At 33.7% G+C, this 144179-nt stretch overlaps 7 protein-coding genes and 1 long non-coding RNA gene across 15 annotated transcripts; 5 read left to right on the top strand and 3 right to left on the bottom strand.

Annotated features, from left to right (window-relative positions):
- The first annotated feature begins 21628 nt into the window (after nt 1-21628).
- Nucleotides 21629-25137, top strand: LOC137821889 (probable LRR receptor-like serine/threonine-protein kinase At2g24230). The gene has a single exon (XM_068626683.1). The coding sequence runs from the start codon at nt 22342-22344 to the stop codon at nt 24910-24912; it is 2571 nt and encodes an 856-aa protein (XP_068482784.1). The 5' UTR covers nt 21629-22341; the 3' UTR covers nt 24913-25137.
- A 19140-nt stretch (nt 25138-44277) lies between these two features.
- Nucleotides 44278-64666, top strand: LOC137821448 (protein REDUCED CHLOROPLAST COVERAGE 2). Its single transcript, XM_068626042.1, has 23 exons — nt 44278-44978; nt 45162-45223; nt 45954-46046; nt 47789-47861; nt 47937-48236; nt 48859-48920; nt 49197-49328; nt 53472-53513; nt 53592-54104; nt 54186-54343; nt 54648-55167; nt 55342-55404; nt 55489-55590; nt 56189-56509; nt 56591-56683; nt 56778-56879; nt 56967-57071; nt 57457-57590; nt 58243-58426; nt 60096-60227; nt 60315-60427; nt 61867-61945; nt 62074-64666. The coding sequence occupies exons 1-23, from the start codon at nt 44909-44911 to the stop codon at nt 64156-64158; spliced, it is 5538 nt and encodes a 1845-aa protein (XP_068482143.1). The 5' UTR covers nt 44278-44908; the 3' UTR covers nt 64159-64666.
- Nucleotides 64630-67101, bottom strand: LOC137821449 (heptahelical transmembrane protein 2-like). Of its 2 annotated transcripts, XM_068626045.1 has the most exons (4): nt 66649-67101; nt 66491-66559; nt 66331-66406; nt 64630-65489 (listed from the first exon to the last, which is right to left on the bottom strand). In XM_068626045.1, exons 1-4 carry the CDS (start codon nt 66798-66800, stop codon nt 64812-64814), a joined length of 975 nt encoding a protein of 324 aa, XP_068482146.1. In that variant the 5' UTR covers nt 66801-67101; the 3' UTR covers nt 64630-64811. The 2 variants fall into 2 exon arrangements, with proteins under 2 accessions (XP_068482146.1, XP_068482144.1); XM_068626043.1 differs by having other exon boundaries at nt 66491-66842.
- A 4523-nt stretch (nt 67102-71624) lies between these two features.
- LOC137821445 (histone-lysine N-methyltransferase ASHR3-like) lies at nt 71625-87552 on the top strand. Of its 3 annotated transcripts, none has more exons than XR_011082800.1 (11): nt 71625-72138; nt 72226-72372; nt 72871-73035; nt 73419-73445; nt 73745-73862; nt 74045-74138; nt 74577-74670; nt 74813-74891; nt 75100-75271; nt 86683-86789; nt 87124-87552. XR_011082800.1 is itself a non-coding variant. In XM_068626040.1 (11 exons), exons 1-11 carry the CDS (start codon nt 71890-71892, stop codon nt 87281-87283), a joined length of 1386 nt encoding a protein of 461 aa, XP_068482141.1. In that variant the 5' UTR covers nt 71625-71889; the 3' UTR covers nt 87284-87552. The 3 variants fall into 3 exon arrangements, 2 of the variants coding, with proteins under 2 accessions (XP_068482141.1, XP_068482142.1); XM_068626040.1 differs by having other exon boundaries at nt 86709-86789; XM_068626041.1 differs by lacking the exons at nt 86683-86789; nt 87124-87552 and adding an exon at nt 86084-86273.
- Nucleotides 87553-98691: 11139 nt separating this feature from the next.
- Nucleotides 98692-99915, bottom strand: LOC137822099 (uncharacterized). Its single transcript, XR_011082917.1, has 3 exons — nt 99839-99915; nt 99298-99516; nt 98692-99171 (listed from the first exon to the last, which is right to left on the bottom strand). It is a non-coding gene; the product is annotated as an uncharacterized lncRNA (long non-coding RNA).
- Nucleotides 99916-108043: 8128 nt separating this feature from the next.
- On the top strand, nt 108044-115466 carry LOC137821911 (probable WRKY transcription factor 32). Of its 4 annotated transcripts, none has more exons than XM_068626711.1 (5): nt 108044-108467; nt 108555-108604; nt 110107-110810; nt 110929-111090; nt 115041-115466. In XM_068626711.1, the coding sequence occupies exons 1-5, from the start codon at nt 108320-108322 to the stop codon at nt 115396-115398; spliced, it is 1422 nt and encodes a 473-aa protein (XP_068482812.1). In that variant the 5' UTR covers nt 108044-108319; the 3' UTR covers nt 115399-115466. The 4 variants fall into 4 exon arrangements, with proteins under 4 accessions (XP_068482812.1, XP_068482811.1, XP_068482814.1 ...); XM_068626710.1 differs by having other exon boundaries at nt 108048-108467; nt 108552-108604; XM_068626713.1 differs by having other exon boundaries at nt 108260-108467; nt 108555-108599.
- A 6121-nt stretch (nt 115467-121587) lies between these two features.
- LOC137821353 (probable 26S proteasome regulatory subunit p27) lies at nt 121588-124670 on the bottom strand. 2 transcript variants are annotated; one of them, XM_068625905.1, is made up of 5 exons: nt 124430-124670; nt 124258-124318; nt 124053-124151; nt 122545-122908; nt 121588-121764 (listed from the first exon to the last, which is right to left on the bottom strand). In XM_068625905.1, exons 1-5 carry the CDS (start codon nt 124568-124570, stop codon nt 121743-121745), a joined length of 687 nt encoding a protein of 228 aa, XP_068482006.1. In that variant the 5' UTR covers nt 124571-124670; the 3' UTR covers nt 121588-121742. The 2 variants fall into 2 exon arrangements, with proteins under 2 accessions (XP_068482006.1, XP_068482007.1); XM_068625906.1 differs by having other exon boundaries at nt 122545-122890.
- Nucleotides 124671-130388: 5718 nt separating this feature from the next.
- Nucleotides 130389-138820, top strand: LOC137822570 (leucine aminopeptidase 1-like). Its single transcript, XM_068627480.1, has 10 exons — nt 130389-130742; nt 130831-131248; nt 131944-132138; nt 133231-133456; nt 134365-134491; nt 134943-135038; nt 137224-137301; nt 137692-137752; nt 138006-138193; nt 138531-138820. The coding sequence occupies exons 1-10, from the start codon at nt 130527-130529 to the stop codon at nt 138657-138659; spliced, it is 1734 nt and encodes a 577-aa protein (XP_068483581.1). The 5' UTR covers nt 130389-130526; the 3' UTR covers nt 138660-138820.
- The last annotated feature ends 5359 nt before the right edge of the window (nt 138821-144179 follow it).

Here is a 144179-nt window from a genome sequence, read left to right as displayed (position 1 = left end):
CTCCTTCCTTTGTTCTTGCTCCCACTATCTCTGATATTTCTCTTACCTCTCATGACATATAGCGATTCACTAGATAATTCCCCAGAACTCCTTCTTCAGACATCCTCGCCAAGAATGAGATCACAAATCTTCTCAAAAGTAAATCCACCGGATCCCGCTGAACTGGTAACTGCTGTAACCGTTCCGAACCAACTGTCAGGCAAAGACGATAACAGTAGTAAAGCTTGAACTTCATCATCGAACTTAATGCCCACTGACATAAGTCTGGCTAAGATCGAATTTGTTTTATTGATGTGCTCAGTAACTGAACTGTCTTCCTTCATCCTTGTGTTTACCAATTCTCTAATCAGAAACACCTTGTTTGCAGCATATGGCTTCTCGTACATGTTAGACAATGCTTCCATGATACCTTTCGCTGTCTTCTCCTTCAAAATGTTGAAGGCAACATTCTTACTCAAAGAGAGTCAGATAACGGACATAGCTTTCCGATCCAAACCTGCCCACTCTGCATTAGACATCTTTTCTGGCTTGTCATCCAAAGCCACGTCCAAATCTTTTTGAATTAGCAAATCCTCAATTTGCATTTTCCACCAACTGAAATCTATACCATCGAATTTTTCAATTCGGAACCTCCCTTCTTCTGTCATCTCAAATGACTAGACGAGATACTCGGTACAACTGATTTCAAATCTTGGCAATCTTTTTTTTTTAAATCAAGAACACAAAAATTGCACCACCCAAAATCACTCACCAACAGACCTGGTCACAATCCCCACTGCACTGGCGCTCCGCACCACCACCGTCGCTGGTCACCGTTGCTGTGAAGCAGATCTAGGAAACCCTAAGCCTTAGGACGCTGCTGCAACCCCTGCAAAACCCTAGCTTTGGGATGTTGTTGCGGCCTCTGCGAAACCCTCTGCAACCGTAATTTTCACATCTCGTCGATTAATTTCTGCTGATCGGATCTCTAGTGTGTAAACGAACCAAGGCTCTGATACCACTTGATGGGAAAAACGCACGCGGAAACAACACACATAATCACGAATCAACTACAGAAAAATAAACGACACAAGATTTAACGTGGTTCGGTCGCCAACTGCAACCTACATCCACCCGGGCAACTATTAGGTTTACATTATATCCTGTTGCACACCAATTACAAGTACAATGATCTCTTTAAATAGAGATAAATAGAGATAATAAAAGGGCATAATAATTAAGCCCACTCACTAAACATGTGTCTAGTTAGCCCAACCCAATTGGTCCTGGCTTCATACCCAACACATATGTAATAGAAAGAAGAAAAACACACTTTGTTTCATACTAGATCACCCCTAACCTTAGCTACATTTGTTTTTCCAATGTTATAAAAAAAACACCATTGATGAAACAATGTTTACAAGTATTCTCTTTGCAACTTTTGACTTCAATGAGTATATAGATCTTTTCTATGTTATCCACTAGACTTTCCTTGAGTTTTAGCAAAGTATACAATATTTATTTATGCTATGTAAATAAAACTTCTTCAATTACAACAATAAGTGGTTGATTTTCAACATTCGCAATTAAAAGAATGGATATTAAATTAAGTTCTCTATATTCTTGAAGATAATTTCACAAAAGTGAATGATTTACAAATGACATCACTTCCTTCTACATAGTTTAGAAGTTACAAATAAGCACTTATTACAACTAGATCAGAAGACAACAAATCTTTGAAAAACATAAGAATTGTCACTATATTTTATTATTGAAAACTATGAAAAAAAAAATTGTCTTCGAAACTAAATTTATAATCAATTACGTGTAAAAAAAATTATTAACATCTAATTATCCTAAATATACAAAAAAAGTGCGATTTTTTTTTAAAATGTTTATTTTTTTCTTCAAAAATAAAACAAAAATACATATAAAAAATAAATAAATAAATTATTCGAGTCCAACAAGATTAATCATACTCTACGTAAAACAAAATTTACCAAAATTTATGTACTTCTTTTGTTAAAAGATTTTAAATAATATTTATATGTAGTTTTCAGACGTAACATGATAATTAAAAAATTTCAAAATTATTGTTTGAACGAAAATTATTATTGCAAAATTTTTAATTATTACATAATTCTTAAAAATTTACATAAAATTAAGCGAGTCTCAGCATGAAAATTCATCACTTAAAAAAAATATAATTATGTTTTAGTTTTATTTTATTATTAGTATTATTTATTTGAACTCCACAAGCTTACCAAGAAGTAAAAACTACCTTTTATTAAAAAAAACATAATAAACCAAAAGAAGCATAAAATATCCAACACATTATTTGTAAAACATTAACCGTCAATAGAATGTCGTGTTCGTAGATGTATCACACCATCCAACACACCCCAAAAGCATATGAATTTAAGCGAATCAAAACACTAAAAATACCAAAAAGCTGCAAATGAAAACAATAACATATAATATTAAATCAATAAAATAAAACCTGACTCCACGTGAATTAATCATGCAAATTGGCAACAAAAGGACGCTTACATGTGCAGCAGCATGTTCCGTAAATTCAGAGTTTCGTTTGAATGATGATGGGATGACTTCCAAGTTCTTCATAACTAATAGAAATATTTAGTATATATTATAATGAATAGAGAATGGCTTTTATAAAAGCTTAGCCACCCAAATCTAGGCACTATTATTAAAATATAAAATATCTGTAATAGATTTATTTAATTTCTAAAAACTAGATTGACTTATTTTTCAGACTTTGTCAAATATTCAACATAATTTCTCCCCTTAAACTTATACGTTAAGAGCATCAGTTTAACTTTCCATCCTTCGAACTCCAAGTAAATTCCTGAGCTTCACAAACTGATCCAACTTGATAGGCTTAGTCATGATATCTGCAATTTGATCATTTGTTCCAACAAAAACCAGCTTCATGATTTCTTCATTACATAAGTCTCGCAAGTAGTGATACCTGACATCGATGTGTTTTGTCCTCCGATGCATGACTGGATTTTTAGATAACTTAATCGCTGAGCTATTGTCGCACATGATGTCTATACATTCACCATTTATAGCTCCTAGCTCCTGCAACATCCCTTTTAGCCAAACACAATGACATGCAGAGGAACTTGCTGCAACATATTCAGCTTCGGTTGAGGAGAGAGTGACTATGTCTTGCTTTCGAGAACTTCAGCTAACTGCAGCCCCATTCAGCAAGAAAACATATCCAGAAGTGCTCTTCCGGTCATCTACATCTCGAGCATAGTCACTATCTGTGTATCCCAACAAATTCATTTTTGACAATCTCCCATAGAACACTCCAAAATCATGTGTTCCTTTTACGTATCTTAATACTCTTTTGGCAATCAACGTATGTTCTTCCTTAGGGTCAGACATAAAACGTGAAATCAAACACACTACAAACATCAAATCAGGTCTTGTTACCGTAAGATACATTAGACAACCAACAAGTTGCTTGTAAAGCGTTGCATCAGCTCTTTTAATCCCCTCCTTTGAAACAGTAGTTCCTGGAACAATTGGATTTTTTACAGAGTTACAGTCCCCCATATTAAAACGCTCCAACACCTCCTTTGCATACTTCTTTTGACATATGTGTATCCCAGCTTCACTTTGATGAACTTCCACTCCAAGGAAAAACTTCATTTTTCCCATGTCCGTCATTTCGAATTCCTTCTGCATTAAGGACTTGAATTCTGCGCACAATACTTTGTTACTTCCAGTAAAAATCAAGTCATCGACATAGAGACTTACCACCAATAAATTGTTTTCTGTTTTCTTGAAGAAAAGGGTGTGATCATAGTCACTTTTCTTGAACCCTTCCTTCGTAAAGTAACTCTTAATTCTGCTGAACCATGCTCTTGGCGCCTATTTTAAGCCATAGAGGGCCTTTTTTAAACGATAGACTTTGTCTTCCTCCCCTACTTTAAGATATCCTTCAGGCTGATCAACATAGACTTCCTCTTTTAATTCACCGTATAGAAAAGCACTTTTGACGTCTAGTTGATAAACACACCAACCTCGTTGGGAAGCTACTGCAAGAATACTCCTAATTGTATCCCATCTGGCCACTGGTGCAAAAACTTCTGTATAATCCACCCCTGTGGTTTGAGAGTAACTGATGAGCATATATTTATTCACACTCATTAGCCTTATTCATAGATTATTGGACTATAATAATAAATAAATCCATTGTTTTAATTAATATTCTTATAATTGGGTTTATTTGGGCCTTAACTATTATTATTGTTAATTTTGTGTTTTTAGAGTAAATTATTCGGAGGAAGCATCTACCTTTGTGAATGGGCCAAATATGCAAAAGTCCAAGTTGCTTCTTGAACCAAAACAGAAAAAATATTATGAGGAGAAGAAAGAGAAAATAAAAGCTACAAGATTCCAGAAACAGAATTGGAAGCAAATCTTCTGCAAAATAAAAAGAATTATGGAAAGTGGAAACTGTTTACAAAATCTAAACTGCAATATTTTCCCAAGATCCTTGGAGCAGAAAAGCCTATAAAAGGACACAAGCATCAAGGAGAAAAGAGAGAGCTTCATAGGGTTTTCTTAGTTTATTTTCTTCTTAGTAATTCTTTTGTTTTGCCTCCGCATGGAAGGATAAACCTTTTTGGTTGATTCTTTTGTAATTCTCCATTGAGTTCTGAGGTTTTGTTAAATGAAAGTTTCGATTTTTAATTCTCTATAGCAGTTGTTTTTATTGTCTAATCTCTTGGAAAACTGGTTTTTGTGAAAGGTTGTACTTGAACGCATGATTGAGAGTCTTCCTTATCTTAAACTTTGGTTTCTCAGTTAGTTCGTATTGTTCTAATTAATTTCTTGGGCGCATGATTCAAGGGAGAGGAGGTAAGCATTCCCATGGAGTATACGCATGAAACAAAGTGGGTATTGAATAAACTAGTAGACGCATGCTTTACTGGTGAGTTTCGGTTGAATCAGATCGGCGCATGTTCAATCTGGTTTAGTTCTGTTGGAGGATTGAGAAAAGATTAATCTTTAGAGAACCTGTGAAGAATTCAATGGTGGAAGAACTAGGGATCAACCGCTTTTTATTTGCTATTTTAATCTCTTTTATATTTTTTGCACAACTATCTCAAACCCCCTTTTCATTTTTATTGTTATTGCTAACTTTTATTGCTTGCAGATAGATTTTAAACCCTGATCAACTGATTTTACTATTGGATTCGTTAGGAGATGACTTGGGGACATTTGTCCACAATTATACTATCATCTCTCTAGTGTTAGACAAGTATACGCTATAATCATATTAATTTGACAGCAAAACGACAACTATCAGTAACCTTTTGCCACTAAACGTGCTTTGCATTTTTCGATATTTCCTTCTTCATTCAACTTTGTTTTGTATATCCATTTGATGTCGATTGTCTTTGCTCCTATTGGCAATTCTGTGAGCTCCCAAGTGTTGTTTCTTTCAATGGACTGAATCTCCAACTTCATTGCTTCATTCCACTTTTCTTCCTTTGCCGCTTCAGAGAAGTTTATCGGATCATCATTGCATATGAAAAAAGCAAAGTTTGCCCAATTATCATCTTCTTCTTCTCCGCTTACAAAATCTTGCATCCATTCAGGTGGCTTTCTTGCTCTTTTTGATTGTTTTTCATGTTCACGCATAGGATTTGTTGATGTAGTGATCTCTTCTGTTTCTTCTCTCGGAGCATGTATTGCTATAGAATTTTCAGGTCCTTCTTCCTCATATTCATCCTCAGTTTGTTCTTCTTCGAGAACTCCATCATCATCTTCCCATGTGAATATGTTTTGCTCTGGTGTACTCAATGTCCAGTCCCACTGCGCTTCTTCTTCGAAAATAACATCTCTACTTATTGTGATTTTCTTCGTGATTGGATCATACAATCGATAAGCCTTGGACTCCTCACTAACTCCAAGCATGATACATCTATGACTTCGATCATCAAGCTTGATTCTCTTTTGTATCGGAACATGAACATGAGCAACTGAACCGAAAACTCTGAAATAGTCAACCTTTGGCTTGATTCCTGTCCATCTCTCTTCAGGCACCTTGTCTTTTATTGCCTTTGTAAAACTTCGATTCAAGACATGAACTGTCCATCTAACTGCTTCTGGCCATAGAAATCTTGGCATTTCTTTCTCGGAGAGCAAGCAACGCACCATGTTCATGATAGTGCGGTTTCTCCTCTCTGCTACTCCGTTTTGTTGAGGAGTATATGATGCTGTCAATTGTCATTTTATGCCATGCTCTCTGCAAAATTTGTTGAATTTGTCTGAGGTGAATTCGCCTCCTCTGTCTGTCCTCAGACCACGAATGACAGTCTTAGCTTCTTTTTCAACAGAAATTTTGAACGCTTTGAAAGCCTCAAACGTTTCTGCTTTTTCTGCAAGAAAATGAATCCATGTTTTACGAGAAAAATCATCAACAAGCACGAACAAATACCTTTTTCCACTATGAGACATTGGGGTGATTGGACCATATAGATCTGCATGAATTAGTTCTAGCTTCTCTGTTGCTCTCCACTTGCTCTTCTTTGGGAATTTTTCTCGTTGTTGTTTTCCCATATTGCATATTGTGCACACCTTAACATCCTCCTTCAAGCTAGGTAACCCTTTCACCATTCCTTTCTTTGCCATAATTTGAATGGACTTATTATTTAAATGTCCAAACCTCCTGTGCCAAAGAGATCCCACGTCTTCTTCTTCCACCTTGAGACATTTCACAGATGTTGGTTTCTTCTTAGCGTAAACCAAAAACATCCGATTCATCGTCATTTGAGTCTCCATGATCAACCCTCTCTTACAATTATATATCTTGCACACATTATTCTTGATCATAATGGTCAGATTCTTCTCTTGAAGTTGTCCAATGCTCAACAAGTTGTTCGTCAGATTCGGGACATAATAAACATTAGTCAAAACAAGTATTATCCCCTCCACTTCAAATATGATGTTTCCTTTTCCTTGAACCACCATCTTAGAGTTGTTTCCCAACCGAACAAAATGCTTGAAACCTTCATCTAGATCAACAAACCAAGATTTTTCTCCCGTCATATGGTTTGAGCATCTGGAGTCCAAAAACCATATGCCACTTTCTTTGAGATTGCTCACATCGACATGCGCCATTAGTAAGCATTCTTCTTCTTCGTCAAACTCAGCATAGTTGACGTTTTTTTCCTCACTAGTGCACTCGAACTGATAGTGACCTTGTTTTCCACATCGAAAACATTGAATGGCTGCTCTGTTTACAAAGGATCTGCCTCTACCTCTGTAGCTGCTTCTTCCGCGTCCTCGTCCTCTTCCTCTTTGAGCGTTCCTTGACACATTTTCCACTTGCAGAACGTGCTCTTCACTCCTTCTCTCAACCACCTTGCTCTCATGTATTTGTAGTGATGCTTGTAACTCGTCAACAGTAAGGCTATCAATGTCCTTTGATTCTTCGATGGAGCAAACCACAAAGTTGAAGTTGTCTGTGAGACTTCTTAAAATCTTTTCAACAATCTTGACATCGTCTAATTCTTCTCCACTATTTCTCATGTCGTTGACGATCTCCATGACTCTTGAAAAATATCCCGTTATTCGTTCTCCAGCCCTCATCTCCAAGGTTTCGAAAGTTTTCCTTAGCCTTTGTAGTTGTGCGCGTTTCACTCTAGCATTACCTTTGTGCTTGATTTTCATGGACTCCCATAGTTGTTTGGCTGTCTCCTTCCTGGTGATAGTTTTCAACATGGTTTTGTCAATTGATTGAAACAGGTAGTTTTTGGCTTTGAGATCCTTGAGAATAGCTTCTTCAAGCGCCTTTTTCTGAGTCGGAGTAGGTGATTCGATTTTTCTCAGATCATCAAATCCTGGTTCAATGATGCTCCAATACTCCTTGGATCGAAGAAGGTTCTCCATGAGAAAACTCCAGTGGTCATAATCTCCATCGAATTTTGGTATGACAGGTGCGGTGAAACTGATAGTGTCTGCCATTTTTCAGTACTGTGTTTTTCCTCTCAAACACTCTTGTAATGTGTAGCTCTGATACCAGATAATAGAAATATTTAGTATATATTATAATGAATAGAGAATGGCTTTTATAAAAACCTTACAACCACCGAAACTGAAATCTACGTAACAGATAACTAAGAAATAGGCACTAATATTAAAATATAAAATATCTGCAACAGATTTATTTAACTCCTAAAAACTAGCTTGACTTATTCTTCAGACTTTGCCAAATATCCAACATATATCTATAAAAATATTTATTAAATAATCATTTTAAATTTATATTTTAAGATTAATTACAAAATGGCTGCGACGGCGACATATGAGGAGTGTTTACGCAGAAGAGTTAGGATACGATGGTGGTGGTGATGCGGTGGAGGGCCTCGTGGCAGTTGGTGAGGCAGTTGGACGTTGGAGATGGTGATAGTGAGGATGTTATGAAGTCGACTTTAATAAGTTGAAGTCGACTTTAATAAGTTGTATGAAGTCGACTTTAATAAGTTGTAGAATGTTTAAATCTTTAGTTCATATTTTAATCTTTAGTTCATATAAGATATTCAACACACATTCTTATAGGTTGAGTTACACTGATATAAATATAAATATAATCTCTACAATGTAGGATACGAGGACATATATATTATATAAATTGATAATAAAGATTTATGTGCACTAAGTATGTTTCATTTTTTTTAACAGAAAAATCTTTTTACGGCTGGTTCAAAATGATTTGTTCCTTATTTTTATAATTATATTAAAAGTTTATACAATAAGTTTGAGTTCTTAAAAAATTAATGTTTTTCTCCTTTTTAAAATTGTGTTAGACCCGTGTTATAATTATTAGAAATTCAACAAATATTTTTTGAATTGGACATTTCAATGATACATGTCGTACAAATGTCGATACGTATGTCATGTCCTATACATGTGTCGGTATCCGATAAGTGTGTTCGACACGAACACTCCATTTAAAACAGATATTCGAGTTTCATAAACACTGTGACAACTATCAAGTAGTCTGCTAACGGTGTAAAGTAAAAATAAACCCAACAAAATTATTAAAATAGAGTCAAAAACAACTTTGATAATATATTAAAAAGTGAAACTATTATTGTTTTTTTTTCTATTTTATCATAAAAAGTTATAAAGTGATATTTTTTATTATTACAGTGTAAAGAAATTTTATTTTTTTCTGCCTTCTTTTTGTTTCATACTCCTTTTGCTTTACCTTTTTGTCAGTTAGGTTATTTGTGATAGGTTATTTGTGACTGTAATAGTGTGTAACGTGTAGTGTACTGTGAGTTTAGTGAGCATGATTGGTGTGAGTGAGAAAAGCATGATTCACTTTTCTGTTATGTTCTTTTTTTTAGTTTTTAGTTTTTAGTTTTTCGTTTTTTATTTTTTTGTTTTTTTATGCTTTTTTGTTTATATTTCTTTTTAAGATAAAAATGGTGATGGGCCTATATATATATATTTAAATGAAAATCTAAAAGATATTTATATATTTGAATTACTTAATTAAAAATAAAATACCTTTTTAGTTTTGTAATATTTAAAAAAAAAAGTAATTTTAAAGATTTATATTTTAATCTTTCTTTTAATTGTATTTGTTATTATTTTTTCATATATTTGTTTCATTCATTTTATTTCATATTATTATTTTAAAAAATCATTTTTTATTTGACTTTCTCTTTATCGTTATCCAATAAGCACAATTTGCTAAGGGGTGAGAATAGTAATAGGTGTAATTAGCACCTTTTGTAATTATGCCTATTAAGACCAAATAAGCTAAGGGGTGAGAATAGTAGGAAATAATTAAGCAAGGAGAACTTGAAATCCATCAAACCCATTTAACGCATGTTACACATATTTGTCGTTGATTTTGGAATTGAATTAGAAAAAAAAATAGTTGCTTTTGCATTTGAGAAAAAAACAAAGGTGTACTCTCGTAAACAAAAGAAAAACAAATCAAAGAAAGAAAAGAGATGAAAAAGTTTAGGCTCATTTATGATGGAAATAAAGTAAAATAAGCAACTAAAAGCTAATTCTTTGTCTCAAACATTCACACTTGGCTAATTCTTTGACTTAACTTCGTGTTTAGTGCCAAGCATCATTGAGTTTAAAATTTTGTTTTGTTCCAAAATTACATTTTAAATTTGTGCTGTGTTTGTTCTTAGATTTAATTTGCATATTTTTTTTCTTTTGTTAATCAAATCTAGAACCATTCCTTAAGATTTTTTTTTGATTTTTTTTTCTAAATTTGCCTTTAATCCTAGCTTGCCTTTTTTTTCTTGAAACTTCTTGAAGTATTATCATCATCATTTCTCTTGTCTTTGAAGTTAACAATTTATAATTCAGTTTTTCTTTGTAATATCCATTGATACTCTTGATAGGAAGTGATTTAGTTAACTAATGTTTTTTTAGAATTCACCTCATTCTAAGGTAGCATCGTAGATGTTGTAGAAGCTTAGGTGGAACAACTACTTTGGTGACTTTAAGAGACAGAAGAAAACATCAAAAAGAGTTCAAACACTTGAAAGAAAGAAAAAAGACTCATAGTTAGACAATTTTGCAAACAAATTGCAAAGCAAATACATAAAAACATTTTTTGAGACGATTACACAAATCACTCCTAGTTACAACAAGTGCACAAATCACTTTTTGTTATCACGAGTACACAAACAACTTCAGGTTATCACGAGTACACAAATCATTATTAGTTATCACGTCATAATCTCCAACTCCTCCTGAGATTAAGACTTCATAAACATTAAAAGAAAAATAGGACAACTAAAATTCATTGGGCAACTTCATATAGTGAAGTATTACAAAGGTTTTACTCCATAAATAACACATGCCTTCATTTAGAAGATTCATGAAAGAGATACTAATAAAAAAATAAGAATTTTTTTAGGAGGACACAATTGAGTTGGTGGTAGATTGTAATGCAACAATTCACATATTTTTACCTCTCAAGTTGAAGGATCATGGGAGCTTCACGATTCCTATCACCATAGAGAAATTACTAGTGGATAAAGAGTTACTTGTGTTGAAGATGGATGAAGCTTCTTCTCTACCTAGTTTTAGTGTGTGTTTGATGTAGAAAATAGCTAGTTTGCTTTGAAGTTTGTAATGGGTTTAGATGGTCTTGTATTTAGGCTTGTGTATGTGTAAGGTTGCCTTTTCCTACATGACCTATCCTAGATGCCTAATCAAGCTTAGATCAAGCACATGAAGTGGTTAAATGTTTTTCAAAAAGCTTTTTAGAGTTTTCTCAAAAATCAGGATACTGCACAATGAGTATCTATCCCCCATATTCATGGGGATAAATACTCAGACAAATTTGTGCTCTTCTTTCTATATTCTCATACATAACATATTTCTTTTATCTATTTAGGTATCTGTAGATATACTGTTCCTAGACGATTAAAGAATAGATGCATTTTTTTAGGTATATTCGTTTATCTATCGTATCTATATCTATATATAGATAATGAATTCTTTATCTATTTTTTTCCTTTTTTTTTCTGCGATACAAAGAAAGGTTTCTATTTCCATAATATTAAAATAAATATGTTTCTCTGTAAAAGAATAGGTTTATTTTTGGTTTGCTAAAAGGCTTTTCGAAAGTTGGTTAGGGCACCAAAGGTACAACTCAGTCAGTTATTTCAGTTAGCTGAATTGGCAGTTTTCCTAAAATAAATCTGTTTAGTTTAAACTGAATATGTTGTTTTCATAACAACTTTTCAATTGTTTTTTGAAAAGTAGTTAGAAACTGTTTTCTATATAAAGAAAAGCTTCTCTCACATGAAAGGTTGTTGAGCAATCACGTTTTTGACAGAGATTAAACACTTTCTGTGCGAGAAGAAGGATTGAAAAGATTTTTTGAAAGGTTTTCCAAAGGGATCTTCAAATGTGCTTTTTCTAGGAAAACTTTGATCTTGGTGAAGGTGCTGGTGCAGTTCTGCAGCAATTGAACTACTGGTTTTGAGTTCTTGAATCTTCTTTTCAGGTGTTATCTTTCCTTTATTCTTGTTTGTAAAGGTGTAAGTGTTAGTCACTCCTTGATAGGGTTTCTTGGAGTGCAAGGTATGCTGAAATAGGGTTTTTCAGCATTGGTTGTATTGTTCTTGTAGTGTTCAAGAACTGTTGTGTTTGTAAGTGATTGAAACTGGTTTTAGTGGATTCCACCTTGGAGTAAGGTGAAACTGAATGTAGCTCTTTATGAGTGAACCATTATAAAAGCTTGCTTGTACTTTTCTTCTCATCCCTGCACTTGTTTCTGGCTTTTGCTTAATTCTGTCAAGAACGAAATCTGTTCATTTGAAATCAAATCTGTTAATTTTGGGCTTAATAAAAATTGTTCTTCTTAATCTGGAAAAGTTCTCTAATCATAAACAAAGCTTTTGAATATAAGTTTGTAATTGAATTAAGAACTAACAGTTTTCTTCATAAAATTCATGTTGAAGATTCATTGTCTTTAAAGCTTTGTGTTGAATGATTTTGATTGTTCTTTTGGTATAGTGTGTGTTCTTCAAAACTGTTAAAAGTGAACCAATCTGATTTAGCTATCTTTCACTATTTGATCTTAATCCCAATCTGGTGCAGTTCTGTTTGTGTTAGTCTGTTTTGAAGAATCAATTTGTTCATTCTAAAATCAATCTGTTCTTTTACCTCTGATATACTGAAAACAGTTTGTGTTTGCGAAAATTTTATATGTTCAATTCACCCCTCCCCTCTTGAACTTAGACACTAAGGGACCCAACAACTTGATGTACGTTCTAACATTAATTTGATGCCCTTATTCATGCACTTGAAGATAAAAGATGTAAAATTCAAGATCACTCATATAACCCTCCAACTAACAAGCAAAACGATGAAGATTCCCCACTAGATGATGGAAAACATGTTGGAAAAGGTTAACAATTTTATTTTTTATACAAATTTTGTAATAATGGACATAAGGGGAGACTCAAAATTTCATATTACTAAGGCCTAATTGATGTGTAACATGACCGATTTAAATTAAGGGCGCATAATGAAGAAATTACTTTTTGATATCTTCAAAGCCAAGAAAAAATGTACGTGTTCTATGATAAATTCACTTTCTAAGATTGATTTCCATTTGTCAAACTAGTGATGTTAAAGAAGCACTAGTATAAGTTTATTAGTTAGTTTTTATTTTTCTCTTTCTTTTGTTTTGAATTGTTTTTCCTTCCTTTATATTCCTGTCATTGCTTCCCTTTGTTTCTATTTATTTATGTCATTAACTTTTAATATTTATATAAAATAGAAATTAAAAAAATATTGTATTCATTTCTCCCTCATGCTTATTCAACATAGGTAGCTTAACCAATAGGCTTTAGAAATCATCAACTTGATGATCGGGGGTCGAAGCTATTGCTATGGAGATCTCATATGAGGATAGGAAAGATGTAGTGGAGGAGGAAGAGTCTGAGACATTCGTCAAGGACTAGGGCTTGTGATGTGATTCCAATAGCAAGATAGAGAATGATTCTTGACATTCTTAGGAATCAACTTGAGTTGGACAATAGTTAGGCAGTTTTTCTTAGAATTGGATCAATGTTCTAAGTCAAGAACTCACCAAAACTAGCACCAAATCCAAACTCATATGGAAGTTCCACATATTGTCAAATTGAACCATCAAAAAGAGATAAAAAAACAAAAGCACCGAATAGAATTGAATAAGAACAACTATGAACCGAACAAACTAAAATAAAAGGCAAGAAAACTGAAAAGGAGTGCTGGAAATTAAAAGGCACCGAACCAAACACAAAGAAGAAGAAGAACAGCTGCTGGAAAAAGCAAATAACCGAACCAAAACTCAAGAACACAAGCTTAAAACATGAATAACAAAAGAGAAGGAAGGAAGGAGAGGGGAAAGCTCATGAAGATGGATGTATGGTTGGATGATCACGCCACTAGAAGGATGGATGCTCCTAGATGAGTGTGGAACCATCAAGATAAGACTAGAGAAGAAGGCTCAAAGCTCTCTAATGCTCTATCAAAATTTGAGTATAGTTTCTCTAATTAAAATTCAAATCTGAAATGTACAAGGGAAGCACCTATATTTATAGCCTAGAGGTGCTGAAAATCAAACTAAAAGAATTCAAAATTCCCTCCTAAAAGCTACTAGAACCGGCGCCTAAACCCATGCATGAGGAAGGTGTGACCTCTTCCTTCACTTTGGCACCTCCTTATTTACTCCTACACCTATCTACTAACGCACCCCCCTCCTAAAGCTCCTAACTAAAGACTAAAAGATGCTTTAACAATAGAGGTTTCTAATGTTTCCCTCTAAGCACCTTCAACCAAAGAAATTACAAAAAAGAGAAAATAATTGTCCCCTAGCTCCTAAAGCTTTGAACATGCTTCTTGTAAGCCTTTGAGGTGGGCTTTGACCTCCATGGTTGTCCTCCATTTGAGCCTCTACCTCTTCTTGATCTTGTTGATTGGCCTCCATGTCCACTTGAGCTTGATCTCAATCAGCTTGGCTGAGGGTCAATTTTCTCTTCCCTCTCTTATCTTGTTATTTTGTTATTTTCTTTTTTCTATTTTTTTTATTTTATTTCCTATATTCCTACTTTTTAATGTTTTTCCTTATAGTTGACTTTATTTGTATTTTCTAATCTTATTGTTATCTCTGTCTTTTCTTAAATTTGGGATGCATAAAAATATTTTATTTTCTTGTCAATAAAATTTTTACCTTTTTAGGGAAAAATTAAAATTTTTTAGTTCATATTGGTTGAAATTACTTTTACTTAGAATTTTATATCTTAAAGATTGATAATTAAGATCAAAAGAGTTTAACTCTAATATCCTACTTAGGTGAATTGAGTGATTTGATTTAAATCGGCTTGACATGTTCTTTTATGCAAAAAAATAAAATAAAATAAAATTGGTTCTTGCTTAATTTTTGTTTTTATGTGTGTTTGAATATGATTAAAGCCTTGTCTCTTTTTATGAGCCACTAGCTAAAAAGTCATTTTGAAAATTTTTACACTTCTCATCCCACTAAGCCAATTTTTGTTATGTGATCCCATCAAAACCATAAAAGCATGAAAAGTTTGTAACATATATTTGAGATTGAAAATAATGAATCTCAAAATAAAGAATACAATAAATGGTCCTAAGTTTAGTGGGAGCATGAACATCCATAAACACAAGAAAGCATTGTAAATTTGGTGTGGATATAAAAACCTAGAAACATAAGGAAACTTTTAAGTTTGGTGTGGATATAAGAACACCCATAATGTATAAATGATCAACAATAAGATTCGTCAAGGTTAAAGCAACCCTCGTGAATTTTATTTTTGAAAATGAGAATTATTAGAAATAGGAAAGACATGGCATACCATTGATACATGCTATAAAAAGCATGACTTTCCACCTCATTTCAAGTTTAAAAATCATAACCATGATCAGAGTCATACTAATGCAGTCTTTCATAATACAGATTTTAATAATAATGAGCAGAATCATGAAGGTTCAAAGTCAGAAGTTGAGTCTCAACAAATTGGTTTTACTTTTGAGTAGTATCAAACATTGTTAGCTTTTACAACAGGTCAAATCTAGTGTCAATGTTTCTAGTCAAGTCTTTGTTATTCCTTCGAACATGACAACACAAATTAGTAATAACTTTATTTCTTCCTTCAGTTCTTGGATTATTGATAGTGGTGTTACTGATCACATTTGTTCATCCTTAACTTATTTCACTCATCAAATTAATCATATTTATGTCAAATTACCAAATGGAAATCAAGTCATTTAATTATTTTGGAACTGTTTTTCTCAATCAAAATCATGTCATAGACAATGTTCTGTATATTCTTTGTTTCAATTTTAATCTTCTTTTAGTAGCAAAATTGATTAATAGTTTATCTTGTATTCTTACCTTTGACTTTAATGGTTGTCACATTCAGGACAAGAACTCTTTGAAAATAATTGGTTCTGCTAAGATGCAAGACAAACTTTATATACTCAGGATCCCATCCTATCAAAAACTTCAAATCAAACCCATCAAATATGCACATACCATCAATATTGTTAATGTCAGTCCTAATGATCTAAAAACCCTTTGACATTTTCGATTAGGACATGTTTCTAACAAATGTATTGATGTTATAGTGACTAAATTTCATTTTGTTAAAAAAACCAAATCATTTGTTTGTGATGTTTGTCATTTTGCAAAACAAAAAGACTTTCATTTCCTATTAGTACATCTAAATCTAAAATTGTTTTGAATTGATTCATGTAGATGTATGGGGGTCATACTCAATACCATCAATTCATGGTTATAAATATTTCTTGGCCATAGTTGATGACTATTCGAGGTACACGTTAATTTTTCTTTTAAAACAAAAATATGAAGTTGTCAAGATTTTGGAAAAATTTGTTGTTTTTGTTCAAACATAATTTGAGACAACAATGAAAATAATAAGAAATGATAATGACACTGAATTTTTCATGACTAATTTATTTGTTAACAAAGAATAATGCATCAAACATCATGTGTCAATACTAAAAAAAAAATAGCAGTTGAAAGCAAACATGGTCATATATTAAATGTAGCAAGACATATATTAAATGTAGCAAGAGCTCTCATGATACAATCTCATTTACCCAAAATTTATTGATCATATTCTGTGATACATGTTGCACATATTATAAACATGCTTCTAACACCTGTTTTAAATTATTCTTCTCCTCATGAAATTCTTTACAAAATTGAAGCAAATCCAGTGTTTCACGAGCGTACGAAACATATAGAAATAGATTGTCACGTTGTTAGGGAAAAATTAAAGAAGGGTATCATCCATTTGTTTCTCATTTCCACCACAATGCAATTGGCTGACATTTATACCAAAGTTTTAAGTCCTCAATCTTTCAAGAGTATTTGTTCTAAGCTGGGTCTCATCAATATTTGCTCCCCAACTTTTAGGGTATTAAAGGATATGGATACAAGAGTTATAGAAAGATGCTAATATTAATTGTTTATTTTCTAATTCTTAGTTGTTTCTCTTTATAGAGGTGAATAACCTTTATTTTGTCTTTGTCTACTATGATTCTAGTATTTATTGATTGATTCTTTCTCTCTTTAGCTAGACCTAGAATTTGTGTACTGTTTGTCTATATTCAGACTATTTGTTTTGATTTCAAGTGAATAATAAAAGATATATTCATTCTCATATCATTTGCCTTCCTTTTACTCTTTCGTTCATCCTTATTCTCTTTTGTTCATCTTTGTTCTATTTTATAATACAATACAATCTCATTATAACCTATAAAAGTCCTTAATGATTCTTAAACACACACCGAGCAACTACCAAGGCTTCACTGCCGAGCAAATTCAGAAATTGGCAAATGCTATTTACTCGCTCAACAATAACGATAAAAGTGACACGTTTGTTAGCTCTGTAGGTCTGCTTGCCCATAACTTGTATATTAATTTAGCTTTTACAAAACCATAGATTTTGGATAGCGGATCAACCAATCATATTGCATCCGATTCAAAAATTTTCACACATACTTCATCATCATTTATTCCAAATGTTAATCTGCCCATAGGCTCAACTACACCCATCTCATATACGGGAACAATTGAATTCAATGACAATATTACTCTCAAAGATGTTCTTTGCATTCCTTCTTTTAATCTAAATCTCATGTCTGTTAGTAAGATAACCATTTCACTAAATTGTTGTGTCGTCTTTTTTCCACATGGTTGCGTTTTGCAGAACTTGGCTACCGGGAGGATGATTGCTCGGGTAAACAACACGCAGGCTTATACTACATGTCCCCTCTTTCAAACCAAGCCCACGCATCTCAAATTTTGACCGACCCTGATTTATGGCACAAAACGCCTCAAACATCCTTCTCCGACGCGTCTACAACTTGCATCTTCATTACTAACTATCAGTAAAAATCTCATTCCCATTCATAATAATTGTAGTATTTGTCCCAAAGCTAAACAAACAAGGCTACCCTTTCCTTTAAGCACAATAAAATCTCATTCTCCATTTAATCTATTGCATTGTGACATTTGGGATCCTCATAAAACCCCAACTCATTTTTCAATGTGTAATTTTTTTCTCAAAAAAGGTATTGAATGTCAACGCACTTGCGTCTACACTCCTCAACAAAATGGAGTAGTAGAATGTAAACATAGACACATTTTAAACATAACACAAGTCCTCCTATTTTAGTCTCATTTACCATTAGAATTTTGGGGGCAATGCGTTTTAACTGCCACATATATCATTAATCGCTTGCCATCACCTTTACTACAAAATAAATCACCTTTTGATATGCTATATAATCACCCCTTCACTTTCTCACCTAAAAACTTTTGGTTGCCTCTGTTACACAACTGTTGTTTCACCTAAGCAAAAATTTGATCTGCGTGCTCGACAATGCATCTTCCTTGGTTATCCTCTCAATAAAAAAGGATACAAATTATTTTTGATATAGATCCAGACACCATTTTTACAAGTCGGGATGTCACCTTCCATGAAAGTGTTTTCTCATTTTGCCAATAGTCCCAGACGTAATCCTCACCTCCATTACAAGGTATTTTGCTCACTATTGACATTGACTTACCCACTCTTGTCCAACATTCACTCGATCAATCTTCTTCTCCTACCCGTCACAATGGACCTAAACCTCCAGCAAACCAACCTTCTTCTCCTACTCGTCACAATGCACTTGAACCTCCAGCAAACCAACCTTCTTCTCCTACTCGTCACAATGCACTTGAACCTCCAGCAAACCAACCTTCTTCTCCCATGCCAGGAAGTCTAGCGCCCATTACTAAACCTTCTCCAACCGACTTTCCTATTCGACGATCCAATCGCACATCAACCCCACCTTCCTGGCTTCAAAACTACGTAACGGGATCCCAAGCCAATCATTCAACCACTGCCCAAGATCGATCGAATGGAACCAGGTATCCTATGCATCATTTTCTTTCTAATTCGCGATTTTCTTCTACACATAGTTCATATCTTGCTAACATCATAGCCACCAAATAACCTCACACTTATGCTCAAGCTATCCTTGATCCAAATTGGCAAAAAGAAAAGCTTTCTGCCTTGCAGGTAAATCAAACGTGGACCTTGACACTGTTACCCAATGGGCAGATGGCAGCGTCGACAGATATAAGGTGCGCCCTTGTCGTAAAGGGGTACACTCAGATTGAAGGTGTTGATTATTTTGAAACCTTTTCACCCACAACAAAATTAACAACTTTGAGGTGTCTCCTCACCATTGCAGCAGCCAAAAATTGGTTTACTCACCAACTAGATGTGCAAAATACTTTTTTACATGGCACATTGCATGAAATTATTTACATGAACTTGCCACCCGAGCATCATCGACAGGGGAGAACATTGTATGTCGACTAAACAAATCCCTTTATGGTCTCAAACAGGCATTCCAAACATGGTTTTTAACATTTTCTCATGTGATTAAATTTGTAGGATTTCAACAGTCCAATACTCTTTATTAACAAGACATAATAACTCATCATTTACTGCCTTTTGATTTATGTGGATGATATTTTTTTGACAAGAAATGATTTGACAGAAATTCAGTGTGTTAAAGACTGTCTATTACAACAATTTTGCATTAAAGATCTTGGAGACTTAAAATATTTTCTAGGGATTGAATTTTCCCGTTCCAAAGCTGGTATTTACATGTCATAAAGAAAATATGCGCTTGATATTTTGTAGGATACAAGACTCATAGGTGCTCGTCTAGACAAATTTCCAATAGAGCAATACCTAAAACTCATACCAAACGATGAAGAGTTATTAAAGGATCCAGTCAAATACAAGCGACTCGTGGGACGACTGATATACCTCACGGTTACTCGGCCTGACATAGCATTTTCAGTTCGGACCCTAAGTCAATATATACAGGCTCCATAGAAACCTCATTGGGATGCCGCAATTTGAGTCCTAAAGTACATCAAAGGATCACCGGGACAAGGTTTGTTATTGCCATCCGAGAACAATTTGACATTGACAACTTATTGCGACTCGAGGAGGTTGTCAGACAACTCGGAGATCAGTATCTAGGTATTGTATTTTTCTTGGTTCTTATATTATCTCATGGAAGTAAAAGAAACAGACAAAAGTATCAAGATCATCAGCAGAAGCAGAATACCGCGTGATGGCCAATACTTGTTTGGAGATAGTTTGGTTGCGATATCTGTTGCAGGATTTAAAGGTGTCATGTAACTTGCTAGCTCAACTTTTCTGTAACAATCAAGCGGCATTACATATAGCAGCAAACCCAGTATTTCATGAACGCACAAAACACATTGAGATAGACTGACACATTGTACGAAAAAAATTACAAGTCGGGTAATCAGTCCTTCTTGTGTACCAACAACAAAGTATCAGCTCGCAAATATTTGTACGAAGGCTTTGGGCAAGGAACAATTTTTTTACGCTACGACACAAGTTGGGATGATCTTCAGATAGCTACCAACTTTAGGGGAATACTGAGGAAATAATAATTATCAAATTATACGCAATTATTGTATGCAATATTGTACGATATTGTACCCAATTATATGCAATTAATTTAATAATGATAGAATCTCATGATTAGTGAATTTCTACCTAATTAGATTATTGTAATTGTAATTTGGAGAAAGAAAGTCTCCTACCGTATATATTTCTTATACATAAAATGATGTAAATAACAAGAGAATAAACACATCTTCTTTCTTTTCTTCTTTCCATCTTCTTCTGTACAATTTTCTTATGTTTTTAACATTCTAATGACTATATTGCATGTGGTGGTATCAATTATCAATTATCGTGTCACGTGAGTCAAATCACACTCAAATAATGATATTTGGACTCTTACGTTTTTAAGTAAAAAATGTTGTTTCCTCACATTATAACTTTCAACCTAATAATCACACTCAATCCAACAAGCTAATTGTTTTGAAATTTATTCTTCAAAGATGAAGCGGCGGATCGATTAAGATTTTAAGTGTGTAAAAATTTATGTTATACCATTTTGTTCTTAATATTTTTTGGCCTAATTGACCAAATTACAATTTTATAATTTTAATTAGAATTGAGAAACCTACTGTAATGATATAAATATAGGTAAAAGTTATGGTAGAATCAACAATTAAGAATGAGGGTAAGAAGGATCACGTAATGTTGGTTATATAACATTGTCAACCAAGAAATCGCATTCCTCCTTAAATAATTCATCTTTTTTTTTCTCAAATTATCGGGTTAAAATAAATTTTTTAATTTATTAAATTAACTGTGTAATTAAATTCGTTGACCTGAAAAAGATAAAATTGTATGAAAAAAAAAAGTAGTAAAATCAATTTCCAATGAGTCTTTGATATATTATTAATATTTGAGTCATTTGGATATTCTTTTCTACTTACCAGATTTCATAATTTTTCTTGTTTCCCTCTAGGCATGATAGGAATGGATGATCCTGCCCTTACGAAGAAGGACCTGCTTTATTTTCTTCTTACTTTGAACCATAATGGCGAAATAACATATCAATGGACCCAAAAAAAGGTGATAAATACTCAATGAAGAATCATTGAATTCCCACCAACAATTTCTTGATACATTCACCAACCGCATCCACAAAGCAATTCTCATTCAATTCCCTCTCATTTATGATCCGACCAGAACCCCACCTTGCTCTTTACTTTTCCTTACTCATTCATATTGTTCTGCATGTTGCACCGTCTCTTCCTCGCTCATTCACTGTGTGAAAAAGGGTAAAAATAAAATAAATTTTTGTTTCTTAAAGATCTAGCTTACCCTATGCTCTGCTACAGAAGTAAAGTACCTTAGCTTTGAGCTTAAGACAAAGACAATAATAACTTGTTTCTTGCATTGCATGGTTTGTGTCTTTCTTTTGTCCTTCAGGGATCTACAAAGAAGGTCAAAGAAGGTCTCTCAGATGTTTTTTTCGTAGAAGTCCATAACCTTTGTGTAATGTTACATCAGAGCTACTTAATTTTTCTTTAAAAACATCGTGGTACTAGTAGTTGTAACCCCGTTGTCATTTAGTCCTTCTGCAGCAAAAGCGTAAAGCATAATTTTTTTTCAGTATTTTCCTTCGGAGACAGTACCATTACAGATAGTGTATGGAGATATGGAGTGTAGAAAAGCACTTGAGACTTTTCCATGGACTCGCACCAATCTATGCTTATTCTGGTGTTGAAGTTCTGAGAGGGGCATTTTCCAAGTTGGTGGAGGCTTTGCCGTGAGTGGCTAACTATTTTGCATCATTTCTCAGTGACCGACTTCACTCCTGTATATGATGGGTTTGGGAGTGTTGGGTTCTGTTCTAGTTCTGACACTCTTCTTCAAGCACTTAGCATCCCAGCAACCAAACACTGATGATTTCCTTGTGTCTGAGTTTTTGAAGAAGATGGGCTTAGCATCCTCCCAGGTCTACAACTTTTCTGCTTCTGTTTGTTCATGGCAAGGGGTTTCATGTGATGCCAAGAGAGAACATGTTATTGGGTTAGTCTTTTCTGGCATGGACCTTTCTGGTCCTGTTCCAGACACCACCATAGGCAAGCTCACCAAGCTTCGATCTTTGGACCTTAGCCACAACAAAATCACCGACTTGCCTTCTGATTTCTGGAGTTTTAGCATGCTCAAGAACCTTAACCTCTCCGGCAATCAGATTTCTGGTTCATTGACTAACAACATAGGAAACTTTGGTTTGCTAGAAGTATTGGACTTGTCCAGCAACAATTTCTCTGGGGAAATTCCTGAAGCTATTAGTTCCCTCGTGAGTCTGAAAGTCATCAAACTTGACCACAACCGGTTTGAGCAAAGAATACCTTCTGGGATTCTTGAGTGTCGTTCTCTTGTTTCAATTGATCTTTCTTCAAATCGGTTAAGTGGGACAGTTCCGGATGAGTTTGGTGCTGCTTTTCCTAATCTCATTACCTTGAACCTTGCTGGGAATAGTATTAATGGCAGTGATTCTGATATTTCTGGGTTGAAGTCCATTGTGAGTCTCAACATATCTGGAAATTCCTTTCAGGGTTCTGTGATGAAGTTATTTCAGGGAAGGCTTGAGGTCATGGATCTTAGAAGAAACCATTTTGAAGGTCGCATTTCTCAGGTACATTCCATCTCTAGTTACAATTGGTCTCATTTAGTTTATCTTGACTTGTCAGAGAATCAGCTAGATGGGGAGATTTCCCAAAATTTTATTGAATCCAAGAATCTGAAGCACCTTAATCTTGCCCACAATAGATTTAGCAGACAGAAATTCCCCAAGATTGAAAAGCTATCTGGATTGGAATACCTGAACTTGTCCAAAACTAGTCTCATTGGTTACATTCCTGCTGAAATCTCACAACTTCGTAATTTGAGTGCACTTGATGTTTCTATGAACCATCTTACAGGAAAAATTCCTTTACTGAACAATACAAACCTTCAAGTTCTTGACCTTTCAAACAACAATCTGAGCGGAGATGTCCCATCATCGGTCATAGAGAAACTTCCTTTAATGGAAAAATACAACTTCTCTTATAACAACTTATCCTTCTGTGCTTTGGAAACCAAATCAGCTATCATCCAAAGAGCATTTTATGGATCAGTGAACAGTTGCCCTATTGCTGTAAAGCCAAGTCTTCCAAAAAAAAGAGCCACTGAAAACAAGGGAATGAAGCTAGCTCTAGCATTGACCTTCTCAATGATCTGCTTGATTGCTGGGCTTATGCTTCTAGCTTTTGGTTGCCTTAAGAAAACAAAACCATGGCCTGTTAAACAAACTTCATACAAAGAAGAACATAACATATCAGGTCCCTTTTCATTCCACACAGATTCAACCACTTGGGTGGCTGATGTTAAACAAGCAACATCCGTCCCAGTGGTAATCTTTGACAAGCCACTGTTAAATATCACATTTGCAGACCTCTTGGCTGCAACTTCAAATTTTGATAGGGGTACCCTTTTGGCTGAAGGGAAATTTGGGCCTGTTTATAGAGGATTTCTACCAGGTGGTATTCATGTAGCAGTTAAAGTACTGGTGGTTGGATCCACTCTTACAGATAAAGAAGCTGCAAGAGAACTTGAGTATCTTGGAAGAATAAAGCATCCCAATCTTGTTCCTCTAACCGGATACTGTGTAGCTGGGGATCAGCGGATTGCTATATATGACTACATGGAGAATGGAAACTTACAAAATTTGCTTTATGACTTGCCACTTGGTGTTGTTCTTCAAAGTACAGATGATTGGAGCACAGATACATGGGAAGAAGATGGCAGTGATGGGATCCAAAATGCTGGATCAGAAGGAGGCCTCACAACTTGGAGATTTCGCCATAAAATTGCACTCGGCACTGCAAGAGCATTGGCATTTCTGCATCATGGATGCTCCCCACCAATCATTCACAGAGATCTTAAAGCTAGCAGTGTATATTTGGACTATAACTTGGAGCCAAGACTTTCAGATTTTGGGTTGGCTAAGATTTTTGGGAGTGGCTTGGATGAGGAGATTGGACTTTGTTCACCTGGTTATGTTCCACCAGAGTTTTCTCAACCAGAATTCTACACCTCAACTCCAAAATCAGATGTGTACTGTTTTGGGGTTGTTCTCTTTGAGCTACTATCTGGGAAGAAGCCTGTTGGAGATGATTATCCTGATGTGAAAGAAGCAACTTTGGTTAGTTGGGTGAGAGGGTTAGTGAGAGAGAACAAAGCTTCAAGAGCCATTGATCCAAAAATTCATTACACTGGAGCAGAAGAGCAAATGGAGGAGGCCCTTAAGATTGGTTATCTCTGCACTGCTGAACTTCCTTCCAAGCGACCAAGCATGCAGCAGATAGTTGGACTTCTTAAAGATATTGAACCTTCTCCTCATTAGCATCAAAATAAACAAATGTTGTGGTTTCTTTTCATTTTATCACTTCCACTTTTTCTACTTCAGGAGAGTGTCCCTTGAAACCATGAAGTAAATGTAAAATCACTTCAAATATTATAACTGTTTTCATGTTTTGCAGCCTTTAGATATTAGGTCTATAATGGTATCTTAGTAAATAGAGAAGTTAAATCTCTATTTATTTAGAATCCTGACATGCTCATGACTCAACATTGAATTGTTCTAGATTACAACTGTTGAATTGTTCTAGATTATAACTATTAAGAGTAAAAGGATGTCATTGATGTCATGTCATTGAATTATTCCAAATTACAACGGTTAAGAGTAGAAGGACATGAACTCGTATAAGAAGATGATTTCTTTTTAAAGATGGTAAACTAATGTATTTGATGATGCAGTTATCACATTAATATTTTTTTTCCATTAAAATCTCTAGAAATTAAGTTCAAGTGAATTAGTTTATTTTAATCTTATTTGGTATCAGAATCAAATTTATATGATTTAGAAACTGATCATGTTTGTTTTAAACAACATTGGATAAATTTCATCGGTTGATCACCCTCTTAATATGACACTTATGCAACGCGTTTAGTCAATTATATATTAGATTTCTTTTGTCTTCCTTTTTACAATTCCTCTTCACTGCAATTTAATATATGTTTGATACCTTCTCATTGCACTTTTGCTGCTCACCTTTTTTCTTTTTCTTATTTCTTTTAATTTGTTAGTGTGCAGTATGTGTGCATTTTATTAATTTCTGTTAAAATTTTGTTTGGTGATTTTTTTTTTGTCTAGCAATGATGATTTTCTGGATTTAAAAAAATATGCATCACTATTTCAATGGTTATGTTGATCATAATTTTAATTGAATTGAGTAATATATATAGTTATCAATGGTATTAGAAGATTTAAAAATCAAGGAGCATGAAAGATGGTGATATGTATAGACTTTTATTAAAAGTGAAGTCGATAAAAAGATCAATAAATTTATCAAGAACTTGAAATACTAAAACCCTAAAACTTGAAACAAGAGAAATGTCTCATTACCAGACTATAAAGTTAAGTCAGAATCAGTTAAGTCAAAAATAGGAGTTTCTAGCCTTAAAGGGTTGTTTTGTCAGGTCTTCTTCTTTCTCTTATATAAGGTAATGCTCTCCCTCCCCCCTCCCCCCTTCTCCTTGTATTTGGTATTGTTTTGAGCTATATTCCCAAATTGATTACAATCCCACATATACGGTCAATCTCCATAATTAACACATTCCTCTCCTCTCTTTATAAGAAATAAATGGGATCTTTTTCATTAACTCCAGAGATTGGCATTAAGACTATTTCACCACATGATCGGGCTCGGCCTATGACCTCACAACCCCCTAACCTCAGACGTAAGCTAATGAGGCTAATAAGTTCATTGTTTGATTTCACCTTTCAACTGACTTTCGACAGTGGATCGAACTTGGGCTTGACACTTTTACCTGCAATAAATATAATTTAAAACCTACAAACTAGGACGAGTGAGATCGACATTTTCTTCACTAATTGGATTGAATGTTGTCGGCATCCCACCAAGTTTAAACCTGTATTAGGCTTTTCTGATTTGGACCGAATGTTGTTGGCATTTCTGTTAATGTGAGTAGTGGGCCATGAGAGAGAGAGAAGAAAACTAAAGAATTATTATTGAAAAATATCTCAGTTAGGTACAAAGCCACTATAAAGGTATATATATACAGAGCCCATGCAAATAACTGATAACTGTAAAGGAGGATGTTACAACAGAATCCCTAACACCCCCCATAAACTCATGGTGGCTTATTAGTCACAGTGAGTTTAGTTCTGAGTTGGGGAAACCGAGAGCCAGAGATGGGTTTTGTAAAGGGATCTACAACTTGATAGCGAGCAGGGATGTGGAGGAGTTTATCATGTTGTTGTTGGATATGGTCTCTGACAAAATTCAAATCAAGTTCAAAGTGTTTTGATTTGGAGTGCATAATAGGATTAACACTATGGAGAATTGCACCAAGGTTGTTAGAGTAAATCTGCGGAGTAGAAGTGGGAATGTGTAACTCACAAAGAAGGGATTGAAGCCAAAGAATTTTAGTCATAACAGCAGCTATGGCACGATACTCAGCCTCCGTGCTGCTACGGGACACAGTTTTTTGCTTGTGAGTGGACCATGAAACGAGATTTGAACCAAGGTAGACACAATAGCTGGTTATGGATTTTCGGTCATCGGCATCAGCAACCCAATCAATGTTTGAGAAAGCTAGAATAGACGAGGAGGAATGATGATGAAGCGTGATGCCATGATCAAGGGTACCCGCAAGATAGCGAAGGATGCGTTTGACAGCTTGCTAGTGATGAACATGAGGGTCATGCATGAACTGAGCAACTTTGTTGAAAGAGTATGATAACTCTAGTCGAGTGACAAGAAGATACTGCAACGCACCCACAACGGATATGTACAACATAGGATCAGAGAAGACTTCAGATGAGGAAGATGATTGTTGAAGACGAAGAGAGGAAATCATAAGAGTGGGTTGCGGGTTGGAAGTTAGCATGTTGGTTTTGCGTAGAATGTCACGAATATACTGAGTCTAAGAGAGACGTATTTCGCCACTTGGGGTGCGAGAGACTTGAATCCCAAGGAAATGATGAATAGGACCCAAGTCTTTTAGAGCAAAGAAGGAGTTGAGATGGGTGATGAGATCGGTGATTGTTGTCTCAAAGGATCCTGTGATGAGAATATCATCAACATACACGAGTATAAAAATAGTATATGAGGAGGCAAACTTAACAAAGAGCGAGGTATCACTTTTAGTGGAATGAAAACCAAGTTGTTGTAAGGTAGTACTTAGCTTTAGAAACCAAGATCGAGGTGCTTACTTCAGGTCATAGATGGCTTTATGAAGATGGCATACAAGGTGGGGATCGGTGGAGGTGAAACTAGGAGGTTGTTGCGTGTAGACACGCTCTGTGAGATCTCCATCAAGAAAGACATCGTTGATGTCGATTTGTCGGATAGGCCAATGAGAGGCAACAACATGAGCAAGAACAAGACGAACGGTAGTGTGACGAACAACTGGACTGAAGGTCTCAGCATAGTCAACACCTCCAGTTTGATGGAAACCTTTTGCCACCAACCGTGCCTTGCATCGTTGGAGAGAATCATATGCATTAAGTTTTGTTTTGTAAACCCATTTGCAACCAACAAAGGGTGCGCCTAGGGGAAGAGAGGTTAAAGTCAAAGTGTTATTTGAGAGTAGGGCATTGTATTCTTCATACATAGTAGTGAACCAAATGGGAGAGGCAATAGCATATTTGACCGAGGTAGGAGGAGAGGGGATAAAAGGTAGAGAAGTATGATAAAATTTTTGTTTAAAAATGCCAAGTTTGGCACGGGTGACCATAGGTTGAGTATTAGCAGTAGAAATAGGGGGTGGGGAGGGGAGAATATGTGAAGCAGAGTGATTATGGGGTGAAGGAGAGGGAGAGAGAGAGTCATTGTTTATTACTAATGATGGAGAAGACATAGGGCACGGTTGCATAACAGTTATAGAGGGAAGAGGTTCAGAAGAAACCTGAGAAGAAGCAGAGTCAATTTCAAACCTGTTGGTGAGATCATTGTAGGAGAACACAGATTCGTTGAATATCACATGCCGCGAGATGATGGTTTTGCCTTCAAGAGTAAGACAAATATAACATGCATGTTGAATACTATATCCCAAAATCAAACAGCAGGAAGAACGAAAAGCAAATTTACGTTTATTATAGGGTCTTAGGCTAGGATAACAAGCACAACCAAAAAGTTTAAATTTGTTATAATTTGGTTGTCGTTGAAACAAAAGATGATAAGGATTATTACCATTTAACACTTCTGTGTGGAGAACATTTATAATGTGAGCGAAGGCAATGAAAGCTTCAGCCCAGAAACGAAGAGGGAGAGACACAATAACAAGCAATGTGAGCCCCATATCAACAATGTGGCGATGCTTGCGCTCAACAGAACCATTTTGCTCATGAGTGTAAGGACAAATGAGACGATGGTGTATACCATGTTGATGGAGAAAAGGAGTTAGAGATAGGTATTCACGCACATTATCAGTTTGCAGAGCACAAATTTTATGACCTGTTTGATTTTCTACCAGTGTTTTAAAAGTTTTAAAAATATTGATTACTTGAGATTTTTTATGCATGACATAGATCCAAGTGAATTTAGTGTAGACATCTAAAAAGAAAACGTAATAACACGCACCATTGGAAGCCATGACAGGAGAGGGTCCCCATACATCAATATAAATCAATTCAAGAGGTTTAGTGTAAGTATTTAAAGACTGATGACATTTCCCACAAACACAGACAAAGCAAAAATGAACATCCTTGCAAGCACGAAGATTACATTGAGAAAGAATTTGTTTAAAAACTTTAAAACTGCAGTGGCCAAAACATTCATGCCAAGTGTTTACAATGATTTTGTCAGCAGTAAAGGATATTGTATTTACAAAACAGTTAGGAATAGATTTTAATGCATGAAACATATACAATTCATCCTTAAGAATGCCTTAAAGAAAAACTCTTTTCGTGATCTGATGAACAACATAGCATGCATTGGAATGAAACTCAAAAATGACGTTATTATCATGACAGAATTTCGAAACACTAATAAGGTTCTTAGTGATTTCAAGAACATGAAGAAGGTTAGTTAAAACAAGATCATAATTGGAAGTAGAAGAACGAAGATTATTGAGCCAATTCAAACTTGTTCCATTACTCATTTTCACGGTGTCAGTGCCATCATATGGGTTCTTCATAGTGTAGGTAGAGGAGTTGTTGGTAATATGATGTGTGGCACCGCTGTCTGGGTACCACAGAGGATCTTCTACAGAATAAGGAACACCCCCAGCAGAGAAGAAGCATGGGACTCATTGTCTTGTAAAGACAAATGAGTGAAATTGGCGTGAGCCTGATTGGAAGGATGTGGATCGTACCGTTGCCAACAGTGCTCCGCGGAATGCCCAAGTTTCTTGCATATTTGACAAGTGGGGTGTGAGGATGTTGAAATAGAGTGCCAAGAGTCTACAGGTGGAGGTTGAAAACTAAAGGAGCGAGCCCCATGCAAGGAACTAGAACGAGAGGAGCCACGGTGGCCACGATAATTGGAAAACTTGGTCTTAGATTTGGCAGTTCTGGAATTTACTGGATTCCAAGAGGCAACAACAGCCATAATAGGAGATGTTAGAGGATCAAGAAGACGATGTTTGTCGAGTCTTTCTTCTTGTGCTAACAAAAGAGCCTTTATTTCATTGACAGTGTATGGTTCAAATCTGGACATTATAGAAGCCACGAAAGGGTCATAGTCCTAAAAAAGGCCATCAAGAATAACCTGCACGTGATCTTCAATCGTGACCAGAGCACCAATGGTTGCTAGTGAAACAACAATTTTCTTTATTTATAAAAGATAAGAACTTACAGTCCGGTTATTCTTGGAAATCTTGAGGCGTAACTTGTATTTCTTAATCTGGGCACGAGTGTTGGAGGCAAAATACGTATTTAGGGTAAACCAAATTTGAGATGATGATTTATTATTGATGGACCCATTCTTTAGTAAAATTAGTTTTAATTTAATAACTGCTATTTTTTCTCTGTTTAGTTAATAAAGAGACCTATTATTCAGGTCCTGATAATTCTGTTAGTTAGACTTCTAGTGAGTGAAAAACCTAACGTCTCCTTTCATTTGTAAAGGCTATTTAAGCCAAGTCTCTCCTTGAATAAAATATGAAGTGATTTCATCTCCCAGCAAATATTGAGTCTGTATTTTAGTGTGTGAACACAAGTTTTTACAATTGGTATCAGAGCCTCACCAAGAGGCCTGATCCAGGGAGTGAGAAAAATGTCGAATGAAGGACAAAACTTGTTGAGTATTCCTAAGTTTGATGGTGATTACGATCACTGGAGTATGCTGACGGAGAATTTACTTCGTTCCAAGGAGTGGTGGCATCTCATTAATCCAGAATACATCGAGTTGGGCGCAAATGCAGTGGAGAGTGATGCGGAGAAGAAGGCAAGAGCAGATCTAAAACTAAAAGATCTGAAAGTCAAAAATTATCTAAAACTAAGAGCATTCTGAAGACAATCCCGCAGAAAGACACATCTGCACAACTTTGGGAATCAATGAAAAGGAAATATCAAGGAAGTAAGAGGGTACAAAGAGCCCAATTGCAAGCTCTCAGAAGAGAATTTGAAATCCTGGAAATGAAAGAAGGAGAAACCATTATCGAATATTTCTCCAGAGTCATGACGGTGGCAAACAACATGCGCAACAATGGAAAGGCAATACAAGACACTCAAATTGTGGAGAAAATTCTGCAAACTCTCACCGAGAGGTTCAATTACATAGTTGTCTGATAAGTGTCTAATTTCAGTGAATTATCAAGTACAATAATCGCTAAATATAGAACAAAACAATTAAAAGTGTATTGAAAGTGGTTGTGTTGGCAATGATCAATAAGAAAACAGACAAAGAATTAGTTGTTTCAATTGGAAAAATAGGGATTAGGTTTCATCTCTCTCACTCTCATGTATTTTGATTAGCATGTCAATATTAAGTTCTTTGATTGAAATTGATGCCCGTATAAAAATCATCTATATCGATTCCTCGCATATAAAATCCTTAAGAATGTCCCCTAACTATCGATCCCTCGCATAATTATAAGAACAACTTAGAACGAAGCTCAGACGTTTAATAGCAATTAACATTTGAAGTCTATTCCTAGCACTCAAATATGTTAAGTATTGTTGTTTAGGTCTGAACCCTAAAAATACCTCCCGGTCAGATTTAAGATTCTCAATTTCTCACGGAAAATTAAAAGTAAAACAACAATACCAATAATCAATCAAGAACTGAATATTAATATATAAAATATCACCTCAATACATAAGAGTTTGAGCAGATTACTCCCAATCCCAAAGGGTAGAATTAGTCACGCATACTTCTATCACCTTCCATTCTCCCAATTGGGCTACAATTCACTCTATGGTGTTTTCCTCTCAATCTCGCACACTAAGGTTGAGCCTCTAGCCCTCTATTTATCCTAGTTTTCTAGGGTTAGGTTGTTTATTGTGTCGCGCTAATGGGCTAAATGATAAAACATAAAAAAGGCCTAATCTTTCTTTGCATCTTTTTCCATTCTAGGACCTTCTATCTTTATCTTTTTAGCTCAAATCATTCATCTTTAATCCAAATCTTCAATCTTCCTTAGAAATCTGCAATTAACACCAAATTTGGGAATAAAATACTCTTATTCAAATAAAGATCATAAAAAATGTAAAAAGGTATAAATTCATAAATTAGAGATTATTTTATATGTAAATTAGCAATAAATCCTCATAAGTGTCTATATTTTAATATGAAATATTACTGAAATTAGACACTTATCATTGTCTCGATAGAGGAATCAAATGACATAAACTGCCTCTCAGTCGATGAACTTCAAAGTTCAATCATTGTCCATGAACAAAAGTTCCGAAGAAGGATCAATGAAGAAGAGAAGGTGCTTAAAGTGACTCAAGAGGAGAGAAGCGGAAGAGGAAGAGGCAGAAACATGTTTGGAAGATATCGAGGACGGGGTCGAGGGAGACCATCATCAGCTTACAAAGCAGCAATAGAGTGCTTCAAGTGTCACAAAAAGGGACACTTCCATTACGAATGTCCAGACTGGGAAAGAAGTGCCAACTTTGCTGAATTAGAGCATGAAGATGAGATGTTACTCATGGCATACGTTGAAGAAAAGAAAGCAACAAGAGAAGAAATATGGTTCTTGGACTCTGGATGTAGCAATCACATGAGTGGAAATAAGGAGTGGTTTACAGACTTGAATGAGGACTTCAAGCAAACAGTGAAATTGGGAAATGACAGTCGTATTGCAGTGATGGGAATAGGAAGTGTGCGGTTATGTGTAAATGACATTGTTCAGGTACCAATGTTTATTATATTCCTGAACTAAAGAATAATTTGTTAAGTATTGGGCAGTTACAAGAAAAGGGGCTCACTGTATTGATTCAGAATGGCACCTACAAGGTGTTTCATCCTAGTAGAGGACTAATCATGCATTCAGATAGGAGTGGAAATAAAATGTTCTATCTCTTGGCGAAGATGGTGTCAAATCTACCTAAATGTATGCAAGTTGAAGCTGATGATGAATCACGACTATGGCATTCACGGTTTGGACATCTCAACTACAAGGGACTCAGAACTCTTGCATATCGAGGAATGGTTGAAGGGCTGCCTACTGTGAAAACTCCACAGAAGTTGTGCACACATTGTCTCGTCGGGAAGCAGCACCGAGATCCCATTCCTAAAAGAAATCTCTGGAGAGCAACACACAAATTGCAGCTTGTTCACTCAGATATTTGTGGTCCTATTAGCCCAATTTCCAACAGCAATAAGAGGTATATCCTAAGTTTTATTGATGACTTTACACGTAAAACTTGGATATATTTTTTGAATTAGAAATTAGAAGCATTGGAGGTTTTTAAAGAATTCAAAACATGGGCTGAAAAAGAGGTTGGAACAAGCATCAAGTGTTTGAGAACGGATAGAGGAGTCGAGTATAACTCAAAGGAGTTTACAGACTTTTGCAGCACTCATGGGATCACTCGACAACTAACGGCAGCATACACTTCCCAACAAAATGGTGTCGCTGAGAGGAAGAACTGGACGATCATGAATATGGTGCGCTCCATGTTGTCTGAGAAACAAATGCCAAAGGAATTCTTGGCTGAAGCAGCAAATTGGTCGATTCACATTCTTAATAGATGTCCAACAACAACTCTTGAAAACATGACTCCACAAGAAGCATGGACTGGCTGCAAACCAAGAGTGGATCACTTCCGAGTATTTGAATGTCTTGCTCATGTACATGTTCCAGATCAGAAAAGAATAAAGCTAGATGACAAAAGTAAAGCACACATTTTTCTTGGTGTGAGCAAGAAGTCCAAAGCATACAAACTCTTTGATCCTATTACCAAGAAAATAACAATCAGCAAAGATGTAAAATTTGAAGAAAATGCATGCTGGAAGTGGGAACAAAGCAAAGGAGAAGTGCAATCAGATGTACTGGACTGGGAAGATAAAAATTTAGATGCTAACAAAGAGTTAGATTTAGAAGAAGACTCTGATTCTAACAATACAAGTAACACAATCTCGCAAACAGGAGGAAACTCCTCCACAACCTCATCAGGTGGAAGCGAACCAAACTCACCTAAAGGAAGATGTCGAAGAGCTCCTGCATGGATGTCAAAATACACAACCGGAGAAGGACTTTCAGAGGAGGAGGAAGAAGCAATGATGATGATAACAGAAGAAGATCCAGTCAAATACAATGAAGCTATGACAGAAAAAAAAATGGAGAGATGCGATGGCTAAAGAAATTGATTCAATAGAGAAAAATGGCACGTGGAGACTCACAACCTTGCCGAGCGGAGTCAAGGCTATTGGAGTTAAATGGGTTTTTAAAACCAAGCGTAACGAGCATGGTAATATAGAGAAGCACAAAGCTAGGTTGGTGGCCAAAGGATATGCGCAACAATATGGGATTGACTACATAGAGGTGTTTGCTCCGGTGTCTCGTCTTGATACAATAAGACTTATCCTGGCAATTGCAGCTCAAAACAAGTGGGAAGTATACTAGTTAGATGTCAAGAGTGCATTCCTTCAAGGAGAACTTAAGGAATAGGTGTATGTACAACAACCTATTGGCTTTGAGAAGAAGGGAGAAGAAGAAAAGGTATATAAGCTAAATAAAGCTCTATACGGACTGAAACAGGCTCCGCGAGCATGGTACAGTCGCATAGAATCCTACTTCATTTGAGAGTGTTTCGAAAGGTGTGATTCTAAACATACGCTCTTTACAAAAGAAAAGAAGGGAGGTAAAATCCTAATTCTCAATCTTTATGTTGATGATTTGATTTATACTGGGAATAACAAAAGTATTTGTGAGGAATTTAAGATGTCAATGATGCATGAATTTGACATGTCTGATTCAGGAAAGATGAGTTATTTTCTTGGCATGGAAATTATACAGAATTTGAAGGGAATATTTATGTGTCAAAGAAAGTATGCAAGGGAAGTGCTAGCAAGGTTTGGCATGTCTGATAGCAAACCAGTTGGAAATCCTATTGTGCCAGGCACAAGGCTTTCCAAGGATGAGAAGGGAACCAAGATCGACTCAACCATGTTCAAGCAAGTTGTTGAAAGCTTGATGTACTTGACAGCAATAAGACCAGACATTATGTTTGGAGTGAGTTTGATTAGCAGATATGTCATCTCCAACTGAGGAACATTGGTGTGCAGCAAAAAGGATATTAAGATACATCAATGGCACAATTGAAATGGGAACTCTTTACAACGGAGAAAGCATCACAAAATTGGTGGCATACACGGACAACGACTTTGCAGGAGATCTTAATGATAGGAAAAGTACTTCTGGTTCTGTATTTCTTCTTGCAGGAGGTGCAGTTTCTTGGGCATCAAAGAAGCAACCTGTGGTTACATTATCTACCACTGAAGCTGGGTATATTGCCGCGACTTCTTGCGCATGTCAATACATTTGGTTTACGAGGTTACTCGAAAAACTTGGGCATAAAGGAGAAGAAGGCAACATAATGTACTGTGATAACAGTTCAACAATACAATTGTCAAAGCACTTTGTGTTCCATGGCAAGAGTAAACACATAAATGTGAAGTTTCATTTCTTGAGGGACTTGGTGAATGAAGGAACTGTGAAGTTGAAGTACTGTAATACCCAAAATCAAATTGCAGATATTATGACAAAACCATTGAAGAAAGAACAATTTATCAAGCTACGAGAGATACTGGGACTAATGTCTACAATAGAAGTAAGCTGATTTACTTACAGTATTCAGCTTAAAGGAGGGATTGATGGACTTATTCTTGATGGACCCATTCTTTAGTAAAATTAGTTTTAATTTAATAACTGCTATTTTTTCTCTGTTTAGTTAATAAAGAGACCTATTATTCAGGTCCTGATAATTCTGTTAGTTAGACTTCTAGTGAGTGAAAAACCTAACGTCTCCTTTCATTTGTAAAGGTTATTTAAGTCAAGTCTCTCCTTGAATAAAATATGAAGTGATTTCATCTCCCAGCAAATATTGAGTCTGTATTTTAGTGTGTGAACACAAGTTTTTACAAATGTGAGTAGTGGGCCACGAAAGAAAGAGAAGAAAACTAAAGAATTATTATTGAAAAATATCTTTGTTAGGTACGAAGCCACTATAAAGGTATATATATATATATATATATATATAGAGAGAGAGAGAGAGAGAGCCCATGCAAATAACTGATAACTGCAAGGGAAGACGTTACAACAAAATCTCTAACACGTCAGGTTTAATACGTGACGAGGACTTTTTTATTTGGACCGATCACGGTGTGTCGGCACCTTACCAGGTTCAAAATGTGATAAGGTTTTTTTGATTTGGATCGACCATTGTCGGCACCTTACCAGGTTCAATACGTGATAAGGTATTTTGATTTTGATCGACCGTTGTCGGCACCTCACCAAGTTTAATACGTGATGATGTTTTTTTATTGCATTCCTTGTTCTCAACAGCTTTATATCACAAATTGGTAAGTCATGTTTACTCAAGTTATTTTATTTTGAATTAATTATAAATGAATTAAAACATCTAACAAACATAATTATTTCTTACATCTAAATGAATAGATAAACACAAATTCAAATATTTAATTAACTGTAATCAAAACATATATTAGTCATGTTTCATGTTCTTTGTATAAGTCTCATGTCAAATCATTTAGAAACAACTAAATGAAGGTTCTCCAACAGAATGGTCATGGTAAGAGAAAAATGCTCAAAAACATAAATATTCGGTATTTTTTGTAATTGTTATTTGTTCGTATACAAGAAATTATTTTCATTCTTGAATTTCAACATCTTTAATTTAATAAACTTTCTATCAAATGAATTTTCAAAATTTATAAGATTCATTATTATTTTTTGTTGTTCAAAATATTTTTAATAATGAAACAAAATAATTCATCACTAGTGCAAAATCTTATGGGTCATTGGTCATTACTGCAACGTGCAAACCCATTATTTTAATTTTGGTATGCAAAATAAAGTGAATAAATAGTGTGTGCATTCTCACTCAAGATGACTTATAAAAATTAAAAAAAGTAAACTTTACGAAATTTGTACCTTCATCATTATTTTTCCCTCTTTCACTTACTTCTATACTCTTTCTTTAATAACAACGAAATTGTAATATAGTGTTTTTTATAACAAAATATGACATAATCTTAAAAACTTGAGAAGAAAAATGTATGGTGGAATAGGTAAGTTATATTCGTAAATAAGCAAAGCATTTATTTTTTTTATTTTTTGGGTGTAAAGATGCTATCATAAGCTCTTAATTTTGATAAAAAGAGGTTTACAGATTTTCAAACTGAAAATAGAAGGTTACCACATGAGTTGGATTTAATAAAGACAAAAACCTAACATATATATACACATCTCCAAAATTATATTTACCCAATTCTTACCAAATATACTTTAAAATAATTATTTTGTAGTCGTATAAATTCACTAATTGAAAAAATTGTGGTCATACTTCTTTTGTAACAGAATCTTACGAATTTATATGTTAAATTAAATGAATATTTTTCTAGTTTATTAATATGGCATCAAATTAAAGTTTTCATTTTTTTTTAAATTTCTTGAATTATTTAATCATAACTTAAATTGTTTCAATCAACATAATAAGTAAAATATAATGCTTATAAATTACTGGCAAAATAATATTTCATTAACTAAACTAATTCTTAATATTTTAAAATAGAATATAACATTCATGCCATATAATTGTGTATCAAATATAAGTTGGTATATTCATTATAGTAACATAATTGAATCCATGAAAATAATTTTTATTATTGACCAAAGTGATTTGAACGCTCCAAATATTTATGATTATTTTTCTTACAAAATTTAACGGGTCATCCTTAGTTGTTATCATGAAAATAGTAAAACATAAAACAAAATTTAGAAAGCGAGACAATTATTAAATACTAACATAGCTTTATTCAAATAATTTTTAATGTATAAAAAAGTATTAATTGAATATAAAAAATTAGTGCTAGAGAACATTAAAAGTGTAAAGCGAGACAAACAAAAATTACTTATCATCATGAAAATTGTGATTAGAACATATCTTTGGTGAACTAAGTGTGGTTTGTTGGTGAAATGGTTCGGTGGTGTGTATGTTGCCCTGTAGAATAAGGAAAATTTTACATACACATTGTGGAGGTAGGAAAAATTTTACCTAGTCCCACGGTGGCACCAAATATGGCTCCTTACTAAAGCATACAGTTAAGCTAGAAACATTGGTTTCTAGCCCTATAGTGTTGTTTTGTCATATCCTCTTCTTTCCCTTATATAGGGTAGTTTTCTTCTCCCTTCTCCTTGTATATGGTCTTCTTTTAAGCTATATTCCCAAATTGATTACAATCTCGCATATACAGTCATTCTCCATAATTAACGTGCTCCCCTCTTTATGAGAAATAAATGTGTTCTTTTTCATTAACTTGAGATATCGGCATTAAGACCATTTCACCACATGATCAGGCTTGACCCATGACCTCATAGTTAAGGAATTTTGTTAGTGGATATATCGACATTGAATAAATAAAATATGATGTAAATAATGTTATTTTATGTAATTTATAGTTATAATGTTTTTAAATTTATAATTTGTTTTGATATCAAGCCAAAACCTATAAACAAAACAAAGTACATACAAAGTAAAGTGTACGACATGAACTAATAAACCAACAGGCCGAGTAATTGGACGATGATGGTTCGACATCTTGACCAGATCAAGTATGTCCTAATTTAAGAATTAGAAAATAAAACCTAATTAAACACTAAAAGTCGGATCAAGCAGGTATTGGGTGTTGGGTTTAATAGTGCCAAAGTTCAAGAGGGGGGTGAATTGACCTTTTAAAAGTTTCTTGCAGAATCAGTATTTATCACAGTATACAGAAAATAAATCGATTTATTTGGAAATGAACATATTTATTTTGGCACTGTTTGTGTTTGAAAAACGTTTATACAACCAAGTTAATCACGAGATTATGCAGATTGATTTTCCAAATACACACACTGATATTAGGAAGAAAAACAGTAAATCACAAAACAACAAGTTTCAATGTTAAGCAAGTGATTAAGGTTCAATTGATAGCTTGACAATTAATTGAGTAACCTATCACAATCAATCTGTTCCAATGACTTTTAACAGATTATAGATGTTCTTTTCAGAATCAAACAATTTTTCCAGAAATTAAGAACAGTATGAAACAAGCCTAGAAAGAACAGATTTATTATTAATTGAACAGATTTATTTCTTGACAGTTTAACTGCAGAAATTTAAGTGCAGAGATTAAGGGAGAATGAACACAAGGCAATTATACTGGTTCACTCAACTAAACTACATCCAGTCTTCACCTAAACCAAGGTGAAATTCACTAAAACACAATTCAAACAAACACAAATCTCACTGTTCTTGAACCCTACAAGAACTTAGGTACACTTGCTGAAAAACCCTATTTCAGCATACACACTTTTCAAGAAACCCTATCAAGAAGAGTTTACAACTACACTTTTACAGAAAATGAAATGTGAAACGAATACACCTGATAGAGGATGCAGAAATCTGCCTTAAACCAGTAGAACATATCGCTAAAACTGTAGCAGCACCTCTCACCAAGCTTTGGAACCAAACAAGAACAAGCACACTTATGATTTTTGAAATCTTTCAAGAGCAAATGTTAATTCTTTGTAAAACCTTAATTCTCTGATGCAAAACTTGTTTTCTCAATTGTATGATCGATGTTTAAACTCAGAAACAAGTTTTCTTTTTATAGAAAACCAACTTATAACAGATTTTTGAAAAACAGTTAAAGCTGTTATAAAAAGAACATATTGAAAATAAAATGAACAGATTTATTTTCAAAAGCAGTTAGAGAATCTGTTATGTGAGGAGACTTAGCCAGCCATTCTGGTGCAGGAACAAAACTGAAAACCGTTTAAGATAGACATGGCACCAGAGTAAAAAAGAATCTATTCATTTACAGATGAACAGATTTATTTTTCAAAACGATAACAGAGAAAGCTTAACTATTAGAAGACAGTCGTTTTGAAAGGTAGAAGACTTAGTCAAAATACTTGATGCACAAAATCTAATTTTCACAAGACTTAGCCAAGGAATCAGTTTAAAAATGAATCGGTTTATTTAGAAAAGAACAAATTTATTTTTATGCAGTAAACGTGTCTTTTGTAAAACATGTGAAAAACAGTTTAAGAAATTTTGTGCTTGCTCTTATCACATGGTCAGTGGTCCAGAGGTGAGTTACCCAGCAAAAAGCCTACTCTTAAACAACCTCTAAACTCTACCTAAGACATTCTTAAAGCAAAAGGAAATATACATGAATTGTACATAAAAGTCTTCATCAAACACATGTCTTGAAGGGGCAGCAACCATCTTCAACATTGGGCATACATTAATCCTAGCACATGGAAAAACCCAACAGAAAAGTATAAATAAAATGGGACCCCTATGATGAAAGGTAATGAATGTTTTAATCTTGAACTTGCAAATTGAATATCACCTGACTAACTTGAGCGTTAGAGTGTCTTTGCAGGTACCACACCCCTCTCATAACGGAGAAAAACCGAAAGAGAAGATCGAAGGCCTTAAAGGTTGAAGGAGCTTGATAGGAGACCTTCGACCTTATATAATTTGTAAGAATGATAAGTGTCATATTTCAGTTATATTGACTATAATTTAACCTCTAACTTATGAATTTAAACTTTTTTTACATATTTTGCGATTATAATATAAATAAGAACGATTTATTCCTAAATTTGTGTTAATTTCAGGATTGTAAAGAAAATTGAAGATGAAAGGGCTAAGGGAGAATATATAAGATAAAAAATGGAAAGTTGGAACGCTCCAAACTCGCCCATAATCGCCTAAGCCAGAAGCCTCCCAGAGGATCTCGCCCAAGTGAGCTCAATCTCGTCCAAGTGAGATTATTCCAGAGACGTTAGGCTTGTTTTCGTCCAACTCGCCTGAGCGAACCCAATCACGCCCAGACAATAAGTCATTTAGCCTAAGCCCAACTAGGTTAAACATGAGGCATGAGGCACAACCCTAGACATTCATTGGGAGAATAGGAGGTGATAGAAAACCCTAGAGAAGGCAACCATCAAGGATAAACATCTTGGATCTTCTTTTCTTGCTTTCCATGGTTGTAATGGCCAACATGAGTGGCTAATTGTACCCTTTGGGATTAAAAGTAATATGTTCAAACTCTTATGTATTGAGGTGATATTTAAATATAATATTTTGTTCTTGATTGATGAATGGTATTGTCATTTTATTTATAATGTTTGTTTTACCATGATTTTGATCCTTAGATTTGAATGAAAAATACTTCTAAGTTTCTAACCTAAATGATAATGCTTAACAGATTTGAATGCTAGAAATATATTTGAAATGTTAATTGATATCAACATCTAATCGTAATGATAAAGAGTTTTTATAAATATGCGTGAAATTGATACTTAGGAGACTCTCTTAATAATTTTATATTAGAAAAATTGATATAAATAAATTTATTTTATACGGACATTAATATCAATCAAAGGATAGACTATTACAATGATTTTCAAAATACAAAGAAATAAGAAGGATAAACCTCAAATCCCAATTTTCTCAATTGAATCAACAACTCTTTACTTTGCTTTTATTTAATTTTCATGCAAACTATTGTCAATATTAGATCAAATTATTGTACATATTCTTATACTTAGTGAATATTACTATTAGGATTTTGAATAACGGTTCCTTATGGGTTCGATATATGCCCTTAGGGTCAAATTATGATTTCTAACTCACTTGCCATAGAAAAGAGTAATCAGAGAACATTTTGGCTAATGAAATAAAAATAAGCGAGAATCGAAATAGACAAAGTCCAACAAGTAAACTATAAATAAGTAATGCAAAGTCCCTTAAATGAACTCGGCTTAACAAGCTTAATAATAAAAGCGACAAATCGACAAAACTTATAGCTAATAATGAAAAACCCAACAATTCAGCAATGTATCTCAACAAGTAAAATTATGGGTCATAAAGAAAGAAGCAAGACAATAAATATACAAAAAAAAAAGATAAATTCATATATCAAAGTCAATTACATCAAAAGTCGTTAAAAGCGGCAGCAAAAAGAAAACCGCCTACATACTAGTGGAATTCAAAAATATGTTATTTGGAAATATATTTTGGAAAAAGGATTTCAAAAGTATTTTTTTTATCTACACCTTTTTTTTAAGGTTATTTTTGCCATTTTAAAGGAGCATTTTAGTATTTTGAATGAGAGATTGGATGCATGTTAAAATTGATATGATTTAGGAAAAAAAAATTCATCATGCATTAGGGAGAGTGATTATTTTCCTCAATCACTAATCATTTGAACAGGTTTACTCTAGTTAGACCGAATAGTTGCTCTTATGTTATGCTATGCCACGAGATCTTCGGGACGGATTTGATCATCCGGTTATATGGAGTGTGTCTTGCTAAGTCCACACTCTCCTATTATTTTCTTTTCTTATTAAAACAAAGTAAAGTTATCTCTTCTCTCCATTTTTATAATCCATCTATTTATTTTATTGATCTTGCCGGTTGACTTAGGGCCAAAGCGTTGCCTCGTCACGAACCTCCTCACCAGCTTGACTCCACGTGCCCTTCAAGTTCACACCACAAGAGCTTCCTTAGGGAACCTGAAAACACAAGGTGGCGCCTCTGCGGCCGGTGGCGCTCCGACGCTCAAGTCAGTAACAAGAACACCCAAAAATCAGAGAAAATATGCTCTGAAGAACCGTACTAAAGGCACACAACCCTAGTAGAATGAGCCGTAATGAAAACGTACCTCTGCAAATTCTGTTAAGTTTACCTTTATAGCTAGGTTTCTTCTCTCTCCAGACCGTTATGTTTTTGGACGCGTGGCTCGCATCCAGCCCTGCACGTGTCGCCATCTGGGCTGGGATAGCAGGTAGCGCCCAGCCCTACACGTGTCATCATCTGAGCTAGGGTAACTCGAGCGTCATTTCTCTATTGCACCCAGCCCTACACGTGTCGTCATCTGGGTTGGAGTAACAGATAGCATCCAACCCTACACGTGTCGTCATCTGGGTTGGGGCAACTTGAATGTTATTTCTGTGTAGTAACCAGCTGCGCAGCTGAGTCATCTACCCATGGAGCAAGCTAACACGCAATGTGCTTTAGAACACCACCTGACCAGGCAAGTATCGAGTGCAGCACAATGCACCATCTTTGTGATACCACCTGTCGTTAATGGCACCCTCCTTAACACTGCACCATGAGTGTTCTTGGGCTGAGGAGACCTTGTCACCAACGAATGTCGACTCTGGGAATCCTGTCGCTGATAGGCAAGCTGCCCCCTTCAACCCACACGCCCTTCACGCCCTATGCTGGCGCGACAATCGCCTCGCTGGAGTTGTACACTTGAACTTACACTTCTGAGCCTTCATCAACTTCAACTGAGCTTGTCAGGAAACCCGGCGACGTGCTTCCTGCGGCGATGTCGAGCTACCTGGTGGCCAATCACCAAACACGTCGATGACAGATAAACCCGACGACAACCGACCATGTTCATCGCAGAACGCCAGCTCCATGAACCGGCGACTACGCTCACCTCTGAACCATCCATCTTTCTCTTGCCCACGTGCTCCGCTAAGCACGCGTCACATAGTCACGTGCAAGCCACGTCATCATACCCGATGACCTGGTCGGTACATTTATCAACTCCAAAAATATATTTTCACCACTCCACTAAAAAATCTCACATGCAACACTTTAACTTAATTAGAGTACTACACTCTCTTTCACTATAAAGCCTCTAATTAATGATATAAAAAATAATATTTTTATCATTTCATACAAAAATTGAAATTTTAAATAAAAAAATAAGATTATATACCGGAGGAACAAGTTGTTAATGCATATTTTTCTTCTTTCATTCACTTATTCCATCATACAAAACACAAGTCCTTCAAAAAATCTTACAATAAAACTTCTACAAACTAACAAAACATACCTACCAATACTAGAAGCAGCTACACAAAACTGCTTATTAACTTTTATCCCACTCGATAGTTCCACAAAATTATAATTATTATCATTATAAGAAAGTACAAGAAAAAGGCATAAAACAAAGAGTTTATTTGACAAGATAAAGGCAGTGTTAGCGATTTGTGAGGGTGGCAGTGAAGGGTGGCAGCCCAATCCAAAGAGTGGAAGAGGACAAGAAAGAGTCTAATGAGGTCGTTTGGCGTGTGAATAAGAGTGAAGGTTGTTTGTTACAAGGAGATGGAGAAAGAGAGAGAGAGAGAGACGATGAGGTGTAACAGAACAAAAATATGAGGCCCCAAATCGCTAGCCTTACATTCTCTAACGTGGGTGTGTATAAGCTCAGCCCAGGCTTTGGCTTACCTTATCCTATCCTCACTCCCACTCTATTCTATTTCATCTCCCTCAAACCCTCTCACCACACTCTCATTCTTCCTCCAACCACCTTCGTCGGTGCTTTAACTTTCTCTCGCGCCACCAATTCCACCTTTTATATTTTCCATCACTTTAATTAACCACATAAATAACAATATATATTTTTCCCTGTTCACTACTTCCTTTTTTCTTTGTTCCAATATAAACAAAATTCAAGCGCTCTCAAGGACGGTGATTCTATTCCCTCTCATTTCACATGCACACATATTTCCTCACGCGATGAATCCAACCATTCTTTCTTAGTAATTTCCGTCCACTACCTGCCAACTTATAAATTTCGGACAACTCATTCCGTTCCACTGCAATGGCTCCAAAAACTGGCAAAACCAAACCGCACAAGGCCAAGGGAGAGAAGAAGAAAAAAGAAGAGAAAGGTTAATTTGCAAAACTCTTCTTATTCCTTTTCCATGGATTTCGATTTCAATTTCAATCCAATTTTCATTGTTCCATTACGTGTTCACGAAATTCAAATTCAAACGCCATCATTATCCATCCAAATGCATTGCTTCTCTTTAATCTCATTGGTTCCGCAAATTCTCCTCCTTATCCTTTTGCAGTTTTGCCAACCGTCATCGAAATTACAGTCGAAACACCAGACGAATCACAGGTTACTCTCAAGGTACATCATATGGACTCAATTCATTTTATTTTCTGCTGTTTTTAATCAGATAGATATATAATAGTGATTAATTATTATTCCTTTTAATCGAAATATCAAAAATGTCAAAACTATGTCGACATTTGTTTCCAAAAAGTTTGAGAAATTAATACGTTTTTTTGCCTTTTATCAACTTGCTAGTAGTGATTCTGTTTATTTTCCGAGGTGTCTTTGTGATTTCAGTTCATAAATGTTGCTTTATGGATACTAAATTTTGACACTGACGCATTCCCAATGTCACTCGCGCTATAACAGAATTTGCAAAATTTATTTAACAACTACGCAGATTTTCGCAAGCTGTAATTCTAATCTTTGATAAAAATACAATGAAATCATTTTTTTTATTACTGCAGCTAGTATTTTTTTTTTCCTTTTAAAATGACGTCATGGTTAAAACTAAAAGACGTAATTGTTTTATTTTTTTTAAATCCAAATTAATCACATTTGTTTTTTTATTAAATTTTCCTTCTATAATATTATGTGTTCATATTCAAATTCACAGGCCATTTTTATTTCATTTTATATTTAAATTATTTATGTATTTATTTTTTTTATGCAAAATTTCACACGAAGTTAAAATTATTCATATATATATATATATATATATATGGTATTGGTATGCTTATTTATTTTAAATTCAGTGTTATTTTGTTTTTCAATAACAACTCTCTCTGCATTTGTTGTGAGGCAGGGCATCTCCACGGATAGGATCCTAGATGTGAGAAAGCTTTTAGCGGTACACATTGAGACTTGTTCCTTGACCAATTTTTCCTTGTCTCATGAGGTAACTTCTTCTGTACTTTTTTTTTCAAATATTTTTAAATTAATTTTCAAAATGTAAATATAGTTCTTTTTTAAAAAACTAACCCACTTTAGTATACTTTAACATTTTTTATCTGTAGAATTAAAATGAATAATCTTTTTAGAAATTAAAAACTGAATGAGATTATAAAAAAAAAATGAAGGATTAAATAACCATGTTTACTTTTAGGCCACTGTTTATTATATTCCCTTTCTGGTTGTACTGACTTACAAACAGAATAAATTGAGTGTGTACATAAAAGTATAACTGCTCTAACGCCATTGAATTTCAATGGAGAAAAACTACGTTGTTTTGCATAATGGTTAATTAATTTTGTTATTTCGGTTTTGTTTTAAATTTTTTTAACACTCAAGTATGATATAGAATGTAATAATATTGCAAAATTGCTGGCATCCAATTATGAATTGATATGCAAGGACACCTTTTTTTTTAATCTAAAGGTTTCTAATTTTCCTAAAAATATATTTGGATTTGTTTTTTTCAATTTGATTGATAATATATTTTTCTCACTAATGTGTACCAGAATTAAATACATTTAGGTATTTTAGTTTGAAATTTTATTGAAATGTTGGAAGATAATGAATGGACGAGGACGACGTGCAGTTGCATTAATTGGTGCCTTACTATATTCCACCTATAGCTAGTAGTAACCAATCAAGGTTCTGGTGCGTGGGACAGTTTTTTTTTCCTTTTCCATGCTTTGCATGCATTACTCGTGCTTTCACAAGTTGTTTTGGCATGTCTCTTAAATCATAATCCCGTTTTTAATGTTTACAGAAAAATAAACATGCTTTCCTTCAAGTTTTTTTCTTTTTCTTTTTCCTGATTGGAGCTATGTGTATCAGGACTTAGAAAATGGAACTATATTTTTACTATATCATAAGAAAGTATTTCACCATGTTAAAATATCCTTCAATAAATAGTTACGAAAAATTGAATTATTTCCAACAAAATAACCATTATTCGTTATAATTAACATTCATTCTGTAGATAGATATAAGATTGGACGGCGCACCCACAACTACTCAATACCTTACTAAATTAAGTCAAACTAGATCTTTGATAGATTCTCTAAATTACGTTATTATTTATTTACATTTTATAATATATATAATAAATTTTCATAATTAGGAAATTTGATTGATTGAGTAAATTTTTTGAGAAAAGATTTATACACAAACCAACAGTTTATCATGAAATAAAATACTATTGTATATATAATAATTTTTTTTTTACTTTTGCAAAAATTATTTAAAATTCATACCTACCATAATTCGTGATTATTTAACAATTTTAGCACGTAATCTTTTAAAATAAAAGAGAATTTTTTTTTATAATTTTAAAAAAAATTGGAATCTTGAGAAAAAATCTCATAAAATATTAATTTAATTTAATTTTCTTTTTTACATAAAAAAAAAATATAACAATTAAAATATAAACTGATAATCAGTTATTTAAAAACAAAAAAGAAAATGCGATGCAATTATTGGGAAATTGTAAATAAATAATTTAATATTAATAAATAATCTAATTAATACTAAACAAATATTTTACTCATTCTGATTTTAAATCATAAAAAATTTGTAATTTACTTGTAGTGCCCATTACCCACTATTACCCACTGCAGTTGTCTTTCTGAAAAAAAAAAAAAAAAGTAAAATAACTAAAATAAATAATTACGGCTAACAGAAAGAGTTGGACAGGTGCGAGGCGCGAGGCTGAAAGACACTGTCGAGATCGTTTCCTTGAAACCCTGCCATCTGACCATCGTCCAAGGTAACGAACAGCACTAAATCGGGGCCCTCTGTAGACTATCACTGCCCACTCACAGTTATTTGTTTCTTTTGTCAGAGGACTACACGGAAGAGCTTGCCGTCGCACACATTAGGCGACTCCTTGATATCGTGGCATGCACCACCTCCTTTGCCTCCGCCACAAAACCTCCCGCCTGCAAGTCTAAAGACCCCACGGAACCGGGTTCAGAAAATGGATCGGAAACAAGCCCGAGACTCAAACCCGTGGATCCGAATTCGGACACGGGCAATGCCAAAACCGACAAAATGGACGGTGACATCTCCATGTGTCCACCTCCCAGACTCGGACAGTTCTACGATTTCTTTTCGTTTCCGCACCTTACGCCGCCGTTTCAGTGTGAGTTATAGATATATGTGTGTACTTGAAATGTCTATTGTGTTTTCCAGTTAGTTGATTGCCTTTTCATCTTATTTGAACCCAATGCAATTTGCATGGGGGGGGAAAGGTATGCGCTTTACTATGCTAAACGGGTAAAACCGTAGTTATAAAAATTTATAGTTTTAACTCAATTGCAGTGGAAATCTATGTTGAGTTTAATTTTAAAGCATTTAGTGTAATTTTTTGTCTTTCTACTGTAAAAGTTACTTTTGAATTGGTTGTTTTAAGTGATAATGTATATTATATGAAAACAATTGGGTAAAATTTATACTTCGAACTCTAACCATGCCGCTGGATTTTTTTATTTTTTTTTTATATTTGGTTTATTGATGAATGATTTTCATCAACAAACTGGAAACATGCTCTTGTGCCAAGCTGCAAGCTTGAACAACTTTACTATCGTGTATATTTTGTGTTAAATTCTGTTTCCTCTTTCATGGATATGTTACACTGCAATTAGATACATGAATAGTGGTTTGTGTGGATTTTAGTTATGTTGGATACATGAATATAATTATGCTTGATTGTAAATTGAACCGGAAACCTTGCTTTTACTAATGTTCTTTTGGTTTCGATGCAGACATACGGAAATCAAATCGACCTTTCCTTGAGGATAAAACAGATGATTTCTTTCAGATTGATGTGAGATTTATTGTTTTACTTATTTTTGTCTCCTGGTTTCTAAATCTTTTAACCCCAAAGGAATTTCCACAGTTTGGAGGGAAGAGAGATAATTAATAGTAGATGTGATAGGTAATGTTAAAAAAGGAGATAGGAGAGGGACCTGTAAGGCTAATGTAAATTTGAGGTGTGAAAAAATAAAGGTTGATGCACATATTGTTTTGCTCCTTTCTCTTCAATGAGCTTTAGCAAATAATCTATCTTTGATGTGATACTGTTGTGCATTTCGCTATGCAGGTTAGAGTTTGTAGTGGAAAACCCACTACAATTGTTGCTTCTAGAATAGGATTCTATCCTGCTGGAAAACATCCACTTGTGAGTCATACATTGGTGGGTCTGCTTCAGCAGATAAGCAGGGTTTTTGATGCTGTAAGTACAAACGCATTGATGTTTCTTTACTGTTGCTGCTTTAAACAATTTCAGAACATTTTTTCTCATAATCACCGTTTATAAAAAGTCCGATACTCTTAATAAGATAAATAACTGATCAATGAGCTAAATATTTTTTAATGTTCTGACCTAACTCAAACCTATAAAATGGGCTTTTATATATATGGTAGATGTTGGACTAAACCACAACAATTGAGGTTACAGTGTAGGCAACTTGCAAAGGACTCAACTAAAGAGGGTTACCAACAATATTCTTACTTTAATATTCACTAACATAATACTTGAATAATTAAATGGAGAAAGGAAATATTTTATTAACTACAATGATGATAGTTACATTCTCAACTCCTTTCACGTTGTCTTCAAAAAGGAAATAAAAAATGTTGGAATGAATAGGGATATTTTTCCTAATTACTATAGAGATATTGGACTATTTGTATCTTGATAATCCACTTATTTGCAATACTACCCCTCAAATTGGTAAAGGAATGTCTATCATTCCCAACTTGCCTACAAGATCTGGAATTTGTCCTAAGGAAGTAGCTTAGTGAAGAGTATGCTAGACTTGTAGGGACATGGGTTATAATCACCAAACCTTTGTCAAGATTTTCTTTAATGAAGAGTCTCTCAATTACAATATGTTTGGTTTGTATTGGGTTACGAGCAATGCTCATGACTAACTTGTTACTACAAATACAATTGCATAAGGACGTCAACCTTTATTTTAAGGTCATTTAATATGATCTTCATCCAAAAGTCCTTCACAAACATCTTGAACAAGGGCATGAAATTCACTTTCTACACTTGAATGGGACACCCTATCTTGTTTTTGCTTCTCTAGGTCATCAAAGTCTCTCTCAGAAACCTACAATACTCAAAGTTATATTTGATGTTATGCTAGTAACAAACCTTGCATAGTCTACATCATACATCAGTATACACCTTCAAAGTCAAAGTTTCTTCTTTCTTGGAGAGGTAGCCCCTTTGCTATAGGATAAAATGTCTCCACATAGTAAATTCCACAAGTTTGAGTATACCCTTTACAACCAAGCTAGCTTTTTACCTACTCACTATTGTTTCTAGAACTCCTCACCTTTGAGTCAAGCAACTCTTCTTGATCTAGAGTTAAAGTGGGTTGTCTTCTTCAATATATTTTTCCAAAGAATTTGTCTTCTTTACTATCAATTGGTTCTATCCCATTTGTGGTGGTTTCAGGGCTCCTTACCTCTTGAGTCAGACAACCCTTCTTGCACTAGAATCAAAGTGGGTTGTCTTCTTCAATATCTTACTTGTCTTTTTTACTATCAATTGATTCTATCCCATTTGTGGTGGTCCCATCACTTAGATATTGGGCATCCTGGAAAAGGATATGGTAAATGACATGAAGGACAACTCTTCGCTTCAAGTGTTTTCTCCTCCTAAAATGAGGGTTGACAAAAAAGATTGTTTCACGAAAAGTGACTTCCATTGTGATAGACACAACAATTTTGACGCCGATAACATTTGTACCCGTTTTTGTTCGATGGATAACCAATAAAAACATATTTAAGAGCTCTGGGATCAAATTTACTACAATTAGGATTGAGAGTGAACAAAATTAGCTTGTCCAAAGACCAAACAAGGTAGACTTGACACTAGGGAGAAGAGGAAATCATTTAAGACACAAGTGGTGACATGTTGATGAGGTATTTCACAATTAACACGGTTCTCTCTAGTAGGTTTTGGGAGCAGACATCTAGAAAAGGAGGACTCTAGATACTTCTAGAAGATGACAATTTTTCTTTTCTGCAACCACATTTTCTTCTAGAGTTGTTAGTTCATAAATAATCCCATTATGAGACAAAAATTTGGAGAATTCATGATTCACATATTCAATACCATTGAGGCCTAATTCTTTTAGTGCTTTTTCCAAATTTATTTTAGACAAGACTAAAAAAATTAACCAAGATTTGAAAAACCTAATATTTACATTTCAAAATGTGTCACATGAGATGGATATAATCATCAATAAAAGTAACAAAACATTTTTCTCCAGAAATAGATTCTACGAGTTCTTAAATATTGGAGTGAATTTAGTCATATGGGAAATTACTCTATTTATCACAAATGGGATAGGATACACAGTGATGCTTTGAGAGTTGACAATTATCACATTTTTGAAAAACTAAACAGACTCTTTGGTAAACAAACGGGAGAACAAGGAGTTGATAAGGTTGAATGAGGGATGTCCAAGTCTTCTAATGATGAAGTCATATTTGGAACGTGCCCATGTTTCTAATGTTGCTTCTTGTCTTATGACGTTGTTTTGTTTTGGTCCTTGAACACCAGTAAATAAAACCGAGTCTCTTCCTTGGCAATTAAAATCTTCTTCCTCATGGCAAGGTTTGTAAATACATAATAAGAAGAGATAAAAACTAGTGAACAATTCAAAACTTTTATGTTTTTATACAGAGATATGACTATTGGCCTTTGTGAGACATAAAACATCCTTTAGTATAGTGGATGATTTAGTTATATTCCTGGATCCGGATATAGGTCACTATTTGCAACTATAATTAATTGTTCTTAGTCATTTTGTCATACGAATTCAACAGTATAGGAAATGAATCATGTGATCAGTTGCTCTTAAATTAAGAATCCAAACACCTTGAGACATAGGGCCAATAGTATTGAATGTACTCTTACCTTTCATGGACAGAGTATATTGTGTAGAGCATTTACTCATTGATTCAATCACTGTGCTCAGACGATCAAGTTCCTCCTTATAGGTTTTCATACTAGGCATTGAAAAAGGAAAACACGAAACAAATACGTAACAAAGAGAATCTGTTTAACAAAAGAACCAAAAAAAAAATAGATATACACAAATCAGAGCCAATTGGGACATCATCACTCCTTTGAATAAAGCTCAGGAGGTCTTGATGATCGTGTCTGTGGCAGCAGCGACGACTAGGCTTTGTTGTACCTAGGTGCTACATGCATATAAAAATAGATATACACAAATCAGAGCCAATTGGGACATCATCACTCCTTTGAATAAGCTCAGGAGGTCTTGACGATCGTGTCTGTGGCAGCAGCGACTAGTAGGCTTTGTTGTACCTAGGTGCTACTTGCATTGATACTGGTGGTGGCACATGATGATGTATGACAACTTTGTTCCCGAAAAAATTATTGGTGTTGTGATTGTCGACATGGGGTGCACTTTTCTACTGACCACTAACCTCAATGGTGGCACATAACAGTGATGGCAACTGTTTACATGGCAGTGGAAACAAGACTTCCTAGATCATGAACTTTGATATCAACTTAAACTATGTAAGGAAATAGAGAATTATTTTATTCATAACAATCACACCAATTATATTTTTATCACCTCACCTCTGTTTTTAACAATCAAACTCTTTAAAATAAAGAAATAAAAATATGTTGAAGTAAATAAAAAATTTGAAGTACAAACTTCTTATTTTTTCGTTTTGCTTAGGCTGTTTTGGAAGTTTTCTTTATATTTCTTTGCATGGATTTGGTATAATCCTACCATGTTTGTTGTTTTTCTCTTTTCTTTTATGGTATGTTTCGTGTGATAACATATAATTGTTAAGATTTAGGATGTTAATCTAACTGAGATTTTAGATTTTATAATAATGTCTAACATCTGTTTTTTTTTATAAAAAAAAAGGACAGAGTTTCATCACCTAATCACCATAGAGAGTTTCATCTCAATGTTTCTTTTTCAAGTAGTTTAGCAATAAAGTTAAATGTACTCATCCAAAACTCATAATAATATGTTTCCTACTTTTATGCTTATTTTTAATATACTTCTTTTCTTATGTGCAAACCATCCAAGTAAAGAAGGAAAAGGGCATAATGAAATAGAGTGCATTTTTTGTTTCGTTAAGTATCACGATGCTAGTAGGCTCCTCACAAAATGTAAAGGTACTGGGGAGGGTGTTTCCAGATTCAAACCCGTGACCAACTGGTCACCAGGGCACAAATTTACTTCTATGCTGGGCTAATCCTCAAATATATAATGTTGTATATAATTGCCTTGTTTATATTGCATGGTTGAATTGAGCAAATTAATAATTTCTTAGTGAAAATAATAAGTAACAATCCTTCTTGCAGGCTTACAAGGCACTTATGAAGGCGTTCACCGAACACAATAAGGTACTTCCCATAATAATTTTTCACATTACTATTCTAACTGTACCAGATGATTTTACAATTACAGTGATCTCCTTTCAGTTTGGCAATCTTCCTTATGGTTTTCGTGAAAACACATGGGTTGTTCCTCCAGTTGTTTCTGATAATCCATCCGTCTTTACACCACTTCCCACGGAAGATGAAACTTGGGGAGGAAATGGGGGTGGACAGGGCAGAGATGGTAATCACAAAAATAGACAGTGGGCCAGAGACTTTGCAATTCTAGCTGCAATGCCATGTCAAACTGCAGAGGAGAGACAGATTCGAGATAGGAAAGCTTTTCTACTTCATAGTTTATTCGTTGATGTATCAGTCTTCAAAGCTGTTTCTGCAATAAAGCATTTAGTGGATACTAAGCAAAACTCTTCTTTGCCAACTTCCTATGAAGAAAGAAATGGAGATTTAACTATCAAAGTGACAAGAGATGTATCCGATGCAAGTTTGAAGTTGGACTGCAAAAATGATGGAAATCGAGTTCTTGGATTGTCTGAAGAAGAACTAGCTCAGAGAAACCTTCTCAAAGGCATAACTGCTGATGAAAGTGCAACTGTTCATGTAAGTTAACTAAGTGTCATGAAAGTATTGTAGCACTAAATGGATTTTGTTGTGATAAAATGTCCTTGCCTATTGTTGTAGGATACTCCTACTTTAGGTGCAGTACTTATAAAACACTGTGGCTACACAGCAGTGGTAAAGGTCTCAGCTGACAGAGATTTGGAGGGGAGTCTCAATTCCTTGGAAATTGATATTGAGGAGCAGCCTGAAGGAGGTGCAAACGCATTGAATGTTAACAGGTCATTCATTCTCTAGCACCATTTAATCTATATTAGTAATTGAGGATCATGATGAGTACTTATTCAAAATTAGTTCTTGCGTTACTTTCTAAATTTTTGCATCATAAAAATTATAAAATTCATACACCAATAAGGGGGGAAACTTGCTGCATTTGGAACATAGAATGCTGTAGTGCCAATCTGTTTTGGTAATTGCTTTTGTCTAATTAGCTTTAGCTTAACGGTGCTTTTACTTTCTTGTTTTTTGGGGTAAATATGGTTTTATAGAGCTCCTGACACAATTTTCTTTTCAAAATTATCTCAGCTTAAGGATGCTATTGCATAGGCCATCTACACTCCAATCATCAAATGCAATTCAACGAATCCAGGGCACAGACATTGAATATTCACGTTCAACTCAGTCATTGGTTAGGAAAGTCCTAGAGGAAAGTTTACTAAAATTGAAGGAAGAGACCACTAGACACAATAAATCTATCAGATGGGAGCTTGGGGCATGTTGGGTACAACATTTACAAAATCAGGCTACTGTGAAAACTGAGCCAAAAAAGGCCGAAGAGGCTAAAGTTGAACCAGCTGTTAAAGGTCTTGGGAGGCAAGGTGGATTACTAAAGGAATTAAAGAAAAAGATTGATAACAAAAACTCCAAAGTTGAAGTAGGAAAGGATATTTCCCCATCTAATAATGGCAATGAGATAAACAAGCAAGAAGCCACTAAACAAGAATTAGAGAGACAAGATGAAGAAAAAGAAACTATATGGAGAAAGCTACTTTCTGATGGTGCATTTACACGCCTTAAAGAATCTAAAACTGATCTTCATCTGAAGGTTCATCTCTGCTTTTTGACACAAATGATGCTTAATTTTTCTGACGCTGTAATTGTAATGTTATTCTCCATAGGAATATGTCAATTTTATGATTTCTAGCTAGCAATGAGCCATTAATCTATGTACTTAATTTTATTAATATACTTTGATTTGATGCCTTCTCCGTCTTTGCAGTCACCTGATGAATTGATGGACATGGCACATAAATATTATGTTGATACTGCACTTCCAAAGCTGGTGAGTTTCCTAACATTGAACTTATTTATATTTAAAGTGAGTTATTTTGGAACGTGTTTAGGTATTGTTATTTCAAATTCGTAGGTGGCAGATTTTGCGTCCCTCGAACTCTCACCTGTGGATGGAAGGACGTTGACTGATTTCATGCATACCAGGGGCTTGCAAATGTCTTCCTTGGGCCAAGTGGTAATATTCCTAGGAGAATAATAACAAAAGTTGTAGTGTATAATGACTTACATCAAGTAAAGAATAACAAAAACTATATAATTATATCATAAAATCTCATATATAACAATTAATAATAGGAAAATGCATCCTTGGTTTGGTTCAGGTTCATCATGCTTGGACCAATTAACATTGGATTTGATTTCTTTGGCTAGAGTTAGATTTGATTAAGCTAAAAATCCAAAATAATTTAATTGGTTTGATTTGGATTCTTGAGTTGGTCCGTTTGATCCAAATGGGTGAACACCCTTAAATATAACAAAAGAAATATATGCTCTCTCTCCCATATGCAAGTTATGAAGTCTAGGTTGAATGTTTTAAATGTACAGAGGTGTAATATTGTTTCATTGTGTCTAAAACAGAACACACAGCTGTATTTATACTTACCTTGTTGATACAAACAGAATCAGACGTAAATGATAGTACGATCAAATCCCTAACAATCAGCAACTCATATCAGCATGTGATTTTCTAATGTTAACATTAACACATTCCATTTAACAATAGGAAACTTCACTAATAGTCCAATACTATTTTTCATTAAATTTCTGTCTGCCAGGTTGAGCTTGCAGATAAACTTCCTCATGTTCAATCTCTATGTATACACGAGATGGTTGTTCGAGCCTACAAGCATATCTTACAAGCAGTTGTTGCTGCAGTTGATAATGTTTCTGAGTTGGCTTCATCTATAGCATCATGCCTAAATATTTTGTTGGGAACACCAACATCTGAAACTAGTGAGGAAGATATTATTACTAGTTATGAACTGAAATGGAAATGGGTAGAAAACTTCCTTCTGAAGAGGTTTGGATGGCAATGGAAGGATGAAAACGGTCAAGATTTAAGAAAGTTTGCCATTCTTCGGGGACTCTGCCATAAGGTAAAAAGGCCCACAAAGTAATACATTGATACTGATCACTTTATGCCATTGTTATTTCAATTAAGAAAAATCCTCTAACAGGTGGGGCTTGAACTGGTTCCTAGGGACTATGATATAGATACATCATGTCCTTTTAGAAAGACGGATATTGTAAGCATGGTCCCCATATATAAGGTGAAATACACAACACCTCGACTTTTATGCCGGAAACTAATACTATTTTTCTAAAGCCCTAATGACTAAATTAAAACTTGAATTATTTTCACAGCATGTAGCTTGTTCATCTGCTGATGGCCGCACACTTCTGGAATCATCCAAGACTTCCTTGGATAAAGGTAAATTGGAGGATGCTGTCAATTATGGCACAAAGGTATGAATAATTTCTTCCATCTTAGAATATGGTTTGTTCACGAAGCCAACAAATATATTTACTAACATTTTGCATTGAATCTTGAAGGCACTCTCAAAATTAGTGTCGGTATGTGGGCCTTACCATAGAATGACAGCAGGAGCATATAGCCTCTTGGCTGTTGTGCTGTACCATACTGGAGATTTCAATCAGGTGTGTGTTTTTATCTTTAAGTGCTCCCTGTTAATTTATCAATTCTAGTTACATATTGTTTTTCTTCGGTGAATCATACATCAAAAAGTGCTAAAAGAAGTTTTGCGAACTATATATTTCACTAGTTGCTGTATCTTGCATACTTTTGTAGTTATTTTGCATAGTTTTGATAGAACATGACATTAGTGAATAAAGAAAATCAATATCAGGTCAGTGTGGAGAATCCCTTGGGGACAACATCAATTTTCTGAAGTACATTTTAGTAATTGCAAACACTTTTTAAACAATAAAAAAGACTTCACATGATTAAGAAACATTTTTGAAAAAGGTTCCAAGTAAATTCCAATTATTATCGTTGTAATAACTTTAGCTGTGGTTTTACTAGGCAACTATCTATCAGCAAAAGGCACTAGATATTAACGAAAGAGAGCTTGGACTAGACCATCCTGATACGATGAAAAGTTATGGGGATCTTGCTGTTTTCTATTATCGACTCCAACATACAGAGTTGGCTTTAAAGTAAGCTTCTTTACATCATATTCGTAAGATAAATTGTTTGATTGTAATAATAGAAATAGCTCTCATGATTCTTCATGTGAGAATCCGGTACCCTTTCTACTTCTGATGATAGAAATTGTGTTACAATTAATAGTTAGACGAGGCTTTGATGTTATCGCTTATTTTAGTGATTATATAGAGATCATAATTGATTGAGTATTCTATGTATTTCAGCAATTCCTGAAGGCTTTACTGTGAAAATGCTTTCTTCAAAATTGCCACACAGCCTGTAAAACAATATTGGTAAAAAAGCAACAAAACTATATCATTGGATAAAAATGAGCATCTAGGCAAACATTCTGGAAAAGTAAGTTAAAAGAACTGGGCAGTCCCCTATGTTATATTATCTCGTGAGAGAATATTAAGAAAATACCAAATACAGCTGGTGATGATATATAATGGCGTTCTTCTTAGATCATTATAGGGCTGTATTAAGGTAAAAAGCGTGTGAATTGGGTCTCATCCATTATGAATTTGTTGACGGACACATGAATTTGTTGACTGACGTGCTATACTGTTCAGGTTTAGCAAAAAAATTCCTTGATCTAGCTATACAACAAATAAGGAAGCTCCTGTAAAAATTACATTAATCCTTTATCTTATTTGTTTCTAGGTATGTTAATCGTGCTTTGTATCTTCTGCACTTAACTTGCGGACCTTCACATCCAAACACTGCTGCCACCTACATTAACGTAGCAATGATGGAAGAAGGATTGGGGAATGTCCATGTTGCTCTCAGATACCTTCATGAGGCTTTAAAATGTAACAAAAGATTACTTGGAGCTGATCATATTCAGGTTCGCTCTTATTCCTTGTATGAACCTTACAGGTTACTATGGCATGAGACTTCATGCTCTTAAGCTGGTTTGGTAATATGATAAATATAACTTTTGGCTAGATCATAAAGGAAAAAAAGAAAATCTAAATTCATTTGTGACTGACTAGAGATTCTAAGCTAATAACTTACCTATCCATTTTTCGTCACCAGTCATGACTCATGACAATTCAAATTTGTATTCAACTTAATTATTAATTCTTTGGAAGAAATCACTGTTTCAGCATTCGTCTTGACCTGCTCTTAGGCAGATTGAGGTACACCTGGCTGGAATAGTGGGTCAGTTAGCTCATGCATTGTTTCAAGATTTAAACCTCTGTCTGTGGTCCAGTGAGAACCTGTCAACGCTAGAAGACCCAATAAACCTAATGGTGGCGGTGATTTTACATAACGAACCAGTATTCTGACATCTGGTCATTCTTTTGCATAGACTAAATCATTTAGTACTAGTATAGCAGAAAACTAGCTATACACCACTACAAATACAACCTAACATGTCTGTTACATGCCATCACTCTTTGCCAGTTATCATATTTTATTTTAAAACCAATTGTGAAGAAATTTTCTAATAGATATATAAATCACACTCCAAAAGTTCAGGTAGGCAATATGGAACTTTTTTTGAAGAATCCCGTCAAACTAGACAAACCTACTAAAATAGACAATCATCAAGATAAGCAATAGGTTCCGATACTATATCAAATTTCATATTTAAGCTAATTTACATTAAATAAAGTTGTTCAAGAAATATATAAATGACACTCCAAGAATTGAGACAAATTATATGGAACTTCCCAATTGGTGTTTATATCTGTCTCAATTCTTAGAATACATCTTCTATATCTATTGGACAACTTCATTTAATACAAATTAGTTTTAATATGAAATCTAACATTATTTAACACGTGCTCACCCAACTTCAAAGAGCTGATATAATATATATTTTACTTTTTAAACCAGTGTTTTGTATGGTTGGACTTGGATGATAAAAACAATGCTTTGGAAATTTTTAAGAATTTTACTTGAAAATTTTAACTTCGTAGTTCTGTCACTAGTTGAACTATTTAACTTACAAAAACAATTTATCAACATTTGAGTTGTTGTCCTAACCTGATCATATGTAGGTTAACCCTATAGTGGGAATTTTCAATTCAGTTCCTAGTGTCACATTTTCTTAGTGACTAAAAAATACCATTAAAGCATTCTAGCAACCCCATACATACATTTTAAACTGTGGAGATTACATGTTTAAAACAATAGAGACCCCTTTAAAAAAATTTAAAGAACTTAGTCTCAGACCTATTGATTGACTGAACATATTTTTTGTCCAGTACTGACGTAATGTAGTGCTTGATTGCAATTATTGATTGTATTGGAGTCACTAAAGTAGGAGGTATGATTGGAAATTTCAAAAGAGGACTTTGGCATCAAGGGTAGTGTAAAATTTGACAAATATAGTGGTTTTCATTCTATGAAATGCAATTTCGTTTGAGTACTAGTTATGTTATGAAAGGTGCAAGCTAAATATTAAGTTCACTAAAAGCACTTGTTCATGGGTTTCTTCACAGATATGCATCAGATCAGGGTAGTTGACATTTTTAACTTGTTTTATAAATTTTTGGTTTATTCAGACGGCTGCAAGCTATCATGCAATAGCTATTGCTCTTTCTTTGATGGAAGCCTACTCTCTAAGTGTTCAGCATGAACAGACCACCCTCCAGATCCTGCAGGCTAAACTTGGTTCTGATGATCTAAGGACACAGGTAGTCTTACATATGCCTTTTCTTGATAGATTAAAATACCTAAATAGTAATCCTTATTACTTATGCAAATATCTGAATTCATTACAGGATGCAGCTGCATGGCTGGAATACTTCGAGTCAAAGGCTCTGGAGCAACAGGAGGCTGCGCGGAATGGTACACCTAAGCCAGATGCCTCAATCTCCAGCAAAGGTCATTTAAGGTAGTCATTACTATTAGAACATGTTCCACTTTTGTCAGTTTATCTGGTTCACTTTAAGCATTTTGGTTGAATTGTCTATGCATCAGAGCTGATCTGTGTTTGTTGTCCTCTACTAGATATTTTATTTTTATAAAATCACCAATTGCAATGTGTTTAGACTTCCTGTTTAGTAAGCATATGCATTTATCAGTATCACAGGAAGCTAAAGGTTAATAAGTTGGCTTGAACAATAAGCAAGCTTATGTGTTATAATTTGAAAAAAGAAAGTAAAAAGGTAATGCTGTGGAGTGATTGAGAATTCACGATCTCAGTCATATAGGATGATTATGCAGCAATTAAGGCTGCAATAGGGATCAGAGTGGCAAAATGAAGGCTGCATTTTAGGGTTGATAGACACAGTCAGAGACTCCCAAACATCAGGAGCTCTGATACCATCTCAAATTTAGAGAATAATATATTTCATCTGTATTTCAATAGTGAAGCCATTGGACCTATAAATACATTAGCCTGCTGGGTACTTTAGGAAATATGGAGTTAATTCTATTGAAACAAAATCCCGGTTATTATAGAATTGTTTCTAAATACACCTAGTATTAATAGCAAGATACAACTGTAATAAAGAATAAAACTATAGCAATGATAAAATAAAAAAATTCCTAAAACACATGATGAGCAACACGGTTTTGACCGTCAAAATCATTAACCAGGTAAGGAATAATTCTGCTAATCAAATCAGAATATACACTAGGCAAAGCTACATTAAACAGATCTTGATAATATTGAAGTATATTATTCAGAATATCTTTCTGCTTTGTAAGAATATTTGTATCATTTCTTAAGAAAAGAATTCTATTGGAAGCTTTCTTGATCTTGGCTATTTGATTAAAATATTCTATGTTCTATCACCATGTAGATGCCATTTAATTTTTAATTTCCCCTTCCAGAATTCCACTACAGACATGAGAACTTTATCTTAATTCCAGAAGAGCATATTTATCATCATCCAACAGGTTGTTTATAGAACCAATTTTGTCAATGTTTTGCTCAATCTGGTCGACTGTATCCAAAGCAACATCAACCTTAGAATGATCATTACCAAAGAACACTCTTCTCGCATCCTCTGTCCTGTAGTCCATCTTTTATACGAATAACATAATAACTGCTATAAAACTTGATAACTTCCTACTATTAGACAATATATAAAAGAACTGCTTCTAAACTACATAGCTAAACCTAATAAATCAATACACAAATGATTGTACGTAACTGCTCCTAATTTTTTCCAAAATAACTGTCATAACTTAAAATCCCATCAATAATGTCTGCAGAAAAATTTAACCACTGTTTAAATCAAGTCCTATATGACTTTGATTTTATTAAATCTGTTCATTTTCCTTCCAAGTTCCTTTTAAAGCTCATGAAAAAATGCCTTCTATCAGTGTGTCAGACCTCTTGGACTACATAACACCAGATGCTGATCAGAAAGCACGGGAAGCACAGAAAAAGGCTCGTGCCAAGGTAATACATATCTTCTTTTTACCCCGGATATACCTGTGAATACACTCACATTTCTTTATTGCCTAAAACTTGTAAAAGTAATTTCATATCTCCTAGTGAAACAAACTAAATTATCAGCTATTTTACAGTTAAAGGGAAAACCAGGCCAAAACTGGGAAACAGCTTCAGATGAAAATCAAAAGGATGAAGACATGTCTAAAGGTTATTCAATTACAGAGACTACCAGTGATAAAGAAAATAAATCTGAAGCTCAAATTAAAGACAATGGGATTGATAAAGTGGAGTCCACTCACATAGACCTAACGATTCTCAATGAAAGTAATAATAACCTAGCACAGGATGACAGCTCAGATGAAGGATGGCAGGAAGCTGTTTCCAAAAGTCGGTCACTCACTGGGCGCAAGTCATCTTCATCTAGAAGGCCCACCCTAGCAAAACTAAACACTAACTTCATGAATGTTTCTCAATCAAGATATCGGAGCAAGCCTACTAATTTTTCTTCTCCAAGAACAAATTTAAATGAGACCATTGTCGGACCATCCCCTTCTGTTCCAAAAAAGTTTGTTAAGAGTGCAAGCTTCAGTCCAAAGCTGAATAGCGGTAATGCCCCCGATGGTGGAGCAGAGAAGTTAACAGACTCTAGGTCAGCTCCAGCCACCCCTGCTCCAGGTGATCAAATTGCTAAACCAGCTCCTTCTAGCACTGGTGTCGGTGTTCAATCAGCAGGTAAACTTTATTCCTACAAAGAAGTAGCCTTAGCCCCACCTGGGACAATTGTGAAGGCAGTGGCTGAACAGTCACCAAAAGGAAATCCTATCCTACAAAATTCTGAGATTAGTGCCATGATAGTTACAATGAAGGAGACTCAAAATATTGTGGCAACGAATGATGTGGAAGATTTTGCTCAGAAATCAATTGATGAGAAAATACAAATCCCTGTCCATGAAGAACAAAAAGAAAGGGAAACTACTGTGGTGAACGGTAATAGAGAAACAGTAAATAGTAATGCCGACGACGAGATTGTTTCCGTTATAGAGAAGAAAAGTGAAGTTGGAAACATCACAGTTGTCGAGATTGAGAATTCTGGTTGCTTAGATAATATAAACAACAGTGCCTCTACAGGTGAATCAGAGGTACTGGTGCAAGAAAGTTCTGAAGCAACTTCCCACAATTCAAATCCCCTGACCATTTTAGTTGAAGACGAGAAACAGTTACTTTACAATGATTCCTGTGCGTCGATTGGTACGGGTAACGAGGGAGATGAGAAACATGAATCATCTAGCCCCAATGCAGTCTGTAAGTCACTACCATTAGAAGGAGAAAAACAAGAAACAGAAACAGAAACAGGAAAGGAACCAACCAGGAAACTTTCTGCAGCTGCTCCACCCTTTAATCCATCCACAATTCCAGTTTTTGGCTCTGTTCCTGTTCCAGGTTTCAAAGATCATGGAGGTATTTTGCCCCCACCAGTAAATATTGCTCCTTTGCTTCCAGTCAGTCCCCGAAGATCACCGCATCAGTCAGCTACGGCAAGGGTTCCATATGGTCCACGAATATCTGGTGGCTATAACAGATATGGGAACCGTGTTCCGCGCAATAAAACTGTATTCCTTTCAGGTGAACCCTCCCCTGATGGTAACCCCAACAGTCCTCCTAGAATAATGAATCCACATGCCACAGAGTTTGTACCTGGCCAACATTGGGTATCTAATGGTTATGTTGTTCCTCCTAACGGATATATGACTTCTCCAAATGTCATTCCAGGGTCTCCTAATTCTTTTCCCCCAGTGTCTCACAATGGTATACCACTGTCACCTAGTGGATATCCTGCTTCTCTAAATGGTACCCAAGTCGATCAAAATGGGTCTGTACCATCTCCAACCATTTCAACTGATTCATCACAAGTTGTGTCTGATGAAGCTGATCTTGAAAACAAAAGTCAAACTCCGGATGAGGAAAGTCAAAATTCTTTTCCTACAGATGTAAGTTCTGAAAAGGAGCATGGTGAGCAAAATCCTCAAGAAGAACTATCTGCCAGCAGTGAAAACTCTACTACTAATGTAGAAGAAAAGCAGGCAGATATCAACCCCCCATCTGATTTTAGTAACGAAGATAAAGTAATCAAGAAGGATGAAGTGGATCAGAAAAAGCAAAGCAAGTGTTGGGGTGATTACAGTGACAGTGAAGCTGATATGATTGAGGTCACAAGCTAAAGCAGTGATAAGGTTTTTTTAGTAAATTGATAAAAACAAAATAAAAAAGAAACTTTTTTCTCCTAGCTAGGGTTTATGCCTATTGAGATACCCAAAAATGATGCCGGGAATTATCTGGACCGAGGAGGCGTTTGAGGCAGAACTAATTGTTTATGAGGATTTGTGAAAGGCCTCACATAGCTTGGTACATAGCTATGGGGTTCGTATTGATAGCGCGTTTTTGTGAACGTCACCAAGGTAGAAGGGGAAAGGCTTTCTTACGTAGCTAATTGGCCATGTCTTCAATTGTTTTAATTTTCCTGCTTCTTTCTTTTGCTTATTCAAAATGGAAATACTCTTACGGCTGATCACTGGGTTGGCTTCATTTGTCAGGCCTGTGTTTACTTTTTCGAGTTGTAGAAGCAGCCCTTAGATCTTAAGAACTTGTTCATAATTTTACTTTTAAATGACGACAATGTTTGGCACTAAAAATTGTGAAAGGTTCAATCAAATATAACTGTGTATTAAACTTTTCTGTTTCTAATATAATACATAATGATTGAATTATTATATACATCAACTGGTGGTGGCGGCTCATAATTAGCTCGCCACTTTAGTAGAAAGATGATCGAATCGGAAACAATCATCAAAATATAAGTATGATGCCAACTTGTTTAAAATGCACATGTGGGCGATCTCCGTCGATATTCCATTACAAGCAGCGTTGCTTGAGTGTGTGCAAGCGCCCCAAGAAGAACAAAAACATGAAAAATCTGATGACTATGACCTGCAATATCAAATGCCCCAGGCTTCCATCGCTCTGGTATTCTAGTAACATAGAACACAGCTCCGGTGGCATATAGAATGGCCATTAGACACTCGTATCCGAGTGCATCAACAACCTGCGGGTCCTCCCAATGGGTTACCAGAGCATGAACTGCAGGAATCACACCTGAAAATCCCATTGAAAGAAATAAACAAGCTCTGAAGGATCGTAACTGAGGGGAAGAAAGTGAAGGGGAAAGAAGGGTAATAATGGCCACCACTCCAAACACGGTTATTGAGGTCAAATAGAATGTCCTTATATAAGGATTGCAGAAAAAGACGTAGTAAATTGGAGCATAGAAGGAGCACACTATCATAAGAGAAATTCCTGCATAATCTAGACGCCAGAAAAAGAGGTTGAAGCATTTTGAGTGGCATGCCATTAGATGCGAAATACTACTGAAAGCCAAGCACCCCATTCCTCCAGCCAAAAAAACAAACCATGGCCATCTAGGAATTGTCTCTGCCCCATCATCTCCCAACTCATGAATCATAGATGGTACCAGTATGTGGCTCAAATGCAAATCCTGAAAAAAAAACAATCACGACCTTTATCATAAAAGTAATAAAACTTACTAATAAGCATTTTCTCTATGTTATTCATTATATAAATTTAATAAAACTATTCCTAACTTTTTACTATTTTATGTCTCTTTTTTAAGACAACTAATTTTGCATTCATTACTCCTAATTTTATGAGGAGTTATTATTTTTTTAAAAACAGCTGCAAAAACTAAAATTGTTTTAGACCAGAGAAAATATATTTGAAAGAATATGTTAGAAAATCTAGTTACTATTCTTTTTACCAAAGAAATGTATATTAAAGAGTATTGTACAAGTCAAGTGAATTCTTCTACAAAACCTCTAATTTAATCAAAATAAATATTGTCAAAAAAATGGGGACACTTTCATTTCATGCCTAATACCCTATTAACTATGCGCAACATCTGAAGCAAAAGTTCATATCAAAGACAAATTTTCATAATCTATTGTTATTATAATAATGATGATATATAAAGTGTAATATCATAACAGAAACATGTGAAAAAGTAAAATAAAATATAAATTTATATAATTTTAACATTTAAACTACATATAATAAAATAAAATTAATATATCATCATACTTAAATTAAAATCTCAATAATATTAATTAATAATAATAACCTCACATCATAATCCAATTGCAGTTTCCAAAATCAGAAAATTATAACATCACAAAAAGCTTTTAACTGATTAAAATATTACTTTAACAGACATGGAGGAATTATTTTAAACTTTTAAAAATTCATCCTCGGAAACCTAGGTTAAAAAATGACATTTTTTAATAATAGATTGCATTACTCTAAATAACTAAATAAAAACAAACCAAGAATCCAATGATGGGGAGAGAAGCGTTGAATTCCTTTCCAACAGCAACAGTGACCAACTCCATCGCCCCAACCCTACAATACGACGTCGTAGCATCATATCACTTCATTCATTCATCACTGTTATCTTCTCTCCCAAAAAAAACCGTTAAATCATACCTGAAGACACCCGAGAGACAACCTCCGACCAGTGTCAGCGCCGCAAATATAAAAAACCCAACCAAATGCCTAAACACAAAAAAACAAACATGTTGTGATCGAAGCAGAAGAAAACGAAAGAACAATGCAGAAACAAACAAACGAACGAAGTTTCTCACGTCCAAACGTTGAGGGTTTCGTTGTGCCACATGAAGACGCTCAACAATGCCTCCTTGACGGACCATTCCGACCGGTAATGATCCAGGATGAACTCGTTGTCTTTCAGGTACGTCGGCAACTCCTCGAACCTCACCAATCGCTTTTTCCCCATTCTTTTCCTTCTCCCTCTTCTCCGGTGACCGTTCCTCTACGCTCGCCGGAAAATAACAAACTGTTCGTTTTCCGGCGAGAGCGTCAGCAACGCTCTGTTTTCGCTCTCACACCTCAATCCCTTTCCTTGCTCCCCTTCTTCTATTTATGCGCAACGGGTAAATGAGAATGCTATCTGAAGTGTGAACCATTTTTTTTTAGTTAAAAAAATTGTTTGGTTGTGGAGGCTTGGCAATGGAATTGAAGGCAAATTTGGTTGCGTGCGTGCACGGATTCATTGGGGTTAACATAATGAGTGGAATAAACGAAGATTGATTACGGGTAAATTATAAATGTGTGTTTTTTTGGGATTCAAGTCTAAGTTAGCCACTCGTTATGATTTTTGATTAAGGAAAGGGGAATCACGTTTTGTGAGAAGGTGAAGAATGAGATTTTTGTGAACCAATAAAATGGGGTTTTTTAAAACTTAAATTAACCACCTTGTTTCTATGGCATGACCAAAATCACTTTGATGTGACTCCAAACAATCACTTCTTACTTTTTGCTTTGTATCCACTTAAATTTGGTGCTAATACTAAGCAAAATAAATAAATGTGCACATAGTATAATATAAACGACTAAAAAATAATTTAAAAAATATAATTTTGATAATGCTATATTAAAAATATCAGTTTATAATTATGAAATTTTTTTATTTTTTATGTGGACACATTCCAATAAAAATTAATTTTTCTTCTAATTGTAATATATTGTTATCATATCATATCAATACCCTTTAAAAAATAAACAAAAGCATATATGTGATAAAAATAAACAAAAGCATATATGTGATGTAAAAAAACTATTATATATGTATCATCACTTTAATATTAATTTAAAAAATTTAAATGAGTTTATTTCGAGTACTATAAAAAAATTATATCAATCGTTAAAATTTAAATTGGTTATTATTACTAGTGTTGGTGCACGAGTTTTCATGTAAATAAGGATTAATACATTAATTTTTTTTTCCTATATATTGATAGTCTCTTATAAGATAAGATGAAAAATATTTTTAGTTGTTTTAACCTTCTTTGGTGAAATCATCTACTTCCATTAAAATATTTGTACGTAAAAAATTGTTATTATATCTAAGAATTTTATTGCAATTTTTAGTTCTTAAGTGGTGAATGATAATTTATTCAGTGAGAAACGAGTGCCAAATTTAAAAAGTTTTACTGTAGTGTAGGGTTTTTTTTTAGTTCTTGCCAATTAATTTTAGGTTGGATACTTTTAAAATTAGTCAAACATTATGACTATGTTCGTGACTGCGACTAAAATGATGAAGTGTATGATGCTGATTATGATAATGAGGATATTATAACAATTAATTTTATTGTTTAAATATTGAAAGTCATTAGAATTGATGCCGTTTATTAGCTTTTGAAAATAAATTCTATTTACATTATAGTTATGCATATCTTGCTTATTTTTAAATATAGTGGTTAAAGTATATTTTATTTTACTCTTGATTTTATGAAAATAATGAAATATTGAGTTTTCAATCAAATAAAAGGGTTTGATGGGAAAGAAAAATATGTTATAGCCCAAAGTTTGAAGGTTGAAAAGTTGGGAAAACAGTTGAAAAATGTTTTGTAATTAAGGTCAATAGTATAAAAGAGATATTCTGTGTTAGTTTTTAAAAAAAATATAGTTATATTAAAGATCGGTGTAAATGTGAAAGTTGTTAAAAATAAAGTTCATTTACGTCAAACAATCAATTTACCAAACAGACATAAAAAAAATTAGTATGTTTTTGTCGGATAAACATTGGTCGACGCACATGAGCTTCAACTAAGGTATTCTAAAGCCAATTTTTATATTGGATGTGGTCTAATTTGAAATATTTTGATTTTAAATAAGGGAAGAAATTCCTATTATCTTACCCTTATCAAATCTGTCGGAGACTACTTTGCCTTCACATTTTTAGAGCTTGAGGAATGTAGACTTGGTCTTGACATGTATTGTGAGTATCACGGTTGTTTTTGCTAATTTTCAAATCAAATGTGAAGATTTGAAAAATATGTTGTTGTGTGTAGTTAGGTAGATTTTAAATTGTTAATTTGCATTTGGTTACGATCCAAGTTTGTAAGATCCTAAATCTTTTTTGAAACATTTAGTTTTCAAGTATGTGTTAATTTTAGTTAATTGTTTTGTGTTTTAAATTAGTTGAATAAACTTTTGTTCAAAATCTGGTGACTACAACAAGTTTTTCAACTAGTTGATTTATCGTAGACAACCTATGGAATTATACTTAGAGTTTTTAAAATAATTTAAAAATGATTTGTTTTTTTTCTTTTCTATAAAAATAAAAGAGTTGGTTATTTCGATAAATGAATTGGTCTTTATGTTCAGTTTTATAACAGGTAAAGAAATCAATGAGTTTTCTTGAAAAATCAATTAAATATTTTTAAGCATAATTTTGTTATGTTTTTCAAACTGCTTTTTAAATGCTTTTGACTAATTTCAATTAATGATCAAGTAGTTTTAACAACTTTTTAAAGTCTATATAAAGATTGGTTTATGATCATTTCAAAAAAAGAAGAGAGTTTTAATAAAAATATTTTCAATAGAATATCAAAGAGCTTTTAATCATTTTTGGAGTCTTGGATCATTCCTTGTGTGAAGTAGGGTTTTTTGTCCTACTATTTTGTAAAGTCCAGGTGTATTCTTATTCTTTCTTTTAACCTGCAATTGTGGTGTAAAACAAATCTCAGGTAAAGTTTCTAAAAATTGTGGTGTTGTTCAAGAGTATTGTGTGTTTTTTAGGGGTTCAAGATCAACATTTTTGGTGTGGTGTAATCTGGTTTTGTTTACTTAGTGAATTCTCAGTGGTGAGCTCGGGACTTGATGTAACTTTTGGTTAAAAGTTAACCAGTATAAATCTTGTTGTGTTAATCTCTTTTCCCTTAATCTAACAAACGACTTTATATACTATTTTGTGTATTCTAGTGCATTAAACAATTAGTTGTTTCAATAAAACAATTGGTTTATTCTCATAATTGTTCCTGTCAAAACCCTACCCAATGCCTTTGGTTCAGAGCCTTGGGTTTTGAAGCGCACCCGCATCTAATGCTTGATAGACGAACAAAATAAGTCCTCATTTCCTTTATGTCTTAGGAGCATAGATTCCATTGATGAGTTCCATAGTCTATACCTATATGTAAAGGGAATTCCCCTTTATAACTTTTTTTGGTATATATATATATATATTTTTTTTTTCAATTTTATCTTTATATTAATATTTTATTTTGGTTATTATTTAATAAAACAGTTAGTTTTGAACGTATAGCAATTTTGAATTTAAGTGTGTAAGACAACATATTATAGACGATTCGATAACGACTCTCATAGGATAAGCTCGAAAATGACTCTGATACCATATGAAGAAGTGGACTTTAAGCTTAACTCAATCTCATAAAACTGATTTATAAGATAAGGTTTTCACCCACTTATATATAATAAAATGTGTTCATCATTGGTGTTTATGTTGTACTCTATGTTATTTTATTATTATACTTTTGACACCAATCTCCAACATCTACTCAAGAACATAAATACTCCTTCAATTTTGCTTTTTTTTTTCTTCCTTCTCTTAGGAAATTGATTGAGATGGCGGAAATCCTGAATTCCCAAAGTGATACAGATTGATTTGCTTCTTCTTTATTCAATCTTATTCATTTCTAATTGTTCTATTTTACTAAATCTTTTGGCTTAAGGGGGATGTAAAGTACTTGCTGGTGGCTTACGACCATTCATATTGTAACTCAATATGATTTACGAAATTATGCAATTAAAGGTAAATGGTGAAGTTCATCTAAAATAGAAATCGTCATTAATTATGTCAAGAAATATGGGGATGGTTTTATTTTTTCATCAAGATTTTTTCTTGAAGAAAATAAATTGTAGACTTCTTTCTGATTTAGTTTATCTCTATCATTGAGAAGTATAGAAACATGCAAGTGTGGTCAAGATGTTTGGGTTGGCTAAGATAAGAAAATTTACTTTACTATTGATCTAATTAAGAACTATTTAGTTAGAAATGTAACTCACAGTACAAAATGTTAATACTATAAAAAATGATGGAGTGGATTTTCTTCTTTTCCAAAACAAAGTCCAATAGCAACATCAATTAAATTACTTATGATTATTTTTTTTAAAAAAATCAACACAAAATATATAATAAAGTTTAAAAAACAGAAATTAAATATGTCATCATGTAACACTTTATATGATTATTAGAGTATTTAAATGCAGTGTAATTAATTTAAGTGTATATGCATAGTCTTTTTTATATGTAAATCAACTTCTCACTGTTCTCTTAATTTTTTATTTTAAAATAACAAAAAAAAAAAAGAAACTTCACATTTGGTTCCCACACTAAATTTCACATATAAAAAGAATAACCTAAATTTTCAATTACTCTCTCAACTTTATTTCAAGCAACACTCTTTTTTTTAAAACCATGTTTATGCTAGTTATTAATAAAAAAAATTCTTCTATATAACTAATATAAATTTTGTTACAAAATTTACTTTCGATAACATAATTTATTTATTATTCTATTCTTTATATTTTGTAACTATTTATTATTTATTTACAATAGAAAAATAAATTTCTAAAAATTATTATTTTTATAATTATTTTTTACGAATGTATTTATTTAAAAATTTAATAATCATGATAAAACTATTTTTTTTATTATTATATAAAGAAAAGGAAAACACCGAGGTGCATATATTTCCACTATTCTAATTAAAAAGATACAAATTAGTTTTTATTTCGCATAGCCACTTTTGTCCTTGGTTACCAAAATTCAAAAATAGCGGTCCCCTCAGTATTGAACCGGACAAGGTTGCAAGGAAGAAGGATGTGGCAGAATCGTAAATATAGAATTCGTGATAAGCCTCTGAAAATCACATTTTCCCGCTCATTTCTTCTTGTTCATCTTCCTCTTCCTCTTCTTCTTCGTCTTCATCTTTCGCTTTCCCTCTCCATCTTTTCTCCCTCCCTTCGCCTCTGTCGGCAACTTTCTCCTAAGTATTTCGGCAATGCCAGATTTAGGGAACTTGTCTCTGTCTTCGACTCTCACACTCTCTCACTGCTCCTCCGATGTCGCAGACGCTCCCGTCAAAACCCTACCCGATGCCTTCGTTTCGGAGCCTGCCTTCGAGCCTCGGGTTATGAAGCGCACCCGCGGCTCCCTCGATCGGGTCAAGAAGCCCGCCTCCGACAAAACCTTCCAGGATCGCCTCAAAGATCCCTTCTCTCATCCATTTCTTGTTGGCGCTCCCAAGATGGTATTTTTTTTACTATGTTTTCAATTTTTTTTTTCAAATTAATGATAAATTATTTTTGCATGCAACTAATTGGTATGGCGTGTTCAGGAGGAATGCTGTTTTTGCCGCCATTTTATTTACCCTGGTGAGGAGGTAGTGTGCTCGGTTCGCGGATGTGACGCGCGCTTCCATTCTGAATGTGTAAAAGATTCTGTTGGAGCTACCAGTCTGAAAAAATACAAGTGTCCACAGCATGTAGGTTTTTAGTGAATGCAACATTTGTCTCTTTCCTACTGACATTGACCCTCACTTCCTTAATACACTGATTTGGCTTTGGACATATGGATTACACGATGAATGGACACTTTTTTTTAGATATTAGCTTATCCATGCTTTCTCATGTGAATTATTGTTTTCTTCTGACTAATGAAATTTATAGAAGGTAATATTTGATTTATCATTTTGCTGATATTTAACACACTCAGTGAATGTTAGATTATTTGTGTCTTGCGATGAACTTGGGGTGGTATGAACACATGTGGAAAGGGAGATTGATCACAAGTTCTAAAATGTTGATGTGTGCTAAACTCTTCCATAAGTACACTGTCAAACTTTTGAATAATTTTCATCATTTAACAAGAGCTTAATGAATAGTTATTGGACTAAGCTGTTTACTGAACCGCATCCACAGTCCTTTTCCTTATTTTGTCTTCCTTGTCTTGCCATTCTCTTATCGAGTCCTTCAATGGACAGGTATGCTTCATTTGCAAGCAAAAAAAGCACTTGAGGTGTGTACGATGTAAAATTGCGTTCCATAATAAATGTGCACCATGGCCAGATGCAGTGTTGCTGATAAAAGATCATCCTGGTCTAGCTGTTTGCTGGAGGCATCCTTCTGATTGGCGCTTGGATAGGAAGGTCAATTTTTTCTTTTCACCAGAATCTTTTACTGTTTCTGCTTATTGATTATACTGCAACTTGCTGTATCTCCTTCAGCTAGATTCCCGCTCATATTCAAATTCAGTTATTTGTTTCTTTATTTACCTCGTCTCATCTTTCCTTTTAAAAATATCTCGGTATTGCATATGGTTCCAATGTCACTCCACTGTCATAAGTTTTCTTGATGTTTTAATTGACTCGCTTGTCACATGTGCAAATATACGCCTTTTAAAACTTGGATTGATATCAATTTTTATAGCCTCACTTGATTTAGATATTTCTTTTCAAAGTTTTATTTTTTTATTGGTATTTTTCATTGATTAGGCTGGCTGACAGGAATGTTGTATTTGTTGGATGAGCAGCCTGATGCTTCAACAAGTGACATTTCGGTAAGGCTTGTGAAAAATATTTTACATCTAATGCACTTACATATATATCCTGTTCTGACCTTTTGCGATATTTATGGATGTAAGATGAATAATATATATCGTGTTTGAGAAAGAAAGGAATGTATATTATTAAATTAATTAATACAAACTTCTGAAGGATTCTGTATTTTAATGACTTTGATTGTTCATTATATATGCTGGTTTCTTGTATGTTTGAATGAGTGAAACCAACTACTTGCGTAAGAATTTTGTAGTATTGTTAATATAAGTTTTGAGAATTTCCTCTCATCTTTTTCCAGGAAATATTTTGTGGCTTGCCTCTTCCATTTATCAGTGAGGAGTTTAAGATCGATTCCTCCTGGAAAGACATGGACAGTAAGATGGAGCAGCCACCACCATATGTACACATAAGACGCAGTATCCTACTTGTTTTCTTGTGTGCTATAGGGAAGCAGCTATTATATTTAATAAATTTAGAATTTGTGTAGCCCTTTTAGAATGTTAAGTAAAAGAACTTGATTTTTATTCTTGGTCTAATTAATAGTTTTCAAGTTAAGTACTTCACTGCTCATCATGTTGCTAACCTGAATTAATATCAGATATATACTTAGTAAAGAAGAAACGTAGTAATGTGGATGATGGTGCAGGGTGCACCAGTTGCAGTTCTACATGTTCTGATGATTGTGTGTGCAGGTACAAACATGTACCGGAGTCTTTTTTCTTTTGGATGAAACTTCTTGTAGATGTAGATGATGTAGAGATAGTGTAGGTCTTTTAATTATCATTGATGATGAGTTATTTTTCTATTGCTTATTCTACAAATAAATTATTTTTTTACGTTGAAAATTTGTTGATCCCAGACATGAAGGATAGAAATATTGATGCCTGCTACTCCTATTGAGTTAACAAATTACACTGAGAAATATTGTTTGTCTGGTCTATAAAACTACGATCACCTTCTCTCTGTGAATTAAAGAGGTTGTAGTGTTGTACACTGACAATTATACACTTAGTATAACGTGGCACATTACATGTCACTGTAATTGGTTGTGAACATGTAATACTAATATACTTGAGTAGTAAGATTTAATCCACAGGTTTATACATTAATTATTGTATATCATCTATCAGGGTTCAATGCATAAGTTGCTCAAAAGCATGTCGCTGCTCTGAAAATTGCAATAATCGTCCATTTCGCAAGGATAAAAAGATCAAGATAGTCAAGGTGTGAAATTTTACTGCATCAAGATGGACACAGTATATTTTTATTTTGAAGCATGTTTATATTTTTTTGTGAGTTTCCCTTCTATTAGGCTTAAGAATTAAAAAATATTGCTACAAATTATTACACGTCTTTTTTTTTTTAGACTGAACATTGTGGATGGGGAGTGGAGGCCGCCGAAACCATTGATAAAGGTGGATTTATAGTTGAGTATATTGGCGAAGGTAGTTCATATTTCTATGTGGCTTCTAGTTTCATAATGTCAAGCATTGTTTATGTTCCTTTCTTTTGGTAACCATAGTTGAGTACGTCCTTCAGAAAATATAAAATGTCATTTATTCAGGAAAGTTTTAAAAGCATAAGACCTTCTCTACCACATGTTTTCTGTAGCTTATATCTTTATGCTATGCCTTTAATCCATTTATGCTGCAGTAATTGACGATGCTTTATGTGAGAAGAGGCTCTGGGACATGAAATACATGGGTGTACATAATTTTTACATGTGTGAGATTCGGAAAGACTTCACAATCGATGCAACTTTCAAAGGAAATACTTCACGCTTTTTGAACCATAGCTGCGATCCCAACTGTGTTTTGGAAAAGTGGTTAGTGTCAAATACCATCAAACTCATCCTAGGCTGCATTATTTTCTCACTCTTCAGAGATTAATCAACAGACATGCTGTTTCCTAGTGAACCAAATTATTATTAAAAACTTGTGTGAAGTATAACCTGATATTATGTACTTTGGTTTCCTTAATGTAATAAAATATCTTTTTACAGGCAAACTGAATATTAATAGAAAACTCAAGCCTTAGCACTGGATTTGCCGACATTTGGAAAAAAACCCCTTCATTATAATGGTGTGCTTATTGCCTCCCAAAGAAACCCGTAAACAATCTCAGATAATAACATGTACTCCAATAGGATGTGCTTCGTATGCATGTTTTAGATCAGATACTGAACTGGTTTTTCTTTTCAACTTCTTAGAAAGTGGCTGGTATAGATAACATTTATGCTGTCAATCACGTATCTTCTTTGTTAATCGAGACAAAAGGACATGGGATGCATTTCTTAGATTATTAGATTTCTTTTGAATTCTGCAATATTCCATAAGCTATCTTTTGTCGTGATGTGTTTCTAAAATAGCGAATTATATGTCCTTCGGTCCTTTTTATAAGAACCAAATGCAATGTTTGATTTGGTCCTTTTTATAAACCCAATCTGGCATGTCTTCCACATAAATTATTTTTTCATAAAATATCCTTTACCAGTCATTTTTCTGAGTTCAATTAATTGTAAGTAAAGTATGTCAATGTATTAGGCTCTTTAGGAGTTTAACTTTGTTTTGTATATAGAGCATTTTTTAAAATTTACTTTGATTATTCACATGCATAGCTAGTAAATTAAAGCAATATATATATATATATATATATATATATATATACATGATGTGAGATTAAAAAAATTAAAACATAAAATATTTGAAAAAAATGTCTTGTTAATTTTAAGGATAATTTTCGAGAACCAATAAATTTATAACAAATTTACGACATTAACCAAATTAACTCGGTTTTTAAATCCTAATGAATAAGTTAATTAAGCCTATAGAAAAGGCTGGAGGGAGTATTTTTCTTGTTATACATTGTGAAATACAATCCTACCAATTACCATTTCCCTGTCTTCATTATAGTGTTATTTTTAGTTGTAGATAGGGCACTCTTCGTAGGGTAGCTTGTATATTGCTATTTGGTGTGTGATTTGTGTTCAATATTATGTTTTGTTAGTTTATCAATTGGTGTTCTGTAACTATGCTGCTATATTCTAAATGAGATTGAACATATATTTGACTCTTTAAGACCATTATGACTACTGTGCTTCACAAATTGTTAGATGGATAAATAATGTTCGCTTAAGCCTTATCCAAAACATGGGCTGATTGGATTCAGCGGTTCCAATTAATTAAATTATTTTTGAAGTTTGTTGGTGTTATGAAACAACACTATTTTTAGAGAAGAACAATGAATAGAAAATTTGAGCCTCTTTATTTGACCAAATGTACAACAAAAGATACAAAGGAGCACTCTCCTTTCTATTGGATTATTCCAATTACAAAACTCTTAAAACTCCCACATTGACGCTTTTCCCCTCTAAGCTTCCTCTAAAAGGGATCCTAGCTACTAACAAACTCATAGTTGTAAAAGCTACCCTACAATTGTATTCTTAGTTATTGTTTTTAAATCTCCTCCTATAATAAACTTGTAACCATGTTTTAGTGTCAACATGTTGCATTTGCTTTTTCTTAACAATGCCACCCTGCTCAGAATTAACCTTGTCCTCAAGGTTAAAATTAGGAAATTGATTTTGAATAGTAGATAAATCTTCCCGCATCCATTCCTTACTTGTTTTCCTTTTTATTGCACTAACATTTGTTGTATTGGAGTAATATTTTTGGTGATCTTTTGTCTTCCTTGAATGTAAGATTGAAGGAACAATTTTGTAGTTCCTTGCAATTTTAGAGGTAGAGCAACTTTCGCAAAGTGTTACTTGATAGCCTTCTTAAGATACTTGAAACACAAGATGAATTTGAGTTTGTTGTGGTAACTCTAATTTGAAAGCCATTTCATCGATTTGCTAAAGAAACAATATGGTCTGTAGTAACGTGCTAACAATTTGGGAAGTTTATTAGACACAAAGATTTGTCTATGTGGCCAAATTTTTCGATACACCCAATCACCTAGTTTGATCTTGGAAGATTTGTGATAAACATTAGCTTGAATTGTCATTTGAGCTTTTGCTATTTGCAAATGAAGCTTCAAATGTCTCAAAGTGTCATCTTTTCATAAGGCCATGCGCCGCAACTTCCACCAAAGTTTTTTCAGGTATGTTGAAGGAGGAGGTTGACCATGCACCACCTCAAAAGGAGTGCAATTAAGGACACTTTGGAAACTGATATCGTACTAGTATTTTTCCAAACTTTTGGTTGCTTAAAATGAAAACAATGTAGCTACGTTTTTAAGGTCTTATTGAGGACCTCAGTTTGTCCATTTGATAGTTGGTGGTGGTAGGCTGTACTCATCCTCAACTTGGTGTCTTGTAGCCTAAATAACTTCAGCCAAAATAAACTTGTAAACGTTGGGTTGTCATTAGTAACAATTGAACTAGGTACCCCATGAAAACGAATTATTTCCTAGATAGATATATCAGCAATAGAAAGAGCTGAATATGGGTGTTTACTAAGATGAAATGATCATATTTGCTCAATCTATCTACCACCACCAAGATAGTACCAAACACTTCAATTTAGGTAGGTTCACAATGAAATCCATATTAACATCTTCCCAAATGACATTAGGTATTAATAAGGGTTGCAAAAGCCTTGTTGGAGTTGAAGTCAAATATTTACTGCATTGGCATACATGATAGGCTGCCACATATTTCGTCATGGTGAAAAGTGCGACATGTTTATGAATGTCTCCCGATATGAAATTGTTGTAGTAACCTAGGAATCCATTGAGATGATCTTGCCAACACTAATCTTCCTTTGTAATACAATCAATCATGTTACAAAGTCTAATGGGGGTGGAGGTTTGGATACGTTATAGGTATTAAATATAGGTAGTAAGTAGTTGTATTGGAAAACTACTATATGCAATGCCTATGAGTTGTACCTATCTCTGTACCTAGGACTCTTGCTTTGGCTTTTGATATTTGCTCTTCCTTCTACTCATTGTATCAAAATTCTAACACTATAAATATGACAGCGTAACAAAGGTGTGATTAAACTCTCTCAAATATGGTCTCTTTTATTTATCTCAAGTGGATCCTTGGTTAAACATCTTCCTTTATTTTTGACAAAACCATATTAAGATTAATGTCCTCATCAATAGATGCAATATATTGCCAAAAAGGTTTAGTTATGGGCTTCAACTTCTTGTCTTCTTCCCTTTGTAAGGTGATCACTACTCAATTTGCTGCTCCCACTTTATAAATGATGTCAAATTCATTCCTTAATAGCTTGTCTAGCTAGTTTTTTTGATTTTGAGTTGTGATACATTGTTCTAACAAGTGCCTTTTCTGATATGTGTATACACTGTGAATGTTTGTCCCAAGAAGTAAGGACACCAATGTTGAATAGCTAAGACTAGAGCCATAAGCTATTTTTCATATATAGATTTGGTGAGATGTTTATGCTAAACCCTTATTGAAATAAGCTAGGGTCTTTTTGTCTTGTAATAAGTTGAAAGAAATAGATAGAATGTATTTCTTATGTGATTTACAAATGTGATTACACTCTTAATTTATAGACTATTTACAACCTAATTAAGGAAGTATATAATAGGTAATGAAAACAAGAAATAATGGGTGATTAAAACTGTATAAAATTAAATCAAATCACTAACAAATATGTCTTAATAAATAGAGAATAATATTTGCACTTAATTACAGAATAATTTTCTTGATTATGCAACACTCCCCTCAAGCTTGTGAATGTATATCTATCATTTCCAGCTTGCAAGTAAGATCTTTGAATTGTTCTGTGGGAATTTCCTTAATAAACATATTTGCCAATTAGAGTCTTAAGGGATGTACTCGGTGGCTATAAGATTATTATCCAACTTCTCCTTAATAAAATGTCGGTGTATCTCTATGTGCTTTGTTCAATCATGTTAAACTGGATTGTGTGCAATACTGATAGCGAACTTATTATCACACGCCAAACCCATAGGAGTTTCATATTTTATTTTGAGCACATCAAGTATGATCTTCATCCATAGTAGTTCACAAACCCCTTGAGCCATGACTTTAAATTTTGCCTCTGCACTTGATCTTGCAACTACATTTTGTTTCTTGCTCCTCCATGTCACCAGATTTCCACCCAAGAACATGCAATAGCCTGTGGTGAATCTCTTATCAACAATTGATCCTGCACAATCAACATCAGTATATACTTTCATGGATAAGTTTTCTCCCTTTTTGAATAAAAATCCTTTCCTTGGAGAGGATTTTAAGTATTGAATAATTCTATTTACTGTCTGCAAATGTCCTTCTCTTGGATCATGCATAAATTGGCTAACCACACTAACTGCATAGGCTATGTTTGGCCTAGTGTGAGATAGATAAATGAGTTTTCCCACAAGTCTTTGATATTGTGTCTTCTCCACTTTTGGGTTTTCCTCATCATTCCCAATCCTATAATTTTGCTCTATTGACACTCCAGTGGCCTTACCACCCAACTTACCGGTCTTTTTGAGAAGATCAAGGATGTATTTCCTTTGAGAAATAAAGATGCCCTGTCTCGAGTAAGCAACCTCTATTCCAAGGAAGTACTTTAGCTTCCCAAGATCCTTCATCTCAAATTGAGAAACCAATCTCTCCCTAAAATTTTGATTTTCAATCTCATCATCACATGTAATAATCATATCATCTATACAGACCAAAAGTAGAGTGAGTTTACCATTTTTAGAATGTTTTATAAAGAGAGTATAATCACCTTGGCTTTGTCGGTACCCCACAAATACCATAGTTTGAGTAAACCTTCCAAACCAAGCACGAGGTGATTGTTTAAGATCATATATGGCCTTCTTAAGTCTGCACACCTTATCCACTTCATTTAATAGCACCATAACCAGGTGAAATCTCCATGTATACTTCTTCCTCCAAGCTTCCATGCAAGAAGGCATTCTTAACATCAAATTGATGCATCTCCCAACCAAAGCGCGCTGTTAAGGAGAGAACAATTATGACTGCATTCATTTTTGCCATTGGAGCAAAAGTCTCCTTATAATTGATCCATAGGTTTGAGTGTACCCTTTTGCAACCAACTTTGCCTTATATTGATCCAATGTGCCATCAGATTGATACTTAACTGTGTATATCCAACAACAACCCACTGCCTTCTTCTCCTTTGGTTTCTATACAATCTCCCAAGTCTCATTCTTTTCTAATGCCCTATTTCTTCATTCATGGCTTGAACCCAGTTCTCATCTTTTAAGGCTTCTTGTATTGATGTAGGAATTCTGATAGAATCAATAGCTGAAAGAAAACTTTGATGCTGTATAGAAAGTTTTTCTGTAGACACATTGAGATTTTTTTTCTTTTCTCTAGGAAATAGGTAAAAATCATCTAGGTTATTTTCATTTAAGGTGTCCTCAAGAGTCTCACATGTATGAGTACTTACCTTCGGTTTGGACAGTTGAAGTTGCTGTTCGACCAGAACGAGTTCTTGTTGCCTTCGCTAATATTGTTTCTTAAAGTATTTGTGCTCATTATTCTTCTTTGGCGTAGGGTCTTTGTCATTTTCCCTAAGAATGGAATCCTGCAACAAAGGAAAAGGTGACAACTCAAGGTTCTTAGCTTCTTCTTGAATACTCTCCCCCTGAAGCTAAGAACTAGGAAAGAAAGACTTTGTTTCATGGAAGGTGACATCCTTGGAAATATAAATTCTACGACTCTGAGGGTGATAACATTTGTACCCCTTTTTGGTAGGGGCATAACCGATGAATACACATTTGATGGCGCAAGGATCTAACTTACCTCGATAAGGACTATGAACATGGACAAAAATAGGATAACCAACACGAGTCTAAAGATTAGTCATAATAGGAATAAAAGGATTAAATGTTTTCATAAGCTGAACCGGGTTAACACCCTCTAGAACCCGAAAGGGCAATCTATTGATAAAATAAGTGGTGGTCAGGATTGCTTCCCCCCAATAAGAACTAAGAATAAACGTTTGGAAAAGGAAAGCTCTGGTAACATCAAGGACATGACGATTTTTCCTTTTAGCAACCTCATTTTGTTGAGGAGTGTCCACACAAGTTAATTCATGAACAACTCCATTTTTCTTAAGGAACTTGTAAAGGTATTGGTTCACATATTCTTTTCCAATATCAGAACGCAATCTCTTAATTGGACTTTCAAACTGTGTTTGAATCATTCGGTAAAAATTTACAAACAAGTTGAAAACTTCAGACTTGTCTTTTACGAGGAATATCCAGGTAACTCGAGTACAATCATCAATAAATGAAATAAACCATTTTGCACCCGAGATATTACGAATAGGTGAAGGTCCCCATACATCTGAATGAATAAGATCAAAAGGTTTAGAAGTTCTATTATTATTTGGAGGAAAAGTTGTTTTATGGTGTTTAGCAAACTGTTAAACATCACAATGAAAAGACTCGACCAATAATTTTGTAAATAAAACAGGAATAACGGATTTTAGAGTACTAAAAGGAGGATGACCAAGACGTCTGTGTTGAAGCCATATCTGATAAGATGACCAAGATTCAGTGCCTTGCTGAACACTAGAAGTGTGTGCCTGTAGTCCAACACACTTTTTATTTTTTTCCTGCTGTAAGTAATATAACCTGCCCTGCTCTTTAGCCAATCCAATTGTTCTCCCTGTGGCAAGATCCTGGAAAACACAATGAGAATTAAAAGAAATCATTACACAAATTAAATCTTGGGTAATCTTATGAATAGACAAGAGGTTATTAAATAGGTTGAGAACATGAAACATTTTTTAAAGGAAAGGAAGGTTGAAGGTGGATGTTACCATGACCAGTAATGGGGGTATTGGAACCATTAGCAACATTAATATGTTGGTTACAAGATAAGACATTGTAGGATGAAAAACAAGAGGAATGAGGTGTCATATGATCAGTAGCACCAAAGTCTATAATCCAGATATTTCTTAGTACTAGAAGCATTAAGGGATAAGAAGCTAGAACTCTTACCACTCATGGCTTAAGAACAAGAGCTAGTCTTACTAAGAGAGTTCATGAGAGCTCGTAAACGTTCCAATTCTTCTTTGCTGAGTGATGGGACCTCCTCTGCTATTTGAGTTTCAGAGTTAGATGATGCCTGATTAGCATGCCTTTGTATGGTATCTTTGAATCCTCCAGTATGTTCCAAAACCTGCTTTCCATCAAGTTTGAGGCACCTTTCCTTAGTGTGACCTGTCTTATTACAATAGTTGCTCCAGTGATCATCACGATTAGCCTTTGAGGGAAGCTTTCTAAATGAAGAAAATGGACCTATTATAAGGCCCTTGCCAGTAGCCAGAGCTTAATTATCAACAGAGTTGTCAACAACCAGAGATGAACTATCAACGGAGTTGCCCCTATATAACATTACTGACCTCTGGGTCTCTTCCCTTGTACACTGTGAAAAACTTTCAAGAGAGAAGAGAGTTTTTCCTTACCCAAAATCTGAATCCTAATTGGATCAAATTCAGAGTTCAATCCAGAAATAAATTTAAATATTCGCATCCTTTCAAGGAATTGTGCTAATGTGATAGAGTCGTCTGTGCACTTCATTTTCAAATTTTGATATTGATCTAATTTGATCCATAAACCATTCAACATACCATAATAGCTTATTATTGACAGGCTCCTTGGCTGGTATGGGAGATGTTGTTTTCTATCATAGTGTATGTTTGACAAAGGTTTTCGCAAATCTCCTTAGCAGTGGAGAATAACAAACAATTTCGGCTAATCTCTTGTGTCATAGAATTCCATAACTAGGTCATGATAAGAGAGTCTTCATCGTCCCAATCTTCATATGTAGAATCGGTTTTGGCTGGAGGGTTCCCTTCAATGTGATTCAATTTCTTCCTTCCCTTGAGCATAGCACAAACCAACTGGGCCCATTGCAGGTAGTTGTTTCCATTGAGACGATAGTTGCTTTGCAACACCTGCAAATCATTAGAGCTAAGAGGGGTTGTATTTTTAGTCAAAATTGGTAAGAGTTGAATCAATAAGACAAAATTGATTGGGCTTTGCAGGAAAAAAACTGGTGGTGGTTTTGTTTGGAAAAAAATGCTGAAAAAGAACTACAAATGTGCTTCCCTAACTAACACGACTCACGATAAAGTAGACACATTAGACAAACTTGGAACAAGTTGCTGCATCTTAGCAAGACTAGGATGACCCAACTGAGCATGAATGAGAGATGGAGAACCCATAATCACACCAACATGTGCAAAGATCCGTAGTTGATAAAGTCCATGAGACTCACATCCGATGCCAATCATTTGTCCCAAACTCCGGTCCTATAAAGTAACAAAATCTTTGGTAAAAGAAATAACACAATCGAAGGAACGAGTGTGACAACTAATGGATAATAAGTTAAATGGAGACTCAGGAACATAAAGAATATTATCAATAGATAAAGAAGGAAAAAGATTAATAGTACCAACACCATGTGATGGTACCCTATATCCATTGGCCATGGTAACCAAAGGTCAATAACCCGTAGTAGATAGGGAAGAGAAAAAATATTTATTACCAGTAATGTGATCTGTGGCACCTGAATCTAGAACCCAAGGGCCAAGGGAAGTTGAGTGAGTGAGGCCAACAAAAGATGTACCTGAATGTGCAACAAAAGCTGTGGAATTAGGGTTCTGACGATCGTCATACCATTAAAGAAATTCATTGAAAATAACAGGTTAGCCTGGGGTATCAATTGAAGTATGATCCATAGTAGAAAGTTGCACAGGGGCAGTTTGAGCAATCGCAACAAATTTAGGAGGACGACCATGTAAGGCATAACATCTGTCAATTTTGTGGCCAAGTTTGCCACAATGGTCACACTTGTGACGCCCTTTGCCCGACTTGTGACGGTGAGTACGATCATTATGTTGAGAGACTAAAGCAGAAGAGTCATCAACATGAGACGTTATATCAATGATGTGTTTACCTGACACATGCAAAACGGTAGAACAAGAGGAAGTAAAATTGGGCTTGATAGGAAATCCCAAAATTTGATCACGAATGTGAGAATAATCATCAGGAAGGCCATGTAAACTCAATAACATGAAGAACTTGGATCTTTGTTCTAGTTCTTGAGAAGGAGTGGGGTTAGGAGTTAATAACTCATTAAAATCAAGAAGAGTATAAAGTTTACCCATATATTCCACCTTTGTACCATCAAGACGTTTGAAAACAACAATTGTGAGAAGATTTTGACACACACCATAAAGACGTTGAGTATCATTGGTGTATAATAATTTTGCTTGTTCCCAAACTTCTGAACATGTCTCATAGGTACGAAAAAATTGTTTCAAAGATGAGTGAATGGTAGATTTGATAACAATGCATAATTAAGCATCAATTTTCAACCAACGGGAAACCTCATTTTCAGCAACAATAGGATGGGTAAGATGATTAGCATAACCTTGACACTTAAGCCATAATTTAATATTTGATGCCCAAGTGTCATAATTGGTTCCATCCAATTTGTCAATGAAGATATGAACGTTGACATAATTAATATAAATAGATGAATTCGGCATAATGATTGCGGAAGAAGCCACAGTGGTAGCGGCAACGGAAGAAGCCGTAGAGGATAAGGACAAATCCAATCACCGGTTAATTGGCGGCGGCTTCAAAGATGAAGGCTCCGACAACGATTCCGACTCCGGCTAGGCGATGGGGTGGTGGTTGGAAAATTCCAGTGAATAGTGGATTCACCATTAAAAAATGAATCCTAACCCTATGCTCTAGATGCATATTAAAGGAAAAGAAAGAATATGGTAAATCCCTTGTGTATATTGAACACATAGGGTTATGTTTATATAGGAAAAGAAACATATGAGATAAGTCCATTACATAAATATGAAATATCTAACAATATATATAATATCTAATTATATCTAACACAAGATATTTCCAAGAAGGGTTCTTGGGTTTTTGTCCCCAGAATTTGAGCCAACGGCCTGAATTCTTTCCATTCCATTAAAGGCTAGATGTAATTTTTCTGATTCTTTGATGTTTTGAACTTCAAAACTTTGTGGATCATTCCCTTCAAACATGGGCAGCTCCACCTTTTTCACCTTAGGGTGAAATGATTCTTCCTTGTCCTTATCCATTGTTGTTGATGTCCTCTCTTTCCCCGATTGACTTATTTTTCTCCTCCATCTGACAGTTCCTTTCCTTTCTTGACCTCAAGAAGTAGTTCCTTTATCTCTCTCATGTGTATGTTTTCTTTCACCAAGAGACATCATGTCTGCAATTTCCTTCCTCTATTTGTTGCCTATTTCTCCAAAAAATCTGCTATGTTTTCCATTATGCACTCAGATCTGGAAGGCAGACTAAAGTTGTTAGGAAGCAACACTAATTTAAGAAAAAAACAATGAATGAAAATCTGAACCTCTTTATTTCACCAAATGTACAACAAAATATACAAAGGAGCACTCTCCTCTCCACAAGACTATTTCAGTTACAAAACTCTTTAAACTCCCAAAACTAACTCCTTTTCCCTCTAAGCTTCCTATAAAAGGGATTTTATTTGCTAAACAAACTCTTAGCTGCAAAAGCTATCTTACAACTATATTCTTAGTTATTATTTTTAAACCTCCTCCCTGTAATCTTGTCTTATTGTCAGCGAGTTGTATTTGCTTGTGCCTAACAGTTTGCAGAGGAGGGACAAATTCCTTTATGGAGGAAGGTTGACCAAAGTTTGTTATATGTAGCATGGGAGGATTTGGCATCTCGGTGCACATGCAACTTAAATTAATAGCTTGACAAATATCAGGAGAAATAGTTACTTTAGGCTTTTAGCAGGACGTATGAAGGGAAATGAGGCAGTCAATTTCCTGCACAAGTGAATTGTATGTTCCATATTACTCAACAAGTGTTTGTTAATGCTCACCTATGAGTCACCTTTCTTTTCTTATACCGTGATCTTACTTTTGCATGTTCTCAGCTTAGAATATGTATGGATGCTAATATTGAATTCTTTACTTAGGTCCTGATTAATTTTTAAGCACTAAGGACCATGCCCACCTAAAAAAATGGTTATATTATAAGGCTTTTACTGCTGTATTGATGAAATGGTGTATACTCTTGTGCTTAAGTTATTAACATGTAACATCGTTAATTAGTAGGTTTTCTTTACGATAAGCTCCTTCTTTGCAGATATGTTGTATGACAATAATTGGGCATATTTGCTGTCAATTAACAAAATGAATCTATTTATCTATTTATTGGCTACATCCCTTTTATATTTAGGTATAAACTCATGTGGTGTCTTTTAGGCAAGTAGATGGCGAAACTCGTGTGGGTGTATTTGCTGCTCGTTCAATAGAAGCTGGAGAGCCATTAACATATGATTACAGGTAAATTTGATCGTATTTTTATTCTTTGGTTGAGAGAGTTGACAAATGAGGCCATCTATGATAAAATGGGGCGAAATCCGAAGACTGCCCCTACTTAAACAACACAAACGTAGTCGTTCGTGTGCTTTAGCCAGTAGTGGTCGTGAATTAGCTGCAGGCCCATTCTCCTTTCTAACATATGTCGTTGTATGTTTTTGACTATCTATCCCAACTAAACTAGTAACATAACTAACTAATGGGTATCTATCAGATAACTTTGTTTACTGTGTCGGATCTTTTCTCTGCAACTTCCAACAATAGAGGTTTAACATTATCTGGTTTGTTGGCTTTGTAGATTTGTGCAATTTGGTCCAGAGGTTAAATGCAACTGTGGTGCAGAAAATTGTCAAGGCTTTCTAGGGACGAAAAAGAAAATTGACAAGCTAGATTTCTGTTGGGGTTCTAAACGCAAGCGAACATCAAATGCTTGCATTACGCTGGTAACAGCTCTATGATATATGCCAACCTATTAAGTGTAGCCATCGCTGTTGTAATGTAGATAGAAAAGTGAAAAAGAAATGACGGGAAAAGAATATCTCAAATATTCTGTTCCATTGTTGTAGAGGGAAATGACTATTTATTGATTCAAGATTGACAGCATTGTCACTCAAATTTTCATCCCAGTAATTAAAACATGTAAATTGATATTGCTGAGCTAGCACACATCAGTGTTTGAATAATGACCAGTATCAAAATTGAGTTTTATTAAAATTTGATGTATTATTCCTAAATTGTGAGGGATTCTGAAATCAACTTTCCTAATAATCAATGTGAAGTACTATTAGTCTGTAAAGTGAAGAACATCCCAAAAAATAAATGGAGAAAAATCAACGATGTTAGATAAGATGTGCTTTAACCCGACTTTTTGCTTTACTAGCAAATGCCTAAATTATTTTTTTTTAAAAGCAAAAAACACTTTGATTTAAAATTAACTTTTTATCTTTTACGATTATACATTTAGGATACTTTAGTTATTTACCTGTTTGTAGGAGTTGGCAAGTAATGTAAAATCCCATTTCCATATTTTAAGTTTGGCATGCATACCTTTCTCTTTCCTTCTCTCTCTAACTTTTCGTTCTACTTTCTCTTTACCTTCATCCTTTCAACTCTCTTTTAGTTGCATTGAACAATATTTGGAGAACTAATGATCGTTTGTAGTTGAGTAGAGCTTCTACGTGTGAGGTGATTTTCTTGCTTAAATGGAGCTTCTCAGTAGGGGAGAGAACTTATATAATCCTATGTTGCATGTTGAGTCTATAGTTCATTTTGTTACATGCATGTGAGAAACTCTTTAGTTGAGTTCAAAAGAACTTTGTTATGTGCATATGATGTTTTTCAATTGCATATGGAATTTGAAGAACTTTTGTTGCATGTGTGTCTGATGTTCTTCAGCTACATGTATAATGTAAAGGGTTCACGTGTCACTTGTAAGTTTGAGACTCTTATGTTATATGTGGAGTTTGAAGTTCATTAGTGTTATGTATGGTTGATGTTCTTTAGACATATGTTGGGTTTGGAGTCTTTGCTTTGCATGTTGAAATAGGGCTTTTTATACTTGTTTAAATGGATTCTTGATTTTCTTTTAGTCTTGACAATAAAATAAACTTATTGATATACTTGATAAAAATAAATTAATGAAGTAGGATGAGAATGTAGTGTTGTGTTGAAGTGATTTAGTTTCGTTTTAGAGTTGTCGAATTTAAGAAAACTTAAGCAAAAGTTTTGTTTAAGTCATTCTAGTGAGTGTGTCTTTAGACACTTTCGTTTAGTGGAACTATTTTTTCTCAAGCAAAGTAGTTTTTCCTTTTTTTTTTTTCTTAACATTAGGTTATGTATGTGTATGTTTGTGTGCATAAATTATTGAATTGTATGATTGGATGTTTTATTGCTTTATTTAAAGTGAATGACATGTTTATGTGTGATGTGAATTTTGTATGTTGAAGGAAGAAATATGATTTGATTTGGAATGTATATGAATAATAATATATGTTGAGTATACATAAGATAAATAAAAGAGACTATATTTTAGAGGACTTGAAAACACTTATCTTTTGATCCCATTTATAGAATTTTGATACAATGGGTAGAGGGAAGAGCAAAGATCAAGAGTCAAAACTAGAGACCTGGGTACCAAAGATAGGTACAACACATGGGTACAACATATAATAGTTTTCTAATAAACTACTTACTACCTATATTTAATACATATTCTTTCCCCCTCAAGTTGGAGCATACAAATTATATGTAAAATTGATCTTGCGTAGTCAACATCAATATATATTTTCATGGATAAGTCTTCCCCTTTCTTGAATAACAATCATTTCCTTGGAAAGACTTACTAAATAATTATATTTACTGCTTGCAAGTGTCTTTCTCTTGGATCATGCATGAATTGGCTAACCACACTAACTGCATAAGTTATGTCTGGCCTAATGTGTGATAAATAAATGAGTTTTTTCACAAGTCTTTGATATTGTGTCTTCTCCACCTTTGGATTTTCCTCATCATTCCCAATCCTATGATTTTGCTCTATTGGCACTTCAGTGGTCTTGCAACCCAGCTTACCAGTCTCTTTGAGGAGATCAAGGATGTATTTTCTTTGAGAAAAAAAGATGCCCTGTCTAGAGCAAACAACCTCTATTCCAAGGATGTACTTCAACTTTCCAAGATCCTTCATCTCAAATTGAGTAGCCAGTCTCTCCTTCAAAGTTTGTTTTTCAATCTCATCATCACCTGTAATAATCATATCATCTACATACCACCAAAAGTATAGTCAGTTTACCATTCTGAGAATGTTTTATAAACAAAGTATGGTCACCTTGGCTTTGTCAGCACCCCAAAGATACCACAGCTTGAGTGAACCTTCCAAACCAAACACGAGGTGATTGTTTAAGACCATGGCAAATCCCTGGTTGCTTGTTTGATCTGTTTGAATATGAATCAACACCTGCAAAACAGAAACTATGCAAACACAGAGCATATATAGCAGCAGGTTATCAAGGCACACACATTTTTTGCACAATGAAAACAACAGAAAAACCATTCCAAAATAGTGCCAAAATCAGTGAATGTAGCAACAACAAAAACAGATTGAATGCAGCAGAATATAAACTTCAAATCAGAGTTTGTAGTAGCAGCATACACAACACATAAACCAACACCTTCTCCCCCTATTTGTCTTCACAAATAGAATGAAAAAAGTGATAAAAAAAAAGAAAATTAAGAAAGAAATTGTCCAAAAATTAAAGCAAGATAAGCATAAACAATAATTAAACTTTGCTTCAATCTTCCTTTCCATACTGCAGTTCAAATAGTTGGTTTTGAACAACTTCAATTTGTTCATCAAGGTTCTGGAAACATGTATCCATGCTTTGGAATCTATCATCAAATTTATGAAAATTTGTAGCACCTAATTCATGGAGATTCCTTTGGTTTTTGGTAAAACTGTCCATCTTATTAACCATAAACCTCTCAAAAGGAGACATTGAAAGAATCCTTTCTCCTTGATTTCCAACACTTGTTCCAGCACCTATATCAGCAACAACATGTTCTTCTTGAGCATCAACTCCAGCACCTTCAGTAGCATCAAGATCTTCCTCTTCTTGTCCAGCTTGCACACTACTTGAGGAACCACCTTGATCACCATCTTTGCTCACCCATTTTCCCCCAATCTTGGTGAAACCCATCTTGCTAAGTGAACCATTGTTCACTTCAAGAGATGATTTCACAACTTCAGTCTGTTCTTCCTCAAGGTCCACTTCAAAATAATTCAAGAATTTAGAAATCAATACAACATATGGATAGTGATAATCACTTAACCTCATTGATTTCTACATGTGTTCCTTGATGATGTGGATCCAATTGATCTTTTGACCTTGTTCATAATGCAATACATGTAGACAAGATCTTCCTCAGTAAGCACAGAATGATTGCTCCCCCTAACTGTGAGCATCCATGTCACAATCAAGGCAATTAGCTTTTCATTCAATTTAAGACCTCCCACTGAAAAATTTCTCACTTTAGCTTGAGGATTCTTCAAGCAATTCTTGTAAAACTGAATTTTTTTAAATTCCTCCACCACACCAATGTTCCCTTTGTTGATCCGCAGCCCTGCATACTTTAATCTGGTGATGGCAGTCCATACTTCATGTGTAATCTCCATATCAACCCCTTTTACATGAGAAACAAGGTTATTTCCAACAAATTGAAGGTTGGTATAGAATACCCTTATAAGATCAAGATATGTGTTCCCTGACATCTCCAAGAACCTCTTCAGCATCTGTTCCTTGAGAAGACTTCTCAACTCAGCCAGCTTCTACTCCTTTAACCAGTTGAAAGAGATAAGCTTTGGGTTGTTTATTGTCTTCCTACTTGTTTCATGAAGATATTTCTCAATCTTTTCATCTTCTACCGAGAACCATGCCTCAATGCGTCCTCCCCTTCTTACAACCCTTGTTTTGATCCTCTTTGATGAAGGGGGTGTGGGTTCCATGAAGACAAAGAGAAAAACAGAGAAGCAAAAAAGAGATTTTTGGGGAAATTTACAACAACAAGAGATGTCGTAATGGGTTGTTTTTGTGAAGTGAAACAACTACATATTAGTTTATATAGTCACAGAAGACAGTTCCAATCCTTGGCATTTAGTGGGTTTTAGTCTTTAAGAAAGAGAATCTGGTCCAAGACTACATAGTGGCACGCCACTCAGTGGCAAATTTCACATGGAAGCACATGAATACTTTGACTAGTCATAAAGGTTCTTAATTTTCCAAGAAATTATGGAATATATTCTATTTACGATAAAAGTAACACCCTTCTGAACGAAATTAAACCCATGATAAATGCACTTTGACCCATAACTGCTTGGGGAAAGAATCTGCAACCGACAGAATGCAATAAAAAATTAATTCAATTTAATGCAGTGTTGTCAGAGGGAAATAATCAGTTGTTTTTCTGTGACAGCAACTTAAGCATTTCAAAGATTTAGAATTGACAGGCAAAGATGAATTAGAAAGGAAGGCTTCATATACACATTTCATAGATGAAAGATAAAGACATCAATCAATATTTTTCATACTACATAATTAAAGAACAATTCAAGAGAAGAAAATAAAAACAAGGAAAGTCTTATCCTTTTGACAAAGTAGTTCTCTCAATAAGTCATTGTCCATGATCAAGAAATTTCACTTGGCCTCCAAAAGGATTAAGCTGGTACAACACAGTAATTGGAAGTCCAGAAGGTTCCTTCATAAGCTTGATCTTGTGAAACAAGACTCCTTGATCTCTTAGTAATCCTGCACAATTATGAAATCAAGCAACAAGATTTGGTCCCCTTACAAATGTGGGTCCTTTGGCATTAACTTCATCATATGGAACCTCAAAATTCTTGCAGAATCTTACGGAGTGACCTCTCTTCATGCAATAAAAGCATGTAACAACCGATTGTTTCGATTTTTCAATCGGTTGTTTTTTTGGCAGTTTTGAAAAATACTTTGAAAACTCATTCTTCTTGCTCTGTGGATTAAAACCTAAACCTACTTTTCCAAAAACACAATTTTGAGATGCCAAGACATTCTCAAAGTTGGATTTACCCTTTGAAAGCCTATCCACAGTTTTCACAAGATAGTGAACTCTTTTTTCAAGAGATTCACAATTTTTCACAAACAAGAGAGTCACACTTGCAAGAAGAGTTTTTGTAAAGCATTTTCAGATTTTCAAAATCAGTTTTTGAATTCTCCAACTCTTTTTCCCAATGCCTTGACTTTGTTTTCAAGCCAGTTATTCAACCCTTTCAATCGGTTGTTTAAGAGTTTCAAACTATTAGCTTCCTCATGTGTTACTTTAAAATCTTGAAGAAGTTGACTATAATTTTCAGCATTTAAAGAAGTACAAGAACTTACACTACTTGCATCATCCTCTTCCTTGGCCATCAAACACAAATTAACTTCTTCATCTTCACTTGATGAGGAGTTTGATGAAGAGACATCATTTTCATTCCAAGCAATGTAGGCTCTTTTTGATTTTGCTTTCTTTTCCTTCTTTCTTGACTTTTTCTCTTTATTTGGGCATTCAACCTTTATGCGCCCCTGCTCTCCACAACCATAACAAGTATAATTGTTAGCATTAAAATCACTAGTTTTCTTGTTGCCATACATTTCTTTATTTGAGTCTTTGTTGCGGTTCTTCTTCAAGAATTTGCTGAACTTTTTGGACAACAAACTAAGAGTTTCTCCTTCACTCTCATCACTTGAAACTTGATTGTTCTTGTGCTTGACAGTTTTCAAGGCAATGTTTCTTACATGCTTATCTTCACTCTCTTGAATGTTGAGTCTATTAATCTCTAACTCATGCTCCTTAAGCTTTCCAAGCAAAGAGGCTGTAGTCAAAGATGTCAAGTCCCTTGATTTTGAGATAGCCGTGACTTTAGGTTGCCAAGATCTATCAAGACATTTGAGAATCTTGATATTCAACTCTTTTTTGTCAAAGACCTTTCCAAGTCACAGAGTTTATATAGTCACAAATTGACAATGTGAGTGAACCGCTTTTGAACATCCGCAATTGATTCTTCTTTGAGCATTCTAAACATCTCCTTTATGAGTTACCTCTAGATTATCCTACATCTCCTTAGAAGATCCGCATTGAGAGACCCTGAAAAACTCATCAAAATTTAAGGCAGAGGTGATAATATTTTTTGCAATGCAATTAAACTTTGCTCTTTTGTTTTTTGCATCAGTCCATTGGGACCAAGGTTTTTCAATAAAAACACCTTCCTTTTCAAGCTTAGGAATAAAATTACCATTTTTAATTGCATCCCATATTCCTTTATCAAGAAATTCAACAAAGATCTTCATACGTACCTTCCAAAATTGGTAATTCAAACCACAGAACAAAGGTGGTCTGTTTATTGATGCACCCTCCCCAAAGGGTAATTTTTCAGCCATAAGAAAAATATTTTTATGATCAAACTTGATCAAGCTCTTGATGCCAATTTTTAGAATATATGGCCTTAAACAAGAGGGGGGGGGGGGGAAATTGTTTATGAAAATTTTTCACAAACCTTGAAGGTATAATGAAGTTTCAAAGCAATCAAATGTTTAAGTTTATTAACAGAAAATCAACCGGTTGTTTTTGCGATTCAACCAGTTGTTTATATCAGCAGAACTAAAAACAACTTAAAAGCATAATTTAAATGAGTTCAGGGTAAGAGAAAAGCACAACAAGCAATTTATATTGGTTCACTCTTATCCCAAGAGCTACATTCAGTCCCCAGAAAACACTGGGTATCTACTATGCAATCAAAATCCATATTACAAACACACCACCAAAGAAGTGACCTTGAACACCTCAAGTCACACACTCCCTTTGGCACACAAACACCAAAGAAATCAGAATACCCTCTGATTCTGCACTTACACACCAATATTCAGAAATACAAAAAGGATTACAACAATCCTACTCCACTTCTTTGAGAAAACCCAAAAACTTGTATGTAAATCTTGAAAACTCAAATATGTTTTCACACTTTTACAAATGTCTCAAAACTGTTATCTAACTTTAAAAGAGTATAACTTCCTCTTTAAATACTCTAAAATCTATTAAAAACGTTTAAAGCAGGAGCCTATTCAGTTAGAAAACATTTAAAGCTTATTTGCAAACATAACAAAAATTATGTTAGTGGATTTTCAACAAACAATCGCTTGAAATCACAAAACAACCGATTGAATTGGTTTGATAGTAAAGTCAACCAAGTCAAACAACTTCAAAACCTTTTCAAAAACCTCTAAGTGATAAATAACCGATTGAAACGACAAAACACCAGGTTGTTTTACCACTTCTTCATAAAACAATCTTTTTCAAAAAGGTTTTGATTCCAAACTATTTTAGATTCAAACAAATAGTGGACTACACATCATTCTACCCAAACCCCACCCACACACTCAACAACTCCAACCTTCCATCAAACACCATGGATTTGGAGACATCAAAGCTTCAAGATCATCCTTGTATACTTCTCATTCCCTTCATTAATAACACCATAACCAGGTGGAATCTCCATGTATACTTCTTCTTCCAAGCTTCCATGCAAGAAGACATTTTTAACATCAAATTGATGCATCCCCCAACCAAAGTATGCTTCCAAGGAGAGAATAATCCTGACTGTATTGATCTTTGCCAATGGAACAAAAGTCTCCTCATAATCGATCCCATAGGTTTGAGTATACCTTTTTGCAACCAACCTTGCTTTATACCGATCCATTGTTTCGTTAGACTTATACTTAACTATGTATATCCACCTACAACCCACTGCTTTTGGTCTGTCTACAATCTCCCAAGTCTCATTCCTTTCTAATACACTCATTTCTTCATTCATGGCTCGAATTCAGTTCTCATCTTTTAAGGCTTCTTGTACTAATGTAGGGATTCTGATAGAATCAATAGCGGAAAGAAAACTTCAGTGTTGCATAGAAAGTTTTTCTGTAGACACAAATTGGGATGTAGGATATTTGGCACAAGATCTTTTTTCTGTTCTCAAGGCAATAGGTAAATCATTTAGGTTAGGTTCAAAAGCAGTATTTTAAGTGTCCTCAAGAGTCTCGCAGGTATGAGTTCTTACCTCCGGTTCAGACAATTGAAGTTGTTCTTCGACTAGAACGGGTTCTTGTTGCGTTTGCTGATATTGTTTTCCAAAATATTTGTCCTTATTATTTTTCCCTGGTAATGATGTTGGTGCATGGTCTTTGTCATCCTCCCTAAGAATAAAATCTTGCAACAAAGGAAAAGGTGGCAATTCAAGATCCTCAGCTTCTTGAATACTCTCCCCCTGAAGCTGAGAACTAGGAAAAAAATACTTTGTTTCATGAAAGGTGACATCCTTGGAAACATAGACTTTACAACTTTGAGGGTGATAACATTTGTACCCCTTTTTTGTTGGGAAAATAACCGATGAAGACACATTTGATGACGCGAGGATCTAACTTACCCTGATAAAGACTATGAACATGGACAAAAGCAGGATAACCAAAGACATGATTTTGAAGACTAGTCAACATGGGAATAGAAGGACAAAATGTGGTCATAAACTGAGTAGGAGTAACACCCTCTAGAACCCGAGAGGGTAATCTATTAATCAAATAAGTGGCAGTCAGGACTGCTTCCCCTAGTAAGATCTAGGAACAGACGTTTGGAAAATAAAACTCTAGTAACATCAAGGAGATGACGATTTTTTCTTTTAGCAACCTCATTTTATTGAGGAGTGTCCACACTAGTTAATTCATGAACAACTCCGTTTTCCTAAAGGAACTTCGAAAGGTTTTGGTTCACATATTCTTTTCCATTATTAGAACACAATCTCTTAATTGGACTTTCAAATTGTGTTTGAATCATTTTGTAAAACATTACAAACAAGTGAAAAACTTCAAACTTATCTTTCATGAGGAATATCTAGGTAACCCGAGTACAATCATCAATAAATGAAACAAACCATTTTGCATCTGAGATATTAGGAATAGGTGAAGGTCCCCAAACATCTGAATGAAGAAGATCAAAAGATTTAGAACTTTTACTACCATTGGGAAGAAAAGTTGTCCGATGGTGTTTAACAAACTGACAAACATCACAATGAAAAGACTCAACAAACACTTTTGTAAATAAAACAGGAAATAAGGACTTTAGGGTACTAAATGGAGGATGGCCAAGACGTCTGTGTTGATGTCATATCTGAGACGATGACCAAGATTCATGACTTTGCTGAAGATTAGAAATTTGTGCCTGTAGTCTTGCACACTTTTTATTTTCTTCATGTTGTAAATAATATAACCCGCATTTCTCTTTAGCAATTCCAATAGTCTTCCCCATGGTAAATCCTGAAAAATATAATGGGAATGAAAAAATACCACTGCACAATTTGAATCTTGGGTAACCTTTTGAATAGACAAGAGGTTATTGGATAATTTGGGAATATTAAGCACATTTTTTAAAGGAAAGGAAGATTGAAGGTGAATGTTACCACGACCATTAACGGGGGTATTGGAACCATTAGCAACAATAATATATTGGTTACCATATAAAGCAGTGTATGATGAAAAATAAGAGGAATGAAGTGTCATATGATCAGTAACATGAGAGTCTATAATCAAGATATTTTCAATACTAGAAGCATCAAAGGATAAAAAACTAGAACTCTTACCACTCAGTTAGGGAACAATAACTAAATGTCTTACTAAGGGAGTCCATGAGACCTCCATGAGAGCTCAAAACCAACCCAGCTTTGCAGATTGGCAAAATTTGGTCCAGTTCACACAAAAAAGTTTGTTGATAAAATTTATTTTCCGATGGCTGGTGGGAGTTTCTGGCAATTGGCGACGGCAACAGTCGACGGTGGTGGTCGACAGCGGCGACGGTCAATGGCAGTGGCAGTAACGCTCAATGGTGCAAGGAGGTGGTCAATGGAGAAAAGATAAGGATAAAAAAGTTGCAAAAATAATTGCAGCAATGAAGGCTGCCCATGAAAATAATTGCAACAATGGAGGTTGCTAAAAAAAAAAATTGCAAGCAAAGACTCCCAGATCAGGAGCTCTGATACCAACTTGCAAGAAATAGATGAAATATATTTCTGAGATGTTTTACAAATGTGATTACAGTCCCAATTTATAGACGATTTACAATCTAATTAAGGAAAAAAATAATAGGTAATGAAAGCAAGAAATAATTGGTGATTAAAGCTGTCCAAATCAAATTAAATCAAATCACTAACAAATTTGTCCTAATAAATAGAAAATAAAATTTGCACTTATTTACAGAATAATTCTCCTGATTATGCAACACTACTTACTACCTATATTTAATACATATTCTTTTCCCCTCAAGTTGGAGCATACAAATTATATGTACAAGTTTGGGACAAATAAATTCAAAATAAAGTTCCCTTAATGATTTTGTTAATATATATGTATATTGATCATTGGATTTGACAAACTTAGTACAAATTTCCTTGGACACCAACTTTTCCCTAATAAATTGACAGACAATTTTTATATGTTTAGCTTACTCATGAAATACTAAGTTGGAAGCAATATGGAGTGCAACTTAGTTATTATAATACATCTTCATTTGTTCAATCTCACAAAAGTTATGTTATTGAAGGAATTATTTTACCCATACAAGTTCACAAGTAAGAGACACCATTGCCCTATATTCAACTTCAACATTTGATTGGACAAGTACATTTTATTTCTTACTTTTCCAATAAATAATATTTCTTCCAAGGAAAATACAATGTCTTGTAGTAGAACATCTGTTAGTAGGGGATCCTAGCTAATCAACATCACAATATCCATAAATTGGGTGTTTGCTTTATATTTGTATACTAGACCTTGTCCTTGAGCCTTTTTGAGTTATCTTGGGATACAAATGATATGGCCAATACAAGGAGAATAAATACACCACTTGCGAAAGACATATTAGTTCTAGTAGTAGTAAGATAAATAAGTTTTCTATATATTTTTTAATAAGATAAAGATTCACCTTGATCTGTCATTAATTTCCGATTTTTTGTCCTTAGGATTATCCACTGGTTTATAATCAATCATACATGTCTCTTTTAGGATACCTAGAGCATACTTCCTTTCAGAGATTACAGACCTTCTTTTGATTGAGCTACTTCAATACCCAAAAAGTATTTAAGGCTTCTTAGATCATTGGTTTGAAAATGTTTTCACAAGTTTTCCTTTAGCTGAGATATTCTAGCAACATCATTCCCTGTAATGACTATATCATCAACATACACTATTAAGTAAACACATTTTTCAGGAAAACTATAACAGTATAAAATTGAATGATCTATTTCATTGTGTTTTAGCCCCAAGGTTTGAACAATGTAGCTAAATTTTCCAAACCAAGCATGTGGTTATTGCTTTAGACAATAAAGAGAGCGATGCAACTTACAAACCAAACCAGACTCACCCTTAGCAACAAACCCAAGAGGTTGTTCCATGTAGATTTCCTCTTCTAGATCTCCATGAAGAAAAACCTTTTTAATATCAAGTTGATAAAGTGGCCAATGACGAATAAGTTCCATGGCAAAGAAAAGATGAACAATAGTACTTTTTTCCACTGGAGAAGAAGTATCACTATAATCAAGGTCATTAGATATGAGTGTATCCTTTGGCAACTAATCGTGCTTTGAGACGTTCAACTTCACCATTGGGGCCAACTTTAATGGCATAAACTCATCGAAATCTAACTTTCTTCTTCTTAGGTGAAAGGGGAACTAACTCCCATGTGCTATTATGGTCAAGAGCTTTTATCTTTATAGTCATGATTTGTCGCCATCTAGGATGATCAAGTGCTTCATTCATATTTTTTGAAATAGTATAAAAAAACACAAAGGATATAAAAGAACGTTAGGAAGGAGACAACCAATGATAGATAAGAAAATTATAAATAAGATGTGGATTATGAGTAGAGCAAGTACCTTTCCAAAGGGCAATGGGCCAAGTTGAATCATCATTACTAGGAATCATGGTATTAAGTGACGATTGAGAAGAACTTTAAGAAGAGGATTCACCTTGAAGCATTGTACTAGTCGCTTGGATCAATAAAAGGATGTGATGATGGTTTAGGAGGATTTTTATCAACATTGAGATTGTCAAGAGCACAAGGAACAACATACATAATTAATGGTAGAAAAGACCTGTTGGATGGAATAAACATCTTGGATAAATGAAGAGAAGAAAGGAGTATGTTAAAAACAGGGGACTAGCATACATGTAATACTTCTTAGTTTCAAAATAGTGACAATGACACTCTTTTTGAAGCCAAGAATATCCCAAGACACATTTAAATACACGGGCAAAGAGTTTATCCAAATCTTGAGACAAATCATGAACAAAACATACACAACCAAACACACAGGGAAAATATGAAAGAGAGGATCATTTGGAAAAATACTAAAATAATGAGAGAAGAAGATGACATTCTGTTAATAAGAAAACAAGTAGTTAGGATAACATCACCCCAATGATAGATCAATATATTGGCACCCAGCAACAAGGTACGAGCAGTCTCAACCAAGTGTCTATTTTTCCTCTCTACAATACCATTTTGTTGAGATGAGTGAGCATAAGTAGACTAGTATAAAATGTGATGATAACTTAAAATTGCATATAAATTAGAGGAAAAGCACTCTTAGGCATTGTCACTTCTTAAAATTATAATTACTTGGCCAAATTAATTTTTGATTTCATTAAAAAGGGATGTAAAGTACCTAAAACCAAAAGATGAGACAAAACTTGGTCACCAAATATAAAAAAGGATAATAGAAAACAAAATTACATCTTGATTAAGTAGACCTTTTAGAAAAAGAAGATCTAACATGTTTTCCTATTTAACATGACTCACATTCTAACGTCTAAAGACTATCAAATTTAGGGACATTTTTTAAAATGTTGATAAGTGAGAATTTCCCGAACGATCATGTAAAAGTTTAAGAGACATAGATGTGAAACAAAACACACGTGGATTAGTTCCAAAATAGTATAAATCTGTATATTCATATCCTTCTCCAATCAATCGCCCCATATATACCACGTTCTTGTATAACAAATGAATTGACATCAAAGATCATTGAACAATTTAAAACACTTAGTTATTTGACTCAAAGAAATAAGATTGAAAGGATAATCAGGAACAAAAAGAACAAATTTTAGATTTAAGGAAGGAGAAAAGGAAACTTGACCAACCTCTTTTGAGGAAACTTTAGAACCATTGACTAACGTTATGAAATGATGAATGTTTTTATAGAAAGGAGATGAGAACACGACGGTATTACCAAAAATATGATAGAAGCACCTAAGTCAATTATTCATGAGTTTTGACTTTCCATGGATTGTGAGATGAAAGTTGTTGACAAGTTCGGATTGGCAAATGATTGTGCCAAGTTATTACATTTAATCCTCAGATATTCTTGGTATTATTCATTGAGAATTTAGGCCCAATAGCTTTAGCTTTATAGATATTAGTTGCCTTGTTAGGGAATCCATGCAAAGAAAAACAGTTCTCTTGAACATGATCCATTCTTTTACATTACGTGCATTGAGGTCGTCCTTACCAGCACGTTCTCCTCTAGCATTGCATCCTTTTCTTCCATATGTGGAAACCATGACAAAAGATTCTAAAGGCTCATGAACATTCATGCTTTGAAGTGTTGGAACTCGAAGGATTCGTGTCGTCAAGCTTTCAATAGATGGAACTTCATGACATATTAAAAGTTTATCTTTAACATGTTCAAAGTCTATATATATGGCATAAAGGATCATCACCATATAGAATTTGTCCAGCTTTTTCTTGATTTTGTCTAATGACTAAACCTCTAAGAACATCTTTAATTCTTCAACAGTAAATTGAGCTTCACTCATGATAGACATCATGTCATGTTCTGTTTGTTTAAGAGAGGCAAGGTTATTGGTAGAATTGTAAAGATGTTGAATATTGTTTTCAAAAATATTGAGATTTTTTTTCCAAAAAGAGTTACACGTTTTAAACTTCACCAGATAAGACTGAGATCAGTAGAGTGTGATCAAACTGTTCTAATACCAACTTAAGGTAAATAAAAGAGGCAAGGTAGTTTAAAGGGCTTGAAAGCATATTAGAAAACCCGATAATTCAGATCAATGGGTTGGAGACATTAATTGAATCTTTGAAGTCACTTATGAGAGGAAGTTGTCCTAAGAGAAGAAGTTGTCCTACTCTATTTGTATATTATGGAATTAGTTGAGTTTTTGGTGGATGTGTATGAAGCAGATGATGGAAGATAATGGAATATAGGGGAGAAGTTGTAACTTGGGAGAGTTTCAAAGCAAGATTTTTTGAATGGTATTTCCTTGACACTGCCATATATGTAAAGGAAATTGAGTCTATGCAGTTGAAATAGAGGAATCTTATACTCTCTGAACAGGCTACTAGGTTCAAACACCTAGCTAGATTTTACACTCATGCCATGACCGAAATTTGGAGGTACAAAAATTTTGAGAATGGATTGAAGCTAGAGCTTAAGGAAATGGTGATTCTTATGTTCATTAGAGAGTTTCCTGCTCCAGTGAAAAAACAAAGGTTATGAAAGGACTAAAAAGTAGTAGTAGGGCTACTACACCTTAGATGGGAAGACCTTCGAAGGGCAAACCCAAACATAGAGATCAAAGGAAGCTTTACTCTAGACCTCAGTCTCATTAAGGTCGAAGCTCCATTTTTTAGTCACAGTCTGCCATTAAATGTTTCAAGATGTTTTGACCTCACATGGATAGGTTATGTTCTGAGACAATTCTAGATGTTACTTGCACCAAATGTAATAAACATGGTTATGTAATAAAGGATTTTAGAACTAAGTTAGGAGCAACCCTTTCTAATGGAATGCAACAAGTACCACAAGCAATGAACCAAATACCTAGAGTAACTGGTAGTGTATTTGCCATTAGTGGAGATGAAGCTTCACAATTAGATAGTCTTGTGAAAGGTATGTGTTCTATGTCTAAGGCACAATTATCTATATTGTTTGGTTCTAGGACAACCCATTCTTTTATGTCAGCTGGGTGCAATATTGAGTTGGTGGATTCTACACCAACTTGGGGTGCTATAATAACTTCCCCTATGTGTCCAATAGTTGTGGTTGGATGAAAATATAACTAATTTAATTTGTATGCCTTTAAATGATTTGATGGTTATCCTAGGAATGAATTGGTTGTCTACCAACCTTATCCTTATATATTTGGGCTAGAAGAAGTTAATTTTGGCTTAACATTTTAAAAAGGAGGTACAAATAGGAGCAAAGTGTTTCATGCTTTTGGTATGTACTACAACGGTAGATAAATCAAAAAAGAATATGATTTTGGTCAACGAATTTATGGATGTGTTCCGCAAGGATATTCCAAATCTTCCACCTAAGTGAAATAGAATTTGTATCAATATGATCAGTGAAACATGTCTTGTTTTCATTACTCCGTATAGAATGAAACCAACTAAGCTGGCTAAGTTAAAGAAACAAGTAAAAGATTTGTTAGAGAAACAATTCATCAGACCCAATGTTTTCATATGGGGCTCTTATATTGTTAGTGAAGAAAAATATGGTTAGTCTTGTCTATGTATCAACTACAAACAACTAAACAAACTAACAGTCCAGAACAAATATCCTCTCTCCAAGATTGATGTTCTTATGGATCAATTGCGTGGGGTAGTTATCTTTTCCAAGATAAATCTAAGATCAGGTTATCACCAAATTCTGGTTAAAGTCGAAGATATTTCAAAGACAACCAACCTTCAAATCAAGGTATAGTCACTATGAATTTATGGTTATGCCATTTGGAGTGATCAATGCTCCAACAATCTTCATGGATTATATGAATTGAATCTTAAGACCTTTCATTGATAAGTTTGTGGTGGTATTAATAGATGATATCTTAATATACTCATGTCGTCGGGGGAACATGCATATCATCTTAAAATTGTTTGAATATTTTAAGAGAAAAACAAATTATATGAAAATTTATCAAAGTGTGAGTTTTGGATGTTTGAAGATAGATTTTTGGGGCATGTTATCTCAATTCAAAGGATATTAGTAGACCCTTCTAAAGTAGAAGATGTTATACAATAAGGACATCCTAAGAATGTTATTTATATTAGAAGTGTTATGGGATTATTGGGGTATTGTCGGAGGTTTATTCAAGGTTTTTCCAAGATAGGGGCTCTTTTAACTCATTTGATCAAGAAAGATCATATGTTTACTCTAACAGAGTAATGTGAAATTTGCTTCGAAGAGTTGAAAAGAAGGTTAACCATCCCTAATCTGAGTTAACCTTTTGATGTTTTTTGTGATGCTTCTTATCAAGGATTGGGGTGTATTCTAATGCAAGATAAGAATGTCGTTGTCTATTCCTTGTGAAAATTGAAAGTGCATGAAAGAAATTTTCCAACTCATGATTGGAGTTGGTAGAAATTGTTACGATTGAAGATTTGGAGATATTACCTTTATATAGCTCATTTTGATTTGTTCAACGATAATAGAAGGTTAAAATATTTGTTTGACCAGTTCAACATGAGATGGAGAAGGTGAATATAATTTCTCAAAGATTATGATTTTCAGTCATTGTACTATCATGGGAAAACAAATGTTTTTGAAGATGCATTGAGTAGGAAGAAAACTCAAATGGCTACACTTATGGTCAGGGAATTGAAATTGATTGAGATTTTAGAAATTTGAACTTGGAGGTTTTGGTATTGTTTGGTCATATTAGTTGTAACATGCTTGTTATAACAATTGGGTTTTTACAAAACAAAGCAAATGGGAAATCCTAAATTGAAAGGCATCTTAATTTTGTTAGGCACTAAGAAAACTAAAGATTTATCCATGAGAGTGGATGGTATCTTAAGGTTTCAAAACATAATATGTGTGCTCAAGCATGGAGAATTAAAGCAAGTGATGTTATCTAAGAGTCATAAAAGCAAGTTCAATTTACAACCGGGTATGACCAAAATGTATCAAGATCTCAGGAAATCCTACTGGTGGCTGAGTATGAATGTGGATGCATGTTGTACTTTCCAGAAATCTAAAGTTTAGCATCAACTACTAGGAGGTATGTTGACCCAGCTAGACAATCCCAATCTAGAAGTGGGATAACATATCCATGGATTTTGTTACTCATTTGCCACAAATTGTGAGGACGCATGATTCAATTTGGGTAATCATGGAAAAACTCATGAAGATTGCACATTCTCTACCTATAGTTCTGATTATTTCTATGCAGAAGCTAGCCTAAACATATATTAATCAAATAGTTAGATATAGTAGAGTTTACCTATAATAATAGTTATCAAGCAAATATAGGTATGACTCCTTACGAGGAGTTATATGGAAGAAAATGTAGAGCACCCCTATGTTCATTTTAGGATGGGGAAATGTATTGTTTGGGTCAGACTTAATACAACAAAGTCAAGATGATTTAAGAAAGGTTGAAGACATCTTTAAGTAGATAAAAATCTTATGCAGATCAAAGGCAAAAGACCTTTGGAATTATCTGTAGGAGAATACGTTTTTGAAAGTCAACATTCACATGTGAAGGAAGAGCTATCAAGTCAAAGAAGTTGATTCCAAGGTTCATAAGACCCTATCAGATTCTTAGGAGAATATGCCATGTTTCATATGAGCTTGCTTTACCTCCTCTTCTAATCAACATTCGCAACATCTTCCATGTATCACCATTGAGGAAGTATGTACATGATCTTAAACATGTCTTACAATTTGATTTAATGCAGATAAAACAATATTTATATTTTGAAGTGAAGCGTGTTAGAATTTTAGGCTCTCAAGTAAAGAAACTTCATGGTAGAAGTATCAACATGGTCAAAGTTTTGTGTGACCTTAAATATGGAGATTCCACTTAGGAGATGGAAAAGACTACACGAGAATCAAACCCTAGTCTCTTCCTTGGTAAGACAGTTTTCGAGGATGAAATTTTTTGTAGTCAGGGCTAATGTAAGATCCCATTTCCATCTTTTCACTTTCACACACATGCACACCTTTCTCTTTCCTTCTCCCCCTCTAAGTATTTGCTCTGCCTTCTCTCTACCTTCATCCCTTCAAGCTTCCTCTCTTTTAGAATTCAACCATGTTTCATAATAGCTAGCGAACTAGGGATAATTCTCAAATGAGTATTTCTATCTCAAAGCTTCTAGATATTAAGAGACTTTTTTGCTTAAGTAGGAGTTTCTATAGAGTTCATTGTTACATGCAAGTTGGAAACTCTTAAGCTAACTTAAGAAGAACTTTTCTTGCACGTGCATATGACGTTCTTTAGTTGCATGTAGAATGTGAAGAACTTTTGTTACATGTGTGGTTGAAATTTTTCAGTTGCATGTAGAATAAGAAGATGTGTGGTTGACATTTTTCAGTTGCATGTAGAATAAGAAGAATTTATGTTGCATGTGCATTTGATGTTCTTTATAAGCATGTATAATCTAAATAAATTTTGTTGCATTTGATGTTGTTTATAGGCATGTATAATCAAAAGAACTTTTGTTGCATGTGTGTTTGATGTTCTTTAGTTGCATGTAGAATATGATGAATTTATGTTGCATGTGTATTTGACGTTCTTAAGTTGCATGTAGAATTTGAAGTTCATGTGTCACGTGTAAGCTGAAGGCTTTTTCGTTGTACGTGAAGTCCAAAGTCCATCGTTTTTATGTGATGTTGATGTTCTTAAGGTGCACATTAAGTCTTTACTTTGCATGTTGAACTAGGTTTCTTTCATACCTGTTTCAGTGGAGTATTCATTTTCGTTTAGTCTCAATAGGAAATTAAACTCATTGTTTTACTTGAAAGGCATAAATTTATAAGTAGGATGGGAATGTTGTTCTGAGTTTAAGTGATCTAATTTTGTTTTAGAGTTGTCGAATTCAGGAACACTTAAGTGAAGGTATTATCTTAGTCACTTCAATAAATGTTTTGTATAATAAGTGTTTTGTATGATACCCTCACTTATCAAATTTGAAGTGCTTAAGTGGAGGTTTTGTCTAATGTCCATATTCAAGTAGTTTTTCCTATTTGTTTTTTAGTATTATGTTATGTATATGCATGTTTATTTGCAAAAGTTATTGAATTGTGTGCTTGAATTCTTAATTGATTTATTTAAAGTGATTTGTAATATGTACATGTAAGGTGAATGCAAATGGCATGTTTTATATATGTGTAAATTTTGTATGATGAAGGAAGACATACTATTTGAGTTGGAATGTATATGCATAAGAATATATGTTAAGTATGTTGTGATATGCATGAATGAAATGTGTGAAAATTAAGGTCACAAATGTGGGATGATATGTGAACCATGACTGAATGTATCTATTAAATAAAGATCTATGTTGTAGTAAAGACCCCTACCTTTATTGATGATCTAAATAGATGAAGACATCATTAGGTGGTGAGAAGTTAAAGAGAAGTTCATTGCATTGTTAGAACACAGGTTGAGGTTTGAATATGAATATACTCTAAACTTATCATGATCCATGTAGTTGAGGTTTATATACTTGAGGTACTAAAATGGGTTAGGTGTTAGTTTATAGTAGAGAATACTCAATATTGATCTTCCAGAAAACGTCAAAAGATATTTTTTGGTGGGATATCTTTGATATGTGGATTCATGTGTGATCCGTATATTTGTGTGTATGTGTATAATGAAAAATGATGGACTAAGTTGAATTATGAATTTCATTCTTAAGTTGAATTAATGCAAAATTATGACATCTTGTAGTTTCTTTTTAGTAGCTTACCCTTATATTTGTGACTTTTGTGATAACTTATGTGAATGAAATTATATCCAACCCTGTAGCTTTTGTGATAACTTATTTGATAACTTATTGTAAATAGAAATATATCCATAAAAGATTAGAAACTCACTTTATGCTTATTTTCATAAAACATATGTACAAATGTTTTATGTTAAGATTATAGCTTATTTCATCTCAATCAATTTTACATACCCCTCTTAGGTCATATAATATTGTTATTTTTTTATTTTTTTTTTGTGTGTTATAGGAAAAATTGGATATGTAAATTGTGGACAAGACTTTTAAATCCATTAATTTTGTTTATATTTTCAATCAAAAGAAAGAGTACTATTGCATAATCCTAATCAAGTCACTATTACAACATGCAAAATTCCCTAAATTAATTTATAATGTGGAAGATTACATCTTTCTCTAAAATATTAGAGACGATAGGAGACACTTTATTCCACAAAGTAGAAGGTAAAGTTCTAATATCATAAAGAAATAAAGTATCTCTACACCTATTTCTCTCTCTGTATATACGTCTGAAAATCTCAACGTTATACCTTTAATATTTATTTTTTTTAAATAATTTTATTTCTTGAGTTTTTTTAATTATTTTAATATTATTGAAAATTAAAAATAATATTTTTAAGAAATAATTTATTTCATTTTCTTGATTAATTTTTTACAACAAAAAAGGTTTATATTTTAAAAAATAAACCTAATAACAATTTTTTACATTAGACTAAAAATAACCTACCAACTTTAATTAATTTATTAAAAATCAATAGCATATATCATAAACTATCTTTTTATACAAAACCAATTCACCTTGCATTCACTTTCACTTCAACATTTTGAACCTATTATGAAGCTAATAAGTATTGAGTGTGATGATGGGAAGCAGGTGTAACAGAAGAAAACATACGGCGTCAAGAAAGACCGTGAAATATGATAGAAGACGTGCAGGTCCAAAAGCCAAATATTGAACGGCGAAACGGTTAATAACAGTGCAGACAACCACCGTTCCACGTCGCAGCAAAACCCGACAACCCACCTGAAAGAGAGAGAAAGAGAGCAGTCAAAGACACATATAACCCGACAATCAACAAAAACAAAATAAAATGAAAATTCGTGGTCGAATCGTAAACTGAACAAACCAAAAGTTGTTGTTTGCTGTCATGGAAGAGGAAGAAGCGACGCAGCAACGCCTCACCGACTCCTCCCTAACCACCCATTCACTCACTTCCACTGCTTCCGATGAAGAGCTACTCCACTCGGAAACCCTACTTCTGCATTCTTCTGACCTTCCGCACCACAACGCTGCTCGTACGTTGCGTTTCGATAGCACTTTTTTCTTCTCTGTTGTTTTATTCGTAGTAGTGAATACTGAATAATAGTGTGTTGATGCAGCAGATATGCAAAGAAGCTCTACCGCACGTGAGATTGGCCTAGATGAGAGTAAGGTTAGAGCATCTGGGTGTGTTAAATTATTAATTTTTTTCTTAAAAAAATTGAGTTTGTGAATTTCGAAGGTGTGATGATTCTTTTAAATTTTGAAATGTTCTGCTTGGTCTCAGCCACATTGTAAAGGGATTCTAGAAGCGGTTCTGAGCAGTTATTGGTGCTTCTTGCTCTTATGAGTGCTGAAGATATAGGTTTAGGATGCCTGTGGCTACTCAACTTTATTGAGTGCTTATTGAATTAGTGTTTGTGTATTAGATGTTTCTAGAATCCAGGACGAAATAAGGTTTAATTGTTTACATGTAAGTTTTAAACTGTTTACAAATTATTTAGGAAAGTTTATTGAAATAAGGTGAGAACATCTTATAGATATATCATAAGCTATGTTATAAGCTCTTCCGAATAAGTGTTTATGTCATTAGATAACCCCAATTAAGCCGTAAATAAGCTCTTTAAACACACCCTGATTCTATTGTCTTGTCACTGTTTTAAGAACTTGACTTTTTTGCGGGGATGTGCAATTTGAAACTCATGGACTGCTTGAAAGTTTCATGACTTCTTGTCCTTTAAAATTCTTTGTGAGGCTTAGAAACCTGAGATTACAATAAAGCTTATAAAAGAAAATGAGAAGCAAATAGTCTCGAATTATAGAATTATTCCAAGACAGTAAAAATTAATTTAACCAAAACCCCATGAATCCAGCTGCAAAATCTAGTTCTTGTTGTTTGGTATTAGATCTTCCATGAATAAGTGTATGATACTTTGATTCAGGCTCTCCCTTCATAATTAATATTAAGTCAGCTAGCCCCAAAGGGGGATCACGAGAAGGAGCATATATGAACCATTCCTGGTTTTCACCTAAGAGCCTTTAGGGATGTTCAGTCTTTGAAAAAAACACCTGATTTTGCAGTTCTGTTTCCTCTCTTGACTCAGCCAAGATGCATTAATGATGGATCGAGAGTCTTTGGAATGTGTATGGTTTTATGGACATATAGACTATCCAATGATGAATGCTGATCTAAGGGGGCAACCCACAAAACTTTCTTAAATTCATAGTAACATCTCATAGATGGGAGGGAACTCTAGTTGCATTTATTAGTTAGTTGATTCCTTTCTTGAACCTCACCCAACATGACATAATGTGATGGCAGGGCCGTGATTAAACAAGTATATTTTAAAACGGAGTAGTTAGGGCACAGCTGGATGGGTCCATTTAGTGGTAGTTTTCTGTTATAATCTGTAAACCATTTACTTACTATAAAAGAAGAAGAATGGGATATTGTTAGGGGCCTTTTCTGAATTAGAAAGTTGTAAGGAGTGGACTAGACCTCTCGAAATATCTAGATTGGGTCATTCTCATAGGTAGATAATGTTCCCTATCATTCAATAAAGATAAACTTTTCTTTCTACTTCTGGATTCAAATTAAGCATAAGAAAAATTGTTCCTTCTCTTCTTTCCATTTTTTTTCTTCTTCAGTTCTGAAATGCACCATTTTATGTATAGGAGTCAGCTCAGCATTCTGATGAGGAAACTATTGTAAAGGAGACAGTTGAGGCACCTCAAAAACAGACAGAAAATCAACTTCAGATGTCTGTTTGTTCAACTTCATTATCTAAACTATCACCAACTTCTGTATCACAGTATTTATCATCTGCCCCTGGTCCAATTGTACCAGAACAGAGACCATCTCCTCCTAAGGCTAATAATGTAAAAGTGGCAAAAGTGGACAAAGGAAGTCCTTCTGGTGGTACAACCTTATCTTCTGTTTCTGTTACGAGGGCATCTGCATCTGATGGATACAACTGGCGGAAGTACGGCCAGAAGCAAGTGAAGAGTCCTACAGGTTCTCGAAGTTATTACAGATGTACCCATTCAAATTGTTGTGCTAAGAAGATTAAATTCTGTGACCATTCAGGACATGTGATAGAGATTGTTTACAAAAGTCAACATAGTCATGATCCCCCACACAAAATTGATTCCACTAAGGAATGTAAATTCCTGCCTTACAGTGAACCTAAAATGAAATGCAGTGTTCCAAAGCAGTCTAGCAGAGTTCGGAATGATTCTGATCCATCATCTTCTCCAAAAGAACCTTTATATGAATCACCTTGCAGTGCTAAAAGGAATCTAGAAAACTCATCTAATGGTGAGAAGGGTAAAGTTTTTTTGAAGGAAGCGCATGTCAATGACCCCGAGCCAAAAAAAAGGCATGTTGCATATGAATTAATTTTCTTCATAAGAAAGTAATTTCAGGAATAAATTCTTTTCTTGTATATGTGACTGGGTGTAATGGTCTAATGCTCTTGTCCTTAATATGATAACTAGATTGAACAAAGGTGATGATTTAACATGCTTGGATTCAGCAATAAAACCTGGAAAGAAACCAAAGTTTGTTGTACATGCAGCAGAGGATATGGGGATATCAAGTGATGGATACCGATGGCGCAAATATGGACAAAAATTGGTGAAGGGAAGTCCTCATTTCAGGTCCATGGCTATATCTTGCTCTTTTTTTTTTAAATATTACCCCTACTCATAAATTCTGTTCTTCTATTTAAGTCGTAGCTGCAATGTGGAATTTTATAAATAAATTTCCTATTTGAATTGTTTTTAAAACTTAACCTAAATGATGACTTTGTGCTTTATATTATTTGGCGGTAAAGATCAATGCACTAGCACATTCAGTGTCAAATCAGTTAAAGATATTGATTCACAACAAATGTGACGTGCTTGTATTCATATATGGCATTGTGTTTTGGTTACTTAAGAAATGGAATGCTAAGAAGTGTTTGAGTGTTTTGTTTTAAATCAAAGGTTGCATGTCTCCTTTTAATATTCCAAGAAATAGCTGCATAATGGAAGTGTGTCTCTAAAAGTCACTAATTGGATCTTCAAGAGAATGCAGATGGAATCATTGTATATGCCATTCCTTTTCCGCTGCACATCTTCCAGTTACAGTAATTGTGATGATCATCAGTTACATGTTCATGACAGCAAGTTGAGAACTCGGCCAAAATATAAGTTGGCCATAATCAAGGATAGTGTGATATAGTGGTGGAAAATCCTAACTTAAGCTATTCTGATATATTTGGCAGGCACATTTTCATTAAAAGTGTACTTTTTTTTATAATTGTATTTAGTATTTATTTAAAAATAAAAATAGGTTTTAAAACATTTAACAATATATTAAAATTGAAGATGATTAATTATATTTTTAATTGAACACATGTTACTCTAAAAATATTAGTAATTGTTAAATTTATTACGATATGATATTCCTTCAAGTAATAATAGTGATACTATATCTATACAAAATATATAAATTAAAAATATAATAAATATAAATTTATAATTAATTAAATTTGAGTATTCATTTTTTTACTTCACATACTGTGTTACATGTTCTTGAATCTAATTTTGTGTGTTTATAATTGCAACCTCCTCTTGATTGGCCAAATTATCTTCCTTGCCCATGTTCTCCCTCATAGACTAACTATGAAGTGAAAATAATACAATGGCTCGACAAGATTTTGGGATGATATGCTTGGCAAATTACACGCTTGTAGCATAATCCTACAGACCTTGTGCTACCAGCCTTGGATATTCCGTGATTCATGTTGATAATCTCAAGTATCACGGGATGGGGTGACCTCACAAAATACATATCAAAATGTGCAGACTCAAAGAAGAAGACAAAAAATGTAACCCTCATTTGAATACTCTGGATTGGTACCTTTCCTGAAACCTTTATTGAAACATTTTGGCACTCACCACAAACCAATGGTAAAAAATTTCCTATGCCCCAAGCAGATAAATAATCATGAGAATTATGCGAAATCCATCAAAATCGAAGAACACGAGTGATACTCTAACTTTGCAGCAGATTATGGAAGTTCTAATGAGTTACAATAGCAGAATGAGAAGGCAAGACGAAGCACAAATGATGTACAAGGATATGGTTGGAGAACAAAGAAATTCAACAATAGATGGAGGAGGAGAGGGTAATGTGCCTAGATCAGTAGTCTTCAACGGTCAAAAGGGGGCATCATTGTTTAGTACTATGTGATATCCACCCATTTTCTTCAACGGTACAAATGGTGGAGCCTTTCAATGGTACTCAAGATCCAAGAAAACATTTAAGGAGTTGCTTATATGCTCAAAAGTGAAGAGACAAATGGTCTTTGATGCAAAATTTTCATTAGTAGATAGACGGGCACGACTTTAGACTAGTTCATCGATCTCCCTAATCACTCAGTTCATTTATGGAATTATCAAACTTGTTTATGATAGAGCTTGTGGTCAACCAATACTAATCTCTTGTGGTGGAAGATATCTTTGATGTGTGCTAGCAAGAAATGGAGTCGTTGAAGGGATACAGGACAAGGGTTCAATAGTGTCACTTAAAGTTGGAGATATGAATAAGCAGATGTTTATCGCTAGTTTCATGAAGTGTTTATGGGCAAGTCAATTCAAAGAATCTTTAGAGCAAAGGAAGGTGGAGACAATGGTTGAGATACGATCTCATGCGAAATGCCATATTGAAGTAAAGGAGATCAGGGTAAAAGTAGGAAATTGGAGAAGAAGAATAGTGGAATAGGGATGTTTTGCACTAATCAAAACATATACTCGAAGTCTAAGCAAATAAGAGGATAAGCAGTTTACAAATTGTGAAAGGAAGTGTGATTATGCATGCCCAGACTCGACCCTTTTGAGAGACATGAATGCCACTAAGTCGTTGGCTTACCTTCCTCACAGTGATTGCTTGATGGGCAGATATACATAGTGCTAGTTCCACATAATCTACAACCAAGACATGGAGAAATGTTGTGTCCTCATCAGGCAAATAGATTGGGAATGTAACCTAGCAATGTTGCAGGGTGGAAGGTGAACTAGAAGGATGATCGGCATGATTGTGATAGACATGATCCGCCCTTGAGGTCTAGCTAGGCATGATTGATAGAGGTACACGAGCATGAGAACATGGTTTGGTGATTTCAAAACCACAGCGAGAGGCTTTTTAGGGGGAGTATATATTGGCATATCGAAAGAAGTACACTCAATTGGTTTTGATTGTGTCAATGAAAAATACCCCATTATTGAATGCCTAACTTTCTTTCACATATGAGGATCTAGACCAAGTGATCCCCCATGATGATGATGATTTGGTTATCATAGTCGCAACGATGATGAGTTGGAATATTAAGCAAATTTTGGTGGAGCAAGGCAATTTGACAAGTGTGCTTCTCTAGGATACTTTTGTACGTTTACAGATTTTCCAAATCTGGTGCAACCTTTTGAAAGTGTATTGGTGGGTTTCTCTAGGCAGCAAGTAGAGGTTCGTTGCTATGTTCTGCTCAAAACCACTTTTGATTCTGGATTGTCAACAAAAACCACAGCAATAAAGTACATTGTAGTAAATGATGCGCTCCCCTTCTACTATGTTTCATTAGGATAACCCACTTTTAGAAAAATAGGAGCAGTTGTCTCAACGACCCACTTGAAAGTCAAGTACCCAGGTGGAGATGGGACAATAGGGGTAATTCAGGTGGACCAAGAGCTAGCACGAAAATGCTATGAAGGAAGCCTGGGTCAATGATGAAGGTTTAGTGAAATTATTGGAATTAGACCCAGGGTGGAGTTTAATGATTGGAGACCTCAACTGGCCAAGGATTTGAAGGAAGTTGTCCAAGGGGAAGGGAGGATGTTGAAGGTGAGAATGAACCTGGTGTCTAAGTTTGGAAAAATTTGGTGGCCCTGTTAAGAAGGAATATTAATGTTTTCCCCAATGGTGTGGTTGACATGCCTAACATAAACCTTATTTTTTTTGTGGCATAAAGCATTGGACTCTTGGTGGAAGCCCGTTGTACAAAAAAGGAGAAAGATCAAACATGAGAATGTTGGAGGAATTTTGTGATGGATCGTTGTAAGGTGATTGATTTGTAATCTCATAGTAGTTATTTGAAGAAACATCACATGACACTATCATAGATGCACAGTAGAGCTCTCACCAGCTCTGATACCAGTAAAGAATTTAGATGACAGAGAAAAAATTTCTTGAATTGAAATGATTCAGGATAATGAATTTACAGTAGTGAGTTGAACTATGTACACTCAAGTACAAAGATATTTACTAGCTAAACTTCAGTTGACATAACTAAGTCCTGGCTAATTGTTTAACTAACTTCTAACAACTATTCTAAAATTAGTAATTATTGGTTGATGATCCCTTCTGAAACAAAACAGTACTCGAAAGTTGTATTGTTGGTTGAATGGTCCTTTCCTTCGTAAGTAACAATTTTGAGAAGTCTAAAAACACTTCAAAAGCCACTTTTTGTTTTTCTGTTTGATGTTAACTTCCCTTTTGTTTTATTTAATTTGACTATTGAAACCTTAATTCTGTGCTTATCAATTTGACTATTGAATCCTTGAATTTTCAGAAACTACTACAGATGCACTTCTGCTGGATGTCCTGTCCGAAAGCACATTGAGACTGCTGTGGATAACACAAAAGCTCTCATTATAACATACAAGGGAGTGCATGATCATGACATGCCTGTGCCCAAAAAACGACATGGTCCACCAAGTGCTTCCCTTGTGGCTGCAGCAGCTCCTGCTTCAATGAACAATTTGCAGCTCAAAAGAACTGGTTTGATACAAAACCAGGAAATTTCTGCTCAATGCTCAGAGGACACAGAAGGAGAATTAACCGGGGAAGCATTGGACCTTGAGGGTGAGAAAGCAATCGAGTCAGCTCGAACTCTTCTAAGTATAGGCTTTGAAATTAAACCTTGTTGAATGCATCTTTCACAAATCATGCAACTTGTATCCATATAAATTAATTGGCAGGTTTCATGTTTCTCTTCTCTTTGTTGAGTTTTTTCCCGTGTAGCTTTTTAGTTCAGAAGTTACGTTTGCTTGAACACATGTTCAGCTTGTCTCAAACAGCTTGTTTACTCCAGCGAATATAGAATTGACTAGTATCTTATTCTCTCCTGGAGAATGAGAATAGGTGAGGATCGTATCATCATTCAATTTATCTCTAACACATTGTTTGTTTTTAGTGTAAATAAAAAGGATGAAATAGGAGGAAGTGGATATAATGTTATTAAATTTCTGCTTTTAGTTAGGTATGAAAAAAAGGATAAATTTGTTGGGCCAAAAAAATTTCCTTCAAGTTGGTATGAAACAAGATAGAAATTTCCTTATAAGACAGTGACAATTTTGGAATAGGAATCTATGAAGCTTGGACACTCCTTTAAAATGACGTGTCGGTGTCCAATACTCCTGTCAGACACCGACATTCGTATGACACCTGTAGGACACGTATCCGTGAAGTGTCTAATTCAAAAAGTATTTGTTAGATTTCTGACAATTCTAGTACGGTTCTAACACAATTTTAAAAATGAAAAATACATTAATTTTTTCAAAATTCAAACTTTATTGTATAAATTGTTATTATGATTATAAAACTAAGAAACAAATCATTGTGAACCAATCATGAAAAATAATCTGAAACATACTTGTACACATAAATCTTTATTGTCAATTTATATAATTCATAATTATATAATATATAGATTTGTTTTCCCATGTCCTATATTTTAGAAATTTTACGTATCTCCGTATAAGTGTCTGTGTCAGTGTCTATGCTACATAGATAGGAATAATAATTTCCGAAAAAGAGACACATGCAACATTTACACTCTATTCTTTCAAATAAAACATACAAGGACAATTGTGACATTTCAAAAAATGGTATAGTATATATCACAAATAATATAGTGCACTGAAGCAAAAGCTAGATACAAAACATCTCTTTTTGATTAATACAAATAAGATACAATTTTTTTGAAATATATTAAATAAATTTGTTAATTTAAAAAAAATGATTATAACTTGTATAATTTTGATATTATTTATTTATTTATTCAATTTTTCTTTTACTCGTTTAAAATGAATAGAGATTAATGAGTAAAGTCGGTGATATATCATCCTAGTAATAGTTAAAAAAAATGTTTGTAGAGATTTTACCTTTTAATTCTTTTATCATAATTCTCAATCTTTTAGCTTTTAATCAATGAATATGTTTTTTTTTTTTTTAGAGTAGTTGAATCTTGTTTTTTTTATCTAATACTCTTTTATTCTTAGAAAGCAGTAGATCCAAAGAATTTTAGAGTAGTTTATTAATATTATTTGGCAGTTTCTTCCTACACCCCTACATTTTTCTTCCTACACCCCACAATGTTGTGCAAAGACAAAACTGTCCCTATACAAAAATTGTACATTTATTTTTTGCATTTCAGATTACTATATCAGGTAAATTTTAGGATTGGCACCTCTGGTAGAATTTCGGATTGGCGCATCCAGTAACCTCCCAAATTGGTGCTTCCGATAATACATGAATGAATCTATAATTAAAAAAATTATTTTAGATCCGCCAATCCGTAATTTAAAATATGTATTCCAGATTCAGAAATTCATAATTGAAAAAAATTATTCCAAATCCACCGATCCGTAATAGAAATTAGGCTTTCAGATTCAACAATTCGAAAATCAACAATTTATGCAAATTTTGCTTCTGGAACATCCCCTCATCCGAAAATCAATATGATTCACTTCCGGATCGATGAATCCGTAGCACACTCCCAAATTTCTATTTCAAATAAAAGGTGAAGGTCAATTTTGAAGAGTGATGGGAACACATTATCATGATATTTCTTCTAATACACATTTTACTATTGGTAAAATTGATTGAAAATTATAAAATTAGAAAAAAAATTAAATGAGAAGTGAGACTCAAATTTATAATTTTTCATATTTCTTTGACTAATAATAAAAATTTCTTAGGAAAAATATGACATTTTTCATTAAAATCTATTGAGAATTATAATATCATGACTTTTATTTGGTACTTAATACATAATTTTACATGTCAACGTGTTTCCTAGTATTCTCATCCAAGTGAGTCGGGTTGGTTTTAAGAATTCTTCATAGGGATGGTTGTTGCTCCATAACTTCTATAGTCATATCAAAAGACCATTTTATCCTTTAAAAAATACATTTCAAATTTTACCATTCAAAAATATATTTTTATTTATATCTCCTACAATCCAGAATATATTTTTTTTCTTTAAAAAATACATTTCAATATTCTCAAATCCGAAAATATCTTTAGAATTCTATAATGCACGATCAGAATGTATTTTTTTTAACGAGAAAGTATTACCAATCTTGAAATATCTTTTGGATTTCATAATCCAAATCTTTTCAGATTACTCATTCCAAAATGAAAAACATCAATAAAATAAAAGGCATCTTTTATATTTTAAGAAGAATGGAGATGCCACAAGAAGCTATCGAGATACAGGAAGAAACAGTCTTATGTAGTGCCCATGACTAGGTTCCATTATATTTAGAAAATAAGAGGTAGAATCATGCAACCACATTGAAAAGAGGGCTGCTTCTTCCTGCACCTCCATACCTTCTTCTCTCACCTCCATAGATTTTCCTGCACCTCCATACCTTCTTCTCTCACCTCCATAGATTTTCGTATTTCCAAAACTGTCCCTCTGTAATATTCCAGATTACATAATCCGGAAGTCATTTTTCAAATTTGTAATTAGCTTTCGGATTATATAATCTGGAAGTCTTTTTTCAGATGCATGATTGCTTTCCGGATTACATAATCTGGAAGTCTTTTTTAACTTCCGGATTATGTAATCCGGAAGTCTTTTTTTCAAATGCGTTTCCGGATTACATAATCCGAAAGTTATTCTATGGAAATAGCACAAGAAGGATAAAAATATATTTTCATATTGTGTATGGAGGTGCAGGAAGAAACAGTCTGAAAAGAGTTATTCCAGATTTGCGCCCATATATGCCCGTTACTAGAAAAGTGAGATTGAAAAAATGGCGAATGTTCAAAACAGGAAAAATTAGGTCTGGTTTGAGACAATAAGTTGAGTAAATTCCTTATCTATACCATTTACACTTTTATTTTTTTATTTAATATTATTTTATTTTTATTTTTCTATTTAACATCTTTTTATTTTTATTTCTTTATCTAACATCCTTTAATTTTTTATTTATCTATCTAACACCATTTTAAAAATAAATAAATAAATAATAAATTAATTTTTTTTTTATAATTTTAATTTTAAATGCATTAAAAAATAAATATTTTTAATGTTTAAAATAGTTAGAAATATAATTAGTGAATAAAGTAATGAGTTTTTACAAAAAAAAAAAAAAAAAAATTTAAAATGTTTAGTTTAAATTTTTTTTTTAAAATTTAAGAAAATAAAAAATTAAACCTTACAAAAACAGTTGAATCTATAAACATCAATTAGTATTTATTTTTATTATTATGATGTAATCATGTTAATTTTAAGTAAAAAAATACAGGATATAATTATTAAAAAAAAACAAAATCAATTAGTATTAATTAATAGTGAACAACAAATTATATTGAAATGTCTACCTTAAATGCAAAATCCTAAAATAAAAACTAATGCAAATGTTACACTTAATGCTTAAAAATGAGAAAAAAAAATGAAAAAAATAAGTCTAGAAAATAAAAACAACAACAATAAAATAAAAACAAAAAATAAAAATAAATAAAGAAGGAAAAAAAAAAAACATAAAAGATATAAAATAAAAACAAAACAAAATAAGATAAAGATAAAAGATATAAAAAAATTCAAATAAGATAAATATAAGAGATATAAGACGATACTAAATAAGTATATGTTGATCATAAAAATGAAAATAAATGAAAGATAATTATTCATTTAATATTTTCTTCAATGGTACATTTAATAGTTTGTGCGAAATGAAACCTAATTAATGATGAAAAAGTAAATTATCCAGTAATGTTGGGACAAGTTCTTTATGTGTGTCCTGATTTTTGACAATATGAACATTTTTTTTGTTCGATCATGTTGTTCTCTTATGTACATATCATTCTTTATAACTTAATATTTTTATAATTATGTTCTGTATTTTTTACTTAAAATTAACATGATTACATCATTAATAATAATAAAAATAAATACTAATTTATGTTTATAGATTTAACTTTTATGTTGTTGTAGAGTTTAATTTTTTATTTTCTTCCTTCTTTAAAAAATAATTTGTAAACTAAACATTTTAAATTTATTACTTTTTTATTTTTATTTTGTAAAAACTCATTTCTTTATTCATTAATTATATTTCTAACTATTTTAAACATTAAAAATATTTATTTTTTAATGCATTCAAAATTAAAATTATCAAGTTTTTTAAATTTATTATTTATTTATTTATTTTTGAAATGGTGCTAGATAGAAAAATAAAAAATAAAAGGATATTAGATAGAAAAATAAAAACAAAAGGGTGCTAAATAGGAAAATAAAAACAAAAGAGTGTTAAATGGAGACATAAAAGTGTAAATGGAACTAGATAATGGAACTAGATAGAGAATTTATCCCCAATAAGCTAGCCCTATTATTTTAGTATAAAAATAAAATTTCGGATTCTCGAGTCCTAGATCAGATATTTTCCTACTTCGTTAATAGGTGAACTTCTAATACAGTCATGGAGACCATTCACTAAATTAGTAAAAAAGTAGGGTCCAATTAATTTCCCACACCCAGAAAAAATCATGATATTTCTATGGATTAGGAAGAAATTCTCAAAAAAGAATGCTTTTCAAAATGGCAAAGATACAAAATAAGCATTAGCTTTTAAAAAGTGTCACGGCAGCACTAACACAACTGGATGAACTTAACTTTTCCAAGCAGAGATTGTGGTGGAATCTAATGCACTCAATAAAAGAATGCCTTTAGAATTCTTGAGTCGAACAATACTCCAAAATGGGGCCGAAGAAAGTTTTTCCACGAAAAGGAACTTGTTGCAAATAGTTGTGCAGAAGTGGAAACATTACTTGTTGGGGACCACATTTCATCATCAAAAATAGATCAAAGGAGTTTGAATTTTCTTACTGACCAAAGCTTGCTGGGGAGAGCAAAATAGTTGGACTCTGAAGTTCGAGTTTTGATTTTGACATTCTGTACAAACTAGGTTATGAAAATTAAGCAACTGACAGACTTTATCTCCCGTGAAAATGCAGGAATGACAAAAGTAGGAGGGCTAGATAGCTGTTAATCCACAATTACAATGGTTAATGAAATAAGTGATGTATAATCCTCAAAAACATAGTTGTTATCAGTTCCGTGATGGCGTGCAGGCGTGTTTTGAACCTTTAAAAGGTAGCTCCAGTGTTCTATTGAAAAGGAATGATATGGGAGAAGGAAGAACTTGGTGCGAAAACGTAGTATTTGCTAAAATATAAAGTGTACGTGCAGAGACTAAACAGTAGAGATAGAGATTTAATTATAACCAACTCAATTGTAACCAGTAAAATAAAAAAAGATATCAACCGGAGTTAAAAGGGATGATTATTGTAGTGTTTAAGGGAGAGTTCTGGACACCCTTGAATTGTACTGAGCAGTATATCCCTCCTTTTGGGTCATACTGGCTTGAGAAGGATGGTATAACAATCTATGTTAGTCTAGTCCCGAATCCCTTAATTTTCCTTAATTACCAGTCCATTGTCAGTGCTTAACAATGGTGATAATCATTAATTGTTAGCAGTCTATAAGTTGTAGTACTCCTAGAAAGGTATTACTTATAGTTTCCATACCAAGTGGAGTGAAGAATCAACTGGGTGCTGGACCGTGTTAGTGTTATATATTTGTCTACATATATGACTTAGTGGTGTGGGAATGAATTCTCTTATGCTGAATTTTTATACGACCATGTCATGAGAAAATTTTGGCTTCATCTCTCCTTAAATACAAATTCTAATAACTCCCCTGTTTAATCTCTCAAAGAAATGAGAGTTTTAAACAAGTCACATGAATGAAATTATCCATTCCCAGTATGTGCCCAAGCTCATTATTTTCTGTCTTGAAACAGTTGCAGAAGCGTATAAATAAAGAAAGATGATCAGAAAAAGTGTAACGCATTATTGAGTCGGAGAAAGTGCACCACAATGTAATTGTGTACTACAGAGTCTTGCCAAGACAAGTATGATAAGTTAAAGAACTCCGTATGGGAACAGAAACAGCCGTCACCACCATCATGAGAGCATGTGACACCTACAAGATCCGAAAATGACATCTGCCAGCATACAACATAGAAAACATGTTAGCAATAAATATGAACATATCAGCACTAGTAGAAAGTCAACTACATTTCACATTGGGTAACAATAAATTGTAAACATATAGCCCATTGTCATTAGTTGCCTCAAGAAGCTTAGAAAAAAAAGTAGAGAAATTTTGCTCTACATGATCCGTTGACCATACTTCAGATGGAACATTGAATATTTTTAACAATAGCTATGCATTTAACGTTATTCCACTCTACCAACTTTTAAGACATAGACGGTCTGAGAAGTAGATAAACAATCAATGATAGACAGTTTAATTTTCATCAATCAATATGAACTTGTTAAGACTACCCATGATTTCAATCATATAACAGAATAATACTAAGGTTTGGTGATCTAATTAGATCTTATCTAAGTGCATAAAAAAAGGCAAATTTTTACTCTTAAAGAAAAACCAAGATGAACCTTCTAAAAGATCATCAAACCCTAAGGTCTAGACCACGTATAACGATTAGACAACAAACATCAAAAGATGTTGATGACAAAGTAGACACTGAAAACATGTGTATAACACAAGACGTAAATTTAAATTACTAGACCATCTACTCTTTACCAACTTTTAAGACATAGACATGTATTTCACTCTACCAACTTTTAAGACATTTACAGTCTGATAAGTAGATAAATAATCAATCATAGACAATTTAATTATCATAAAAAAGGAAACCTGCAATATACTAATTAGGCAGACTAAACAAAAACAAAAAATAGAGAGACAGCAGGCATACCCCAGTAGTCCTCTGCCTTGCCAAGATCTAGGTGTAATAGTTATGTTGATCACTGTGCCTTGCCTCACAATAACAACTGGTACTGCACGACCCAGATTTGACTGAGCCTCCGAAGAAAGCCTTTGGAGCAAATTATCACCTGCTTCCACATTGCCAAATTTAAGAATTTGATCTCCAAGTTGTAAACCATCCTCCACTGCTGGCGACGCGTCTGCTATCTCATCTACCATAGCGAAGGGTCTACTAATCAACACATCCACATCCATTGAATTGGGAGAATGTCTCATAAGGACATTTTGTGCTGTCATCGATGCAACAGTGTCTATAGTTGATGAGGTCTGAGTATCTGAACCATCATCATTAACTGAAGTCAAACATCATGATAATAAATATAATTTATTATTCATATACCGAGAGTAATCTTAATCAAACTAAAGACAAAGGAAGAAAGACTAACACAAGAGTTCATACCAATACTAACAAAAACAATGGCTTTGCAAAAACTAAGATCAGTCACTTTAACAACAAAACCCAATGACAACAATCATATTTTCTTACATCATGTTTACAGGAAACTTTGCAATTCAATTTTGGCATCTTCGAGGAACAGTGGCTTTGTCAAGCCTCTTTGGACCAATATTTTACCATGCACACACATGACTTTGAAAGAAATATTTAAAGTTCCTTAAGCAGTGGGTAGGTTTTGCAGGGTTGAGGGGCTTGTAGTTTGAGGACATGCTAGAACTTCTCATGAGATGGAGTGGTAGATTCGCTTCTGTACGAGTGTGTTAAAGTTTTGATGCTGATGGAATTCGCAGCATAGGGTACTATTATGGATAATAACATATGGAGGTAGAATTTTCATGTTAGTCAGATTCAACGCCAAAAATATTACAGTGGGTTTAGACTTTATATTTTAGAAACATTTCAACATGAATATAAAGTATTATAACTAAAACAATAAACAGATGAAGTAATGATTTGCACAACAATTTTGATTATGCCCCATAAGCTAATGACAAAAAAATACGCTACAAAAAGTTGTCATAACATGCGATTAAAAAGAAAATTATGGCATTGACACAGGAAGCAGGGCAAGGAGCACCCAACATCAAATTTGACAGAGCACAAGGTTGCTCCAGAAAAAAAATGATCCTAACTCACGCATTTAGTGACTAAGCAAGCAGATGCAGAAAACTATAAGGCAATGCACATACATAAACAAAGAACAAACCATACATGACAAAGACAACCTTAAAACCAGGAGTAGAATGCATTCATGCTATCATAATTCATAAAGAACAAAGGCACCGCTAGTAATACCCATAACCATAAAAGATATACATAGAAACAGAATTTCAAAATCCCAAATTCCATGGTAAAAGGTGCAGCTAGACCACTATGACCCACCTTATTGATAAACAAAACCCAAGTCCACAGTAGAATATAAAATCAAAGTTCCAACATGTAAATTTGCATACACAGGAACACTGACTCTTTGTTGATACCTGGATTCTTGTAGACCGATGACCCAAGTCTTGCTGAATGCAGAATTTGAATATTCTGGTCTATTTTCTCAGTTATCTCCTTGTGGTCATTGCGCAACTCTACAAAGAGAACGAAATCATGAGAGAATATAGCACAAGCACGTTGACGCTTGTAAAGAAGCAATTGAACACGCGTAAGAGTGATTGGATGCGCGAATCTGCGAACCTGCAAGGCGACGTCGTTCGGCTCGAACAACGGGGATGTCGATATCGGAACGAGGAAAGCCCTAGAAAATGTAGCAGCGGCGTTTCGTAAAGAACGAAGGAATAAACGGTTATACAAAGATTTGGAATGAATAGATGGTTGAAGTGAAGGGAAAATAAAGAGAAGGGAAAACCTCCGAATTGAGGAGACCGCCGGACAAACCAGGAGCTCCGGGCTGTGAGAGGCGAGCGATGATGGCGTTCATCTCAGCCTCCACTGCGCTGCGCTTGTCCATGAGAGACATGGTTTCTGCCTTCACGTTCGTCGCCACCATAGTCACCTTCAAAAAAACGATTCTTCTTTTTTCTTCGAATCATACAATGAATTGTGGGAAGACTTCTGCATCAACTAAGTAATGAACTGACATACTTATCTAGGTTTTTTTTTTTCTATCCTTTTGGGTAAAGAACTAATTAATTATTTTATTAGTAACTATCACTTTAATTATATTCTTGTTATCTTTGTTAATATAATTATTTTTAAAAAATAAAAATACTAAATTAAATAAGAAATTTTAAATATATTATTAAAATTATTTTTATCATGATAATATGTTATTTACAATATTTCCATTCAAGTTGGTAAATAAATATAGATTACCTTGAAATTTGTCATGAGAAGTTCTTGTGTAAGAATGTGAATATGAAGTCCCAAAGAAGTAGATTATAATCAGAAGATCTTTTTCAATATTATCTTTTTTATAGTTTGTGTAAATTTTAATATGTTTAGTTTTATTTTGTTATTTATGATTGATTTGTTATTACTATACAATTGCATACGTTGTTAACCTTTACTTTATTTTAAGATAATCTTGTATGATTGGCATCCAGAGGATTGAAATTCAATTTTTTCGCATTAGAACAACAAATTTTATCTTCTTTTTTTTCATATTCATGTTACTAAACATTCTTAATCCATAATCTATATTTTTATATATATTTAGTATTAGTGTCTTTTCTTTTTAATAGTAGTTTTTTTCATAAATTTGAATATAAGTATTCATTAAAGTTTTAACTATTTATTTGTATTTTTCGTTTGGATCATCATAAATTAACTTAACATACTAGCTACATTCAGAATGTGTGATCTCGTAAGTGATAGATAAATAAGTTTTTTCTATTAATATTTGATATTAGGTCCTTAATATTGTTTAATAAGATTATGTTTATGATTATGTTTAATAAGAATTATTTAGGTTTTACACCTCCAACTTGCATATTTCTCTAAGGATATAAAGAACATATTTGTTTTTAAAGATGATAACTTGTTTTCTTAATAGGAAACATATATTCCAAGGAAAATACTTGAGTTTTCTCTTGTCTTTTAAAAATAAAGTATGATTTTTTGGTTTAGCATATATCCTAAGAAAATTATTTTCTCTATATATCTCTCAACCCATGTTCTTGGAGACCATATAGGACTTTTGAAGGTACATGCAAGCTTTAAAAGGGGGTTGAATAAAACTCATAAGACTTTTGTGTGTAGACTATTAGATCGTCCAATAATGGATGACCAATGATAGAGAATAATACAACATGTTTATACTGGTTCACCCTTAATTTTTCGGTTACATCAAGATTTCCTTTAAGATAAAGGGTTACACTAACAAAAAAAACTGATTACAATGAATACATAAATCACTCATAATTATCTCTTCTTATTCTCCTCTTAAGATTAAGAACGCAAGTATTATTGGTTATTACTTTTGATTACATATAGAAGGTGTTTATAAGAAAACCAACTATCTTAAAGACGATAGACAATATAGTTTTCTTATATAGGTAGTTAGTTCACAAAGTGAATAATACAAAGTTTATCACATTCCTACTACTACTACTAAAATTTATACATAGAAGCTTATATAAGTTATATATAAAGAATAAAATGTATTGCACTTGTTGTATTTCTTCTTGTGTCTCTTACCTTGTATATATAGCTTGCTCGAATATGATTGTTGTGTGAGAAATCTTCTCATTGATTTTGTTATTTATAATTCTGATAATGGTTGATAATGTAACTATTGTTATTTGCCATGCAAAATTACTTTATTTAACTTTGTTTGTTCTTTTTTTGTCTTTTTATGAATTTTCATATTTCCTTTCTTAGCTTGAGTTGTATAGAAGTATAAATTTTACGAAGTATATTTTAAGCCTTTTGGTTTCTTTCAAATGTTATAATTTTATCGTAACTACTTCGTATGTCTTTGGAACATATCTCTTGTCATTTGTTATGAGCATTTGTTATTTAGGTATCATGATATATGATTGTTTGTTGTTGTTAACTACATATATGCAAGATGTGTTATTTTTGTTTTAAGTACCCATATAGTCTTGAATCCTTTAGTGTTATTATGTCTTCATGGTTATTTCTTATAAAATGTCATTAAACAATGCAAAATAACTTAATGTATGTTAAGTCTTTTGAGTAGGGATGACAAAATGGGTCGGGTTGGGTCAGGCGGGCCAACCCGCCATCATTTAAATGGGGTGGGTTAACTTTTTGAACTAGTCAACCTGTATTGGTCTGGTCTACCTAAACCGCCAACTCAGTTCAACCCGGTTTTTTTTTTTTTACTCTTTTAAAAAGGGATCTCATGCTTTTGGAATAAAAATTGGTAGTAATCAATGTTTTATATAGAATTTTATTTACATTAATTTCTTTATAGATCATTTAATTCATTGAAGTATTGTTGATATTACTTTATTTTTTTAGGTATTAGACCTTCTTTCATTATAATATTAAAATTTGATTTAATTTTATTTCTCTTTCTTGTATTTTTATTGTTCAAAAGGTGATATCAATGATTATAACCAAGTAATAGATCTAAAAAGGGATCTCATGCTTTTGGAATAAAAATTGATGGTGATCAATGCTTTATATAGAACTTTATTTACATTAATTTCTTTATACATCATTTGATCCATTGAAGTATTGATGATATTTACTTTATTTTTTTAGATATTGGACCTTCTTTCATTATAATATTAAATTTTATTTTATTTTATTTTCTTGTATTTTTATTATAAAAAAAAAGTGATATCAATGATTATAACAAAGTAAATAGATCTAAAACAAAAAAAAATTAAAGTGACGAGTCAGCCCGCCAATCCACCCTATGACATGGTGAGTTACTATTTTCAGTCCGTACAACTTTGGCGGGTCAACCTGCCCCGCCCGACCTTTGGTGGACCAACGACGAGTCGGGGCAAAACGGGTCGGGTAGGTCGGTTTTGTCACCCCTGCTTCTTTTGATCATAATGCTTATTAAACATAAAAACAAGATTGCAAAATGTTGTATCGTTTGGCAGACGAAACACTTGCATCTTACATGATTTATTGTTAAACAAAGACTTACATCTTATGGATGAAATATGATTATGTTTTATACTTTGTTGTTTTTACCAATTAATCAAAATCATGGTTGTTAGACTTTTCTCAAACACTTTTTATTTGTGTTGTTGTTACCTTGAGTTCATATTTTTATTATACTCTTAGACCCATTCTTATACTTGTGTTATGAACAAATCATGTTTTATGTTTCTTTTCATATTTTGAATTAGTTTTGACAAACTAGTTATGACTTGATTTATTGAGTTACTTGAAGCTCTGAATTAATTAAATTGTATTGTCTTTTAATTATACTCATACTTTAAAATTACAATTGTTAACAAAAAAAAAGAAAAATTTTCAAAATCTTAACCAATTGACCTTAACACAATCAAACCCGCTCAAAAAATGTTTTGTGTTGGGTTGAACATTAAAAATGTAGAAACTCAACCCAACGAGGTGTTTGGGTTTGTCCAAATCCCACCCAACCCAACTTGCGAACACCTTTACTTCAAGTATAGTGTCTTGTACTAAAATTCCTATATGACTCAAGTTTTTAATATTTAATCAAGCTAATTCAAGTTAGACTCGCATAAAAAATGACATTAAGAACTTTCTAATGTTGACATGAAAAGACCTATATGACTTAAACAATTAATGAGATGACACAGAGGTACCCACCAACTCATGTCTCATGGCCAAAACCTCTTTTGACATCTCATTAGATGACAAAAAAGAGGTAAACTTCTTTAACATTTACTTTATCATAGAAAGCATATCATGAACTTTTATCTTCTTCGAATCTCTTGTCTCAAACCTTTCACAAGTCAAAGATAAAATTCAAATATTTAACTAAGCATGTTGATACCTTGAAAACAAAGTCTACCATCTTAGAAGACTCGTATTTTGAAAACTAACATTGTTGTAGAAATTGAAAAACTAAACTCTGAAATTGAAAGTTTAAAAGAGAAATGTAAATCTTTTAGTCTAGACTTGATTATTAAAGAAAAAAAAAATAACTCTATCCCATATACTATCAAAACTTTAGGAAGGAGACCATCCAAAGATGTCAAACTCTTATAGTAGATTATTTACTCTTTGAAAATGAAATTATAAGGATATTCATATTCTAAAATGAAAAAAAGGAAAATAAGAAGTTTAATCTCTTGATAAGATCCACTAAAAAAACCCTTTAACAAAAGAGGATTAGACTTTTAGGAAGAAAAGACAAAAGCACTTACATCTCACAAGCATAATGCAACAAATGCGTCTAAACATTTCTCAACTAACAAAAAAAAGGACCCAAATTCTTTTGGACACCTAAGAAAAGAACAATTTAAGTTTACATCTGCTTTATTAAGAGGAAAAAAACTCCTATCATAATGTTTAGACAATGAATGCTTGAATTATATGACAAAGAAAAATCTATGTTTTTAGGTCAAAGAAACATCCTAAGGAAATGCAATATTTGACGAAAACAAAAAAATATAAAATAATAAATATTAAGAAGATATGTATGAATTTTACTATTTGTATTAATAACATTTTATTAGTAGATGATCTTAAAGATAATCTATTAAGCATAAATCAATTATTCAAATTATTCAGAAATGTATATAGTGTTTCGTTTAAAAAAGAACACGTGTGATTAAAATGATTAGATTATTGTATTTTCTACCAAGAGACAAGATAACTATTCAATAATCTATATAGTATTTCGTTTAACAAAGAACATGTCTGATTAAAATGATTAAATTACTGTATTTCTACAAAAGACAAGATAACTTTTTTAAAATAAATTTATCAGAACTATAACATCATAAGTCTATTGCTTATCATCTTTTCAAGAAAAGCACGAATTATGACATATGAAGTATGACCACAAAAGCTTAAAATTATTCTCAAAAATTGCAAAAGTTGAACTTGGTAAGAGGAGTATCTAGTAGGCCACTCAAAAAGAGAATCTTTTATATAAAAAATTTATTATGGGAAAACAAGTTTACATTTCTTTTCCCAACAAAAATGTTGTTTTGTAGATTTCAAGACTATTAAGCACAAATACGGGATATGCACACGACAAAAACACAAAAATACATATAATCTCTAAAATGTAGGATATGGAAACACGGATCTATATATTATATAATTTTGAATTATATAAATTGAAAATAAATATTTATATGTTTCAAATTCTTTTGGAAGCAGAAAGATATTTTTCATGATTGGTTCAAAAGAATTTGTTCCTTATTTTTATAATGATAATAAAAATTTATACAATAAATTTGAGTTTCTAGAAAACTATTGTATTTATACCTTTTAAAATTGTATTAGAACCGTGTTAGAATTTTTAAAAATTCAACAAATATTTTTTGAATTGAATACTTCACCGATAAGTGTCCTATGAGTGTCGTACGAGTGTCGACACCGATACATGTGTCCGACACGGATACGCCCATTTAAGAGAAGTGTCCGAGTCTCATTAGACTTATCTCAATCAATGTCTAATATGAAAAAAAAACTCGTAAAACCTTATTCTTCCTAGAGATAATAATTTATTTAATTTTCACAAAAAAAAAGTTAATAATTTATTGATAATTCTTCAACATGTTTTTTAGTGATCTGTGACAATACCATAATGTGATTCTCTACTAATTATTCAGACAACTTATTTAATTTTCTAGTTAAAAAATTAAGTAAACACTAAACCTAATTTTATAAACATTAGATTGAACTTTTAAAAACTAGATATTTCATATACCATATATGGCTACGAAACGAGATAGAATAAGGATTTGTGAGCGTGTAGAGTGCGCGAGTGCGTTGCACTGTCAAGAAAGCCACTCGTCACGCCAAGGCACCACTTTACCCCACGATAAATAAGATAGACCATCGCACACCGGAAAATGGCATCCATAGTTGCAGCCTTCTCCGCATTCTCTTCTACACTCACTACTCAATTTCTCGTTCCGTCTTCTTCTTCTTCTATCTTTCTCAGAACACTCTCTCGAAGGTCCTCGCCACCGTTACTGCGTCTTTCTCTCACGTCACCACCACTGCGCAACCTCATGGCTTGCGCCAGCCTTGGCCTCACTCGCCCATCCAACACCGAAACCCCCAAGGTTGAATTTCGTTTCTCTCCATTCCTTAATTTCATTTCAATTTCAATTTCAATTAATGCTGACTTGACATAGAGTGTGCAAATGGAAGGTTTCTTTCGCGTCGAAGGAGGTTGACGTGGTGCAATGGAAAGGGGACCTGCTTGCGATTGGCGTCACGGAGAAGGACTTGGCGCCAAACGCCGAGGCGAAGTTCCAAAACGCGATTCTGAATGCATTGGATTCCAAGTTGGGCGGGTTGTTGGGCCAGGCTTCCTCCGAAGAGGACTTCACCGGGAAACCGGGCCAGTCCGTAGTTCTCAGAATCGCTGATGGACTCGGATCCAAGCGCGTGGCCCTGCTCGGCCTCGGCGCTTCCGCGTCCTCCTTCGCCGCGTTTAAGTCCCTCGGTGAGGCTGTTGCCGCTGCCGCCAAGTCCGCCCAGGCTGGCCACGTCGCCGTCGCGCTTGCCTCTTCAGACGCATTTTCCGTGGAGTCTAAACTTAACGCAGCTTCTGCGATAGCATCTGGTATTTGTTTCTCTTAAGATCTGCGTGCAGCATTAAATGGCCGTGTTCTCAAGAAACTCTCTTAGAGGAAAACAAGAAGTAGAAAAAAATAAAAACCAAAACAGAAAGTTAGCTGGATTTCAGTTAGGAAATTAGGTTGCGTTGGTGAAAAAGAGTAACTCATTGATGCTTTTAGGTTTACTAGAGTTTGAGGTGAACTTTGCTTCTTAATGAATCTGAAAAAAAACCCGTCAAACATACCGATACAGTGTTCCATGGAAACTGAGATTGGTTTGGATGTTCCAACTGAAATCCAAACACATCCAAGGAATTGAGTTTTGTCGAGTTTAAATTAACTTAAGATAACATTTTTACAGCAACTTCTGCTGAAGTGTATAAATGATAGGAAACGTGTTTTTTTAGTTCTCGTTCTTTCAAATACTTTGGATTTTTCATGTAGTTATAAGCTATGCGGAGAGAATACATTCACAATATTTTTTAAGATTTTAGACCAGGATCGTCATTATGAAAGTACAATCTATGAGTACCATAGAAACACATTCTTTCCTTGAATCTTCTAGTTAACAGAAGAAGCTTTGTTTATTTTACTTTTTTATTTTTTTTCTTCTTGTAAGTACAAGTTTATCTAAATAGAGGCTATACATTAATAGAAAGGTTGTGATTTTGAAATAAGATTGAGTTGTGTTGTGTGGCAGGGACTGTGCTGGGAACTTTTGAAGATAACAGGTACAGGTCGGAGTCTAAGAAATCGGCACTTAAATCGGTGGATATTATTGGGCTTGGATCTGGGCCTGAATTAGAGAAGAAACTTAAGTTTGCAACAGATGTTTCTTCTGGAATCATTTTTGGAAGGGAGCTTGTGAATTCCCCGGCTAATGTGCTCACGCCAGGTTCATATTAAACGAATGTTTATACGTTGCAGATAGGTCAATTTCACTAATTTATTAACAAGCTCTATAAAGAAAGTAAAACAAAACAAACTTTTGACAAGATTTGAAATTAATTTATACATCTGAACTTTAGTCTTCGCTGTGGAATTTTTGCAATTAAAAAGATCTTGCAGATTGAAAGCTAATACAAGCTGGGCCTTGCACACACACACACACACACACACACACAAGGTTGCTAAATTCTACTGTTAACAGCTTACGTTTTTTATGTTCCAACTCTAACAGAGTTAATGAAATAACAATATAAGTCAATACCAGATGCAATGGCTGTGATATGTGCATTATTATGTAATTTAATAAAACATGACAAAGATATCAATGAAATTGTAAACTGAATTTCATAAAATTATTCAAGTACTCCAACAAAGTTGGAAAAATTAAGAATTTTGGGGCTAAAACCATGTGAAGATTTAGTCTTTTAAATTCAGTAGCAGAATCAAGAATTCACTCCATGTTAGTTTAGTTGAACTTGTATGAAAAATAAACTGAGTTAACTTGTTCTTATATCCTATGGTTGTAAGAATTTAAAAGTAGATTCTAGAGGTTCAACAACCATGTGTGTGGATCATATCATGTAAAAGTGTGAGAAGTTTTAACTTGACCACTTAATTTTATGTAGACAGTAAATATTTATGCTCTCATTCGACACCGTCATATGTATGCATTTTTCCTCTGTTTGAAGTAGTGAATTTGCCTTAGAGGGAGAAGCCACGAGTTGTAGCCGTTGATTTGAAAATCAGTGGTTGAGATTGTGACAAAATGCAAGAAGTGCACATGTATACAAGTTATGAGCCTATGTTTAAATATATTATCCTGATTTTCTCGTTGATGGATATGATATGACTTCTTTCTCTCTAAAGTGAATTTCTCTCTTCTAGGAACTAGAATATAGGCTAGAATATAGATGCACGCTTCCTTGGCTTTGAAGTAACAGGGCAGTTAGTTGAACATTGCACTGTTCCATTTCTACATGTGTGAGATACTTTTGCATTTCAAGGAATTGATGTGTCCTCGATGAATTATTTGGCTCAGGGGTATTGGCTGAAGAGGCTTCAAAGATTGCTGCAACATATAGTGATGTTTTTACTGCCAAAATTTTAGATGCTGAGCAGTGCAAGGAATTGAAAATGGGGTCCTATCTTGGTGTTGCTGCAGCCTCGGCAAATCCTCCTCATTTTATCCATTTGTGTTATAAACCACCAACTGGACCTGTAAATGTCAAGTTAGCATTGGTTGGAAAAGGTTTGACTTTTGATAGGTACTTGATTTAACCCATGTCTCTTTTTATTTTAGCTGCAACACAACATGAAATGAGATTTTCTTCGATGTTATCCTTTGTGTTGATTTTGGGATTATAACTCTTGTTTTTCTCTTAGCTATGAAGCCTATAATTGTAATAGAGAGAAAAAGAAAGGAAGAAAATAAAATAAAATAATAAAGCCTATAATAGTTACAAAGATAAAGAGAAAGAAAACCTAAGTGAAAAGCAAATAAAGCATGGCATCTGTATGATGCAAAATATAAAATATTATTATTATATTCAAAGAGGCAAAAAGTACTGTCCTCTTCTCCTCTGAGGAGCATCGTTCCAATCGAAGAGGCAACTGACACTTCCTTTCATTTTTTTTGGTGTGTGATGCTTTGTTTGTTGAGCAGACTTGCACACCTTATGAATCATGTGCGACAGTTGTAGAATCGTGAATTACATAATTTAGTTTTGATTCAAACTACAATTCATTGTACGATATGTATTGGGAGGAAGATTTTCTTGAATCGAACTTCAAATCATACGGCTCTTGCTATTCTAACTACAATGATTAGGACTGATAAACATGCATTTACTTTTTTTCCCCTTATTTTAGAAGTTTGATTGCTACAAATAGAGGTGATGAAAATATAATTTGTGTGTTTATGATTAATAAAATAATTCTTTATTTTCGTACCCAGTTCAAGTGCTCCCATTACAATTTGTGGATAACTTGATGATTAGAGGGCTATAACTAACCTATGAATGTGGTATATGCTGAACTTGGTAGTTTAGTGGAGGTGTTATTGGATAGACAGATAAGGGTGGACAAATGCAATTTCTCCTTTAATTTCTTATTTTGATTTAACACTATAGTAGTTACAGTTTTTCTTTGTTCTTTTCTTTTTTTGTTTTATTAGTGGTGGTTACAACATCAAGACAGGACCTGGCTGTTTGATTGAACTCATGAAATTTGATATGGGCGGTTCTGCTGCAGTTTTAGGAGCAGCAAAAGCTCTTGGTCAAATCAAACCCCTTGGAGTGGAGGTCTGACGTTTATATCATTGTTCACTTCTTTTCCTTTTCGTATGACACATTGTTTTTTATCCTGCTGACTTTCAAAGTAATGGTTAATGCCTGTGCTTGGTAACTAGTTGGTGGTGACTTCTTGTAAGAATTGAAGGAATTTTTTTTATCTCGTTTTAGATGTTCTGCAGTTAAGTAATAAATATGAATTGAGTGGCTACTTTGCTTTATGATAATGTATGCTGTTGAATCCTTTTAAAGGTTTTAGTTACAATATGGATGCGAAAATCTTGTAGGACTAGTATTGATCACTAGTAGTTTATGCAGTTGGTTTTGGTAGAATGCTTGTGTTTCTAGTGCATATCTTTAGCCCTTGCATATGTTTTTGGAATAGGATAGTGCTTATAGCTTCTTTGTATCCTTTTACACAAAAAGTACATTTTACATGTGTTTAAAAATCCTGAATGTGCAGGTTCATTTTATAGTTGCAGCTTGTGAGAATATGATAAGTGGAACAGGTATGAGGCCTGGAGACATTCTCACAGCTTCAAATGGAAAGACTATAGAGGTCAGGATTTCATATTGTTGTTTTCGATTGTACATGTTGAGAGAGAGAAAACTTGATGGAAGGTGTGGTGGAAAACTGTTATGGGCTACACAATGTCCGATTTATATAAGATGATGTGACATGCCTATAAATCATATTCTACTAAATTTGATTCTAATTAGATATTCTTATAATCATAAAAATCCTCATTAAATAAGGAAACAAAAAAAAATCATCATATAAAAGAAGAATAAATATTAAGATACTCCAAAATATTGTAAGATAATATCTCTCAAATATTAGGGTAGAATAAAATGATTTTATTGCTAAGAGTACATCAAATATATATACAAGATTGGAAAACTAATTTTGGAAATAAAATAACAACACTTAATGTAATCATATTCCTATGACTCAGGGATATAATCAGATCCCTGTTATTCAAGGATATAATTAGATCCCTATTATTTAGGAATGTAATTAGATTCCTATTTTCAGGGATATTTAAGTTATACGCTTTAATTATAATATACTAAATATGGAATAATAAAATATGATTGCTGATACTCCCCCCTAGCTGGTAAATATTCATTTTCCATGCTTGGAAACAATCCTTTCAAAGTTATTGCTATTCAGCCCTTTTGTTAGAAGGTTGCAATGTTGTCTTGAGAGGAGACCTAATTTGATCATTGTTTAATTTTTCTTTGATTGAATGCAGATCAATTTCAATGTGTTTGGTTCTATCATGTTGCACCAGATTATGGGCTAGGCTAATAGCAAATTTATTATCACAATAAAGTCTCATTGGTTCATCCCACTTTATTCTCATGTATTCCGAGATTATTTTCCGCCATAGTAGTTCAATGATCCCTTGTGCCATTGCCCTGAACTTTGCTTCAACACTGGATCATGCTAGCAAATTTTTTTTTTACTCTTCCAAGTTACAAGATTCCCACCAAGGAAAGTACGATATCCAGTAGTTGATCTCATATCCACAATTGGCTCGACATAGTCAACATCTGTATGTACTTTGAGATTTACATTCCCATTTCGTTTAAACAAAGTTCCCTTGCCTGGAGTCCCTTTCAGATATTGCACAACTCTTAGTGCAGCCCATAAGTGAATCTCCTTTGGTTGGTGCATGAACTAGCTGACTAGACTCACTGCAAAAGTAACATCAGGTCTAGTGTGGGACAAATATGAGTGTGCCAACTAATCTCTGGTATATTTCCTTGTCAACAACAATATCTTCTGCATTTCCCAACTTCATATTTGGATCAATTGGTGTACTTGCAGGCTTACATGCTATCTTACCAGTTTCCTTTAGCAAATTAGGAATGTATTTCTGCTGGGATATAAAAGTATCCCTTTTAGAATGGACTACTTCAATTCCAAAAAAAGTACTTTAATTTTCCCAAGGTCTCGATTTCAAACTTCTTGGCTAGATGTTGGCTAAATAGTTGTTGACCCTCTTCATCATCATCATGTGTCACTATAATATCATCTACATACACAGTAACATTGTTAATCCCCCCGACTCAATGTGTTTAGCAAATAGTGTGTCTCCTTGGCTTTATTTGAAGCCCAAACTTGTCATAACTTTAGTAAACCTTCCAAACCATCTATTTTTCTTAGTAAGTGTGTTTGTGCCTAACTCAACCTCACAAAAGCGGCTTTTAAGGTGAAAATTGCACCCTACTTATATATTATAATTTGACCTTATTCCTATTCGATGTGGGATCTCTAACACATTCTCTCACGCCGAAGAATGAACATCTTGAGCATGAGATGAAATATTTATGGGTGGTCTAACAGGAGTCTAATAACGGAGACATAATAGCCCCAAAGAACTTGACTATAATATGTTCTGAATGACTATGATATCATCTTAGTAAATAAGTTTATGTTTAACTCAATCTCACAAAATCGGTTTGTAAGGCGAGAATTGCATTCCACTTATATATTATAATTTGATCTTATTATTAGTCAATGTGGAATCTCCATCAATGTTATTTTCTTTTGAAATACTTAATTAATTGTTCTTAATGAATTTTTGTATATTTGTGCTGCTACTACCCATATTCACCGCAATAAATAAATACATTTAGCAAATACATCTATGAAAATCTATACTTTCAAGTTTGACAAATGAGATCTATATAATTGCACGAGAGTATGGCATTGGTTTAATTAACCTCTTTTATAGGTTAATAACACAGATGCAGAGGGTAGGCTTACCCTTGCAGATGCTCTGGTGTATGCTTGTAACCAGGGTGCTGAAAAGGTATGCTGCTGAGAATCTGAATCTACATTTACGTAAATCATAATGTATTGGCTTAAAGTTTAATATTTCCCGAGTGTTAGATTTGGCCGATAATCATTTTATTTCTAATTCAAGTTCTAGAAAATGTTGTAACTTTTCCAATTTATCCTGTTGAACTAAAGTTCAATTATTTGAATAATGCTATTTTTCATTGTTAAAATACCTGTGGCGTTCCTGTTCAGTCTGAAAAAACATTTATACAGAAAGTACTATGGAAATTGTGTTTAGAAATGGCTAGTCGGTTGTCATTGTGTTTTTGAATTTTGATTATGTAGTTTGAAACAAGCTTACCACTTGTTAGTTATATAGTCTGGTTTTAGAATTCTAACTGGTTGGTTAACTGTTCTTCAGATAGTTGACTTGGCAACATTAACTGGGGCCTGTATAATTGCTCTTGGATCCTCAATTGCAGGTAATTATAATATGATCATTTTACGAATATTTGTTAGTACAAAAGATGACCAAATATACAGCTGGCAACTTACACTTGTAATATTGTGGGAAAGAGGAGAGCTTGGCACTTAGGGTGGCAGAACCTGAAAGTGACATCTGTGACTTGTGAAAGTTGCCACACGATGTTATCTTTTCCTTCCGTTAACTACTGAACCCATGCAAGGAATTATTTATTATCAGCTGGTTATTGATGCGAACTATTGTTTTCGAAGGTGTGTTTACACCAAGTGATGACCTGGCAAAAGAAGTTTTTGAAGCTTCAGAAGCGAGTGGGGAGAAACTATGGAGGTTGCCATTAGAAGAAAGCTACTGGGAGTCAATGAAATCAGGAGTAGCTGATATGGTGAACACTGGTAGTCGTCCAGGCAGTGCTATTACTGCGGCTCTTTTCTTAAAGCAGGTATGTGCTAATGAAACATTTTATGTTTTCATTTCTCATTAAAAGTATGCTTCATTGCTACTATGGGGTAGTTATAATATTTAAAACAATCAGAATTTTTGGTATAAATGCTTGTGATTCTTATTTTGGATCATGGAGCGTTGCACTTAAAGTGAGTAGGATGATACGAGAACAGACTGGACTCTTGTTGGAGAAAAAGTTTATGTAGATAGAGACTATTTATGAAGGAACATAATGGGAAGAAAAGCAGCTGCTTATCTTAATTGGCTAGGTTTTATCTGCAATCTTCATGGAAATTTTTGTCACTGTTTTTATAGAACAATTGTGCTTTTTACAGTTCGTTGATGAGAAGGTTCAATGGATGCATATTGACATGGCTGGTCCAGTTTGGAATGAAAAGCAGCGATGTGCAACAGGATTTGGTGTTGCTACTTTAGTACAATGGGTTTTGAGGAACGCATCTTAAATTCCATCTGAATTGTTGAAATCTTGTCCAATTGTAGTTTGTTATTAATTATTAATGAGTTATCTGAAGGGATATAAAAGGTGTGGCAGTTTTTAGGTGTATTGCAGTGTATTTAAACATCTATGAATAACTGGTTAAATCGACTTTAGTCTGTTTGTTAATATTGTTTGCTTCGGTGATCCTTGTTCATGTATGTATATGGCATGAAATTCTAGCATTAAATACAAAACAATCGTGATGTAGTCTAGCCTTTATGTTTTCTCAATCTGCTTCAGGTGGTGTGGTGAACAGGGCCTGACCTAGTATGAACACCTATCTAGTGTTACGGTTTTACACCCTCTTATTTAAAAAAAAAAAAACAGTTTGCCCTTTCTATTTTTTAACAATACACTGGTTTTGGTATGATTTTTTGTGTATGATTTCTTTGTAAATAGTTTAGGCCTTCCTGAGTGTAGTTTTTATTAGTATGGTTTGGAGTTATTTTTTTAGTTTTGGTTTGGTTTTATTATGTTTTTTGTATTTTTACTTGTTTTATGTGGTGACATGTGATTAATGAAATTTTAAGGTGCTAACCTAGTTGGATGATAAAATTTCATTGTGATATTTAATATGATTATGTAAGATATTTTTTTCTAGAATTATACAATTTGAAAGTTTTTTATACTGAACAATTTAAAATAGTAATTTGAGTTCTAGTACTGTTACACGTAAAATATTCTAAAAGAGAATGTAATTTTCTAGATATTAGTTAGAACAAGATAAATTTATACAATGTGAAAAAACATTTCGTTAGAAGAATTCAGAATGATATATTTTTGTTATTTTGAAACACTTAATCTGGAATAATATTTACAAATCTTAGATATGACTTATTTATATATTTTTTTCGTTTCTTGATTGTCGAGAAAGTTTGTTTTTTAATTCTTGAATAGTATTTACCAATTCTTGCAGCTTTGCTTTATGTGCTTGTCTCTTGCATTACAGGCTTCAAAATTGGAAGACCGATTGTGAAATGGAATGAGAAACATGTATGTGAAGCCCTGAAAATCAAAACACTCTGGTCGGTAGCTTCTCGTGAAATGTGAATAGAAATTTAGCAGAGAGCAGAGACAAACGCAAATACCATCATTATGCTGCCAGAAAAAAACTAGCGACGGCTCCGATTTAAGGGAGAACACTTAAAAGGCTAATAATAATTGCACACACAAGTAAAAAGTATATATTAAAATATTCTTCGGCCATCTATGATTTCATTCTCCATTTTTTTAATCTTTCATTTATTAGTTTGTTTGAATTTGTTTAGAGGAGCCGCTATTCTTTTTCAGTCTTGCGATATGTTTATAAATGAAGATAAAGAAAATGAGTAAGATTATACAATTATAAAAAATTAATAAGAAGTATAGAAGAGAAGTATAACATGGTAGATAGGAGGAGTATGCTTATTGCCACATGACAACTTTATGGGGTCTTTCAATTGATTTTTGATGTACACACGTACTTTAACAGATTTTCTTATCAGACAAACTAAAACTTGTAAATGCGTTGCTTGTATCTTGTAAAATTTATTTGAAAAACTTTTGTCTTATAGATGAAACTTTTATTGTTATTATTGCTTCTGTGTTTCGAAAGTTAACACAAAAAATATCTTTTTAGGATGAAATTTGTTGTTTTTTATGGTTAGCATAATTTTAATTGGTTACAAATATTTTATTTCAAGTAAAATCTAAGAATTTTTAAGAATTTATAACTAAGCAAAGAGAAAAAGTCGTTTTTCCTTTTTAAATTTATCGATATTTTAACCCACTATTGTGAATAAGGAGAAGGAAAAACTTGTTAATAATAGAGAATAAGAAAAAAAAAACAAAAATCATGACAGAGAAAAGTAAAGAAGAAATTAAAAAAAGATTGCAAGGGAGATTCACAAAAGGCCAAATTGATAAAGTTCTTAATTTTTTTATAAACTCTTAGATCATAAAATATTTCTTGATTCTCTTGAAATATTCTACAATTAAGAGTCACCAAAGGACATATGTTGGAAGGTTCATATATTTGGAAAACTCACCTAAAGAGTTTCTAACCAACATGTCACTTTTCTTCATCTAATGCGCCACATGTGCCTCTTGCATATCTCTTACATATGTAATAATGACACCTTCCTTAATTTTAGGAACTACCGTGTGTTTCTCCCTAATGTCAAGGAGTTACCCATGTACAAGGATTAATTAAGAGTTAACTAAGTGTTAAACATATGATTAATTGAGTTATCTTTAGCTTAAATCGTCATATGTTATATCTTATATATGAGTTTTCTAATTTTTTTAAATACTTTATGCTTATTCTTCTTTTAGGTCGTGACATCTCTTATATAAAGGAGTCTAAGTCCTCTTATAAAATCACTTTTAAAGATAAATGAGAATACTTCTTTTTGTGAGCTATCTTTTGAAGTCTTGAGAATTCTTCTCTTTCTTATGTTCTATCTTGAATTTTTTTTTTTGAGTGATGAATCCTCATGACAATTATACTTTGAGAGTTCTCTTAAAGGTGACATGTCCTTATTTTCCTTTTCTTCGTCACTCCATTTTATATTTTCTTTTACAACTTGTTAGTGTTCTTGCTTTTTCTTTATTTTCTTATTATCAAATTGATTCTTCGTCATGGAGCATACTTCCTCAACCAAAACTTTTTCTTCCATGGGGTTATTCTTCTCCAACGCCTTTTAAGTTGACCAAGATCTTATCATCCTTACAAAGATTACATCAAGTAGTTTCAGAGCCTAGTCGATCAACCCAAAATAAGAAGGTGTTTATTGTTGTAGGTGATGTTAATTGTAATGCTTTGCCTACTACGCTTTTAAATAAAAAGAGTTGCGACTTTATAATTAGTTATAACTTTTGGTCTAATGGTAAGCGCTTGATCCATCAATTGCTAATAGAGCAAACAAATGTTACGAGTTTGATTTCCAAAAAGAGAATTATTGAGGGAGAAATTGTTGCAAGTAATATCTCGGTAGTGGATGCTAAGTGAGTGAGGTTACAATCAAATTGTGACACTTTATTTGGTACATTTTTAAATAGAAAGACTTGTATTTTGGGTAACATCTATAACTTTTAGCCTATTAAAGCACTTAATCCAACATTTATCACATCCAAGTAAGTGTTCTTCCAAAAATGGGTCTCAAACTCATCTATCTATAGTGTTTTCCTTCTTTATTTGTTTGGCCTAAATTATATTAGTGTTGTTTATAATATGTTTTAGTTTGTTTCATTCTTTTCTCCATTAATCAAGCAACTGTATCCCTGTCTTCCACTGTTGGTTGAATTCTATCTTAAGAAATTAGAATGATTTTTTTATGTTTGGTTGATCAGTACTATTTTATTTTTGTTTGTTTTGAGTTTATGTTTTGTTTTTTAAGTTTTATAAAGTTTAAAAGGGTTAAAACTCCTTTTGAAATGAACATGTTTTGGGTAGAATTGAGACTTACCAATCTTGTGATACAAGTGTTCATTTAATATTTATAAATCGTTGGCATTTTACATCCAATAGCTAACTTTAAGTTTTTTTTTCGGTTTATAAAGCTGCACATAGGTCAAAACTAAGATAATGTTTGCACGAAATTAAGTGTAAACTAATTCCAAAATAGTAAAATTAAAAAAAATAAAATTAGTTTAAATGAATTTAGATATAAGTAAATTTGTAAAAAAAAATAATTAGCTTTTTAATTTTTATTTTTAGTTTATTCATAAGTTAATATTAATCTATATAAAAGTTATTTTTTTTTTCTTACAAACTCACCTAAATCCAAAGAGTACTTGGCGCGAAAAATAACTGGCTCAGCCAGTGCTCCCTCCATTCCTAACTAACTGAATATTTTATTATATTTTTATTAGTTGTCATTTCATAACTTTTGTGTATCACCAAAACTTTCTCTCTCTCAATTTTCACCATTTGCCGTTTTCTTCTTCCAACAGAATTTCAAAAACATCTCGCCGGGAAACTCATCTCCGACACCGACCGTTCTCCCTCCGTCCAACTCCGGTGACTGCTTTTCTCCTTCGACTTCGGCAGAAAGTAAGGTATGTATTCTCCTTCGGTCGAGTTCTTTAGATGCCGAAATTTCTTGTAGTTGAGATTTTTTTTTCTGCTTAATTTCGGTTTTCTGCTTTTACCGTCACATGATGCAAAAATTACTGAGTGTTTTGCTCTGATAATTTTTTTCCATGGTTAATTTTTTTTGTCTCAATCGGTTCGAGGTTTAGTTCTTAAATTTTAGAATCCAAGGAAACTCTGTATGCTGAATATTATTAAATGAACTAGCATTTTGTATTGTTTCTGCCAGATTCATAGCAATGAAACATTCAACGTGTTCTCTGAAATAGAGACAGGAACATGTCCGTCCATCCAGATTAAACAAAGAAATATTTAATTATTTATTTTTATTAAATAAATAAATTATTCTTTATTTATTAAACGGTAAAATGATTCAATAAAAAAATATACAAAATTGGTGTAGAGTGTAGATGTGCAAACTATAGCAATGGTGAAAAAGGAAATTACCATTTCTATTTTAGAGTAATATTATTATTTCTTTCTTGAAGGCATGCCATGCCATCTCCCATGTTTATCTGCATTTATCCACATTTATATAGGGAAAAAGAAATTTAATTTTAAAAAGTAGAATATAAATAATTTGAAAGAATGAATGGAAGAATTGCGCAGTAATTTTGAATTATTTTTTATTAGAAAGATCGTATAATTATATATTTTACGAAATACTGAAATTCTTTTAATTTAATATAAATAAAACTGTCTAGTTAAATATGATGTAAAAGATATTTTTATTTTATTGTACACAATTTTTATTATTATTAGCGAGGAAGAGGGAGGTAGTACTTCAATAAATAATATTAATAGTACAAATAATACTAAATAGTTATATTATAATTATAGAAAGATACGATAATTTGTAATATGTTGTTTGATTGAGGTGTGTATCTAGTTAACTTTATCATTTTAATAGTTTATTTTTATTTTTTAATTTTAAAGTGTCTACATATATATATATATATATATATATATATATATATATATACTATTATACGTTATATATATGTAAATACGAAAAGCACGATATGGTAATAACGGGATTTGCATACTAATGGTGCAACTTAGCGTATAATTTAATAGATATATTTGGAAGAAATTATGTAAATGAGTAAGTGGTGCTCAAGTAGTAGGGTTTCATTTTTAAGAAGTTATCATGATCCAATACGACTTAAATTTAGTGTAAAAATTTCTACCAATGTTATTAGGATACACTACAATTTTGGTTTAGTGAAAAAAATTGAAGATGTGCTCATTAAACACAACTTTATTTGTTAAGATTTTTTTCAAAAGGTGAAGTTGTTAGGAGTTGACGACTTCAATGTAAACGAAAGCAACAGAAAATAAGGTATAAGCGGAACATAATATCGAAATTGAAAATAACTATAATTAAGTGAAAGGATTGAACTAAAACGTAAA

This window comes from Phaseolus vulgaris, chromosome 9 (assembly GCF_000499845.2).
Source record: "Phaseolus vulgaris cultivar G19833 chromosome 9, P. vulgaris v2.0, whole genome shotgun sequence".
NCBI lineage: Eukaryota > Viridiplantae > Streptophyta > Magnoliopsida > Fabales > Fabaceae > Phaseolus > Phaseolus vulgaris.
This window is presented reverse-complemented; position numbering and strand designations above follow the sequence as displayed.

Coding starts and splice junctions, on each gene's coding strand:
- LOC137821911 (XM_068626710.1), top strand. CDS start 108,320: ATGGAAGAGGAAGAAGCGACGCAGCAACGCCTCACCGACTCCTCCCTA. Junction 108,468..108,551: donor TCCGCACCACAACGCTGCTC/GTACGTTGCGTT, acceptor GTGTTGATGCAG/CAGATATGCAAAGAAGCTCT. Junction 111,091..115,040: donor AAGGGAAGTCCTCATTTCAG/GTCCATGGCTAT, acceptor TTGAATTTTCAG/AAACTACTACAGATGCACTT.
- LOC137821445 (XM_068626040.1), top strand. CDS start 71,890: ATGCCAGATTTAGGGAACTTGTCTCTGTCTTCGACTCTCACACTCTCT. Junction 73,036..73,418: donor ATTGGCGCTTGGATAGGAAG/GTCAATTTTTTC, acceptor TTGGATGAGCAG/CCTGATGCTTCAACAAGTGA. Junction 75,272..86,708: donor AACTGTGTTTTGGAAAAGTG/GTTAGTGTCAAA, acceptor GGTGTCTTTTAG/GCAAGTAGATGGCGAAACTC.
- LOC137821448 (XM_068626042.1), top strand. CDS start 44,909: ATGGCTCCAAAAACTGGCAAAACCAAACCGCACAAGGCCAAGGGAGAG. Junction 55,168..55,341: donor AAACTGATCTTCATCTGAAG/GTTCATCTCTGC, acceptor CCGTCTTTGCAG/TCACCTGATGAATTGATGGA. Junction 55,591..56,188: donor TGTCTTCCTTGGGCCAAGTG/GTAATATTCCTA, acceptor TCTGTCTGCCAG/GTTGAGCTTGCAGATAAACT.
- LOC137821889 (XM_068626683.1), top strand. CDS start 22,342: ATGATGGGTTTGGGAGTGTTGGGTTCTGTTCTAGTTCTGACACTCTTC.
- LOC137821353 (XM_068625905.1), bottom strand. CDS start 124,570: ATGGTGGCGACGAACGTGAAGGCAGAAACCATGTCTCTCATGGACAAG. Junction 124,319..124,429: donor GCGGTCTCCTCAATTCGGAG/GTTTTCCCTTCT, acceptor TACATTTTCTAG/GGCTTTCCTCGTTCCGATAT. Junction 124,152..124,257: donor CGAACGACGTCGCCTTGCAG/GTTCGCAGATTC, acceptor TTCTCTTTGTAG/AGTTGCGCAATGACCACAAG.
- LOC137822570 (XM_068627480.1), top strand. CDS start 130,527: ATGGCATCCATAGTTGCAGCCTTCTCCGCATTCTCTTCTACACTCACT. Junction 130,743..130,830: donor CCAACACCGAAACCCCCAAG/GTTGAATTTCGT, acceptor TGCAAATGGAAG/GTTTCTTTCGCGTCGAAGGA. Junction 137,753..138,005: donor TCTTGGATCCTCAATTGCAG/GTAATTATAATA, acceptor TTGTTTTCGAAG/GTGTGTTTACACCAAGTGAT.
- LOC137821449 (XM_068626043.1), bottom strand. CDS start 66,714: ATGGTCCGTCAAGGAGGCATTGTTGAGCGTCTTCATGTGGCACAACGA. Junction 66,407..66,490: donor TGTCTCTCGGGTGTCTTCAG/GTATGATTTAAC, acceptor GTCGTATTGTAG/GGTTGGGGCGATGGAGTTGG. Junction 65,490..66,330: donor TCCCCATCATTGGATTCTTG/GTTTGTTTTTAT, acceptor TTTTTTTTTCAG/GATTTGCATTTGAGCCACAT.